This window comes from Haliaeetus leucocephalus, unplaced genomic scaffold, assembly GCF_000737465.1.
Source record: "Haliaeetus leucocephalus isolate CR32 unplaced genomic scaffold, Haliaeetus_leucocephalus-4.0 Scaffold195, whole genome shotgun sequence".
Taxonomy (NCBI): domain Eukaryota; kingdom Metazoa; phylum Chordata; class Aves; order Accipitriformes; family Accipitridae; genus Haliaeetus; species Haliaeetus leucocephalus.
The window spans coordinates 9,265,821-9,409,999 of NW_010972631.1; the positions used below are offsets into that span (position 1 = coordinate 9,265,821).

Sequence of the window (144,179 nt, forward strand, 5' to 3'; positions counted from 1 at the left end):
TTTGTGTTACTGCCCTACTATTCAATTCCTGGTGCAATTGCTGAGAATAATGATTTCCTTTGCATTCTCCAAAATATTATCTTCTATCTACATACAGTTGCTGTGTGAGTGGCATTAATGACCGACTCGTTCAGGTAGGAAGTGACTCTTGGGAACTTTCTTGTCCAACCTCCTGCTCAATGCAGGGTCATAATGAATCCAGACCAGATTGCTCAAGGTTTTATCAGTCAAGTCTTGTAAACCTCCAAGAATGGAGGTTACAAAACCTATCATCTGGGCTATCTGCTCCACTGCTTAATTATCCTTACACTTTTTTTTCTTCCATATATCCAGTCAGATCCTCCTATTTCAATTTATGTCTGCTGTCTCTCCTCCTGCCATGCACCACTGACTCCATTGCCTCAACGACCTCCCTGCCAGCCCTGCCAGTCTGCTGTTAGGGCCCCCAAAGCCATCTCTTCCCCAGGCTGAACAAGACCAGCTCCCTCACCTCTCCTCACAAAGCAAGTGCTCCAGACCCAGCCATCCTGGGGACCCTCCCCTGAACTCGCTCAGTTTATCAATGTATTTCTTGAACCGAGGAAATTAGATTCATCAACTCTTTCTTTCCACATGGAAGCATAAAGTCTACCTTTTTTCTCATTTTGAAACAAGAGGCAACCTCCGTGCTCCTGGGTATGGGTTAAGGCCTATTTTGTTGGTTAGAGATGAGGCTCAACTGTTTACTGTAATATAAAATCACCTCTCCTGTGCTGCTAGGCAGCCCTTACTGTTCAGGATTCTCTATGCAGTCCATATGCTAGGTTTAAATAATGTAAACGGCTTTGAATCAGTCTTCTGAGCCAGAAGAAATCCACCTTTATCATGAAGATTACCCTCTAACTGTATCAAATGATCAGAAACCTAGCCTTTGTTGATGTACTAAGAACAGGTATACTGAGCTGGACTAACTGCAAAATAATAACTGGAATGATTGAAAGACTGTGCAGCTTCCTATATTGACCTTCCGATGCCAACAGCAAACCGTTTGGAAAACAGGGAAAACTGAAGAAGCTTTCCTTGCAAATCCTGCCTGTCTCTGGCACTCCCCTGCTTAGGGACCTTCTGAGCTGGAGGTTGCTTCTCTATCAGAGTGCTTAATACTGCTTGACAGACCTCTCATCCATGAATTTCTCTATTAATTTTTAATATATGCATACTCTTGGTATTCCAATCACTCTAAGGTAAGGATATCTATTTTTTAAATTGTATGAAGCAGTCCCTTTCTAAGTCTGCTGCTTGTTAATCTATTTCGTGCCAAATTTTCTTGGTACAAGCATGACTAATTGTTCTCTATTCACTGTTCCTCACGCCAGTCAGAACTTTCTAAATTTTATCATTTCTCCTTGAGTAGCATCTTTTCCAAGATGGAGATTCCGAATTATTTACTTTTTTCTTTGCGCTGAAGATATTCCTTATTTTGTTCATGCTCATACTCCTCTGAACTGCCTCAAATTCTGTATCTCTTTTTGACATGGACTTCAAAACAGCTCACTGTTCATAAAGTGTAATGATGATTTGGTTGTCTATCCCGTTCCTATTACTATCATTATTTGCCTTTTTGACTACCCCTGAAGATTAATTTTGTCAAAAGCTAAACTTACTGGCAGCTTTGCCATTAAATTCAGGGGGTCAAAATTTAATCTGTTGTTTTGCTTACTCTCCATCTAGTTTCCTCAGTCCATCCTGGGAAAACCTCCAGACGTGTTCTTTCCAAGTTTATGCCTTAGCTGCAGTTTTCCCATGTACAGAAGACTAGAAGTATCTCTAATAATTTAGGACAAACATGCAGAAAACAGTACTTTGGATGTTCTAATCTGATCAAGCAGTCAGTTCATTATTTGACTAATACCATGAGAAAAATACCAGGGAAATCTCTTTTTTTTTCTGACTGAGAACATCAGGCAGAAAGTTTCAGGGGAATACAGCAGTTCACACTCAATTTTCTTGTGGGAATGTTCACGCTTTTCTGTTGTGGAAGTTCACACTGCCTTCATTCTTATCAGCTCATACAGAACTGTAATTTACATACAGAACAGCTTTTAATTATTGTTTTTTGAAAACAAACAAACAGAACCAACCAAAAACATTTTAGAAATAAATTGACCTTGAAGGCTCCTAATCAGTTTTACAGCCCTCATTACAGAAAATGTTACTGACCTACACTCTCTGTCTCCTGGAGAAATGAATCACCTCTTCTGCCCTCAGACTCCTTCTTAAAATTCTGGTTTCGCTGAAGTAAACAAACTGAGGAACAGAACAGAAAAGAACCTCCATAAATATTATTATGCAGTTGTTAGTAAGGTATTAAAAGAACAACCACTCTAAATTCTTCCACAGATTATTTCTAAATTTCTAACTCAAATATTTATTTTTATTTAGCATGTTGCAACCTTTTAAAAGATGATGTCTGCTCCAAAGTTAAACAACGAAAAATTTTTTTCCCCTACTTCAATACTACCACAGCAATAAAAGACACACACGTCTTAATGCAGAGATTAGCTATCCCTCTCCACCTTGTGACAGTTCTATGCTTTCATAAAGAGTTTTCTAGTCCCAAATTATGTCAGGTTTTTCTTTGCATGTTAGAAACTCCCATGTTCTAGGAACTGGGCTTTGCCTAGGACAACGATCCGTTTTAAGTATATCAATTATTATGTATATCAATTACACAATTTGATTTATATGAAGTATTTTGTGGAATTTGTTATAAAAAATAGTTAAGAATGACATGATAAATAGACACAAAAAAGGACTTGAGAAACTGATGGCATAGAAAGCCTATCTTTAGCCTCCAAAAATGATGATTCAACCTTTGATTTGTGTTCCCTCAGTAACAGCGTGCCAGTGCTGATGGGTTTGCTGGGAGGAACACCACTGTATGCTTCACTGCATTATATATGCTTTCCCTAAATTCCACTAAATATTGAGAAAAACTTTTTCCCAACCCAATGGGACCATTTGTTTTTCCTCAGTGTGACTACATTACTTCTTTTGAAAACCTCTTCTCTTCCCTACACTTACCCAAAATAAGAACTGAGCCGACTTAAACCAAGTTACGGTCAAACTAGAATTTTCATGAGCTTCATAAAACTACGCTTTGTCCCTATTTTTCATGTAAATGTCGAGCCACTGATACAACAGTACCAACTACTGATATTGAGTAAGGTTTAAAGGCAAAATGAGGTTTCTGTCAGTGAAAAGGAATGATAGACTGCACTACAGCCAAGCACTCTGAAGAGATTAGCATGATTGAGGAGCTTGAAACAAGGTAACATTTTAGAATAAGGAAACAATAGAAGGAGCAAGGATGTAAAGGACACCTCATGGTGTTCTCTATTAACCTAGCAATAAATAGAGTCCAAGTTAATTTTGTGAATGCCTTTAAAAATATTTGTTAGTTATATGCAGACTGACAGATTCCAATTTTGTCCTCTTTCTTTTCTTTTGGTTTTGCATGATACAGTGGAAAGTCTTATTCATAGAATGAAAATTAACTCTTTAAATAGCATTTAAGAAGAAAACCAAAGCTGTGCCACTGGTTAAATAAGACTAAGTAAGCACTGAAGTAAAGCGATGGAAGGAAAGATGCCTGCATTGACATAATGCAGTATGACAAACCAAACTCAGAAACCTAAGTTTGTTCTGAAGTAATGGTAAATGAACTAAAGCATTAAATAAAACAGAAGAAATTTCAAGTAGTTACAGTCAATATTCTTCACACAAGTTTAAGGACTTAAAAAAAAAAATTAGTGATTATAGCCAACGATTAATTGCGTGTACTTGCACAGTACGAGGTCTAGCGCGTTCTGTGCTATAAGGCTTAAAGGTTTTTCCTGGATTCTAAGCCACATAACACAAAGAATAATTACACCTTCAAGTACAAGACCATGACATGTTCTGCCAAATACTGCTAAACCCAGTTTCACTACCTTCTCTTCTTACATGAGAAAAAAATTTATATAAAAAATAGAGTGAATCAGAGAATGTTAAAATACAGCACTGCCATTAGCCCACACGCTTTCAACCCCCTTGACACTTGTGGGATTATCAAGTGGTGCCAAGAGCAGCTCAGTCAAGCGAGAAGGTGCACCTGCTCCCTGTTGGTATGTACACTATCTAGTTCAAGTATGATACTAATCCCTTGTCCTGGTCAAAATGAAGACTGTATCTTGTTTCATACACTTTAATTTCTACAATATCACTCCTCTTCTTTCTCTTTTTACCACATGAATACTTTATTAATAACAAATTTGTGGAATTTACTTTTAAGTGGCATCTAAGACATTTTTCATAGTTTGGACTTATTTCTCACTATACATAAGAATTACTATAATGATTCTTCAGATAAAGATCTGCTGATTTTATTAGATTAAAGGATAAAATGCTTTGAATTTACAAACTCTGAAATTCAGGGAATAAAGAAAAAACATTCAGATAGCTAGTGGTAACATGGCATTGAACTTCCATTTTGCCTACACTGTACAAAACCCCATTACTTCCATTCTGACAAAAACTGAAGTTCTTCCTTTAAACTATGAATTACTGTAATCATTTTACACACAGGGACATGAAAAAATTTTCACTGAAACCTTGAAAACCTTGCCTCTTACCCAATTAAGACTAGGTTAGCAACCATATTTACCAAATAGGAACGGATCTGACAGAGCGATGATAATTTCTTCAAAATTGCCATTTACTGCAAAAATATAGGATGATTTTAATAAAAGACTCAAAAATTTTATTTTTCTGTCAGTGGGAAATATATAATTATGGTTTTTGGTTTGGTTGGTTTTTTTACTGGTTCTTAAACTACATAAACTCTTAACTGTATAGAATGGAAAAGATTTTTTTGATCATGCTGAAGTTACTCTTATGGCTTATTTACTAAAGCAAGTTAAATATTTATGTAACCATTTCAGTCAAAACAAAAAGATTTGTGGTAGGATATAGCTATAGCATTTCTTTCTTTGTTTTTTTTTTACAGCAGCCTTAATTCTTAACATGTTATGGGTCTCTGATGTTTGGTATTTCAATATTTTATTGATAAAGCTATGCAGTGCTGTACAAAACATAAAATCTTTATATACTCCAAGGGCAAATTACTCCCCTTCCCACTTGGGAATAGTTTATTTTTAATGCTGTTCATTAAGTTTTTAATTCTTCATGGGTTCTAGGGCAATTTTGAATTACAACATACATATTTAATAGTAATGACATCCAGGGAAATATTTTCTGTGGTGGAGATAAATACATACACATTAATAGTAATATATTAAAAAAATAATCTAAGAGGACATACACAATATAGTTATTTGCTTACTGACCTATAACTAATTATGGTTATATAGTGTCTGCTGCACTTCTCATCAGACTACGAGCCTACCTGGATTGCCACGAACTGTCCTTCACTTGGCTTATGAGCACCACAGCCGCTGCACAGCCACCTGCCTGCTGCCTGTGCCCTCACACCAAACGGAAACCCAGCTACTGCCTCATATATAGCCCTCATAATAAATTAAGGCTCAGCAAAGGCAAAAAAACAGCCTGGGGTGAGGCTCTCGCAACGCCTTCACCCACAAATGCCTTCTCTCAAGGCTACGAGCCCACGAGAAGTCCCACCACCTCTCACCTGCCCTCACACGTAGTTCGTGAGCACTGCTGCCGCCACAAGCTCCTGTCAGCCCCACTGGCCTCACGGCAACTGGAAGCTTGCCACTCCAGGGCCAAGCTCCCGCTGCCCCGAAGCAGGCTACAAAATGGCCTGAACCTCAACCACTTCTCACTCGGCTCATGACTACCGTCGCTCTCACAGCAAATGGAAACACGGCAAACGTATCTACTGCTTCAGGATGAGAATGGGGCCACCCCTGCACCCTGGCAGGTCCCCTCCTGCAGCTCTGGGCCCCCCCTGTATGGAAGCTGATAAACTAAGCGAGCTCCCGCACTTTTTCACCCCTGAGCCGCCTTCACCCCTCACAGAAACCCAGCGCAGCCGTCCGTGCTCCGGAACAAGGCTCCAAACCTATCCCCCCGCCGCCTCGGGCCCTCCTGCAGACTCCTTCGCACCTGACCTGCCTGCAGCCCTCACAGCAAATTAAAGACTGAGGCGGGCGTCAGCACCCTGAAGGCGAGCCTCTCCCGCTCCCCGTGCCGCCAAATCCAGGCTACGAGCTCCCCTCAGCTCCAGCGAAGCCCAACTCCGAGACTCCCTCCCCCGGGGCCGCCCTCACACCGGCCGTCAGCGCCTTCCCGCTCTGAGGCGAGGCTTCTCCCCCGACCACGGTCCCGCGTCTGCCGCCACCCGCGAAAACCTCTCCGGGTGCGTGCGAAACGCTGACAAAAAGGCTGCGCAGCTGCCGGGCGCCTTTAGGACGTGACGTAGGGAAACATTTTAGGTACTTTTACGGAGAAAAGCGACGACCAAAAAAGAAACTGAAAGTGCTTGATACCTCTTGGCGCATCTTTTCTCTTTCCCCAAACCCCCTTTTTTCCTCTCCCGCTGCCCGGTAAGGAGGAGTCCCCGCGGACCGAGCGCTGCCCTGCCGGGGAAGGGGAAGGACAAGGACGAACGGACGGACGGACGGACAGACAAACCCCGCGCGGGAGCCGCCAACTAAAGCGAAACCTGTCCCCGGCGCATGACGTCTCGCCCCGGCAGTTGTTGGGGTCGGTCTCCATGGCGGCGCGGCGCCCGCCCCCGTTAAAAATCCCCGCCTCGGCGGGGCGGGGACGCTGCTGCTGACGGGAGCCAAGATGGCGGCGGCCGCCTCGGAGCTGCTGACGGGATGGTGCCTCTTCGGCCTGGCGCTGCTGGTGAGAGGCGGCTCTGCCCCGGGCGCGCACCCCTGCCCTCCCGTTCCTTTCCTTTCTCTGTGGGGCCGGCGGGATCCCCGCCTTCCCCTCCGCTAGCCGGGGCCGGCTGCTCCTTCCCCCTCGGTTCCCCTTCGCTGTTCCAGCTCTCGGTTCCCGCCTGGCGAGGCCTGTGCCTCACCGCCCCTCCGCTCCGGCAGCCAGCGCTTCCCGCAGCTCCCGGCCGGTGCCTCGGCGGCGGTGCCGGGCACGGCAGAGCCCAGGGCCGAGGGCGCGGGGCTGTCTTGCCTCCCTTGCCTTGTGTTTTAGCCCGTTTCGCGTGTGAGCGCTGCTCTTGTTGCTCTTGCCGAGGGGACAAAGGGCGCGTTGGGCGCGGTGGGTGTAACGCTGATGTGTAGGGCTCAGGTGGGAAGAGGGTCGGCGCTGCGCCGGTCATCGTTACCAAGGTGCAGGGTCTGACTTCAGCTTTCTGGCAGCCTTACTGTGCAACTGTCTTTCCCTGTGTATTTCAGGCTATTCTGATCTTCTGCTGGGTTTACGTGCGCAAGTATCAGAGTCGGCGGGAAAGCGAAGTGATTTCTACCATAACAGCTATCTTTGCGTTGGCAGTTGCTCTTATCTCATCAGCGCTCCTGCCAGTGGACATCTTTTTGGTTTCGTATATGAAAAATCCAAATGGCACGTTTAAGGTATGTACTCTTAAAAATGTTAATTGCCTCTTCAAAAGAAGCACTTGTGTTGAAAGAGGATGCTCTTAGCTTGTCTAAGTGTTTAAAACCAGTGCTAATACCTGTTCTAGTGCCGGAGTTTTTTGGAAAGCTGAGAACTAGTACTGTGAATACAACACTGAGCTCTGTGTGTTACTTTAACTGGATTTCAGTTCTCATTTCTATTATTTTTGATGTTCTACTGATTTCCAAAGTCTCATTCCTTTTATTGTGCTAAAAGGAGTGTGTATACCATCCTGAAGGTATAAATGAATCTCTTAAATGTTGCTTTTTAGTACATCATAATGGGGCATAGCAGAATGGAATTTGTTGCCATGTTGTTCAGAAACAGACTGTATTGCCCATTTGTAGTGTAAGATTATTTTGCTTGTCTTTTTTTGCCAGCATTCTCTTATTCTGGTATTGAAACATTAAGACTTACAAAGATTTATAGTGTTAATCTACCTATAATGTAGAGCCTGAGTTAATATCCATTTTTTTAAAGAGGGGAAGCTGGTAAAACCCTTGGGGTAGGGAAATACAGTAGTATCTCTTCCTCACTGATACTGCCTTAACTGAACTACTGTTTTTATAAACTTAAACTGGAGGGGGGTTGCTGTGCAAAATGAGCTCTTAATGAGATGAGTACTCACTGTAGCCTGCCCTAAGCATTACTTGAGTAAGAGTTCTTATCAATGCTTAAAGCATTGGCCTTTTTAATTTTCAAGGAGGGCTCTTGAGGGTAGTGACCCATTGTTGTTGTGAGGACACTACCATTGACAACAGGTTAAACTGGAGCATATTAATAATTTGAGTAACAGCTTAGTTTGGTGTGGAGCATACCTGGATCTATAACAAAAGATATGATCCTGAAACAAATGAGGGAGTGGGCAGAGGGTAAATGCCTGTGCACTAGATAGACTCAAAGCCTATATTCCCTTCCTGCCCTACTTCCAGAGGAAAACCTAGGTCCTGCCAGACTCTTGATAACACTTCAGAACTAGCTTGCAGCCAATGCAGGGGCTTTTGGCTGGTGCTCGTGTAAATGCAAGTCATAAGAAGCCTTTAGAATTGAGCTGTGATGTGATTTTTTTTTGTCATGTTTATCCCTCAGTGATAATACAGGATAAATTAACGTATTGTTCAATGTTACTGTTAAAAGTTTGTATCTTCAGACCTTGTTTGTTCAGAATTAGAATACATCTAGAAGATGGAAGAGACCTTTCATGTGTCACAATACTAGCAGTTCCATGAGAATAATACTGAGTATTAAGAAATATATTGAGCCTGACTAGCTAGAGAAATAAGAATGATGTAACTAGCTCCAGCTGAAAAACGCACATCTCCAGGGGACTAAGCAGAATTTCCTGTTGCAAAGGAGACCTGTTTTGTTAATGTATGCTTTCTCTGATTTGAGAAACCTGTGAGGAGAACAGAAGGCGAAATGTTTTCATGCAGTTGCTACAGTCTTGTTTAAGGAAATGTGATGAATAGAAGCAAAGTTACTGTACTTAAAATACTGTTTTTCTTGAGCTAGATTTCTTTGTTAATGGCCACATACTGTGATATGATGGGGTGGGTAGATTTGTTTAGAAACTGTACCTGAAAGCAAGCTTTCATGCTTGTGGTAAAGCTTCTGTTTCTTTAAAGTACCCTTTTGCCTATGTTTCTGAGGCTTCTTGGTCCTGCTTAGTTCCTAATGTTTGTAGGTGCTGCTGATGGCCTGTTGAAACCAAATTGCTCTGTGCTGCCTTACAGAAGAATTCTTCCTTTTAAGGCTCGGCTGAACGAGTTTCTAGCTTTGCAGCAATAACATGAGATCTTCTGATATTACTACACTTGATCCAACACAAGTGTTGAAATTGTGATACAGAAATATCAATGTGGCCATCCTGATAAAGTTGAGTGGATCTGGGTCCCTTGGAACATACAAACCTATATGTAGACACACAGCTTTATTGATTTGATAATTTCAGTTTAGGAGTAATGGCAAGTTAGGAGGTTGACAGCATCTTACTGTGAGATCTTGAGTTGTTAAACCTTTTAACAGTCTCCTGAGTAACATGTGCTTCTTTTCTGCTACTGCTTCAGAAGTAGGACAGACTGGATTGGGTTCACAATATTTCCAAGAGACCACTGCCCTTCCTCTGGAGCATTTTTTCAAACCCAGCGCCTCCAAGGCCCTCTCTCTGATGCTGTGGTCTGAAGGACTATGACTGGCAAGGATCCTTTGTTTTGGATGGCCAGAGTGAGTTAAGTCTTCACTAGATTGCTCTTAGTGAATTTTTGAGGCAGATCCAGGTAGCAGATATGGATAATACTGTCTGTAGATAAATCATTAGTTCATCAAAAAACATTCCACTGGATGATTTCAGAGCTTATGCCAAAAGAGTAGTGGCAGTTATCCAGATGCTAGGTAAACTAATTTTTTTTCTGTACATACTTTTCTCCTCTACCTCCCAACTGTAATTCCCAGTATCAGTGTTAGAGAGATGAGAAAGTCAAGGATGCTCAACTTATAAGGAAGAGGTACTATATGTGGACTTTCAGTTAATTTTTAATGCATCTGACCCTACTGTCAACCTGTAGATATTCTTGAGGTTTTTCTGTGAACAAACTAGAAAACTCGGGGAGAAGCTTGTGATACTAATAGCAGAGGTTAAATTGAAGGCATAGTCTGATGTTCCAAGGTGTCTTCCTTGACAAGGGACATGCGCTATTCCTTGGTCAGTCTGTGTTAACCTTGAGGTTTTGTCCATTTCAACAAGACTGTTCAACTTAACATACTGTTTATACATCTTCCAATTAAGATGAGTTCCTCTTTACTGTAAACAAGTAGCTTGTGGCATTTGGGACCTGTTGGTGTCTTTCACCATCTTTAGTGAGACTTATCAAATATTACCTTAAAGCATTTATTGTGAGTGAACTAAGCAATTTTGGTATTAGAAGGTTTTGCACAGTAACTGTGTAGTCCTTTAGGAAAGGAGCAGTGGTCCATGGATTTGGGTGGTCATTATTCCAATGTACAATAGAATTCATTGCAACACTGCTTTTTCTGGAGGCTGAGAACTTTGATTCATAGTGTTGTTAAGTAGGAAAGCAGGCTTTTGGTTCTAGTATTAATCAAAAGAACTTGAGTATTACCTTGTAAGTGAAGTCCTGATAATATTCACCAGCACCACTTTTATCTTGAAAGTTTTGGCTGTTCGCATTGACAGTGCTTTAGTTTGTGCAATGGACCTCAAGTATATCTAGTTGGATCTGATCTGTTTGATCTGAAAACTTGTTTGATTTATAACAAGCACTTAGGAACAGAAAACTTCGCCCTAGCTTGAAGACTTAAGATTACTGCTGGAACCCTGACCTACAAGTCTCATAAATATTTAAAACATAGTTGATGCTGTCTTGCAGCAGGAAGACTGCTTGAAACAAGGATGTTATCATCACTGTGCTGTCTTTTTTTTATTATTCTGTTGTTGATGCAGCAGAAGGGAGGGGATGAGAACTTCTCTTTTTGAAACATACGGATTCTTGCTACAATATGAAGTCAAAAGCCGGTTGCATTTCTTTCAGTCTCCTTAGACTGAACACCTCACAAACCTTGGGTCTGTCTGAGCTGTTAAAAGCCAATTGTCTCCTTAATGATTCAGGGAGTAGCATCTGTTTAATGGGAGATCTTTTCTGCAGACCATTCTATTAAGATTTTTTGCATCCTGGGGGAAACTCATTATGTAGCTGCTCAGAATACAGAACCACTAGACATGTCAGGTTTTTTATTCTACAAAGGTGTTGGCTGAGAAATCATTATCAACTGAGACCATGCTTCCTGTCCTCAGTAGGAATTACTACTTGTGAAGTAACAATACTTGGCCGAAATATTAATGGTAGCCAGATGTGGCCGAGATGTATGTTTCTGGATGTTACTCTCCATCTGGCAGTCAAAATCCTGGTTGTGTCCCATTTTGGAAGTGGCAAGCTGGAAGATCTGAGACCTGGTTATGAAATTTCTTTATATCTAACCATGCTATGACCCTTTTTCCAGTCTTTGGTATTGTATCTTCATTTTATTAGGTAAGCTTTGGGAGAGGTTAATCTGCAGAATGATGGCTTCATTTACATTTGATGAAACATCACAGGTACTGAAATCTGGAATGTTACACCACTTTAAGCTTTATTAAGGTACATTTGCGGAGAATGGGAGCTCTCTTCAGTGGATACTCAAGACATTCTTGCAGGGTCCAGCAGTGACAGAAATGTCCCCTTTAACAGGTACAAAAGAATGAAATTCATGGCCATTCCCTCACCAAAAAGTGGGGAAGGTCAAAAATGTCAGATTAGCTTGTATTGCTTTTGTTTGGGAAAGTTATCTGCACAGTTTGAATAGTACTGTTCTGTTGAAAATATGTTAACAGAAGTCACTAACCGGACACAGTTGCTGGGAGGAGGAAGACTCTGCTCAATGATTACTGGGGGAAGCAAGTGTTCTTCATAATTAATTTTCTATGAATGTAATTATTAATCTTTTGAGGGAGTTTTGCTTTGGCTTTAGCATTTAGGTGAACTGAAAGTGTCTTAAACTGCCTTTTTTATATCCTTATTTACATAGCAACATTTTACTAATAAATTTATTTTTTACGCTTCTAGGTGTGTTTAAATTTCCTGAATCCTTCAACATGGCTTGTGTTCAGGAATACCTAAGAATAATAGCTTAATGCAGGCCATCATAGTTGTTGCATGTATCCTAGCAATTTGTTGATTCCCTTACCTGTCAATACAAGCATTGTTACAGGTTTTTTAAAGGTGATATGATGTATGATTGCTAAACTGCATGGAACAGAATGAAGTACAGCAGAACGGTGTAGATGTTAACAGAATTTGTGGTCACGCTTTCACGTTTTAAACTGCTGTTGAAGGCAGCAATGAATTCGCACCTTCCTAATCTATTGTGCTTCTAATGTGTTTGCTGTATATATTGTAAGCTTGGGCCATAGTGGGTGGAGAAGAAGACAGACTAAATCTAGAGGCTGTCCAGATGAGTTCTCAACTGACTCCTGGATGTCCAGTAAATTCATATACCTATCAACTTGATATATCAGCACTGCTGTTGAGGTAGCAGTGCTTCTCACTTTTGACAAGACAGTGCTGCTGTCACTAGCTTTTGAAACGGGTCAGATGAACTGGTTATTGCTTTTGAGTTGCTGATGACACATGCATATGGATAATTTGCCAGTAAGAATAGGGATTTTTACCTCCTTCGGTTGTGTGAATGTGGGGCTTCCGCAGCTGACAGAAAGCTGGCATAATAGATATGGCATACTATTAAATTGGCTTGCATTACAGATTCTTCGTGTGCAGAGTACTGTGAAGTTTGTAAGTTCAGGCACATGTACGCAATGTTGAAATGCACACATCTTTGTCTTTACATCTTTTCATGTAAGATGATATCTCAATATTTTAATATGCTGTAATGTAAGTTTCCTAGTATATTACTCTGGTCCTGTGCACAACTTAATTTGAGCAAAAAAATGAAAAGCAATTACAGTGTTTTTAAGTTCTACATCTGTATCCTGTTATAAATCATATGTTATTAATGCTTTTCTGGAGTTGTAGGAGAAGCAGGTTTTTGGCAGTTCAGCCCTGTTGTATTTCAATTACTAGCTCTTCCTGTGAAGTGCTGTGTCACTTAAACTTCAAGTCATACTGTTGCTTTTCTTGCTCATTTTTGGTTGGTGTGGGCTTTGAATGTCTCTGTTGCTCATAGGAGAGACCTTTTTCAAATACTTACTTGGAAGTAAATAGTGCCACCTGTTCAGTTCAGTCTTGCTTTTCCCTTAGGCATAATTAAAGCAATGCATATCCTTAATTTTTAACACTAGGCAATTTAAACCCTTTAATATTCTGTGTATGTATTCTTATTATGATCTAATTCTTTTGTGGTGTATTTTCATTCAAATGCCTAGAAATTTTTCAGTTGAAATGCTGTTGGGCTTGAGCCTGACAGTCTTCAAAGATTAGGCTTACTGTGTACCTGACAGATACTTAACTTAAGGTGTTTCTTCTGTCCCTTTTGCTAAAATATTTTTCGTCCTTTCTTTTTGCTGATTAGATGACAAAATGCTTGTATACTTTTCTACTCAAATTCCAGTTGGATGATAATCTAATTTATTTCGGACAGTGAACTTTAAAAAGTGGACTACTGGAAGTCTTAATATATTAACAGGAAGGAAGGTGGTGCTCATTTTTCTGAGATAATAGAAAAATGAAGAGTTTATTTTATGTCATCAAGCCCATATTCCATGACAGTTTAGGCAGTTCTGAGAGAACTGGTAAAGCAAGTGTTGAAGTTCTTTAAGTCTTATCATGTGCAGTCTTTAAGGAGTATGCTCACTTGCAGTTTTCCCATGCTTTGTATTAGTGCATGCATCTTCACAACAACTGAAAGGGCTTGAGCTTACTAGTTTGAAAAGAGCCTACACATAGAAATTAAAAGGAGCTTTGACAGTACTGGATCTTTTCTTTTCTCACCAATTCAGTTATGTTGCTGTGTCTCCAAAATCGCTAGCTTTTGAAGAATTTTGCTTCCAGAAAACTTTCTTGATCTTGACTACATGTAAATTAGATCCCACAAGACTTGAATGATTCTGGAATATGTTTAAGCTGTACAGGCAGGCTTGTACCTCTGGATTCAGTCCCTGAGTTTGGCTGGCAAAGATGATGTTACAAAATGTTTAGCTTTCTTAAACCAATAGTTCTTCCTGAGGAGAAGAAAAAAGGGATGGGGGCAAGAACTGGACTTAAGCCTTCCGGCTGGGTGCAGTTACCAATGTAGCTAGAGCTGTATTTTCACTTCCAGCCTCTGAATGGTTCCCCAGACTATGTAATGCAGTTCTGAAAAAGATCAACTTCTGCTCTTGTTCAAATAAGGGATATCAATGCTGTTACATTTGGGGAGTTGTATGATCTAAATCCTAACATGTATGGATGGGTGTCCCACAGTTCTGTGGTAAGATTTGAGATATATTACTCTACAAATTTCGATTAAGAATTATGGCATCTTGATCAGCATGTGGCTTTTTGGATAGGAACCTCAGGAAACCAGTCTGCCCTTTGGTGTTATGTAAAGAGCTTCAGTGCTTAGGCCAGAAACTCAAGACTGGCATACAGTTAGTGTCTAAGCTCTGCTACTCTGCATAGTATCAAGTAATCCTATAACTTTTTTCTAATACCTGATTTAGGGTACTGTTTTCTGAAGCTAATTTGAATATTCTTGTAATTCAAGTTGTGGTCAAACTAAAAAGTAAAGGATCATACTTCTGAAAAAGGAGGTGATGGCTTAAACTGGGTGGATAACTAATAAAAGTGTGTAAGCTGCAACTGAGCATAATAAAAAGCTATTTGCCACTCTTACGTACTGTTGCATCTGTGTATATAAATTTTAGTCATAGCTATTCTGTGATAGAAAAGCTGTGTGCATTGTGTGCACTGTGTACTGTGTCCAGCTCTGTGGCCCACAGTGCAAGGAAGACATAGAGCTGTTAGAACAGGGCTACAAGAATGGTCAGAGGGCTGGAGCACCTCTCCTGTGCAGAAAGGCAGAGAGAGTTGGGGTTCTTCAGCCTGGAGCAGAGAAGGCTCCAGGGAGACCTTATAGCAGCCTGTCAATGTACAAAGAGGGCTTATAATAGAGATGGAGAAACACTTTTGGTCAGGGCCTGTGACGACAGGACAAGGGGCAACAGTTTTAAACTGGAAGAGGGTAGATTTAGGTTGGACATAAAGAAGAAATTTCCTTATGGTGAGGGTGGTGAGGCACTAGAACAGGTTGCGCAGAGGTGTTGTGGATGCCCCATCCCTGGAGGTGTTCAAGGCCAGGTTGGATGGGGCTTTGAGCAACCTGGTCTAATGAAAGATGTCCCTGTCCATGGCAGGAGGGTTGGAACTAGATGATCTTTGAAGGTCCCTTCCAACCCAAACCATTCTATGATGATATTAAGAGATCTGTTACCAAGATACTGTGGGAATTGGCACAACACACTTGAGAGTTGGCAAAACTACTCTTTTATGTTCTTTCTGGTCTATAAAATCTTTCCTTTGTGAAACTGTCCTGTGCTTATTCCTGTATGCCCAGTCATTTGCACCTTTGCTAGCACTCTGCAGCTAGTAATTTTTTTGTAAGTAGTACTTTTTATATCTCTCTATGTATTTGTGTTTTTTAATTAGTGATTCTCTTGTAGTGTTGCCAAATATAGTAGTAACTGTAGGAAGTGAAGTGCTGTAGAGATTCTCGAAGAATATGGGTGTTTATGTACTAGTCATAGCTAGATCTAGATGCTTGAAAAATAGATGTTTGATACTTTAGAAAGGGCCATCTGTACAGAATTAATTTTTCTTCCTAATTCAAAGTCCTGACAAAGCAAACTCTGCTTATGAAATTTGACTCTGCCCTTTCTATTGAGTTACATCTAGAAACATTTTTATCTTGATTATCTGACTTTTCTTTCTAGAAGGTGTTCCCAAACTCTAGTTTGTGGTGCCATTTCTGTGACTGAAATTCAGTAATGTGGATATCGGCCTCAACTGGGATTTTGGGGCTGCTCTTTAGTAATTCCCAGTGTCAACCTTGCTGATAAAAAAAACTAGAGCTTTTTTGATTGAGAGATATTGACTTCAGTTGACTTGATTGGGTCCCTCCATTAATGCTTTGCACATGCATATTTTCTGAGGAGTTGCGAAGCAGATTTAAATGTGTTGATTATAAAATTAAATCCAATGCATCCAACTACAGGGCTGGGCAACTTGTACAGCTTAGTTGTCTGTGTAGTCAAACAAACAACATTTTCATAAAAATAGGTATTTGGAGTGCCACTTAAATACTAAGTACAGAACAAAATTAAGTTGTTAGCTGCTAAAAATGATAGTCACTAATAATTTTGGTTCAGTTGTGCACTGACAATATAATGTATGATAACTAAAGATTCTTAATCTGAAAAAAGAACTTTGAGGCTAACAGCCAAAGTGAGTATAAGCAGCAGGGATACTACTGTAGTGTCTGTCCCCTGAAATGCAGCACATTTCTTAATTGTCTTTGTTAGGTGAATTAGCTCTAACTTAAATTCCAACGCTTCAGGGGCAAACTGGGTGCTTAATGCTTTTCTTTAGGCACTTGATGAGAGCAGTTTTTTCAGTTCTATAAGAATGCTATTGAATGAAGTGTTCTTTTGTTTCATTTGATGTTAAATGCTTATATTTTTTATTACTAGGACTGGGCTGATGCTAATGTTTCAAGACAAATTGAAGATACTGTACTTTATGGATACTACAGTAAGTATTTTTAACTTCTAAATTTTTTTCAATTAATAGGACCTTTAAGTGAAGGCATGAAGTTTTTAAGAGTCATACTGGATTGTCCATTTTTGTTTGAACGTTAGTCTTACATTTAGTGCCCTTCAGTGAGTTTTTTTATGTTCAAGAACCCCCTAAAAATGCAAATACACTGAAGGCCAATCCATGAAAAGGCTAATGGCTTCTGCCATATAATCTACTGTTAACCTGTTCCCTGTGTGTTTATTTAGAGATCCATTAATGGAAACACCTGGTTTTGCTGTAATTTTTATGGCACTTAACACATGCAACAGTGTGAAACTTGCCTACTGTGTATAAAGTGTATGCAACTGGGAGTGTAACACTTGTTTTAAGTGTTCAGATTCAGCAACTATCATATTCAAAGTAAGAGCTACTGTAAAGGAGCATAAAGGAGTTGATTCAAGAGTGGCATGCCTAAACAAAACTGAAGCAAAAAATTAATTGAAATCAAATCTAATAAATAACTGTTCATCAAACCTAAACCTATGTGTAGTTTTAGATCCGTTTTAGTTGTCCTTATGGAAAGTTCTATGGCTAATGCATGTGTGCGAGAGGTAGCTATAGAAGAGTGATGCTTATCACAGTTTGAGTGAAATGCCTGCCACAGTCAGTGATACGAACTCAGAGGTAGTTGCCTGCTTTTGGTCATATGTCCTAAGACTTGAAGGTTTTTTCTCTTGGAAGACTATGGATTGGTTCTTTTGAACATGTTTTTTTAGATCAGGAAATAATTGGTTCTAAATAATAGACTCTTTTTTTTTTTTAAGTTACAGAACGCTTATTGCCTGCCAGTGATAGTGACAGAAACTAGAATGTGCAGTTTCATGCTAAGTGAAGCCTAAAGCCAAAAGTAGTAAGAAACTTCTGTTTTAAAAAAAACCTATTGTCTGGAAAGTTCCATCTTCCACAGAGATTCTTCACTATAGAATAGTGGAATTGCTTTGTATTTGCTTTCTATTCTTGTTCGGTTGCTAACTAAGGTCTTGTTTAACAGCCCAAGCATTTCACAACTCTTAATGTGGAATGGTCTTCAGACTCTTCTGAGGACCACTTCATAGATTTGTGAGACTGGATGTATTTCCATAAAAAGTTTTGGGCTAACTGAGTCTAATTTTTAAAGCAAGATGTCCCCTGGTAAATCCTGAACTAATTTTTGGAATAGATTTGAGCCTAAACCTGAAAAACTGCTTTTGTTTTTAGCCTATCTGGACAGGTCTACATGAAATACTGTAGGACTAATGTTTTATTTCATAGCATATCCTCCAGATGGTGGTAGATTTAAAGATGGTTTTAGAAGTATTTTTCTTACGTGATCTTAATTTGAGGAATAAATGCAAATTTTTATAACTAGAGCTACATTGAACTGAACAATAATAGGTAACTTATTTTTTAGAAGTCTCTATCATTCCTATATAAAACCCACAACTTAATGCCTCTCTCTGCATGAGCAGAACTGAAATCTCCTTTTGTACTTAAGGACATGAATACCAGTACTTTCTTATCTCTTCTGAAAAATGCAGTGATAACTATATAATCTTACTTGTCTGCTGTAGCTCTATTGGCAACTTATAGTATGAATAATTGGTGCACTTAAGTCGCTGTCCTTCAATCCAAGTCACTTCTAATTGTAGCAAGAATTTCAAAGATGTGGTTTAACTGGTGTTTCAGAATATTAAGGATTATTTTACTACCTGTATTGCAATTTACTGAGAAAGCTGTCACTAAATGTAGAAAAGCTTTTTTTTTTCCTTACAAAGTCATTAGTCCCCATGAGCAATGTTCTGTGTCTCATACCCAGCTGGTTTCTTGGCTAGACTGATAAAAAAGTAGGATGGCTTTGTACTGGTAGAATGATAAATGAGGTAACTTTCAGAATGAAGCTTGAAATAATTGTATTTTGAAGTGGGACTTCAATAGCCTAAAAGCTTTACTTGGGAAACCAGTCTACTGATTGCTTTGAAGCCATAGTGGCTTAGTGTGTTAATTCTCATAAAACCAACTGTAGTAGAATGTGTCTGCCAGTACTTGAGTGATTGAAGAATGATCAGCAGTTGGCAGATGCTCTAAAACAGCATGTCAGCTTGTGTTTGGAAGGAAAGCCCTTTTCAGAAAGGGTTATAGTTGGAAACTGTCCAAAGGCAGTTTCCTCTGTACCACAGAGAATCAGGCTGAAACAATTGACAGTAGCCTGGAACTGTGTTCTGTAGCTCTTTCCCTAGTAAGTAAATCCTACCTGTTGGAGTCAGCTTGATGTTCAGTGTCCTGTGGTAAAGTTTTGCGAATGGTGCAAGGATGCCATCAGTAGATCCCAGTCTTTCTCTGAGGTATACTGAGGTCTCTTGACCTGCATATGTTAAGTGTCTCCCAAGTATAGTGTGGCAAGGACTGTCTGCTAAATTCTATGGGGATCTCTTAGGGTGTGCTTTAAAGTCTGTGCTAAACTCCTGATTTCCCATTTCTTTTTTCTTAAATAGAAGTATTTTCTTAAGTCAGCAATAGTTATTGTATGGTGGTTCCTAGGTTATAAAAGTTCTTGAGTAAGAATTTATCCAATTGGTGTAACTTGGATGATTTTTGCGTGGAGTTTTGTCTGCTTATTAAGTGTTTGATACTGAGTCATTGACAGAAAGACTTGGGTTTCTAGAAATCAGGTGCAAGTCAAATGTGGCTACATGTTTTCAGTGTCTGCCCTTATAAGACATGCTAAATACTGTGGAAGACGTGCATAGCTGTACTTGACAAATACTGTGGAGTTACCTCTATAGAAACACTCTCCTACTAAGTGTGACTGTTTTGGTGTTTTTTGAGCTGTGGTGTACCAGAACATAAATTGAAAGTCTGTTATAGTATTGACAGTTACTGTGGTGAATTGCTTTAACTGTCCTGCTTCAAACAAGTGTCTTCTGATGACTTGAAATTCACTACTGTTCTATATACCTTACCTTTCACTGGGGAAAACAAGATGTCTGGTTTTGCAGTCTTGATAAAAAATTGTTTTAAGAAATTTTTAGATGTGAGAATAATGTATTTGGGAAGAAACACTCATCTAAAGTTTTCTGAAGTAGCTTGTGTCTCCTCAGCAGGAGAATTGAGGGAGTATATAACAAAGCATTGTTTTAAACAGCTTAGTAGCCTTGATGTTATGCAAGGCACCAGTGTATGATAGCATCTGGAAGAGCAGAAGTTTTGTGTGATGGAAGAGACTAATGATCATATAAGATTCTTGAGCCTCCTGTAGTCTCTCAAGGGGATTTGAGGGACTGTATTGATCTTGGATGCTCTGCTTGAAATCTTCCCAGTTCTTGAAGATATTTTGGTTCCTTCTACCTACTGCATTTTGCTGTTCTTTATTGTTCCTAGTGTTGTTCCTAGTTGCCCTTGCGTACTACTAGGAGAAAAAAAAAAACAAGTCAAAACATACTGGAGGGACCATTGCTATAATTTACTTGAGGACTGCTACCAGGTAGAACTTTCTCATAGTTAAGGTGCCTTTGTATTGGTACGGTGCAAACCAGCAGAAAATGAGTCATTTTGACTTGAGATAAGAATTGTTCTGAGAAACATCTTTAAAACAAACCTTACCAAGGAATTCTTGCTGAAGATTGCTTAGACTCTGTGGCAGGAACCATTGTTGTACTGGCTATACAGTGAAGCACTTTCCAGTGGTAGTGCTTCAAGCTTCTGAATCAACTGAGAAAAATGTTTTGAAACAAAAGTTGTACTTTTGAACCAGAGAAAAGAGCAGTCCCTGATTTAAAACTAAAGTCTATAGAATTGCAATAATGAAAGCTGAGACAGTCTGTCATGTCACAAGGGAGTTAGGGGGAAGGGAATATCTTTGTCACCTGGTTGACTGGCTGTTTACTGCTTCAAGACCTTTGAGTTTGAAGGTTAGCTTTCCAGGGAATAAACAGCCTTTTTAATGGGCAGAACAGGCAATTAGATGCTTGTCTTTGGGTAACTAACTTGCGTGAGCTGATGAAAGGTGCTGCTCTTCCTTTTTCCTAAGTTCTGAAAAATAAAATTCAAAAACCAGATGATCAGTTTCCTGTCTTGTTGATAGGAACTTTGTCAAATCTTTTAAAGTTTCCTTTGTAGTATAATAGGAAGAACAGTGTTTTACTACGTTAACTATGTGAGCTATAAATTTAATTTTCAATTCTAACTAAAAAAATTCTACCAGGCAGTTTTAAGACTTCACCTGATGGACGAACAAAAAGGTCTGTCTTGGAATCATTTTACTTGGAAAAAGCAAATGCAAAGCTGCTTTTAAGTTTGTTTGGGTCGTGTCCGTATGGCCCCCCCTGCCCCACCTCGTATTACAGACCTATAAAATTACTATGGTAACAAGGTTTTTCAATAGAGCAAATAGCAGACCTGTTGCAGCAGTAAGTGTAAGTTGGAGTTTATGCTACTACATGTAAATAAAGTTACCCTCAAGTAGTAATATTGAATTTTCTCTTGAAATTCATTGGAAGCCTGTAACTTCTAGAGAGCACATTTAGGGTGAACTTAAGGACTTAACTGCCAGCAGAGCATTTGTGATGGGTGGAATATTCTAGAATGAGTCTCATGCTGAATCTTGTTGTGTGCGCAGATCCTGTCTCAGAGTTGATACAGAGCTATTAGAGCTTAAGGTTTTTCATACAAAACATCTGTTACAAGTCAGCATTGGCTGAGAAGGTCAGTTCTTTTAGTAAAGCATAAATTTGAAGGAATTGTGACTATTTAATGGCTTCAAATAATGGTTGTGGGACAGAAAACTGCAGCTGAAGTTGATTGTTCCTCATTTTAGTTGTAGGTGACTACCTGGCAGGCTTGCAAACTGCCTGAAGGTATTGGTCTGTACTTGGGGATTTCCCAAGGTCTTCAGTGAAGAACCCCCAAGGAGAACTGTTATAGCTCTACAGGTCTGCTGACTTCTACAACTGAGTTGGTAGAAACAAAGCTTTAGGTGCACCTGTAGTTAACTTGGCTCAATTTTTATAGTCAATAGCCTAAATAGTGAGAGGTATCACTTATGTATTAAAGCTAGATGCTGTCTTGAAATGGAAGTGCACTATTTGTGCTAGAAGGGGTCCTGTTTCCAGCAGCATGCTAGTGTGCTTTTTGCCCCCTGTGCCTGAGCCATTCTTGGCATTTGGTGGATACTTGTGGTGTGCTAACCCAAATTTCAACATTGGTAGAAATTCACTTTGACTTGAAGTGCTGAGGTTGGAAAGGGACCTCTGGAGATAATCTAGTTCAATAAACTCCCTATTCACTGCAGCTCACTTATGCCACTCTCCAGCTGGATTCTGAATATCTCCACGAATGTAGATTCTATGTGTCTGAGTAGCCTGTTCTAGTTTCTGACTGCAGGTAGAATAAAAGTTTTTGTTTGAATGGAAATATTTCACTTCTGCTTATTCCCTTTTTATCCTTTCCCTGGACACCAAGAAGTCTGCTGGAGTCTTCAGTTCCACAAAAGTATTTATACACAAGGGTAAGATCCCTCCCAAAGCCGCCTTTTCTCCAGGTTGTGAACAGTCCTAGCTCTCTCAGATGCTCAAGCCCTTAATCATTGTTTCTTTTCTGGGCTCTCCAGTATGTGTGTCTCTTGTACTGGGGAGCCCAGAACTGGACATGGCACTCCAGTTCTGATGTGCTGGTGAGACCACATTGAGTCAAGGGGAATAATTACTTTCCTTCATCTGGTGGTGACACTCTTCCTAATGCAGCCTGAGGTGCTGTTGGCCGCCCATGCTGCAAGATTGCTAGATCTGTGGCTCTTCGCCAGTGTGGTGAGTTAAGGTGACCCAGCACAAGGTCTAGCAAACTTGGGAGCTGGTGCAAAGAAGAGTTTTTAATATGACAGGTGGATGGTGGAGAAGGGGAAGTGGGACCCCTCCTTGGATCAGATATGACTTGCCTCTTAATGCTCACTGAGGAAGGCATTTTGACATCTAACTGCTGTGGTCAAGTAAATAAGATTCTGGTTTTTCTTTTGTTATTGGTGTGGAATGCTGATGTGCTTTTATGGTCTGCTGCTCAGGTGCTTATGGTTAGAAGTAAATAGTCACATGTGACTATTCTACGTACACTTACGCAGTCTTGAACTTGCAGGTAAAAACCATGTATTTAATCTTTAACTTGGAAACACTATCTAGTTCTGTAGTGTGGCTTTTGCCCATGCCTTAAGAGTCAAGAAAGGATCATGGGGTACAGGAGACTTGAAGCTAGAAGCAACTCCTGTGCTATACTTCACATGCTGAGTTTCAACTTGATGGATTTTCTTTAGCTAAAGACCAAGCCAAATGTAGTCAAGAAGAGTCTGACCTAATCACATTTCTTAGATGAGGGTGAAAATTGAAAGCTTTTCCACAGAAATAACTGACAGAGCAAGATCTGATGAGCATCTTCAATATCCAGTTAAACTTAGTACTGCTCTAAGTATACTGTAGTTGCCTATCAGTGCAACAGCATCAGCCTTGCTGCTAGCTTTTTGATGTCATTTGCCTGCTTGAAATGGACTCATTTTGAGTAGGAGAAGGGAATAGGCCAGCATGCTCCAGTGATGGCTGTCTGGGGAAGTCCTAAAGGCTGAAACTGCAGAAAGTGACCAGGCTTGCATGCTTTCTCTGAGTATCTCTTCCTTTTCCCACCATAGAGAGAACAGTACTGGGCTTGATGAACCATTGGTCTGACTCCTCTTTTGCGTTCTGCACTGATTTCTACAAGATTGTTATGTTTTTTTTCCAAACTTGTATTGAATGGGAGCATGTTTTATTAGGAAAGGCTTGCAGAACTATACCTTATTGGATTCTTCCACTAGTTTAATAGCCAGTACAGTCTTTTTTTAAGAAGGTGTAGGGCTTGAGCTCATGGAGTTCTATGAAAAGCATTAATTTTATATGATCTGAAATGAGACTAAAATATGGGAATCAATCTCTTTGACACACTTCTATAGCTAGTGTGGGACTGGCTAGGTAGGTATTTCCTGTAGCTTGTTAATCAGCTCTTAGGTAAATTTTAATTAGTTTAGCAGTATTATCTGAAACTAACTCTTTTACCTTATATTGCTAATGTGAGAATAAATATGCTTTTGGTCAGATGTGTCTTGGCTTTTCAAAATAAAGACCAGAAGCTACCTCTTGCTCTCTTCAAGAAGCTGAGTGGCATTTTCTAACACCTGACTGACTTTACTTTCCTTCAGAGTTGATTTTGGCTACTTGGATAACTTCTGAAAAAACTCAGTTGCTACCAAGTAAGCTTTTAGTGAGTTGAAACATTTTGGTTTGATAGTTAAGGGTAGAGTATACAAAAGGAAGTGGGTAATATTTAGTTTCAAGTTACTAAGGAGTTGGCTTGACATAAGAGGGCTTAGTGGGATCTTTAAAAGGTTCAATCCTCCTTTGTGCCCTGCTTTACTCCATTTTCCAGAGGATTCAACACTCTACTATATTGGGTTGTAAAAAATCTAGGCTAAACAATTCCCTGTTGTTTTCCTGCTGACATGACATTGTTAAACCAGTATAGACTTTTTTCTTAATTTGATAAATGCCTGGCAAGAACTTGAGGATTGGAGACCACTGGCAAGAACTTGGGTTTTGGCTTACCTATGACTTCATGGAAAGTACAGTTATTTAACCTTTTGGTAAGGCCAATGTGGATAGTCATTTGCTTTGTTTACCCTGACAATGAAGAGAACCTTAGAGTTGATAAATTCAAAGTTATGAAACCTAGGGAGGATGTCAAGGACTTCATGCAATATTCTACTTAGAGCTGCTTAGACTTGCATCTAAACTTGATTTAAGTACTCCAGAATGCAAACAATATCCTAAACATAGTTATCCTGCAGGCCCTGGGATGTGGAAAAGGGAATGAGTTTAAAGAAATTGGAATAGAATTGTTGGTAACAATGCTTAGTTCAATAGAATTTAATTCTTCCTGAATGAAAATACCTTTTTCTGATGTGTCTTTGATCTGGTTTTACACAAATTCTTTGCGTATTGCAATGTATTATTGAAATGATGGGTTTGGGCAACTAGTATAGTCATCTTTCTGATTGCCTTTACATATCAGATCTGACTTCCACAGTAAAAATACTTAAATTCAGCCACTTACTTGGCACACAAACTCCTCTAGGTATTTACATGGTCATGGTATTGAACTGTTAGAACTTCTGAAAGGGTTTTGTTTTATAGAATTGCCTCTGACTTCAGCTTTACTGAAGTGGTGTAAGCTTGCTAATTCACCACTTGAGTTGAGAGGCATTACTTAGCCTGGAAGCTTTGAACAGATGACTTAATAAGATAGGTTTCCAAAACTTTTTGACAAATTAGTTGCCAAACACTTGTGACAGTCCTTTAAAAACTGAATGCAGTGATGTTAATAGCAGTATGTGAAAATAATAGTTTTGGTAGTCTTTCTTGGACAGAGTTGAAACTCTGCTTACTTATTATATGCTGTTCAGATGCTTGTGCTCTGATTGGCTTTTTCAAAACCTGGTGAAGGCTGGACAAACTATACATCTATTCAACAGCCTCAATCCAGTTAAATAACACAATTTAGCAAAAAGGTTCAGTTAGTAAGTGTAGATGATTGTCAATAGCCATTGAGAGTAGTCCTCTGCTAATATACTGTCACAGATCAGTAAAACTTAGAAAACTGGATGTTAGTATGAAGAATTACAGGAAAGTGTCAGGAGACAGTATGTTTTACTGTCATATTAGAAAACCATAAATCCTTTCCTTTTTAGAAACTATGTAAAACAAATTTAAGATACAGATTAGCTATGTATTCAGTAATTGAACACCAATGGCTTAAATACAAAAAACCCCAGGTTTAGTTTCAGAAGCCTGAGCTGTTTTCACTGCAGCGACAGCATTTAGGTAGTACCAATATTTGACTGGTGTAGTGGTAAGTGGTAGCCTTATTTCACACAGTTCATAGCTGTTCTCTTGAATTTGAGTATCCCTTCCTTTATCCCCTTAGTAGAAACATGGATCAGTCCCTTATCTAAATGAGTGTACCTCATAAGTAAGGTATGCTGAAGTTAATACAGCAAAACTTGGAAGTGAGGATGTTTTCTGTGCTTGCAGTGACCTCTATGGGCTGATTATTCTGATCTTTGTTTAATGATGCATATAACTTGCCTAATTTACTGGCACAGTGCAGTGCAGATTTTGGACTAATCTAAAAACCTAGATTTTTACATTAGAGGCTTGACTTTTGAAAGCATTCACAATATTGAAGCAGTTTGAGTACCACTGTGGTAGAAGGTTGAAGAATGCTACATTTCAGAGTTTGAAGTTTTAAGGTGTCTTAGAGCCCTGAATTTTATGCTCTTGGCAAATGTGAGAAAGCTTATGAACTAACCAAGAACAACTTCTGTTTGTTGCACTACCATATTAACTCAGCACTCTAAACAGTAGATACCTCTAACATCTTGAAATATTTTTCTGAAGAATGAATTCTGTTTAGAAATCACTTCTCATTCATGCTTAGGTTATAGGTGTTGATACTTTATTTGGCTTCTGCACCACCTTCAGTAACAGTACTGAGGTAGATTTCTTTGAAGCACATGGATATTCTAAGGAGTGCACTAGCCAAGATAGGAGCCCACAAGCTTAAGTTAGGGATGATTATATTGATTAGTGGTGGGAAAGCACTAATTAGTTATGCAAAATGAGGCAAAGATTAAAAATAGCCAAAGATCACATGATTTGTGTGGTCCTGGATATCTTTACTTAACCACTCAAAGGTGTGATTTTGTGCTTGCACAAGCAGTCTTGGTTGTGTGGTATTTGTAACATTGAGGGCTTTGTTAACTATTCTAGGCTACCTTTCCTGTGGAGTGCAAATACTGTAACATACTGCATGATAGTTTTTAGTTTCCTAATAGACTTCTGAAATGTTCATAGTATAAGATATTTTGAAATATTGAAAGATTTTGCTAAATAGTGATGTCTGAAAAAGTATGTAACTTCTTATAATAGAGAGCTGAAGATTTAAACTTTAAATTCTTGGTCTGAAATTGGTCTTCTCCCTTCATATCACTGGCTAATTAGTCCAATTGATTTTGACTAGCTTTCTTAGTGTCTTCAAACTTGCCAGTTAGTATTTGTGAAGACTTATGTGTTCATTTAACCCTTCACTTAGGTTCAACTAGCTGATTTAAAGTCTCTTAAGATCACCTGTGCATCAAAGTAATATGACAGTGTGACTGTTTTGATTTAGTGGCTACTCAGATAATGTCTGTTGCAATCTCCAATTAGTCTTTCCTTTAAAAAAGGCATGTTAAGCAAGGATACTATATTGCTCCGGCTTGTTCTATTTTTTGATTTGATGTCATCAGTAACAGAACCATGCCTTCCCTCTATAATGTACTTTAATAGTAGAACATCCCCTGAGAATGGAGTCCAGTAATCAAAATAGCTTTAATTTTCTTATTTTTTGTATATGTTTTCTATGAACAGCTTCTGTTATTAGGTGGCATAGCTTGCTTTTATTCACTATCCTCCATGCTACCTCTTCCCTCATGTGCTACTCCTGTATATCGCCTGCATGCAGATGATTACTTTTAGTCTTTGTATCCTGGCTGAATTGAAGGTGGATCTGAAATCCTTAGTCTGAAAGCGTTAATTCTGTAAATCTTTTGGAGTTCATAAAATAGTAATAGTTCATATGCTGGCTAGTAAATTTTATCAGCTTTTCAATGCTTGAAATTAGTAAGAGGTAAAATGAGAGTAAACTAATGTTTGATTCTTTCCTTTGGATTACTATGCAGTGAATGAAGTGCCAATGTAACTTTGCCTCTTCACTTAAATTCTTTCTCCTAGCTTTGTACTCCATCATACTGTTCTGCGTCTTTCTGTGGATTCCCTTTGTCTATTTCTATTATGAGGAGAAGGAAGAAGATGATGGAAACACATGCTCAGTAAGTTCACTCTAGCAAATGCACCGAGCAGTGAAAAGACAAGTGAATACAGGCAAAAATGAAAGCAAGAATGATTGTCTAACTTGAATATTACAATGTTAATAGCATTTCTAAGTCTGTTACTACAGTTCCTTTAAAATACTGAGGCAGCTCTTAATAACACTGTCTGACGTAGTCTACTCTAAGCACTGTGTTCTCACATGAAATGAAACTTTAGTGAGATAAGTAATTAACATCTGTATTGCCATGAATTCTTTAAGCTTCCTACAAATTCCTTTGAGCCTGATTTCATATACAGGAAGTTAAAACTTCTTACATGAGATTTTCTTAGAATAGAAAACATGTATGAACTGGTTGAAAGTAGAGAAGAAGATTATACTGATTCTGAGATAGACACTACATTGGAGTACCATTCTTCTTGTAGCATTTGCATTTTTCTTGAAGTAGACACTAGTAACTTACCTGAAGCTAGCATTGGGTTATTTCTGTAATGCACTGAAGATTGTTTGACATGCATGACATTCCAGGAAATATAATAAATGCATGCCAGGAAGCTACTAACTTTTCAAATGAAAATGCTGTTCTTAAAGAATCTTTTAGTCATTGATGATGATCGTTTTCCCCTCTGTTCAATTGTAACCATAACATGAGAAAAAAGACTTCTAATCATAGCCATAATATAAAGCATTGGTAATAAGAATTTTCTTTGAGTGTATTTGCACTGAATGAATGTACCCTGGCTTCTGGCCACAGCTACTCAAGTGCATAGTTTATGATGGAAACATAATTCCATGTCATTGTTCATAGTTCTCAAGCTATGAAACTCTTCAACAGTGTATACTTCTGACTTGTAACTAAAGCTACTCATGTTTTTCTGTGGAGGTCCCTTTGTTATCCGAAGTATGCTTTGCCATAACTTGTTGCACAAATCCCTTTGGATTTATTTTATGTTAATTTGTTAACTTTCTCTTTAATATACAGCAGGTTAAAACTGCACTCAAATATACTTTGGGATTCATCACAATTTGTGCAGTTCTTCTCTTAATTGGGTAAGTATTTGTATTGAACATTAATGGGATATACTAAATAGAACCCCGAAGAGAATTTTGTTTGGTGCAAGATTAAAATGGTAGATTACAGTGCACTCAATCTGTATAATGAATATTTAGCTTAATCTCGAATAGCACTTAAATATCCTGAGAATTAGGTACCTGAAAAGTAAGAGTTTAACTGGAAGCTGAAACTGTTCTTAATTGTGGAGGTACTTGAGCTTCCAAGTTCTGCTTGTTTGTGCAGTGTGAATGTCCATTGAGGACATGATGGCTATGATATTTACAGCTGTATTGCTATCTCTGTGTACAACAGAGTAAAGTGTTTGTGCTCCTTCTGTTTCCTGCCTCTGTCAAATGCTTTCATGGACATTCCAAAACAGCTTTTAGGAATATAAGTAGGTGTTACATGCTTATTACTTTCCTAAATGGATGTGTTCTGTGAAGGACATAAGTATAATGTGGGGTAATACTTGACATAGTTTTGCCTTGTATGGTAAAGGTTTTGCTGGCATTTGTTTGAAAGGCAGATGTTACTGATGTGGGTAGCTTGTTTGCAGCAAATGCAGTTATTCTGAAACTCCAAGCAGTATTACAGATTCCATTCAAGATCACCGTTAAGCATGACATGCACACCAATAGTGAATGTTTTTAATATATGCTGTGTCATAAGCTTTTTAGCATTTTGACTGCAGCAATGAAGTTGGTAAAATTTACAAAATGTATGCTAAAATGATTCATATCGAAGTACTGAAGTGTGAAGTAGAAAGTAGAGTGAAGATAATGCTTCTAATTGTATACCACCTTATTGGAATATTGTTTTAGTTTTGATAAACACTTAAGGTATGTTTCTAAGAAGTCTGTCCTTTCAATTAAAAGTAACATACTTGCTATTATGAGAGACTAAAGGAGTCATCTTAATCATGATCTAGAAATATTACTAAAGCTTCTGACAAAAGCTGTTTCTCTGACTGTCGGCTCACATCATAAGCATACATATAGGTATGGTATAATATATCCAGTTTATAAAATTTTGTAGTGTCTTTAGTAGGTGTCAGCTGAATCCTCAGCAGCTGTAAGCATGTTTGTTCTTCTTTTCTAGTAAGATGGAACTTGGTTCTTGACTTCCTAATTGTCCTCTGTGCTCTTAGTTTGTTCTTTAAAGTCTTCACAACTTGTAAATTACAGCGGCTTCCGTGATCCCCTCTGATACTGTGCCGTATGACAGTGAGATTGACTTGCAAACCTGGGACTAAGTTACTGAACAGTGCTTCTTCATAGGTACAGACTTGAAACCCACTGACCTAACCAGCAGGAGTATCTGCTGCAGGGAGGCAGGACTCCTTTAGATAACGACAGGGATTTTAGTATTTCTGGGTTCTAATTTGAATGATTTTTCTGCTATTATGTGTATGAGGTTGCTTGCTTTCTTTTAAGATGGTAATGATTAAATAGTAGCATCATCCTAATGCTGTCAGAATGGAAAAGCACCTTTGCTACTTAAGACATTGCTGCAGAAGAATACAGTTCTTGCCTGTCCCCTTTAAGGGAAACTGAGAGCGAACAGCTCAGTTTAGGAAGCCAATGAGGTGACTGCTGAAGAAAAATGTGATCTTTGTTTCTAGTATAGTTTATATAAATAAAATAGTAGGTGTTTCGGTGTTTATATGCGTGCTTGTTACGGAGAAGTTACCTGTCTTAGTCAACTGTTTGCACAGCAAGGGCAAAGAGCAGCCTCATAAGTCCCAGTGTGATAGGAAAGAGATAAGTTTTGGAGCTGGAGCTTCTACCTGAAGGGCTCAACTGAATGTCAAGACCAATCTTGCAGTACGGCCTATACTTGGCAGTAACAGGAGACTTTCTCACTGGTGGTCAGGATCAGACCAACATTAAAACAGACTGGAATTCTATGTACTGGATTTAATTTTAGGAGGCTAGGCTTAATGGACTTGTGCACACAGGTTAAGGGCAAGAAGGGTTGGAATATTACCTTTTAAGTGCGTAGCAAATAGTCTATCTTCTTGTGCTTACATGATTAGTGTCTCGTATCAAGACAACCTCTGTTCTGATTGATTTAGCAAGTAATCTCTATAATTAAAAAAGGTCAATAAATAGCTTGGTTCCTTTAAATATAGGTCTACACAAGAAGTCCCTACCTCTCACCTGGTCAGCAGTCCTGAAAGAAACCGTAAAAGCTGTATTAAGCTTGAGTTTTAAGAATATTTTATTCTTCCCTGGATGTTTACCTTGCTCCATTAGAGATCTGTGTGCCTATTTGGGGAAACATAATATCTGGTTTGTGCCAGATGATCTTGGAGGTTTTTTTCTAAGTTGGTAACACAGCTCAATGAGCAGGATTCCATTGCCTAAATTGTTAGGAGTAGTATTTGTACCTCTTACTCTAGTTGTCTTATAGAGCCTCTTGCTGTGGCAAAAATGTGTGTGTCTGTAATAGCACTTAAATGCTCTGCACACAAGTAACTTGATGCAGAGTATCATTAAAAGTGAAGTATAGGACAAATTTACACTGGGATACTTGGAACTAATAGTTACTTGTAATGCCTTTCCCTTCTTAGAAATTATCTACTTTCCTTGAATAGAGTTTATTTACTCTAAATGTCATGTGCTGGAGCCAAGGGGCTTGAGATACTACAACCTATGTTAAGGCACCCTTATACAGCAGTCTTGTTTGGACTAAAACATTTGCTTTTGAGATTAATGAATGTTTGGTTCTAAAAGGAATGTCAGTGTTTGGAATTGAACTGGTTACCTTAAATTTTCTAGAACTGTTAGCTTTTAAAAAGCTATGAATATATGTCTAATTAGCCTGTAAATAATTATGCAAATTATATTATAGCAGAACTCACTTTAAGGAAACGAGTTTAAATTTAGTGTGTTAAAAATTATTTTCGCAAGGATGACAGTTAATGGCACTCCTTGATTTAAGGATCAAACCTGACCCATCTACACCTGTATGTTATTAGCCCTGCCAAAAGTTAATAGTTTTAAACTGCTTGTCTTGCATTTACTTTCCTTGTTCTGCAGCCTAGATAATGATCTAGAGCTTAATCATAATATTCCTAGGATGTGTTTTAAACAGCATAGCAGTTTGCTTCTATTCTTAAAATTACTGCAGTTACTAATTTCATTTGTGTCCAGAACGCCAAGTGTAAGACATCACAGTTCAGCTGCTCAGTTTGCTTACATTAACTGAATTGTCAGCTGTACCTGTAAAAGCTTACACTGGCACTTGTGCTCCATTCACTTGCTGTCAATGGACTGACTTGTCTTAGATCACAGTGATGACAGGTGAATGGAGTTATTTAGCATGGAAACTTCTCATTCTGTTGATGGCCACTATGGCCCTCAGGCTGTGTTGACCATTTAGTCAACATAGCAAAATAGCCAATTTTTTTCAAATTTATTCTAGCTTAGCGTGCATGAAGAATAGGCCTAAACTGCTGTGTGCTGTGCTGCTTCAATGGATGGGCTGTGTTTTAGAGATCCTTTGGGAGTGTGGAGTGGACGCAGGTTTCTAGATGGCTAGGCACGCTAACTCTGTCTTGTTCTTCTTGTGGCCTGTTAAGCTAGAGGCCAAAAGTCTGCTTAGCTGGGCTAGTTAGCCTTCTGGCTAGTTTACTACTAGTTGAGGGACCCTGTTCAGGAAGGGGGACAAGATTCCTGCTTCCTTGGAACTAAAGTGTGTGACTTTATAGCACTTGTATTCCTCTGAGGCCCTTGGTGCATGGAACCTGAACAGGAGCAGAATGAGATGTCCATCTCCTTCAGTCAAGATTTAGCTGAGTACTAATTGACAAGTGTGTATAATGGGTACCGTGGCTTTGGCTCTGATTAGTGTCCTTTGACATGCTGATTGTAGGTAGTCTCAGAAAAAAAATTAAATATTTTAACCTTATTGCTCTTGGAGGGGGGGAAAAAAGGCAAGCAAGTTATAAATATTCTAAGTTGTTCTTACATCTCATTTGTTCCCTGCATGTGGTCCACAGATAGCAAATTCATACTGATGCTAAAATAAAAGGGCTTGAGCTCACTTAGTTTCCCAGAGTCTCCTATTTTAACCATTTTTAGCAAATAACACTGCATTTTTTTTGTGTTGCTATCTCTTGTAAGTAGAAATTTTGCCTAACCTTGTTTTAGTACCTGTGTCTTAATTTTGCCTGGATGCTATTTTACAGAAAGAATTACTACTAGAGGCAGATAGAAGAACAAAATCTAAGGTCAGCAAGCATGCATCAACTGACGTAAATGCTAGCCTTAATCTACCTCCTGCACAGTCAAGAAGCTAAAAATCAAACACTTTTTAAAATTTAAGATTTTAAAAAATAAAACTTTAACTTTGTTTGCAGAGTACTAGTTTGGTTTTGGTTTTGATGTGATGATTATAAGTGCACACAGTTAGTTTAGCACTAACCTTTGAAACACATGCTTATGTTCCGTACTTGAAGTATGAGGCATACTTCTGGAAGATGCATATTTATTTTTCATGTGTTTATTGGGACTTGAAGCAGGGATCTAATTATGTACTTTTTTCTTATAAAAGTCCAAAAGATATTTGTGAGCGTTCCTTATGGACTTTGGTTGGGTTCTCGCATTCTTTACCTAAAACATTTCCCTCCAAATCAGACTTCCCCATGACTTGTACGTGTTCTGTTCTATGTCTGGAATCTATGGTTTCAGGTTTGTATGGAGGTTCTGTTTTCCAGCTTTTACCCAACTAGATGTTTTGCCTATGGAGATGCTGAAGAGTTACTCTTACTATTGGACTTTAAATGGGCAGACTGACAGCAGGAAGCTGTCAGCTAGGGGACTGTTCTACCTGATGTTCTTCTGAGCACTCTTTGCTAGTCTCCGCTTATTGGAAGGTCAAAAACATTTAATGAACTTCTCTACAGTTCAGTTCTCTGGGCCAACTACAGAACAAAGAATGGAATGCAGCAGATGTGTTATTTTAGGTGTAATAATGGAAGATAAATGTCCCTTTAAACTTTAATTAATGCTCGGTGGGGGAATCATTAATTGTTTTAATCTAACTTCCAGATGTGTGGATTTATAAGAGAATTTGTCTCAATTGATGCTTAAAGTCTTTTTGCTCCTCAGCACATGAGTCAAACCCGGATAGTAAATCAGATTGATACATCTTTTAATGATGCTTGAGTGTAGGGTCCTTACCTCTGTTAGGACTGGTAAATAGAAAATCACTTGTTCATTGACTTCAAACCTGCCTCTGCACACACTCACACATGTACTCTGCTGATCTAAATATAGCATTTGAGGGGAATGTGAATAAAATGAAGCATTGCCTTCAGAATTCTTTAAACCTAATGTCATACAATTTTTCTTCAGGAGTAAATGGGTTTCTATTTTCTTAACTTAGAAGTAGAATTCTTTTGATATTTGACTGTTGGGCTAAGTGAGATGGCTTTTTTGCTCTGTTACAGTGCTTTTGTTCCTTTGAATATTCCCAACAAGAAGAATTCCACAGAGTGGGAGAAAGTGAAGCTCCTGTTTGAAGAATTTGGAAGTAGTCGTAAGTTTGAGATTTGTTCTGAGCTTTGCATAACTTGCTACTAACTCACCTTGGCATACTTGTCATTGACTGAATAAGAAAACTAACTTGCTTGGTGACAGTTTTCTAACTGGACTCTAACTGCTCATCTACACTAAATCTTTGCAATAAGATTATTCTCTTTCTCTTCAGACAAAAAAAAAACCAACAAAAAAACCACGAACTGGAACTCTCATTAGAGAGGAGACACTGGCAGTGTCTGCTTTCAGTACAGTTCCCATTTGACACCAAGGATTCCAATGTTGTGTCCTATGATATTAATGGTGGGGAGGGGAAAGTATGTTCTTCCATGGAGTCTTCACTTAACATAGCTTTTAAATGTTACTTAGCCAGGGTGTGTTTTCAGAGCGAAGGTGTGAACAAAGTGTTTTATAGGTGAGCTAAGACAGACTTGATGCCACTTTCCAAATGTAGGAATAAAAGTTATTGTGCTCTAAATTCTTGATTTAACTAGAGGGAAGGGGAGGACATGGGAGAGAACACTAAATAGTTCAGTTATTATGACTGGGTGCAAACATGAAATTGATTGCTTAAAGCTACTATAAGTTTCCATGCTACTGTTTAACCAAAAAAAGCTTGCCATATTGTGTCCTGCATGGTGAGGTTAGGGACAGGGCTGTCTGTTTTGAGAAATTATGCAGGAGGATTTGGGGAGTTTGATGCCTTTGGGGATGAGTTTGGTAATGCTTTGCCTCTATCTCTTTTCATTTCTATAGTGATAGTAAGGCTACAGTAATTTCTTAGTCCCCTGACCTTTTTCCAGTTTGTGCATCTCCATGTATGTGGTCTGGGTGAAGCTGAAGCCCGGAGTCTGGCTTGTTTGGTTGTTTGAAGGATTCATGCTTGCCTGATTCTCTGGATAGTGCTTTATTATGAGAAATCAGGGGATAACAAACAAAACAAAGATGAGCCATCCAGAATGCATGTGCAAATTGTGAAAATTTACCACAGCACCCTGTGGAGGCCAGAAGTAAGTCTTGAAGAGGCATTAGACAGCTGTGGGAGCAAGTTCATTAGTGGCTAGTCAACCATTTGATGGAATGCAACATCTGTGACCTTGTAGCAAAGGTGAGATGACTGTCCTGCTTCTTGCAGTATTGGAGGAGGATCTACTGCTGACAAAAAACTATGCCAGGTGAACTTTTCATCTGAGTTGTGATGTCTGGTAACTATGTCTCAATTTTCTTCCTTCAACCTAATGATGTTAAGTATCTTCAGGAAACCAGTTAAGTAAGAAATGTTCTTATACCTCTACTATTGGAATTTTCAACAGGCTTTTTTGTTTTGTTTTGTTTTTTGCAGATGGCTTGACTGCTCTTTCATTTTCCATTAGTTCCTTGACTGTGATTGGAATGTTGGCAGCTATCACTTACACAGTAAGTTGTTACACAAATGTTTCAGCTCTTTGCATTCATGATATTTGCAGTTATCACCGGCTGTACTTGTATGGAAAGCTGTCATCATGCTAAACAGCTTCAACAGTGTCTTCTAGCTCTGGATTTTCATGGTTCGAAACACTACTTCTGAGTTCTTGGAATGAGAGGAATAACTTTTTTACTGCAAGTTTAAGAACCACTGTTTTGGTACTTAAGCACAGATCAGACTTAATTTCAATGTCTTTCTGCAGGTGGAGGTCACATTATTGCCTATGGCTTGTAACATTCACTGGCTCCTCCTGTTCTTAAGCCTCTGTCTCCTTCTCCATCCAGCAGTGGAGAACTAAATACTGCTTCTTTTTTTAATTCATTTAACTATGGCATAACCTGGATTTGGTCTGGTCAGTCTATAATACTGAATGTAAGCTTCACTACAACTTTTCTACGCTGATGTTTTTATCTCTACAGAGCTTTACAAAGAAAAGTCTGGCAGAATAACTTGATTTGTGAAGTAGTATGCAAAATGTTCTCGATCATAACTGTCTCTTTTGTAAAAGGCTGTTCATCATTCAATAAATTAAAAGCAATGTCTTTAACAGAGCATTGCTTCACAGTTCTGTATTTCTAGAATTTGAGTAAGGGTAAATATTTATGCATGTCAGGATTCAGGTATAAAGAATCTGCAACATCTGAGATGTGCTTAAATCAAGAATAGCTAAGAAGTTAAAAGCAAATAGAATTTGAAACTGTTTAGAGGCTTGTTTTCTAAAGGGAATATTCTTGGTAGTCCTAGGCATGCAACTAAACTACTGTAGTTCTTTCTGTAGTTTGAAAGGATTTGGAAGTGTTCATTCTGTAACTGATTGTAAATCATATGATTAAGGCTATGTAACTTAAACTGTTTCACTCTTGCTTTTATGTGCAAAGGAAAGAAACCATTTTAACTTACTAGCTTTGACCAATATTTGATGTTCATGTGGTCACTTGCTTTTCCAATCTGTTCTATTTCTTCAGTCACTGAATAATCAGCCTGTTTGTAATGCTACATGTATTAACTTGTCATCATGGTAAAATTTTGCAACAAAGATCAAGTTTTAAAGCTCAAGGTAACTGCAGACAAAGCTTTAAAACTTCTCAGAAGTCAGTGTTTTCCTGATAGGTTTTCATCTTTAAGTTTGTGTCCTTGCTAAAGTAACTTTCTCTTCCATTGCAGCCTGGTTCTAACATAGTAAAGTTGTTCCTATGTAGCCTTGCTAGTGAATTCTAAGTGGCTCTGTAAAAATGGCTCATGAAGTAAGTTATTTTGATGCATTGCTAGCCAAGGAGATGTTTTGTGTTAGCTTGTTGTCAGGCAAAGGATAAATGGATAAAATTAGTGTAGAACAATGATACAAGAAAGAGGGAAGAGTGTTTTAGTTCTAACTAGTTAAGTGGTTAAAGTACCTGCTAAATAATACCTTTAGACTCTTAATCTTAAACAAATCTAAATTGAGTAACAAGAATAGCTAATGATTTTCTGTCTCTATACTACTGACTTCAGGTGGTGTAAGTTAGAGCAGGATTATGTGAGGCAATTTAGTACAGGGTCTTAGATGTAAGTGTCAGAACACTGACAGCTCGGTGGTCATCATGCTCTGTGCAGTAGGTAGGAGAGCAATTTGGTGGATCAGCTAGTAGGTATCTCTGGTGAGCTGAATTGCTCTCGGCCCTGCTGACTAAGTGCTTTAACTTGACCTAAATTGTTAATTTTATTACTTTAAGCCTTTTCTGACTGACAGGGGTCACTAAATCATTCAGGCTATATTGCTGACATCTAGATTGTGTGCTGGTCAAAAAAGATCCAGACCTTTGCCTAGCCTGTAATAACATGTCAGCTTTTAGCAAATTTGTTTCCCTTAATTATGGAAGGAAGGATTAATCTCTTGTTCAATTACATCACTGCAGAGCACATGTAATGTGTTTTAACCTCCATGAGACTAACGTTAAGAACAAACTCATTAGCTGGGAGAATATCCTCACTGTTTTTCTAAACAGCTACCCAAGTATGGCTTTTATAACTGTTAGTAAATGTCTATAAGCATCTAAAATGCAAGGTTGTTTTATTTTGCACAAATTTATTGCTGACTGAAATATAAACTATGTTTAAGAAAGTAGCAGTTGGAAGTTTTTTGATTTGTTGCTAATATTACCTACTTCTGACATTATTTCCCTATTTATTTTTGGAGCACAGTTTGGTTGTAGGCACCATTCAGCTGAGTATCACGATATGCTTCTGTCCTCAAAACTAGCTGAACCTGGAAATAGGTGACTTCTGTTTAATGTTCAATAACTTCAGTGTGCTGTGTCTGTGTGGTTTCTCAGATGAAGACAATACCTCTGTCCTTAATTTTGTTGCCTTAGTCTTACTGTATTTAAGACTTGTACAAATACTGGGTGGTACATAAGGTGAAACATCTAGCATGAGCTAAAAGTCTTCTCTGAATGCCTTAATTACTAAAATTTTAGGCTAGTTTGCTGCTTGGAAAACTTCAACCAAGCTGTCCATGCAAATGCCTGGAACATGGAATTGTTTGCTTTGTTTTTAACTGCTGTATTTGATCCTTCTGAAATTATCCCTTCTGTTTACAGTAGGTGTTATGGCAGGGTAGGAGAAATGGAGGAGCTATTTCACAGAAGGTTTAGGGATGGGCTCACACAGGAGGTGGTCCTTGTCCACCTCAGTGTTTTTGGTCATTGTTTTTTGTCATTGTTTGCAGGCTCTCGTAGAATCTTATGCTGAAAACAGTGAGCTGTCTTTGATATGTGGGTGGACTGAGGTACAAATATGTCATGGACAGTGAAAACCACTTATTAGAAGGTCTGTGCTCTCAAAGTTGGAGCAGGAATAGATTCTTTTATGCTCTAGTGCTTTCGTAACACTTTGTCCACTGCCAGTGATGGCCAGGCTTCCTAATGTAAGCAGTTTCCACCTGTAACAGCATGACAGCATGAGCAGTGCTGTTCTCATGGTCTGAAGAGTGAATTGTGAGTGTGACCTCGAGAGCATGTGGATGCCGAGTGCCTGCATTCCAGTTTATATTGTGGGCTGGGCTTTTCCCAGTGGTACACTTAATGCACAAGTTACTTCAGTAGTGAAAAGTTCCTGGGCTGTCACACTCCCTAAGCCTTGGGGAGAGGTTGGCCCAGAGTATAGCTTCACAGTCTCTACCAGTTTGGATTACTCAACTCCTTCCAGTTGGGAGGAGAAGTGTGATTCTGGAAAGAGTAACTGTTTTTCTCTTGGTAACTCCCCACTTCGTGTTGTGGATTTTTTTGCTGTGTTAGTCTTGTATAAACCCCCCTCGCCCAGAACCTCTAGATAGGACAAGGGAATTAGTGTGCAGGCAAGTCTATGAGACTTTGTCTATAATGCTTGCTTCTGACTTCAGACATCTGATGAGTAAGTAGTTAAGCTCCTGTATTTTTTAGCCAGCTCTCTGCATGCCTATCAAACTGTTTGTCCCAGTTTCTAAAGGTGGGAGGCCTTTGTGCTTAGTCATCAAACCACTGTTTGATAATTGGTGGTAGATTTCTTTTTTTAAACACGAAAATACCTTTATATAAGGGTGAACACAAGAACAAAGACACCTACTTCAAAAATTTCTGCAAGTGCTTAGCAAATGATGGGGAAGAAAGGGTAGAGAGAATAAGATGGGGACACAATCTGTGATGTCCGAGTTCCCTTGTTTCTGAACAGAGGTGATCTTAGATCTTTGGTATATACTAGTTAGGTGTTGAGGATTTGTAGTATAGACAACTGAATTTTTATAATGTTCCCCTGAGTTTTGAATATTCTCCATCTGTTCCATTGCAAGTGTTGCAATTCTGTTGTTAAAGGGAAGCTAAGAACAGGTGTATCTGGTCTTCTGTATAATCATATTCACCTTTTTACTCTAAAGAAAAAATCTATTCTGAAATTCTAATGAAGGTTGTATTGTAATAAGTGATATGTTAGAGAATACTTTCATACCTAATTAAGAATGTTTTTACATCGAATGCCTACTAATTTAACACAAAATACTAAAAGTAAATGGGAATGCTGTGCCTGCACTGACTGCAGTTGACTGATTTAATCTTAAAATGTTATTTGTGGAAGAATACCATGAAACAGATGAATCAAGTGATTCTTTTTAAGTCACTTGAAGTACAATTTATCCATTCTACAATTAGTCAAATGTATGTTAACAGTGCTGCTTTTGTGTGGCCTTCAGTGTGAAGAATTACGTTATGGCTGTTCTAAAATTGTGCTTTTGCACTGTGGTATTATACAATACTGTGAGAACCCAGGAAAAGAGGCTTTCACACTGGCAGCAGGCAGCCTTGAACTTGTGTAGATACTGAGAGCAAAAGCCCACTTCTGTATGTGTATGCTCCTAGGCTTTCTCTATGAAAACATGTTCTCCTGCTTCCACAGGAGGCCCCCCCGTGCGGGGGGGGTGGTGTTCTTGATTGTAAATGGCTACTATTTAAATTATGGAACTAACAATTTAGCCCAATGGCTAATCTAGTTAAAATCTATTTTTTAAGGAGTATCATCAGCATTGATCCAGTGTTCTGGGCCTCTCAAGGCCTGGGGTGATTTAATGTGTTACTCTGAAGTACATGTTGAGCTATTCATGCAAGAGAACACATTTCTTACCAGACCATGTGATACTGTAACATTCGGTGCCTTTGTTTTTGGGGTGGAGGGGATTGGTGGGGAACAACACATGCTGGACCAGAGTTGCTGACAACTGAGGACTTGTGTTACTGAGTGTGATAAAAAGGTAGATAACACTATAGTTTGTGGTTGTCATTATGTTAGCTCGCTGGCTTTCATTTTCTATTGCTTCGAATATCAAAATCAGTTCACTAGATTTGACCTAGTGATACATACAGAGAAGAGCTTTTCTTGTAGTTTGAGGGGAAAAATGCAGGATTTAGCTGTTGAGTTGTGAGCTTGTCCCCAGCTTCTGAATGGGGTGGCATGAAATACACTGTTAAAGCTGAAGAAAAAACTTATTTGGTGGGAAAAAATCTGAAGTTCCTCAATTTCTGTGAAATACTAGTTATGAGTTTGGGAAGGGATTAGTAATACATATTGAACCTGAAAGCATCTCATCCCTGAAGGGAAATCACTGGGAGGGTACTAACATTGAAATTACCAGCTTAAGGAGTTAATGGAAGAGTTGCTTCTCTCAGGGAAGGTCATGGCTTCCTCAAAACTGCTTTCAGTGACAACTTCATACAGAAGATGGTATATGTTTTTGCAGATGCTCTTGATTAAAAGCAAGAGTTATTGTAAGAATTAGATTTAAATTCAAGGTTTGTTTGCTATGAAATATCTTCAGCAGTCAACAGCTAATATTTGATTAAAGTAGCAAATTAAATGTTTTATGGCATTTCTTAACACCATGTCATTCAAATGAGAATAGAAATGAGATGCAAAGAAGATGACTGAGGAGGACTAAAAGGAGTGTTTAGAGAGGATCTTTATTTTCCACTCAAAGTTTGGAATTAATTGGCCTGTTCTGTTTAGTTTTCCAAGTGATGACATTTGGGACAGTCCTGCAGAATGTGGCAACTGTGGCTTCTCTGGACCTATAACAGTGTCTGGCAGTGGGCTGTGTTGTTCTTGAGCCTGAACCTTTTTCACTAGTGTTACCCTTTTATAGGAAAAACGGCTTCTCTAATGCTTGATTGTAAAGGGAGGTGAAAGGTGTCTAGTATGAGGCTAAACATTTTGAAGGTGGTATATAAAGATAAGCTGGAGCAGACATCTTAGTTGTATTTGACAGTCTCACCTTATTTAAAAAGTCTGTAACAGTAAATTCTCAAATTGCCTCTTATGTTTGCCCTATAAACCTCTGTTTTATTAGCTTTGTTTCTGGTTTTTTACTATGGCCATTCCAATAAGCAGTTTTTCTTCCTAAGGTCCTTGTTTTATTAGGAGGTGGGCACAGAATTGAATTTTCTAAATTTTCCAAAAACTTAAAACTTTTTATGGAGTGTAGCGAACTTACAGGTTAGGACCAAAAAAAAAAAAAATCAATTAGTTGTGTGATAAAGCAGAATACTGTTGTTTTAACAGCATGATTTGTTTGAAATGGAGTATAACAATAGTTTAGGTCTATACCTTACTCATATTGCTACAGTACCATTTTTTAAAAAGTAAATCAAAATTCTGAAAGCAAGTTTATGGACAGATATGCATAGCACTTAATTCTTAAAGCTTCAGAAGTTGTATTCTGAAGAACACTTCTGAACTAAACTGTTCTCAGTAATGCTTCCCACTTCAGCCTTCAACTCTTGACACAATTACTGTACTGTTATACCATGCTAAAATATCTTGTCAGTGATCTGCATTTTCCAAATCCCCATTGCGAAGCCAGACCTAGCCCACGTGGGGGGTCTCCCATAAGATCCTCAGAGAAGCTTATGAAACGTAGGCTGAATGAGCAGAAAGTGAGGTGGACTGTGAACTGGCTGAATGGCTGGGCCCAGTGAACGGTGATCAGTGGCATGAAATCTATCTAGTTAGAGACCAGTCACTAGAGGTGTATGCCAGGGGTCAGTACTGGGTCCAGTCCTGTTCAACATCTTCATTAATGATTGGGATGATAGGGTAAAGTGTACCCTGGGCAAGCCTGCAGGTGACACAAAACTGAGAGGAGTGGCTGATGCTCCAGAGGGTTGTGCTGTCATCCAGAAGGACCTTGACAGGCTGGAGAAATGAGCCAACAGGAACCTCGTGAAGTTCAGCAAGGGTAAGTGCAAGGTCCAGCAGCTGGCCAGGACCAAACCCAGGCACCAGTGCGTGCAAGGGACCATCCAGCAGGAAAGCAGCTTTGAAGGGAAGGACCTGGGGGTTCTGGTGGACACCTAGTTAACCATGAGGCAGCAGTGTACCCTTGCTGCTAAGAAGGCTAATGGTATCCTGGGCTGCATTAGGAGGAGTATTGCCAGCAGGTCATTGGAGGTGATCCTTTCCCTCTACTCAGCCCTGGTGAGGCCACACCTGGAGTGCTGGGTCCAGTTCTGGGCTCCGAAGTACAAGAGATATGGAGCTACAGGAAGGGGTCCACTGAAGGGCCTCAAAGGTGATTAAGGGACTTGCCTACCATTAGGAAAGGCTGAGAGCTAGCACTGTTTAGCCTAGAGAAGAGGAAGGCTCGGGGGAATCTTATCGATGTGTACAAATATCTGAAAGGGGAGTGCAGAGAGTATGGAGCTAGGTTTTTTTGTGGTGCTCAGTGGCAGGACCAGAGGTAAAGGGCACAAAATGAAACGCAGGAGGTTCCCTCTGGACGTCAGGAAACTCTTTTTCACTGTGAGGGTGACTGATCACTGGCACAGGTTGCTCAGAGATTGTGGAGTCTCCCTCCTTGGAGATACGCAAGAGCCATGTGGACATGGGCCTTGGCAAGCAGCTCTAGGTGACCCTGCTTGAGCTGAGGTGTTGGACCAGATGATCTCCAGAGGTTCTGCAGTCTGTGTACTAAGTGGACTTGCAGGATTTAGCAGTGGTACTGATGGTACCGCACTTACTGTGGGTACCTCATGGTGTGAGATGTCTTCTGTGTTTAAGCTTGGCTGTAGCCTATGAAAAGTTCGAGGGGACAGTGATTGACAGTAAGGTTGGTTCTTTATTGGATTAATTTAATTTGACAATACTGGTTTTACTGTTATAACCTCACTTAACTCATGTTGTAAAAGGTTTTGTTCCGTCACAGCTGTTATTTTGTGAGAAAATGATTTATTAGAGATTCTTACTATGCTTTATTCATCTCAGTACCACTTACGTTCAAAGCAGCGCAGTGGGTGCTTTGAAAAACAGTATGCAGTATCTTCAGAAAAGTAGCTAAGTCTATGTTTTAGTAACTACTAACTTTTGCAAGACTATTCTATGTCAGAGGGTAGTAATAACTTTTAAATAGTTTGATAGGTGGCAATTTGCAGAAGCTCCTTGTGTAAGTGAAAGGGAGAATATGCCTGTTCTGGGGGTGAAGAAAACCGCATTTAATACTCTTAATCTAAGCAATACAAATGACTTTTTTCCATTTTGTAACTTTAAAAAGCTTGGTTGTACAAGAAGCAAACTTGCATGCTTCTGTGAAAGGAAGTCAAAATATAAAAGTATTTTTTAGCTGCGAAAGCTGCAGTTAAGTTTCTTGTGACTAACTTTGAGCTGATCCTTATTAGCATGGTCTTCTAGAATATAATACTAAAACTCACGCTTAATGTTGCATTTCCTTGCTGAATACACTGAAGAATAGTCTTCATGACATTAATTGACACTTTAGAAGACTGGGAAAGGGGGAAAAACAGGCAACTAGGGAAGATGTGTGTTCTAAATTTTTAACTTCTTAAGGGGAAATAATAAAATAGTGGTTTTATCAAAAGTATATATGAAGTCTACAATTGCTCACAATAGATACATTAATATTGCTGACAGGAGCATAAACAGATGTCACTTTTCTCAAGTACATGCAGTGTTAAAATGTGTAATGTTGTTTAAACTTATTTCTTGGTATGGTTCAACTTTCAACATTATCTTGAATTGGTAGTTGCTTTTCTGCTTTAAAGCTTTACTAACACAAAGTCTACTTTTTTGGTGTTATGTAATGCATAATACGAAGTACAGCACTTGATATTTAAAATTGTTTTGTAAGAAATGTGAACAAGTGATCCTCAGGGGGGCTCTGCAAATCCATGACCTTGATGATTTATACTAACAGCTTTCCATGTCTATAAATGTGGAATATAACAAGAAAATGATAAATTAGTGCTGCAGTGCTTTGTTTGAAACTGTTTCACAGATGATGTAGCTTACATTTATTCTTTCATTAATGTGTTTTGCATTGAAATGGTTTTACATTGCCTTAGGTATTAAGACAATAGTTGTTGTCAGCTCCAGATTGCTATTTGAATTCAAGGCAGAATAATGTATTACTCACACAATGATAGGCAGATTAATTTTTGAGTGATCTTGTGCATCTCATTTAGCATGTCCTTGAAGGATGATTATAATTGGCTCTGTAATTTTTCCAAAACACTTCATAAGCATTATCTGATTTCATATGAAATTGTGAAGTGATCCTTTTTCCTCTATCCTGAAAGATATGTTACAAAGCTCTGTTTGTCTACTGACAAATTTAATGACCTTTTCACACCTAATTTATGAGTATGATTTACTTTTCTTACAGTTGACTTATTTTTATTAACAGCCAGAAAGCTTAAAACCTTTTATAGTTTGTCTAACCTTAAAAGCACTCGTTGTATACTTAAAAGAAAATCAGTAGTAATCGATTACTGAGAAATCCAGAAGTTAGTAGCATTCATTGTCATTACCACTTCATCACTTCAATGTCAATTCTTAAATATAAAAGAAAAGTAGTTATTTGATTATGTTCACTTCTCCATGAAGCAGTAAATAACTGAAATAGCAAACCAATTTGGGTGTTATTTGTTTTAACAGCCTGATTCCTACTACACTCTTGAAGAACTGTAAATGTTTTAAACTGCTGGATCAATGGTAGTTTTGTACTTTTGAGATTTTAGAGTTGCAGCTTGAAAGGAAGTTAATCTTTCGTTGTTAATGCTCTTCTAAGCCTGATGGAGCAATGCAGAAGATGGCAGCTGGTCAAAATAGTTAGGTTCAGTCTTATCTGTAAAAAAGTCAACTCTGACTCAGTTGTATGTCCAGCAAGTACAAGTTCACTGTGCATAGTGCAACAACTGTAGGATAGGGGCTGTCATACTTGGTTTCTGCTTCTTACAAACCTTGACTGCATTTTTTTTGTCCACTTAAACACTGACACGAACATTGTCTCACTTATTTATTTGTATGGTGGAGAGAAAACAATAATATGAAACACAAGTGAATGTGCAGCAAAATACTGTAGTGATGAATGTTAGAAATGGATAAACAAGTACTTAATGCACTGTTCATGTTGTGTACAACAGATCATGCAAGAAATACCATACTGAACATACCAGTCCAGTTTGTTCAATCCATTCCATGCTTTAAGGCTTTTTTTTATAGCAATGTTACACAGAAACTTACGTGCTCTTATAGCAACTGAAGATTGGATACTAAAACTTTCCATGAAAGAACTGAGATTTTACTAGTTAATATACTGAATGATTTTCCAAGCTGTATGGCATGAGCTTTTCCAAAAAATAAAAATAAAAAATATACAATTGTCCATGAGATGGTCTGCCATCTCCAGGTGCATTTAGGAGGTTTTCTCCTTCACTCTTTACAGTTTAGGGAGGATGTGTGAAGCACTGTCACTGTTTGCCATGGTTAATGGTGTTCTAGAAATAAAATACTTGAATTCCAATTTTTATCTTTAGAATGATAATGTGTAGGTAGCCAGAGATGGAGACAGTTTTCTTTAATGTGAGAAAGTAGCTGTTACTTGTAGAGTTGGATTACTTTTCAAGAAAACTGTGCAGTCTAGGTGCGCAGAGAAGAAAGGAACAGTTTCAAGTAAGGTAGAGTCCTAGTTCAGGCGCAGAAGCGTTGCCTGTATTGGTATGACATATGAAAGTGCCCCACACTTGAGACTACTTAACTGGACTAGCTTACCTGTTCCATCGGAAGCAATGCTGACGAGGGTGCACTGTATCCATATGAAATAGTGTTCAGTATAGGCAACTGAGCTGTATCAAGTGCTGTGAGGGATAAAAGACATCACAGTGTGACTTCCTTCATGCTTAACATAATTCTATACCAAAATATTTTTGAAATGGGGGGGGGGGGATATACGTATTGAAACAAACTAACTTGTACTTGACTTGTATTTCTTTAAAACACTGCATATCCTGAACTAGAGTTTAGCTGTTTAACTTGAATAGATGCATTTTTGATCACAGTGTAGTTGGTAGAATTGAACACTTTGTCCTCCATGGTCACACTTTCAGGTGAAGCCTTGAAACAAGCTGTTGTAACAAAATCGGAATTTTAATATTTGTATATTGAAAGTTGTGGGCATTTCTTGTGCCTCTAATAGAGTTTTCTTTTTTATTTGGCTGTTTCATGTGACTTCGCTAGAGGGCAGTGCTATGCAAGAAATGTTTGTCAGTATTAATTTCTACACTTGTGCAAGAATATATATATATACCTTTTAAAGCACCTCAGTGATAGCGCTTAAAAGCCACATCTGCTTGATATATGAACCTCTAAAAATAAATGGAATGGGGAGTCTGTCTGCTGTGCTACACAAGTACTTTCTGATAATTTCTTGAAATCACACGTTTAATTCTTAAATATCTTGAACCGAAAAAGTTGCTGAACTACCTTCAACTACAGTGCTGGTTGTGTACCAAGCTGATCAGAAACAACTTACCTGTTCTGTTTGATCTCTAAAAAGGAGAGATTATCCTGTTTGGGCCACAAGTTAATCATTAGACCATATCTTAGCTGAACATAGCAGATGTAGAAAGTGGAACATAATCAACTTTTAGTTAAACTGTGATGCCTCATGGCTTCAGGCTTTTTGCACTAGGTGTTCAAAGTTACCTTTAACTCATTTAACTCTTTTCTAAAGGCATTTGCTATATTAATTTCAGTGTGTTTTTTCTGTGTTCCTTATGGCTGATCTGGCTGATTATTATGTGTTCCCACCTTAATACACCCTTTTCAGTGCAACTGTGTCATACCTTGTGCAATTTAAAAATGTTAAACTAGCAGTTATGGTTCCCAGTGGAGAAACTTTCTGAATTTTTTTAATATTCAAGGGTTTATCCTTGACATAGTTGCATGCTGCAGCTTCTGTAAAACATGATTTTACAACTTGTCTCAACTTCACTTGTTTTCTGTCTTCTGCTTATGAGTGACTATTAACATACCTGGTAACTAATAAGAAGGGAGGCTATTCCCTTATCTAGCCATGGGCTATGTGAGTTTGGCAAGTCTAAAGTGTTTTAAGATACTGAGTCTGCAAGAGACCAAAGGATAAAAACAGCAACTCTTCTTTCTGAATCTTAACTGTGGAATGAGAGGAGAATAGCTAGGTTTACTGCAGACAGAATGGGAAAGAAGGGGATACAGGAGAAGTGAAGATTAAGCAAATGGGAAGGAATGCTCATGTAATATCTATTGAGGTATTTTAGTGCTCTGTCTGGAGCACAGAGTATATTTGGGTTCAATGGCATGCTGAGAGAATATCTAGAGTATGCTTCTTGCTGTTCTTCAATGCCTACTGATACTGCATAAACAGTATTGAATTGTTGCTTTCATGTGAGTTACAGGCTCTTGCTTCGCTGATGACAGGTTTCTTTGCAAATTCCTGTCTCAGGCCTAGCTACTGCTTCTGTGAATAACAAATAAGGAAGAAGTCTGAAGAGCTTTATTTAGACTGTTCTTTTCATAGGATAGGTAAGCTGTTTTTTCTGTTGCTTTAAGTTGTTTTGGTTTTTAGTTTTCTCTTTAGAGTAGAAGGCCACCTACTTCAAGAAATCTAGGAAGTATAAATATGAACTTCATCCATCCAGAGATATTATCTGTATTGCCTGTGGGCAGATGCTCAAATCAGAATGAGACACTTGCTCACAGATGATGACCTTAACTGGTACTTCCTAGGTAGTGAGCTCTTAGGGTTTGGCTTTCCAGCCCTTAAGCTAACTGATAGGGGGTGATCTATATGGATCACTTGTGGGGATTCAAGAGAGGGGAACCTTCTCCAAAATAAATTGTTTTAACTATAAATTTAGAATTTTTTTTTACTGTAAAATGGGGTTTCAATGAAGCTGATCAGGCAGTCAGTAACAGCAGAGATAGCAGCCTGAGACTTTAAAGACCTAACCTTGCAGCATGTGTTATCAGATACCAGCCTGAACAGTTAGTGTTTAGTACTAGATTCAGTGCATTTTGAAGAACCTATGTGGAGAAAACAACCATGTATGCTGTAATTGCCTGTTACGTTCGGATAACTGTTTTTATTTTTCAGTGCAGTGTATCTTATCTGACTTAATGCTTCTAGCCAAAGGTTGTCTAAAAATAAGTCCTGGAAACTATTGTTTCAGTGGTGTAAATATGTCAAGACTTAATTAGTTGTTTTATCAAAATTCATGTGTGTAAATTAACTTGTCCTAACTACTTTAAAGGCTCTTCTGATCTGTTTCTATGCATATTCTAATAATTGAACCCACAATGTGTCTCAGGACCAAGCCCCTCTCTTGGCTTTAGTGTCCAGCTTTGGTTTTCCTGTGCTATCTCCAATACATTGCTTGCTTGCTGAGTTGCAGATGCCCAAAATAGTAGTCCTTGAATAACTTAACACTTGCACTAGCCCAGGGGATTAAAACTTTGTTCAGGGCAGCCTTGAAGTTCTACATCAGCCTGAAGGGAGATGCAGCCCTGAAACTGAGCGAATACAGCTTCTGTTCAGACCTGTGACACATCACATGAGATGACTCATCTTTCTCTCCTTCATTCTATATCTTGTTGTCTTGAAGGACCAAAGTGGCTTTTCCCCCGCTGATGATGGGAGGCTTACTTGCATAATCATCTCACTGTTGGCATCTTTTGTATTCAAGGAAGGAACTTAGACTGCCTTTATCAGTAGAGCAAGCTTGACATTCAAGTATATAATTCACATCTGCAAAACAATGTATCCCTTTAAGGGTTGCAGTTTGCTTTGTAGAAACTTAGATTTAGAAGATTTGAAACTCTAAATTTTATTCCTTAACTATTTCTGTTGAGTAAATAATTGATATCTGTTAGTTCATGATAGCTGTTTGAAGAACAGGTGAAGCCTCTGCTGAAGGGTGAAATCTCATTGCTTCTAAACTTAGGTTTATAAAATTATGTGGGTCTGCTGTCATAGCAATCTCTCTACTATATTTGGTTCTACATACTGAATGTCTATGGCTGTGGCTGGAAATGTTTTGGGTTCCACAGAGGGACCTTGGTTAGATTGCAGCCTGCATTCTAGTTACAAAATTGAATGGTGTTTATACTTTCACCTAAATTCTGGAGTTACACTACTAGCAGCCAGACTTGAGTGAACTCTTCAGTGTCAATAGGGGCCCAATACTATTCAGTCTTCATAAATTATCTGGATGGTTGGGTTAAGTATATAGTCATATAGTTGGAGAATGATATCAAACTGTGAGAAGTAGATAAGATAGAATGAAGAGCCACCATAGAGACATTGACAGGTAGGAAGATTGTGCCGACAAGAATGGTATCAGGTTTAGCAGATGTTAGGGTCTTCTCTTAGAATGGATTAATTCCAACCGACAGTTCATGCTGGGGTCTGACTGCCTGGGGGATGGCTCTGCTGAAAAGGACCTGGAAGTCCTAGTGGCCAGCAGGCTGAGCATGAGCCAGCAGTGTGCCCTGCAGCAGGAAGGCAAACAGTCTCCTGGGTTTGCATCAGCAAGAACATAGCCAGTAGGTCAAGGGACATGATTATTCCACTGTACTTGGCACTTCCAAAGCCACATCTGGGAATACTGTGTCTGGTTTTGGTCCCCTAGCTTAAGAAACGGAAAACTAGAGGCTCCAGTGGAGACTTGTGAAAGTGATTAGGGAGTTGGAGAATGCAACACATAAAGAAAGGTTGAAGAAATTCTATCTTCAGCGTAGAGAAGAGGAGGATTGGGGGAGACTGCTTTTTAGCTCCTGTAGATAACAAAGCAGCTTAATGCTCTCAAAGGAGATTCTCTAAAGGGAGAACTGAGCCATATTTATGGACAGAGTTGTAAAGTGCAGCCTAAGTTAAATTCTTTTCCTTACCTGAAGTAGTTAATCTTGTAGGTAGGCCTTTCTGTGGTTGTATAGCTGTGTTCAAACCACAACTTCTGGAGTGTCTTGGAAAGCATGAAATTTCATTGCCATCACTAGCCTGTGATAAGAGATGTCCTTCCCTTGTATAGCTTTTACAGCAAAAAGCTCTAAGGCAGGGACTGAAATTACCAGTTACCTTTTGTAGCTGAAAAAATAGAGTTTAACTTTATTTGGAACAGTCTGTAAACAGTGCTGCAAATACTCTTCTTTTTTTTTTTGGCTGTATATTTGGGTGACATATGAGGCTATGTCAGCTGTGAAGTCCTGAAATGCTGAGCAGATATCTAATAGCCTACCTTATTCTCTAGGAGTCTATGATAAAACCAGTTCTAATACTTTAGCTACACAAAGAAAGTCATGTAGTACAGGTTGTCAAAGATCTAGCTGAATGTGTTCTTTGCTAATATATACTTCAAGAAGTATTTGAAGGAAAATACTTTTCTCCTACCTTTACTTAAATGCTTTGAAGTGATTTAACAGGTACCACTGTTTCCTTGGGACTGAAGCCTGTTGAGAGACATACATGCTGTCTGCTTGTTGAACTTAACTGGCACTGTTCCAAGAATTTACTGGTAATTGTCACTCTGAATATAAGAAACCTAATTCCACAATAAGTGAACAAGGTTGTCAGACTGCTAAACTTCTGTTTTGTGCTTTTGTAGCCTAATACTTGGAGAAATAATAATTGGAGGAATGTTTCTTGAAATCATGCAGTATTGTCACTTGCAGAGTGAAACTGAAGTCTGTGGGCTCAGTGTCAGCTATTTATATTGAAATGGCTATTAATTTAAATAGTTAATGTGGTTTTGAGCTACAATAATAGTAAATAAGACCCCTTTGTTACAGGGGCTTAGAAATGGGTGTTGGTGGCAGGATATATGGCATGTTGAAAAATACACCAAAAAAAATGGACAGTGGCTTGCTTTGAGTATAATGTATGAGACATTAGTATGTCTAAGTAGGTTCTTAAGCAGGTGAAATCAAGTCTTCTGTACAGAAAGCTCATGTGATCTGACAGCATGTATGGTGACATTTATTACACGCTAGCATTTGTGTTAAATCTATTCTCAGTATTAAATGTAAAGCTGTGCTCGAAGGAGGGAGTGGTATTCCTGTGAAAATCTAGAAAACTGCTCATTTCTGAAGTTAGCAAATGTACAGATATCAAGCACTCTAGTAAAACTGCATGTGTTAATTGTGATTAAGAGAAGAGTAATGTTCCTGCTGAGCTCTGCACTGAGAACAACCTATCACCAACAGCCTCCCACCCACAGAAAAAAAAAAGCCAATGGCTAATGTCTCTAAACTGCTTGGAGACACTTCTGACCTTGGCCTAGATCTATAAGACTCATAAGGTAGCAGGGAAGAAATAGTGGCATTTTCTTCTTGTTTACCTCACCTCAAATATCTGTCTTTTATGGTAGTGGAAAGATTACAGACTTAGCATTGGAAAAATCTGGGCATAATGTTGACATAAAACCTGACAAACCCTTTAAATGGTATAGGACTTAACTGGGAGTAAATGCCAACAAAATGTATGAATGTGAACAGGTATCTAAGCAGTCTTGGAATGCAACTGAGTTTAGGTGCTCACCTAGCTTCTTCTGTGTCTTTTTACTGCAACTTTCTACATAATTTCATTTTAAAAGTAAGTTGAAGACTACTGGCTACAAAGAAATTGGGTATGCTTTGCATCTAAAACTACTTAAATTCAATATCTAGAAATTCCTGTATTACATAATGTTTTGATTTTGATCTAAGGTGGGAAAGGTAAGGTTTTCGCAAGCTAAATTATTTGATAAAAACCCCACGGCTAGTTTGATAAATCTTCAGTGGGCTATGCTTATATGAAATCTTAACGCATGCTGTTGTCTCAGTGATTGTGGGATGCTAAGTACCATTGGAACAATGTGGGATGCTGGAATCTGCATAGCATGTTTGTTATGTTTTGCTTCAAAAAGGAAAAGAATTGATTGCCTTGGTACAAGTCTATAGAAGGGGGGGGGGCCCATCAGTGATACCTTATAGCGTCAACATAAAGCAGCCTTATCAGATCAAAATGTATGGCAGAGAATTTGAGTATGTATGTTTCTTTCTTATTTTAGGCTTATGGTATGTCAGCTTTGCCTCTAAACTTGATAAAAGGAACTACCAGTGCGGCTTATGAACGTTTAGAGAACACTGAAGATATTGAAGAAGTAGAGCAACACTTATTAAGGATTAAATCAAAGGTATAGTCTTCACTGTTCTCACTTTCTTAATGACTTTTTTCCTGCTTGCTTACTAGTTTATGGTCATGCCATAGAGAGTTTTTGTTCCAGAAAGAATAGTAAGTCAGAATTGACTAGCTTGCAGTTATTTGAGTTATTTGGAAACAAATGTGGTCACTTCTGTAGTAGCAATTAGGTTTTCTTTCAGTCCTGCAGCAGTAGTTACTTCTGTCTAGCTAATAATGGTGCTGGTGAGCTAAACTTAAACTACCCCAGTCCTGCTGAGATATATGGAAGAGATACTTTGTAGAAGGTAAGAATATTAACCTCACTAATAACCTAGTCTGCTACCAGATATGGCATCCAATTTGTTGATACTTACTCAATGTTATCAGCACTGGATACTTGCCACATGGAGCTGTCATGGGTTAGATTCATCAAACTATTAATCATCTTTATGAATAAATAACAGTCCCAGATATTCTTGCTTCCCAGTTAATGTACCTTGCTGTTATAAATCACTTCTTTATGAAAAGCGTACATATGGAACTCTGTTCTGAATCCTAAACACCCCGAGGATGTTAATGCCATTTGTAAACCCATGATGGCTTTGCAGCTCACTGAAGCACTGTGCCTAATGGAAGCAGGACACATAAAAACCTAAGAGCACAAGCTGAAGGAGGATAAGATTTCTCCTTTACATACAAGATGCTAGGGGAAATCTCCCACCCTTTTCCCAACCTGTTGCAGGCAATGGTTTGACCAGTGTTTTCACAACCCTGAGTGGGCGGAGGGGGCATTAAAATGCATTACTTTCATCCTGGCAGTCTATTTGGGCTGTCCTGTGCTTTGTGATAGTAGACCTCAGCAGTGTTGAAACAGTTCCCTAACAGTCTTCTCTTGGTACTTGACTATCTCTACACAGTATGGGCACCTGCAGTGTTCTAGAAACCTTGTTGCATAGTGAAACCTAAGAAGTAGTCTCCCCAGTTTAAATTGTGAAGTTTTGGTTTTCTACAGACTACTACTACAACAAAGGCATCTCTATTACTGAAATCAATATAAGAAAGAATGAGAAACCTCTGAAAAATGGAGCATTACTACAGAAGACTATGTTGGATTATGACAGTTTGCAAGCAACTGGACTTGTTGTTCGATCTAGCAAACAAATAGGATCAAAAAGTAGCAAGTCTTTGTTACATCTATATTTTAATGTCACCATTAGTATAAACTAACTTTCTTTGGCTTATGGATTATGATTAGGATTCTGCCTCAGTCTAATTGAAATCTTCAGTTACATTTGCATGAAGTCATGAAAAAAGTGAGTGTTACTGAGTAATGTACAGTGAAAACTAGAAGCATGAAAGTATGCTACTTAATCTAATGAAAAGATTCAGGATGTAGGATGGCCTTCTGCTATTAGTACACCTGGTAGCTTTATTTCATTAGTCTTAAGTAATTGAAGCTTGGACTTGCAACTTGGGAGCTTGGACCGTTTTCAAAAAGTCTTTTCAAGTCACTGAGGTGCTATACAGGGTATGGAGAATATGTTCCTGTTAAAAGTACATGGTGATCTCCAATTTAAGTGTTACATGTGCCTAGAATGTGGTCGTAGTCTTGTAACCTTTGAGAAATATATCTAAAATAGATTCACTTTAACTTCACTGGGTGTGAAGTGTTTCACTATTTACAGGAAGGCTCTTTTAAAATAAGAGGGGAAGGAAACTGAATAGGGACCTTCAATATTTAAAAATATACAGTAGGAGATGTACTAAAACTATAAGAATCTTTTTTATTTAAGGATCAGTTTGTTGTACAATGACATCAATGTTGGAAACAATTTTGGTTCAGCTACCTAATGCCCATTTTGTTGCTTTTGCTTATTAGTGTATAACTGAGACTTAAGGATCTGCTACTCGATTTACAACAGAGTGCGATGGTGCCTGCTCAGTGTTTAGAGGCACAGAATTAAAGTACATTCTTAAACATAATCATCAAACAAACAATTATCTGGTATGCTCAAGTAATTTTGGGGGTAATGGTGCTTCTTGTTTGGGTTTCTGTAAGAATAATTTTTGGAACGGCAAGTACAAGAAACGTAGCTGAGTATCTGTAGTGGAATGCTGGAAAGAAAATACAGATGCCAAGCTTCATATATTGGCTTCATCATGGAATTTGATTGGGAGGGACCTCTGAAAGGTGTCAAGTTCAACCCTCTACACAAAGCAAGGACCCCTCTCAAGTTAGATCAGGCTATTCAGATCTCATCTGGGCATTTTAAGTGTTTCTAGCCATGAAGACTGCCCACCCTGGTAAAATTTTTTAACATCCTCATTGTGAAGAGCGTTTTCTACCACCTAATAGGAATTCCTCTTGTTGCAGCTTGTGACTTTTGTACTTCATACTCTTGCTATGCATAGAAACAGTGTGAATTATTTACTACAAAGTCTTTAGAGTTGTTGTAGCTCATTAAACTAGATGTTAAGTCTATTGATTCAATGTTCCTTGATCTCTTGCACTATTTTTTTGGTAACCAGTGCAGAGATGGTCGGCCTTTGGCATCAAGGGATAGACGGACTGTACAACAACTGGAAGAGAGACTAAGGACACTTCGAAGAAGAGAGAGGCATCTGGAGTCTATTGAGAAAAGCTGGTGGACGAAGTTCTGTGAAGCTATCCGACCTCTGAAGGTAAAACTTTGTCTCACTTTTTGAGACTTAAATTGGAATAACTTCCAGCTTCTTCCCATATAAATCATAGGTCAAGTTTATCAATTACCATCCTGAATACCAACTGCTTATGTTTTTGTTTACTATTATACTACAGAATGACAGCCCTATAGCAAGTTCTGAGCTCTTGGAAAACCTTTTACTTTGCCTAAAATATGATTAAGATTGAAAAGGAGCAAATCCTAGCTGATCTACTATATTGCCACTGCCGTAGAAAATCTGAGTATCTTGTCTTTTCTCAGGCATGTGAAAATGAGAAGAAGAGAAGGAAGAACTCTATAGCTGTCAGGTAGCTCAGGTTAATCTAAATTACATGTAGCCAGCAGAAGTGAGAGATATTTTGAGAATATATGCATATGGAATGAGTATCTTGCCAAGTAATTACTTGGTCAGTAGTAAGCTAGCTGTATAGAACTTACATCTTGATACTTAACCGGTGCAAAGGAGACTATTACTGGGGCAAAGCTTTGATCCTGGTCTCTTTTTGATCTTAGGACTTTGATTTTTAGAAGATAACTGGTTTTCAAATCCAGTGCTTTTATGGAACAGTATTGCTGTATAAAGTATTTTTTTGCCAACTAGATGTAGGAAGAAATTTTAGTGTTGCTTGAAACTGTAGGCTGCACTTTGAAAAGCTGAGGGGGGGGAGCTATAAGCAATTTCCTCTAATGTCATTGCTACTGTTAATGCTGAGTACGAATGGAAATGGGCTAAAATTGCAGTTCAACAGAAGCTTTCAGTGCGAAATTCTTAGTGGAGTTATCTTTCTATGGTACTTTAGAAATCTAGACCTAGCCCTTTCATTGAAAGGACAAATATCCCTAACTGTTCACTTTAACAGTTTGGACTCTTCCTTTGATTCAAAATAGCTTGTGTAGTTTCTTTTAACTTTTCACATTAACCTTAAATTTGGGAAATGCACTGGCCATAACTATTGTCTGTAGGGTTTTAACAGTTCATTGTCTTCTCATAGGGTAGTGTACAATATCATTAGTTACTTACAGATTATCACTTACGGTCAGCATGGTATTCCAGTGTCTCTTTGTTCTTGTGGTTTGAATGCTATTTATTTTCTCCATAACTGTGACAGTCACTGTGACTTGTTGACTGAAGAATCAGACTAAAGGGGAGTTGCAGGTGGATAATTTTTCCTGACAGATTTTTCACTTGGAGTAGGGTTGTACTATAAAGTGTGTTACAAAATTTGTTTACTTTGACTTTTCCTTGAACTGTCCTGTGAAAGTAATAATGTTCATCACTTAATAATATCTTAACTCTTGCAGGACTGTTTTACTGTTATTTTAATAACATTTGAATTGTCTTTGCACGTATATAACCTGTCAATCATTCAGTTAGTGGCTTTCATGAAGAAGAAGAAATCTTTTAATATTCACATATACTTCTGATCAATGTAGAAGTACAGCAGACAGCTTAGCTTTGCTTATTGCTTTACAATACTTCTGTCTTTAGTGCAACTTGTATATTATTGTTCAAGAATGGCCATTTCTCACACTTCAAGAGAAATGCCATTTGTTGTGAGGCGAGTATTAGATATGGTGAATGCTATTTCTGCTTTGTGTTTGGGATGGTCAGGTTTATTGGAGTTGCAGACTCTTACTGGGACTGATAGAACAGAATACGTGTTCAGGAATAGCACTTAGTCTTGGAGGTCTTTTACAGTGTCAACTTAGCGTCTACATTCACACTTCCATGATAATATTGTCTTTGCATAATGTCCACCTATATTCTTGCTTTAACTTTTTGTTATTGCTAAATATCTATTAGCATGTGATCTGTTGTTAAACAAAGCCAAACCTTTTTTTTTCTCTGAAGAGTAAGCTTTCTTTGACATGGATTAAAGTAAATTTTGAGAATAACTGTTTTACTCAAAGATGAAGCTATTGCTTTTGACTAAATTGAAAAATTAAGACGTGGAAGATCTCAAGGAAATGAGTAATGGTCAGCATGGGTTGTCAAGTAATGTCACACTAGTCTAATTTCTTTCTACGAAATGTAACATTTCCTGTAGATAGAAAATCTACTGCTTCTCCTTCCTTTATTATGGTTTCTCACACTTTCATCTGATACTCTCAGCAGCAAGAGAAATATGGTATGCTTTAGGGATAGGTATAAAAACTGTTTAGGGAAAAAAAAACCTCCAGAGCACATAATTATATATGCTCAATATATGAACAAGACTACAGGTTGTGAAACATGGAAGTGTATTCAGCAATGGTAAGGTGGGAGTATTCCACTGTTTTTTCATGGGGTACTTCAGTTGTTTACCAACTGAAGAGATGCCTAAGGTGAGTAATGTAAGAAAATGAAGTGCTCTGTTTTGAACATTGAGATCTGTGTGGACAGAGCATGCTCATGTGGCTTAGCTTAAGCGGGGACTTAAAGGCATTGACATCACTCCAAGTATATGGAGGCTACTACAAAGAGAACACTGTTCTCTTGATAAATAGAGAGTGGTATACTTGAACGCTAGCAAGAGAGAGATAAACTGTTCTCCTATCTAATCTTAAGGATAATGAGGACTTTGTATAGATGTGTCAGTCTCTCCACCTGCTGCTGAAGGCCTTCAGAGAAGCATAGGTACAGTTAATGCTGTCTTGAGGATGGGAGGGCTAGGGTATTCCTTTTTTTTTAATGTGCTTTTGATTACCCCACCACTTCTGTGGAGAGAGCTGAAAGAGGGGAAACTGTAGGCAGTTGCTTGGATAACAGCCATGCTGGCAGAGTGTTAGTGCAGACTGTAGGTGCTGTCAGGAGTCAGTCTACTTGCCTCAAAAGTGGTGTGGCTAAACTGACAGGCTTTCTTCCTGCATTCACAGCTGCATCTTCTACATCAGGGAGGCTGGCAATGTGACAAGCAAGGTGTGTGAATATTTCATGTCCAAAGTTTACATAGTGATAACTTAGTAGTAAGTGTTTTGCTTCATCTAAATAATTTTTAACCCATGTTTGCCAGGTTACCTAAAACCTCCTGGGAAGTAGATTGTGTCACACAATAGTGCTGGCAGGTTGACTTTACTGGCTGCCAAATGCCCACCCAGCTGCTCTCTCCCTCCCCATCAACAGGATGGGGGAGGAAATAAGTTGGAAAAATGTGTGGGTCAAGATAGACGGGGTAAGCACTTACCAGTTACTGTCATGGGCAAAACAGAGTTGAGGAAAATTGCCAATTAAAATTGATTTGAATGGTGAAAAACAAAGATCATTTAAAACACCTGCCTGCCCCTCCCCACTCTTTCCCAGGCTTGACTTCACTCCTTCAGTCTTGACTCTGGAGCAGCCCAGTGGGGATGGGGAATAGAGAGTTGCCATCAGTCTGTAACATCTCTTCTCTGCTGTTGCTTTCTCCTCGCAATTTGTCGGTGTTCTAGCATGGGTTTCCTCCATGGGCTGTAGTTCCTGTCAGAAGAACCTGCTTCTGCATGTGAGATCTCTACAGGCTGCAGCTTACTTAAGAAAATATCTTCTTGTTCTGGTGTGGGATCCTCCATGGGCTGAGCGTGGTTATCTGCCTCAGCATGGCTCTCTTAAAGGGCTGGGGGGGAGATGTCTGCTCCTCTGTCTAGAGCAGCACCTCCTTCTCTGAGCTTGGTGTCTACAGGGCTATTTCTCATTCTTTCCTCTCACTCTTGTGTTTTTCCCTTTCTTAGATATGTTTTCCTAGAGGGGCCATAAGCTTTGCTGCTGGGTCAGCTTTGGCCAGTAGCGGGGCAGTTGGTGCCAACTGGAAACAGCGTTGTCTAGTGCAAAACAGCCTCTGGCCTCTCCTCAGAGAGGACACCCCTACAGCCCCCCTGATACCAAAACATTGCCATGTAAATCCAATACAAATAGTAAGTGTTCACTGTGAGGATTCCAGCTTTGCTTCTCAGTTGGTGTACTTGTTCAGTAATGTGCCACCAGTTTTCTTTACTCTGTTAATGAATACCACCCCTGAGAGGATGACTGCTGCTTTAAATTTTTGTGTTGCCTCAGTGTTGGTTCAAATTCATGGAATAGCTGTCCTAAGCAGATTCACAGTTTCTTTTTCTATTGGTACGTGAGTACTGCTGTAGGAAACAATTGGACGGGTGAGTATACGAGGGGTAGGAGGTGAAGAGCTCCAAATAACTCAAACAAGGATGTTGCAGGGGTCAGGGGAATGTTTAAGAAGTTGAAGGAAGGTACCAGGGAAAATGGTGTAAGCAGAACATGAATAATGTCAGAAAAGACTTACCAGCTTGTGACTTGATTATGTACAGTAGCAGTGGAAAAATAGACTAATCAGTTGAATATTTCTAAATTATTTGGCCTGACTTACTAAACTGAAATGAAATTCAACTTTTCACTATGACCTAGAAATAGCATACTTCCATTTTTACTGTTGAGAAATGCCTATATATTGACATTTTTGTCTTGGTTTTTGCTTAGCCATGTCTTTTAATCCTGTATGTTCAAATGTATACCAAAGCTTTAAGTATACTGGTTCTTACTGTCTTCTGCTTTAGCTGCTTCCTTACTCACCTGTGCAGAGGCTTTCTATTAAGATGCTGAAGGAACTCATTGCGAGCAGCAGTGTAAGTTGTATTAGTACGTATTATTTCAACTCATTGTTTTGTAGTATCTGCAGTCTTGCATAAAAGCATGGTTCACTGTTTTGGTTTTTTTTGCAGTTACTTGTATGTATATTAGCTTGCACAACAGATCGTAGATTAGAACACCCAAGTAGATGTGTAGAGGTGATCAAAGTGATGTAAGTGCAAGGCAGCAGCTCTGAAACCTGTTCTGTAGCAAATGATTGAGTACAGGTGGGTATGGGGTCTATGTTTTGTAGCTGAGGGATGTGAGGAAGTGGCCTGGCAATGGAGCAGTTCAACCTGGTTGTAGTGGAGGAGGTAATATAGCTTGAGGTACCATTGCTTTGAGGTCCTGCTTTCAAAAGGATTAGGGAGTAGGAAATAAGATTGTCTTGCATTGGAAGTTAGACTTCTCTTAATAAAGATCAAGGGCTGCTTTCTCTTTTCTTCTTATTTTTTGTGGTGACCTTACTAAATTTCTCTGTGTTGTTTGGCTGAAACCCAGGCTTTTTGGTTTTGCCTGTTCTAATAGTAAAAGCTTTTCAGCATCTGTTGATGAATAGTCCTGCTGTGAGAACAAGAGGTTTGATTAAGTGCTGTTCTTTGCTCTGAAGTTGAGCATGTACTCATGTTCTCAGGGGCTTGGATTCTTTCTCATTTACGCTGTGACACAAAGCAAAGTTATCTTGTAAATTTTCATGGCTAAGTGTATTTAGAATATTTGAAGGTATTCTAGTTGGTTCAAAGCTAGCAAACAACAGTACAGTAGTGTCCCAATAAGATTCTAGATGACAGATTTGTCCTTTGCTATAGGTGACGAGTAGAAGGCAACAGTGAGTATATAGCTCCTGCTGCTATGTTGTTGGTTTTTTTGTTTGTTTTTTTTTTCTAGCCTATCTTGGGCTTTGACGGGGTGCGGGGGGGAGTACTTACTCTTTCCCTTACCCAGATACCAAGTGATACCCAACTGGAGGTATGGTTTTAGTTTAATTCAGGTTGATACCACTTGATAAGGCTCAGCTGGACTGTGTAAGTTGCAAGCTCAACTACTAGTCTGAGCGTTGGTATTCTCCTAATCGTTGGCCAACTGCTGGTTAATAGGCTAGAAATGAGGTGTCGATTGGTCTGTAATCAGTTGAGGTAGGAGGAAAATCTAGGTAAGAACATGAGGAGGATCCCTTCTGTGAAAGACCTAAGTCAACTGATGCTCTGAAAATGTGTAAACGTAGGTTCATGTTAATTGCAAATCATTTGTGGTTCAGTAGTCTTAATAGCACTGTGGAAATACAGGAAGAACTAAGGTAGAATGAAGGTCTTTAATACAAGCCTTTTCAATCTCGTATTTAATGGGACTGGAGTTGAGGTTAACATGGGAAAAGGAGTGCTTTTTCAACCATTTATCTATGTCTAAGAGTGTTATGCATCACTTCAGAAGACAGACATATTCCAGAGGAAATACGAATACCTGTCTACCAGCAGTAGTTGGCAGAAGGTAATGAAGTAATGCAAGCTTCAGACTCTTGGTCTTAACTGGTTTTAAACATCTGTTTCCTGTATGGCTAATACCTAGTGGGAGTTTGCTGTGGAGAGGTAAAATCTTAATACACTTAAATATGTGGAAATATGTGAGTTAGTAGTTGGTATCAGTCTCTAAATCTATACCTAATAAGGCCTACATAATTTGAGCTGTTTTATAAGCGATGTTCTAATACTCTGTTTGAGTTTGCAGATGGAAGCTTGTCTTGAGAATTTAATGAACAATAATAGCATTGTAACTCTGAATATCTTTAATGAGCAGCTGTAATAAAGTTCTTAACCTTTTCAAGATGGCTGTGTGCCAAGTTTTAAGGTTAGTAAAAAAAATTAAACTATGAAACTCCCTCATTCATATGGAAGACCATGCATTGCGTTCCTGCATATAGAATTTGGAAATAAGTCTGTCTAGGTTGTCTCAAGCCTAGCAATTTGAAAACAATAATGTTTTGGGAAGTTCAGCACGCTTACCCCAACATATTCCGTGACTATGGTTTCTGGGAAAATACAGTGAACCTGTTGGAGCTGTAACTGAATGGGTTTGCTATCTGGGCTCACTTTTGTATGTCATCCCCTAACCCCCCCAAAGAGAAGACTGTGAGAGAGAAAACCTGCCAAAGAATTGTAGAATAACTTCCTGAACTAGCTTGTAGCCCAGGAAAAATAACAGGAGGTGTTCTTGTCGAGGACAGCTTGGAGAATTAAGTCCCTGGCTCAAGTGCTGTGTTTGGTAGGCATAATAAAAACACTTTCCTGTGTTCTTAATTAAGATCATAAGGAACAACCTTATTTCTCTGAATCTACTGGATTCAGACCATTCATAGAAGAACTGAAAGAAATGAAGCCACCTTTCAAAGAAGGTGGCTGCTTCCTCCAAAGATAAAAATGAGAAGGAAATAGGGACTACGGAATGTACAGGTATCAGAATATTACTTTTGGTTCTCTACACTTGCTGTTAAGTTGCCTGAATTCCTCCAGTTTAAAATAAACTCAAACTTTTCATACTCTGACTATATTCAGGGACTAAATTGTTTAGCTCTTTAAGATGTTAGCTTATTTTTATCTAGTCCTTAAAACATGAAAAACCTGAATGTGCAAAACCAGCTTAACTGCTGATATGGTTGGTCTACAAAATCTTCGCTTACTCCTGGTAAACTTAGTTTAGTGTTTCATATCCTGCCTTGGATTAGCCAAGAAATTCTGTTCTTATTTCGTATCTCAGGAATTCTGTATTAGTGTGCAAAAGCTTACAAAAAAGCCTGCTATTGCTGATTTTAAAAACAATAGCAGTATTTCATTTAATTATAGTGGTCCTTAAAAAATTTTTACCTGTACTTACCTATGCTTATGACTTGCTGGCTAAATAACCACAGCTGTTACACTTTTTTTGGGTTTCAAATTCTTGAATGCACTCCCAAGGAAGATTGTGGGGCAAATGACTTGCCTAGTGCAGCTAAAGGGGTATGGAAGGTCTTTTAGAATCTTTTCCAGAAGAGAGGCCTTTATCTGGTGGTAGTGATGTGGTCATAGTAATCTCATCTTACTTTAATCACTTGTGGATAGGTGGTGTTTTAGAATAATAGTATTTAAGTAGAACTCACCTAGATTTTCTTGAAACTCAAGTATTTTTCCTACTACCTTAGTATTATTTATAAGCATTTTATATTTTTTCTAGTCCATTCTCAAGTCTTCACATCACTTCAGAGTTAAATCTCTAGGTGACTTAAACCTTTGTGTCAAAATACTTTGTGAAGTTGATGATTTCTATAACTTGAACCTTGAAAATTGCTTTGAAATACTCAATGCGGATGAGTAACTGAGATGACTTGCAGGCAGAAGCAAGAAAAAGGTAGACCTGGTATTTGGGCTTGGCGACTTGAGTTTTAAATCGCTCCCTCCAAGTGATTTGCTTATTGAGTGTTTGAGTAGCACTACAGAAGGGAGCGCTCTCATTCAGGAAAGGTGAGATGTTTCATGTAAGTTGTTCACAGGTTGCCTCCTGTTGGAAGGTGAGCATGCAGGCATGGTGGCTAAGGGAAACAAACTCTAATTTCCCTTAATTAAACCCACATGCATGTATACAGTTAAGGTTTTCCATATAATATAGCAAGTACAGGTTGTACCTTCTGCTACATGCTGTGTTCATTTGAGATAACATCTCATCTGTGTTCCTAATGTCACTTTTGACTTACAGGTAGACTTCTGTATTGTACTGTAGCACGTGATGTACTTCTAATGCTTCATCCTGAGCTTAGTGTATTCAACAGGCAAAGAGGTGGTTTTCATCTCGGACAATCAACTTTTCAAACGGTTGACATAAACCCTGTTTGACAGAGTAAACTTTTTGTTGGCACTTCTCTATAGTATTTACCGAAAAGTTACTGTTTCGAGTGTGTTTGAGCTCTGAGGTGGTCCAAGATCATTAGTCCTTTATTGAAACTTTAGACAAGTCTTCATTTGTATCAACTGCAATCACTTTCAGTTAAGTTGTAATAAATTTTTACTTCTAGATTGTGTGGGGAGTATTCTTCATCATAGTGGCACTGCTCTTCACTGTCTCTCTGTTCTTGTCAAAGTAAGTAAATTTCAGCATTTTCCTGAACAACTTAAACTACATAGTTTCTGCTCTTATGTCAAAATCGGGGGTGGTTTGCTTCAAGAGTCATCCCACTTCTTTTTCTATGCTATGTTTCTGTAATTAAAGCTGCATTTCTCATTATAATAGTATATATTGAAAGTAAGCAAAATGTGATAAAACAGATTGAAAAAAGGACACGGTTCAGCTTGATTGACTGCGTGCTGCTGAAAAGTTCTGATTCAGCAGAGAAATTAAGCGTATATGTTAAGGAAGTTTAATTCAGACTACAGAAGTATTCTGATTGCTTGAATGAATCTTAATGCATGTAGGTACTTCTTGGGCTAGGTACCAGGTGCTTAAACTCTTGCAGTAAATGACTTGTATAATCCATTATGATGTGTATTACATTGTAATTGTTTCATGGTGTTGAAAGCAATATAGCCAGCTGCAAATCTGGTGGATTTCAGTGAAGATTGACACTAACCAGAGGTCTCAAATGTTGGCATTTTTAGTTTTTCAGACAGGGCAAATAAGCTCTATGACCCAACCTAGGGAAAAGCTAAAATGCCAAGGAGATGCAGAAATCAATATACCTTTTCATAGGACAAGTGCAATGAGTGTGGTAAAAGAAAGCTTGTGTCTATATAGATATGAAAAAGCTGTTAGTCTCTGGGCTTAGTTCAGCTTTTTTTGAGCTGCTCTTTTAAATTAAACTGAAGACAAAGCTCTGGGAGAGCTGTAGTACTTACCCAGTTTTTCTTAATTACTGCAGTTTGGACAAAGCTCTGCATTCGGCTGGTTTCGACTCAGGATTTATAATTTTAGGAACTAATCTGACCAATCCATTGAATATGCTGTTACCTATTCTTCAAACAGTAAGTAAAAAATTGGTGATCTACATATGTAAGGATGTTCCCCTCTGTTTTCTGGTGAGCTATCAAAAGGCAAACTATGCTCCCCAATTAATTCATTAAAATGAAACTGTCTAGATGTTTATTCTGTAAAAGCCAGGCAACTTCCTTGTTAACAATCTTTTAGTTATTAGATACTGATAGGAAAATCTTGGGTGGATGGAAGCCAGTTGTTGGAGGAGGGTAGTGCTTGAAACTAACTTTCACCTGGTGAGAATGTAGTGGCAATGAAGAATGACATCACTTGTAGTTATCATGGACTTTCTCCCATGCCCTAGCTACACTCTAGTTGTTTGTGTACTTGATAGTTTATGGCCTTTAAGTGAGATAAATGCACTTTTTCACTTTTTAATATATTTATTGCACCTTGAAAAATATACTATACTCTGTGCAGTTATGTATGTTATAGTAAAGCATTAGTCTTTGAAACAGACCCTACATAAGAACAAACATCTGTTTAACTTCAGTAGGGTTGGAAGGCAACAAGGCCACGTACAAATTTGGCAATCAGTCATAGGTAAGCTAAGAAAAAGAAAAGCCTTAATGTAAGCTAGTGCTTTATTCTCCCCTAGTTGAGTTCTTTCCATATTCTTGGTGTAATGGGTTGGCACAATGCATTGCTTCCCCATGGTTTCTAGAACTATTGAATGCCTAAGTTTGCAGTTTACTGAGAAAAGTAGTGTTCAGCAACAGTATTATCTCAAGCTGTTATTAATGCATATAAAACTTGATTTTTATATTTATGAATTTGTATGCAAATCGGAAATATTCACAAATAGAATGCCTATACAGTCCTAAAATGATTGTTACCACTGCAGACTTTCTTTTAAGTGTACTCTCAGAACAGAATTAAGTATTTCTTGGCCTAAAACTGTATAACACTTCAAAATTAAGGCAAGTTTTAAATTAAGAAAAATCATCCATTGCTTTCCCAGAATTATTGTATAAGTTCTATTAGCAGCAGGCCATATTAGCTGTATTTGGAGCCAGCTACGTAAAACTTTTAGAGGGAAGGACTCTTACTACCTCAGATGCTATAAGTAGAAACTAGGTATTTAGATTGAAGTGGGGGAAGAGCTTGTTTTCTAGTTTGAACATTTTCTTTTTTTTAACTGCTTGTGTTCTTGTTTTAGGTTTTTCCACTGGATTATATTCTTATTACAACTATTGTTATGTACTTTATCTTCACTTCAATGGCAGGGATTCGAAATATGGGTATATGGTTCTTCTGGATAAGGGTAAATATGAATTAAGAGTTTAGCTTATAATAGTAAGATGTTTAACAAATGTGTGACAATGAATATATTTAATAAATAGCTATTATTTACGTACTGCTTCGTAAGTACTGCATGTTGCAAACAGCATTGTATGTCTAATGAGTGTTAGAAGCCTATTGTACAGTTCTCACTGCTTTTGAAAGGCGTTCTGGTTTTGCTAAGTTATCAGACCAAAACTGATGTTTTAGTTTAAGCAATACGGTCAGCTGACTCAAGTGTTTAATCAGTGGCACTCTGGCTTCTGACTTTTCTAAGTTAAAGCCATATAATTCTGATATACTGGAAGTATTAATGAATTTTATGGTCAAAATCTGAAATGTGCATGCTTGAGTTGCTTTTTAGGTGGTAAGCAAGTTTATGTAGCTTGGTAAGAGATAGAACAGTACAGTGATGATATGGTATATCTAAATATGATGCAAATTAATATGTTACAGTATTTGAAAAAGCAGCTTTGTATCCAACAGTATGTCATTTGTGCCTGTGATGCTTGGTTAAATATTTCCCTGCTTCTGTGCCTACTTTCCCTTTAATACTGTCACCCTTTTGTGTGGTGTCACCCCAAAATTGTGCATGGTGACCTTGAGTCCTTGTAATGAGTTGTGAGATTGGCTGTTGGTTTTGGTCTTCCATCTTTTACCCTTCAGCTGCCAGCTTTTTTACCCTAATATGGTACTCAGGTTGAGCCTTTGGGAGTTACAGAATGGAGTGGTATCTACAGGGTAACAACAAGGGATTATATCATTCTCTGCAGTGTGAAGTGGAAAAGATGCCACCATATGGTGTCCAAATTTTCTCAGAGCCTTGGGAATACTCTCTCATAGCTTCCTCCATGATAGATGACACCGCACCTTGACTGAAGGGCGTAAAACTCCTTGAAAAACCAAGGCACAGCTTGTTACCAGTGACAAGCAACACCATTTAAATCATGCTAGTAACTGCATGCTTATAAATGTTCTGGGTTATTAATACAAACAACAATTAATTTGGTTAAATAGCTGTGCTTTGAAATTCAGGTAAATACACCTGAAAACCTGCTTTGGCTTATTGGAATTAAGTTGCCAGAGGATAGTTTTAGCAGCCTCCCATTTCTGTCAGCAGAATTAAAACTGTTACTTGAATTAAAGAGGATTTTAAATGTCTTCAGGGAAAAAAAGAGGTTTTCATTATGTTAATATTAGTACATTTTCTGTTTTTTAGCTTTATAAAATCAGGAGAGGAAAAACTCGACCTCAAGCACTCTTGTTTCTCTGCATGATACTTCTGTTGATAGTTCTTCATACAAGTTATATGATCTACAGTCTTGCCCCTCAGTATGTAATGTATGGAAGCCAAAAATACCTGGTACAGGTGAGATGTAAGACTTGGGGGGGGGGGGGAGTCTTACTTTCTGTATCAAAAGTGTACTGTTTACAGCAACTTTTAAAGCCAGGCCCATTCTCAATTTTGAAGACTCTTTGTAGCCAGGTTTTTTAACTACTAGTAGGTCTCTTGATAATACACTAGCCAGAAAATGGTTGTACTATATATAACACAAATTAATTCCTAGATAATCTTCAGACAGTGTAAAACTTTGAGTATTGCTTTACTACGTTTGATAAAACAGCTGCTAGCTTCCACTAGATTTTGTACTGGCACTCTTAGGTTGCTGAGTGACTGCAGCGAGGATTAGTTTTAGTGTGTAAGGCTGTCTATAGACTGAAAGCAATGTGGTTGTTCTGCAGTTGATAGTTTTTATGTGTATATTTGTGGGAAATGACAAAGATAACTTGGTACAGTAGAGGATAATAATCAGAATGAAGCGGAGTATGTGCTGATTGATTACATTTCAGACACTTTGGACTGTCCAACTTCATGAGACTCATTGCAGTTCTTGTTCTATAAAATCTTCTCCAGGATTAAGTAGTTAACATTAGTCTCTGCTTTTGTTATTGCACTTTTGTGTACTTCAACATTTTGGGGTTTTTTGAAGTCTTTCATCTTCTGTACCTGAAGGCTTTAGTTCTTGTATTTCATCTTAGTTTGAGTGGAGCCCTGAATATTTATGGGGAAGTTCAAAGGTACACATAATAAGCATTTGGAGAGGTTTTATGGACAGCTGTTTACCAAGATCTGGTATCCTACAGACAAAGCAATTGAGCCAGAGTGGTTGGGAGAAGGGATGTAAATGAGACCAAAGTAACTGAGTGTTGCTTTGAGCATTTGGAATACTTGTTTTCCAGAAAGCTGTGCTTCTGGGAGGAAAACACACTGCTTTAAAAAAACCAGTCACTCACCAAGCTTCTTCAGCCAAAAATATTTAGTAAAATGTGTAACTTATCACTATCAATTCTTTCAGTTTAAACAGAGTAGACACAGAATATTTTGAACAAAAAAATTACAAGGAGAAATTGAAGTTGAAGTAGCATAAACATGCTAGAGAAGAAGAACCTGATCAACTTAAACGTGCTGGGTGGATGTGTTAGAATTGTCACTGCAGGAAGTGGAGGATTCAATAAATGCTACTTTTCTGCTGTCTTTATATCTAAATTGTGTCTGGTAATGGGAGGCTGGTCATCCTGATATCAATCCAAGCACAATAATAGAATCACTGTAGAGGACTTGAATATTTGGTGTTTGGAAAGCTTAATGCATTTGTATTAGATTTTATGCTAGGTATAACTAATACAAAATAAACATGCTTAGGCATCTATAAATTGGCTCACATTGTCAGAATTAGGGCAATAGCAGCAAGAAACTAAGCTAAAAATCATTTTAGGGAAGTGGTTTGCTTCTATGCTGTGTTTCATAGAACTCCTGGCATGATTACTTTGTAGCCCAGAACACCTTATAGCTATATGTGAATTAGTTATGAGCTCAAGTCCCTGCAAAAGGCAGTTTGTTGGTTGGTTGTTTTGGTTTGGTTTTTTTTTTATATTGTGGACTGATTGTATGTCTCTAATTACAGTGCAGAACCATTGTGGGTGGAAGGGTGGGAAGGACAATTTCATTAAGGATCCTACCAAGCTAGTCTTTAAGCCTTTCAGTGACCTGAAAATGAGTCCTTCATGATAAAGCTTGCAGATAACATGGAAGATTGAAGAGAAAAGCAGAGACTGTAGCTAGCAGTTTGTTTTGCTTTATGGATAAAATGTGTGTATATTGAGGGGGGCAGAAAGATTGGGACTTAAACACTTGCATGCTAGCTGTTTATGACAAATAGTATCTGAAAATAGATAAATAGTTCATAATGAAAAGGGTCAAGAGAATGGAGCACAGCAGAAGGGTGGCTCTTATGTCATTCAAACAGCTATTGAAATACAATTCTGGTCAGCACTGCAAGAAGGGTTAGCTGGAATGGTTGAGTAGAGCTACAACTCTTCATTTTTAAGGAATAAAAAACCATTATGGCTGAGATGGACATCCTGGGTCTTTAGCTTTTTAAGTCCCATTTTAGAGAGCTGTGTTTAAAGTGCATAAAGTAACCTGGGTAGAGACTTTTTATTGTTAAGATAACATGAAGCATAAAGAGTATGTGGGTCAAATACATCTGGACTTTTCTGGCATACCAAGTAAATACATTCTGAAAGATTCTTTGAGAGGATGTTGTCTGAAAACCTTGTATCAGACACATTTTCTGTGTCTGACTAGCCTGATAACTGGATGTTAAACTTTTGTGTTTTGAAATGAGGAGAGATGACTGGGAATTAAGAGGTGCAACAGATTTTTCTGCGGATGTTGGCAATGAAGAGGTTCTTAAGAGTTATGAATTGGTTGTTATGGAGCTGAGGAGTAGCCAGGAACATATGCAGGAACTGGGCAAGTGAAATACATTTTGGGCATATGGCAAGCTTCCTGAAGATGGAAGCTGTATGCACCAGTTTGCTTGGACAGTCTACATGGTCATTGTTCGTACACACCACAGTCAATTTCATCATTTAAAGTAACACCACTGGTAACACTGCATAGAACCAAGCAATAAATAAGCAATATTCCAAGTCAGCTTAGTGGTGGATGAGTAGGCTGATAAGCATGTATGTCAGAATCTGGTGGCTCATGAAGACAGTGTGTAAAAGGAGCACTTCCCCCTTTTCTTTGCTCTACAGTAATTCCCAATCTAGTAACGTGTCAAACTGATTTGTAATCCAAATCTGTAGTGATGCATTAGACAGGTTAGAAACCTGTTTGAATCTTGAACTGGTTCCTTTGGAGACTGTTACTCTTGAACGAGACCTTTTAACTTTGAAGTGCTGTCGACTTTTCCTGATAATTGAATATGTGTAGAAAAACGGAGCTCTTGTGAGGCTATTAATGTTAGCTAGAGCTGGGCTGCTTTCTTTATTTAACTCTTTGACCAATGGAGTGTTCAAACCATGTGTCCCCAATTAATCAAAAGTGTCTTCAGCTATGATGTCTGTAGGAAACTTCTGAAAGTTTCTTTTGGATACTGTGCCCTTACCAACTGAGGCTTTAGTCAACTTGCATAGCTCTTCAAACACTGAGGAATGCTTGGTTTCATCTCTTAAGACAACCTTTGTAACATCTGCTAAACAGCCGTGAGTCTCTTTATAGCCTTTCACAAAGGTGAAGAGTTCTGTCCACATCCAGGCCACCTTCTCAGCTTTGTAGCAAAAACATAACTTTGCCCATACTTGAAGTGTAATTGCTATTTCTGTTCAATCAGGCCAGGTCTTTTTCCATTTGTCTGAAAGATAGACCAGTGCTTGCTGATGTTTCTACCTAGTGGACCTGTAAGACTTGACTGGCCCAGACAGAAACTAGAAGGCCAGCATTTGCTTGCTGTAAGTGACACTGATACTTTTCCCTGGTTGAGGGCCAGAGCAGCAGCAGTCACTTTCCTTCCTCAGCCTTCACATAGACAATTTGGAGGAGTGGAGCTAAGCTGCAGGACACTGAGTGTCTCCATTGTTATCAGCAGGAATTCAGAAGTATCCTTTAAATGGCCAGAAAGTATCCCTTAGATGGCCAAGTGTGCAAACAGATCCTTTTACGTTCTTGATTCTGAACATAAGCAGGAACAAATTATGTAAGTAATAGGCCGTAACCTAACCCTTTATATGATAGCTTGCTATTTTAAGTGTCCAAAACGTGTCAGCTCCTTGAAGCACAGACACTGAGTTACTGTACTTGGGTTTGTCTCTTGCTTGTCCTTGAGGCATCCTGCTTTCAGCTCTGGACTGGATGTGATAACTGGAACACTAGAGTTTTACTCTGACAACACTCATACTAAAAATGTCTGAGACTTGAGTGCTCTATTGCATAACGCCAAGTAAATTATTTTGAGGAATTGTTCTGTAGACACATCTCTGCTGTCACTTCTGCATCTTTTCCGTGTCCAGTCATTTTCTGTGCCCTGCAGGGCAAAAGGGGCTCTACTTCAAGTGTATGTATGCTAATACAGAAGTGCTGAGATGACAGCATTAAGGGCAAAGCTGTCCTACATTTTCTGGGAAATCAGCGCAACTTGGGTGCCTCTGAAGTGCCTGCATACGAATGCATGCAGCAGGGGAAACAAAGAAGGAGTTAGAAGTTTGCATGCAGTTTCAGGTTTCCACTCTCACTGGGATCAGAGACATGGTGAAATAGCTCACACGGCTGGGGTGCTACCATGGCTAGGTGCGGGCTCTAAGATTGACAGGCTGGCGTGGCCCATAGGGAGAGTTGACCTTTATGTGAGAGAGCAGAGGAATGCCTGGAGTTTTGCCTTGGGATGAGCGAGCCAGCTAAGTGCTTCTGGGTTAGGGTTAGAGGGCAGATTAGCATGGGTGATACGCTCTGCTGCAGGCGCCTGATCAGGAAGATGATCCCTGAAAATACCTCTAAGTAGCTTCATGTTCACAGTCCCTGGTCCTCATAGGAGGCTTGAGCCACCCAGGTATCTGCTGGAAGAGCAACACAGTTGAGCCCAAGCAATCCAGGAGGCTTCTGGAGTATACTGGTGACAACTTCCTGACACAGGCAGTTGAGGAGCTGAAATAGGGAGATGCTGTCTTGGACCTGGTGCTGAAAACACGGAAGAAGTGATCAAGGGCAGTCTTGGCTACAGTGAGTATGAGATGGTAGAAATTCAGAATCCTAAGAGGAGAGAATAGGGCAAATAGTAGGATCGCAACCCTGGACTCGGGAGCAGATTTTGGCCTGTTCAGGGACTACTTGGAAGAGATGTAGAAACCATGCATGTAGAAACCAATTCTGTGCTGGCAAAGGTGTGATTTTTTTTTTTTCTTTAATGTCTTTCACTAGATGAAGTGATACTGAACTCTTGCTGAGTCTTGCCATAAGTATTGTTAGGTTTTAGTTAACCCTTTAGTATAAGTAATAACTTCCAACTTACTACTTCTCTGTGTGAGTTAGCTTTGTGCCAGACTACTTTAGCTTTGTTTAATACTTGTGTAGTTTGCTTTGTGTAATACTACTTATATACTAAAGAATCTTAAATTTGAATGTTAGAAATTCTAGCTACATAAAAACGAAAATGGTGTTTAGCTAATGGAGTTAATGAGATTAATATTCCTCTTAGCATGGCAAATGTGGTTCTTAGTTTTTATTAGGAAGGGTTAATACTATGACATGCTTTACATCTCTCTTTTGGAATACTTTTTTTCATATCTGTTTTGTGAAAAGGTAGAAAACTTTCAGTGGACCTTTACAAAGTTTTGCCTTGTGTAGGAGAAAAGGGATTGCTAGCAAAGAAGAGGCTGATCTTATGACTTTAGGGTACACCCCAGTGCCTTGAGCTTGTGGAAAGCATTTGGAGTTGAATCTGGATATGTCAGAGGCCTTAAATTATAGGAGTGTCTATGGAGTACAAGAATGATATCAAACCTGGGAAAAAGCGAAGATGTTATCAAAGGAAACCTGCAAGTCTAGCTATTGTTGTGTGTTGTATTTTAAATTTCTACTGTTTAAAAATTAAAATGAACAAAGATAAGGAAGACAATTTTGAAGTGGCAAGATTGAGATTGTTCTGTGCTTTTTGTATGCCCTTCTATAATTGTACAATATATAATGCTGTTTTTTTGAAAGAAGCACTTTCTATAGGCAGTGTAAGCTGTAATGGTGACAGCCAGTTGGAATACCTCCTGGAGGTGGACTACTGCTACATGTACAGTGAATAATTGAAATTTCATGTCTTCTGTTCTTATCCTATTGTTTCTATCTACACATTGTCCTCTTACCTCTGGTTCCACTTCAGTTCCTAATTCTTGTGCCTACTCGTACTCTTTTCGCATCTGTTTCTTCTAAGGCAGTAATGGTCTCCACGCTTCTATGTGTTTTGTATGAGCAGCTAACTGAATTTCATACAAACTGCTGCTTTTTAGGATAGGCACTTGGTTGTTTCTCCTGAATGTTCGGAGTGAAAGCTGAAGTTACTTAATATTGTTAAACTTTGTCAATTAAGTTGTCAGAGAAACATTTAGTCTTATGTGCCAGCTTGTACTGATTTCTGGTAGATTTTAAGGGACATGGTTTCTTCAACCTGAAGGAGAAAAGGTGTTGACCCTTACTGATTTTTTTCAGAGGGCTTCCTGTTTAGGAAATCATGAGGGTGAAAGTAAGTACAGTAGATAGAGACCCTTTGAAGTGAATTAGTGTATGAAGAAATCAATGTAGTACAAAGGATTTGCATTAGACTCTGCTAAAATTATTCACTGATTATTCAAAAGTAAGTATGGTACATAAAGAATTCATGTAGTCTCTGAAAGGGTCAGTTGACCAAATATTTGAGAAATTTAAACAGAAATATTTGGGTTTTCAATATTCACTTCAGCACAATTTGTCTTCCTCTGCTCTGGCTTTTAAGTATATCAGATACTATCATCTAGCTTTTAGACCAGTAGTAAACTGTATTAGGTATCGTTATGCAAGCCTAATACTTCTGTGGTGTCTTCATCACCAAAGTTGAATTCCAAATTAATTTTATGCACAATTAAAAGGTTTAATTTCAGAGATGAAGTTTTTATTTTTCATGAGTCTTTGAAAAGAGCACAAGCTATTAATTTTTCCTAAATGAAAGCTTATTTAGAAATGTTCACCTTGTACCACTTACAGCCTACTCTGCCTATAGTGTTCAAAACCAATCTTAATCCTTTTGAATATTGTAAGAGGTTTGTCAAAGCCTTTTTTATAAAATTAATAATTTATTGAGAGATGTGTTTGTTTCAGGGGCTATTATTGTGTATGAAAGAATATTGCTGGTAGACTAGTGTACTAATTTTCTGTATTTATAATGCAGAGTAATAAAACTACTGATGGCCAGCCAAGGAATGTGACATTTGTATCTAAAGAATGTGATGCAGATGCACCTGAAGGTAAGAAGTTCCTTTCTTGTATTACCTATATGATATGCACATGCTCAGCTGTAATAAGCAGCTCAATCTCTTCATGGCTTTGATTTGCTTTAGTCTAATACAAAGCTTTGATGCGTAGGTATGTCCAAAAAACAGCTTGCTTAAAGCTTATTTAATTCATATGAAGAAATAGCTATTTTTAGTAGAAACCATGTGTAACAATGTATTCTATTAACTTTAAACATCTCCCATTTGCTTTAAGGTGTTTCTAGAAGACCTTAAAAATAAACCCTAGCTGGTGAATAGTTGTCACTTCAGTGCATATGTTTGTCATCCAAACATACAGAGAAGTATTCTATTAAATTTCATAGTGTACTCAGGAAACCTAAGATCTGAACTTCTCAGTGCAACTTCACAGATAAGAGAATTCTGCAGTTTGTAGTAAGGTGTAAATATGGGCTGTTCCATGAACAATACCGGTGGAAATAGATGTCCCAGGCTATTTTCCTGTAATCCTGTTACTCTTAATTTATCATTTCCTAAAACATCCAGTATGACTCTTGCTCATCTGTGTTATTAACTATCCCTTTTTGATCAGTTACTTGGGCAGGAGCTGTATTGTGGATATTCTGGAGCTGTGAGTAGTGATTAGCAAGAAGATGGATAATTGTGGAGCTTTCCTTGACTTTCCATCTATGTAGGCCTTAATGTTGAATTTTTTTGGAATGGTAATGTTTTAATTAGTCTTTATTCCTATATGAATCTTGGCTAAAGCTGGGAATGAGTTTTAGCATGGTTTCATTAAAAAACAAGCTAATTGAATTTGTGCTGGATTTGTTTTTTTTCTTTTACAAAGTTGCCTTTCCCTTCCTTTTCCTCTGCATATAAACAATTTTTGTACAGTTTGAATTGCACTAGTCATTGCTGTACTGATACTGCTCTTTGAGGTCACCGTCAATTTTATTGATTGCTTTGGTCTCTTGTTGAAAAAAATTGATCTTGGCAAAAGATTTATGGCCTTCAGGATGGTCCAGATTTTTTCAGGCTGAAGCTCTCAATTGTTCTCACTCTGGCAAACTTTCAGCTTCTCTGTATAAAGAGGAGTTGAATTATGTATGCATTTATATACTCATAAAAAGGCTTGACAGTGTTTTGTTAATTGATAGAAAATATAAATAAGTTGTCCCATAGTCTCATCTTATTATCAGTATTTTTTAACTCCTGAATTCTGACTATGCTTCTAGAAGATCTTAGCAGCTCCTCAGGTTTTCTTCCTCCTTGTGTTATTGGGAAAGATAATACTTAATCTTAAACTATTTTTGTACAAGTGGAGATAACTGGGCTGTTAGTTCTTTGTTCCCAGTCTATCAGGCTATGGACTCTTTTGCAAGGTGGTTCCCTTGTGTTTAAACTCATCTTCAAATTTAGTATGTAGGTGTTAGTGTTGTTCCTGGTGTATCATACAATTTCCCAAGGTGGATGGATTTTTTTCTCCTGTCTCCCCCATACTTCAAATAAATCATTCATCCACCTTTATTTTTGATGGCTATTTTTAGACTTAATGCGGCTTTAAGTGTTTTGATATTTTGACACATGTAACTTCAATTCATATTTAAGCTGCCATATTTTTGTGATTAAAAATAGAAACTCTTTTGTGGCAGGGTCTAGAAGAGCAAAATCTCTCATCTTTCAAAATGAGATCACTTTGAGCAGGTTGTACAGATCTTTGTTTCTTGTGAAAAGCTTCTTGGCTTGGCTAGTATTTGCTGGAGAAGAATACACTCACTGGCGTCGATGAGCTCATTAGTCTTGACTTTTCTGGGAAAAATTCAAATAGTCTGATTTCTTCAGACTTTGTTGCTTAATCATAGGAACTGGGTTGGACTTGAAATAAGCTTCTTAAACTCCAGTGATGCTTGATGATATGTTTTTGTATTTCTGAATACTTTGCACGATTTTTTTCCTAATTAGCTTTGATCAATGGAAACAATATAGCTAATGCATAAAACTAATGTTGTGACGTGCTGAACACAAGACTTGGCCTGTGTAAGTGATGGCTTTGGTTTGCTGTCATTAACTAGTTGTTGCACTAGGTATCTTTTGAGTCATGCTCTGCTTTCTTAATAGGGAAGAGGTGGAGGAGGTATTGGTATGCTGTCCTATCCTAGCCTAGTGTAAGTAGAAGATGGATGGATATTTTTAAATGTGAATGTTAATGTGATCAGAAGGGTGTAGTGGAGTTGTTAACTACAGATACAATCAGGCCATTGAAGTGTTTTTATAAATGAAAGGTTTGTTATAATGCTCAACTTAAAAAAAAAATTTGCATTAGTGAAAACACTTTATTCACTGTTTTCATTGAGTCAGTTTTAGAAAGTGGAAATGTAATACTTGCCTTGGAATACCTGTTATTTTTAACACTGGATAAGGAAAACTAATGAAAATAACTGTTGTAGATGCTACTCTTATGCTCTGTGATCAGATAGAATATATTGAGAAGTGAAGCTTATTTTGAAGGTAGGAACTAGATTTTTAAATCCAATTTCCCTTGTTTTCAAGGATACTAGACACAGAGCAAAACCAGGTGCAGCTAACTTCAAGTTAAGATAAAGGTTGGCCAAGCACTTGCAGCTTTTATTGACTTCTCTGGTACCAGGGTTTTATCTTATGTAAACCACTGAACTGGAACTAAATGCAAATATTGATTTGTCTTCTCAGCACTTACTTTATTTTGTTTTTTTAAACTGAATTAATTCTAACAGGCATTTTTCCTTAAACATAAAACAAACTATGACCTTTTAATGGCTGTGCTGATAGATAAGCTTATAGCAATCTGCTCTCTCTTATTGAATACTCAGATGTTGTAGATATGATCTCTACTTACTGTAACTAAGTACATTTTTTTCTTTCCTGAGATGGTAGAAGAGACCTGATCTGATCATTGTTGTGGCAACTAATACTCTCAAACGTCAATATTGTTAAAACTTCAGGCTTTAATGGGCAGTGTTTTCTATATATGTGTTTCAAACCAGTGTTTGGCTTCATGAAAAGGACAATTACACTTTCTGGAGAAACATAAGGCACTTAAAATATAATCTTATAAAAACCATAGTCTTAAGTATTTACTGTTAAATACATAATTTGTGGGGTTTTAGCATTATATTGTCTGCTTTCATGCAGTAAAGCTTGTTTCTCTTTATGCCTGGTATGCAGGAGATGAATCTGTCTTATGCTGAATGCCAGAGGGCATAATAGCATAACTACATGAAAGAGAAGTCAAAAAGTAATAGAGCAGGCTACATCTTATAATTCAATGAAGTACCTTTTTCTTAGTTACTTTGCACAAAAAGTTCATGTTTTGCTTAACACAAACTTTTTAAAAGCTTTTAAAATAGTCTTTTGGAGCAGCAAATTTAATATATTTGTTATAGGCAAAACCAGCATTAGTTTTCAGTGTTCAATATAGTTGGGCAAAGACCTCATTGATCACTGTTTTCAAGGATTAATGCCAGCTGAACTGTTGGGTCCACAGTTAAGTTGAGCATAAGGTCAAGCAGAGAAGTTCAGTTCCATGATTAAGACTCTTGCAGCTGGACTAATGCATTGACAGCTTGGTATAGGTTTAGCTAAACAGGTTAATGAGATCTAATGTAAATGAGCAGTGGCTCAGCTGCAAGCCTGTATACAAGACTTTTCCCAACCATAATTATGAGATCTGATAAACACTATCTGCCTCTTTCTAGACCAGAAAACCATGCAAGTTGTTTTTTAAGCATCATTCACTTTAAATGCATAACATGCTATGAATTCCCCTTTGATTCTTTCATTTCCTTAATTGGGGAAATGAGCTTTACCCTAGGCCTACTAAATGCTGGGTACAGTCTCTCTGCTGGGTCTCTTGCGCAGGCGTGCACTTACTGCAACTGCATGTGAAGTGGGAAAGAAAAAAAATTTATCTCCATTTCTAAGGCTTTGAACTGAGCAGGACTTACTGTGTTAATTAGGTCTTTGCCTTCATATAGGACTCTTATCAGCTGGAAGTCAACAAGTGCAAGACCTCAGGTTTTGTTTTAGCCTGAATAAAGACTAGATGTAGACATTACTCAAGCTGGAAAGGACCCCCAAATATGAATGCCAAAACAGGACCGTATTCTTTGTTTCTTCTTCAGAGAAATCCAGGAGTCGTGCAAAGTGAAAGCACAAGCGAGTTGCTCTGAACCTTCAGTATTAGTAATTTTGTATTAAGTATCTTATGACCATAGATTACCACTTCCAAATGTTTTTTTAAATGAATTAATTTGCAAAGTTATAAAATGCTCCGCAAAAAGCCTGAATGAGGATTTCAGTGAGGACTTTATCAGTTTTCCTGTTGTTTTACTGAATGACCTTACTAGTACTTTACCCTGAATCTCTACTTATACATAACAGTATTGAAGTCCTTTATAATCATGAGAACTCAATATAAATAAGGACAATGGTTCATGTTTGACTGCAGAAAGCCCTGTTTGGCAGCTGTAAATAGTATGAGTAGCTAGGAGTGCTGTAAATATTTTTCTGCAGTACTTTGTTCATGGATGTGCAGTTGTAGAAACTTCAATTCCTATGCTTTTTTTCTGCACCCCACCACTGTGGACAGATATGAGCTGCTCTGAACTATCTCTCTTCTCCCTCCAAGAGATCATAACTGGAAAGAGAAGAGGCTGAATTTACTAAATACTCTGAAATGCTAAATGGAGTTTAGCAGTAAAGCAATTGCATATTCTCTTCTTGCATCAACATCCTAGTTCTACTGCCTGTTGAATTTAAGCCCAACAATAAAGTGAGATGCTCTGATACTATCAGTACTTTGGAATAAGAGTTGAAGCTTCTTACAAAGGATTGAGGGGTATGCACCCATTCTTGAAAGGAAGTAATGAACCCAGTGTAAGAACCTGTTTGAGTAAGAGACCTATCAATACTTAGTCTACAAAATGATCCTTTTAATAAAGGCAGTTCTCATATCAAAAGGTGTCGTATTTGGCCTCTCTGTAATTAGCAATGCCACAAAATCTTTTCATCGCTGAGAAACATTAATTTACAACATGTGTTGGAAATAATTTCTATTAAATGATGGGAGCTGCTTCTGCTGGTGTAATCAAATCATCTTTTTATCTTGGTGCAGACAGTTGATGAATTCACTATATAACATGCTCAAGAACAGCCATGCAGAAAATTTAGCAATCTGTAACTACAGCTGGTGAAGCTACATACAGATGTTTCCTGTCCATCTTCAAATATGGCTTGCCCAATAGAACTAGAAAGAATCAATTCATGAAGATGGCCTTTTTCACTGCCTAAGCCACGTCCTGCAGCTAGGTTGGATGAAAGGATTTGCCCAGTCCAATGTCAGTCTGAACTGTGAGAGAGAAACCTGACTGGATTACAGTCAAATGTGTCATAAATTATGTGTCTGAAGGAGGCAGAAAATGGGAAAGGATGGGAAGGAAGCCATTGTTTTCAGAGTATCATTAATGAGAAAGTCACTAATGCACATCCAACTTCTTATTTAAAAGAATTTGGCACTGGGTCTTTTGAGTTTGACTCTTTAATGATAGTCGTTCGCCAGAGAATAAGCAAGGCATTCCAGCACTGAAAGTTGTCCTACTTTGTCAAATGCTTCTTTGAGTGTTAGCTGGCTATAAATACTTCTGTCTACAGACAGAATATGAGGTACTCTGTGTAAAGGTATTAAGAGGTCAAGATCAATCTGTTAAAATAACTTCTTTCTCCCCATCTTCCAAATTCTTTTCCATGCAGCATGATCTCAGGATGGTGAAAACAATGAATCCTTCTCACACAGGTCAGACATCCTTAAGTGGTCAGCTAAAGACAGGATGAGGCAAGTAGAAAGGACATGACAAAAATGACACTGAAGGGCAAGTGGTATAATGTAGTTTCAAAAAGTCTGAACTAGCTTAAGTTCAAGCTTGTACTGAGCTGATACTGGAAAATGTGGTATGTTGCTAATGGAAAGTGTTTTGATTAGAATGAAAATGGTAGGTTATGCTGTCCATTGCTTGCTTTCTGGAATCTTGCATCCATGTTCATACCTAGGGTATTGCCTTTGAAGTTTATCAATAGCTATGTCTTTAAAATAAGAATTGTTTGCCTTCAGTTATTAAAAATAAGACGTTCAAGGGAGACTCAGAAAACACCTTGCAGAAGCTCAAATTTGAAGGCAGCTATTTGAAGGCAAGAAACAGCAATTATACAGCCTGTGTCCAAACACATCTAGCCAGTGTTCATACTTAAACTAAATGGTACATAATGTTTCAAAAGGTATCTAGTTTCAACAGAAACAGAGAACATTTTTTCCCTCTGCAGATTGATCCAATGGTTTATTGCTTCCCTGTAGAAAAAGGACTTTATCTCTGGAGTTAACATGGCTTCAGATTTTAGTTGCTGGTTAATGCTGTACCTCTTCACTATACACATGGCCTTGTAGCATTAGTATTTTCTTCACTGGAAGGTATTTAATTAAGGTTAAAATCAAGTCATCCTTTAAACTTAGGAAAAATGAGATTAACAGGTTTAGCTCTTTGAATCTCATTAAACGGTTTTCCTCTGGTTTGTTAATACATGCAAATCTTGGCACCCTCACAGGTTCTCAGTAACCAAACTAAAATAGAAACCTTTATAGCTGGGTGCAATTATCCATTGTAATGCTATAGCTGTGCTAGGATGAACTCCAAATCTAGAAAGGCTAAAAGAGGACTGACAGGCTCTTTGAATGTATAGAGGGAAGTGGTGAGAACTCTTGCCTGTATTTAGCTAAAGCTTGTTTGTGCTTGCTTGTCTGCAAGATCTAGTACGCTCTTTCTGCAACTAAATCTTGCATCTCCTGTTCATATATGCCACTTTGATTAAATTTGATTGTTGGAAAAAATGGTTGTGACCCAGATAGCTCAATAGGACTTTGTTCTCATTATTTAGCATTCAGAAACTTTGCTGATCAGTGACTTTTTTCTTGTTTCAGCACAATATTATGGAGGATTTACTGGAAGCCTCCTTATGCTATGAAGTCCTGCTAGCACTGATAGGACTTGCAGATTCTTGAGCCATTTAATGTAAACATTTCTAGTGTGTAATTATCATCAAGAAGCTGTATGACTGCTGCAGTAGTTAATGTACTGCAAAGTAACTGTAAATAGCTATTGGTTATCCAGACTTGTAACTTTTGTTACAAAATAAGATCTGACTATTTGTTGTAAAACCAGACTGATTCACATTGATTACATCATTTTCTGGCTGTCTAGGCTTATATCAGGTTGGGTTTGATTTGCAGATATGCAATATGAGGTATTGGATGCAACTTACCTGTAGCTTGAGTCACTGAAAAAAGCAGAGTCTGCTTTCTAAATTATAGCTTGTCCCAAATAGTTTTTCCAGGTTCCTCATTAGTCCCTGGTTTCCAAGTTCCTGGCTCTTCTTTAGCCTGCTAAATCTTTCCCTTTGGTAGGATTTGATTCCAAACCTACTGAGCAGCTCTTGTTGAATAAGGTAGGTTTCTTCGGACTAGACTGTATCCAGCTAGACTTTTAGTTTCTACAGGTCTTTTAAGTGCCATCTCACTACCACTTCGAGCTAAGCAAAAAAACCCAAAACAAAACAAAAAACCCAGCCCAAAACAATTGGGATGAAACAGCAGGCAGCTTTTTGTGCTTGCATGTTAGACCTATATTTAAAAAGATTGTAGATAGCTGCAAACTATTGTCTAACATCTGAATGATTTGATACTCCTGCTTCTGTAGTGCACTTCAAAGTGCTGTCAGCTTGAAATGTTGGAAGCTTAGCAATTCAAATCTCTTCAAATGGGGAGCTATTGTAGCTACATAGAACCATTTGGGAAGTGTTTTCAGATCCTTGCTGTTTGTGAATGAACCAATTCCAGTAGTATGTTTTCCAACGTGTTTTTCAGTCTGATAATGGATCAAAGGTGTAAATTTGTTGCAAAGTTACCCTTGAGGCAAGTGGTGGTAAAGCCCTGTAATACTTGCATTGTTATGAAAGCTGAAATAGCGACAACTTGGAGGTTTGAGCAATTTCTGGGAGAAGTTAGCTGAGGGAAGGAGATAACTGGTATGAGACGCCACAAACTAAAAATTGTAAAAGCTTTGTATAGCAGATTGATTTTTAGCTACCTAAACCAGAGAAGCAGCAGCAGAGGGGCTGGTTTGTGAAAGTACAAAGACAGGCTCAACAGTTGATTGAGACTAGTATTAATTTTGTGTGAGTGTGTTTATGTATATGTGTGTATATATATAACAGCAGAGAAGAATATGGAATAAGTGGGGATATGCTCAAATAGCATATGTGAAAAACCACTTTTGTAGAAACTGCTGAGTAACAGGCAGCTAAGAACATAGTCATATTTTGCCCTGTTCAGCCAACAAGAAAAGGAAGAAATATTACATTTGTGACTGGGGGCAGCTGTTACTGCCACTCCATAAATCTGTTTCCAGAGAAACTTGTGAAAGTGATGCATGAAATACTATCTTAAACATGAACTTCTGTGGAAATTGGAAGTCCTGGAGTGACCTTAACACTTAGAAATATGGATGAAGATGTTAAGTGATGAATGATAGGTACAAGAGCAAAGGGGAAACTTGCAATTACAGAACTTTTTGATATACCTTCTAATATCTGAGGACTCCTGAAGCTTATTTTCTCGCCCATCTGAACAGTTTGGTCTGACCAAAGCCAGAACCAGAAACAAGTCCATGTTCTGTCTCTTGAGGTTTAAATCTTTAGCAGAGTATTTTTTTTTCTAAATTTTATTTGCTTTTCCACTATTTTGTGTGTTTGAATTTTTTTTATTAAACCAGAAAACAAGTACATGTCAGTACATGTGGTTCAGGATTGCTTACGGTACTGTAGCACTCCTTCCCCCCTTATGGTCAAAGGGGTTTCTCATCACTCAATGGGTATTTATGGTAGAAGAAGTGTAGCTGTTTCTTGAGAGAAAAATTAATTGGACATGACACAGTGATGAATATGGAATATGGCTGTATGGGTCTTACGCCATTAGATGTCACTTGGTTTCTTACCTAGTTGAAGTGTCATGTGGTTTTTTGGGCCATTAACTTCCTTGTGCACGTTCTTTGTACAGGCAAAGTTACTTAACTTTTGTGATCAGTTTGATTACTATAAATTGACTATAACTCTTTACATGATTTCCTTAGTGAAATGTTGAATTCCCAGATAAAACTACGTAATAGGACTCTTATTCTGTGTACTCTGTAGCCACATATAGCCGATCCGTGGGTCTTACACACTTCTGTAGTCTTCCATAAGCGGTCTGAGTTACAACACACTTTTCTTACCTGAGATGAGATATCCAATTAAGAAATTCCTTTTATTAAAATGCAGATGCAGGCCCAGAAGTAATGCCCATAAGGAAGAAATGTAGGTTTCCCCTTAATTACACCTTTTGCAGGTGACATAGCAAACCTTTTGGAACTTGATGTATAATTTAAGTTTAGAAATGCATCAAACCCTTTCTTGAAGCTGAAGTTGCAAGTTGGAGTGCAAGCAGCAGCTGCTTTTTGCAGCATAGCTTTTGGATGGTTGGCAGCAGGGCCATATGAAATGCTAAGTGTTCTTGGATACCTGAAGCTGTGCCTTCAATGCTTTTAGGATTTTGAATATGCAGTGCTTACACATAAAGCACAATAAAGCTGTAGGTTTTCCTTTGGGAAGTAGTTTTGAGTGTATTTTAAGCAAAACTAGGTTCTGCTTGAAACTGGGCATGTGAACCTCATCTGTCCGTGGATGACATTCTTATTCTCTGTTTGGGTTTTCCATCTAAAATACCATGTTTAGTGTTAGATCTAATCTGTGTTGTCTCTATCTACCTTCATGTAATGTGAATTGTAATGATTTTGAGCACACACAGGACTTCAAGAGGTAGTCTGGTCCATCTTCCCAGCAGGGTTAAGGACAGCAGGTTGCTTGGGTCCGTCCAGTCGTGAATGTCTCCACGGATGAACATTCTGAAACATATTTGGGTAGCCTGCTTCTGTGTTTATGCTGATGGTGAAGCTTCTCCTAGTTTCTAATAAGAGTATTTCTTGCTAAAACTCTGTCATCTGTTGTCCTTTTGTTGTGCAGGTCTAGGAAGAATTTCGCCCTGTGTTTTGTAGGCCCCTGCTAGATAGCAGAGGTAGCAGTAAGACACACCTGCAAACACCTTTACTTCAAGCTGAACAAACACATCTTCATTGTATGCTATGTGCTTTAGCTGTTGCAGTGGTCCTCCACTGGACTTGCTCCAGTATGTCAATGCCTCTTTCTTACTGGGGAGCCCAAAATGGCATTGCTGCAGGTGTGGTTCCAGGCAGAACAGAAGGAAATGATCACTTCACTGGACCTGTTGGCTGTATTCCTGTTAATGAAGCCTGATATTCAGTTACGTTTTTGAGTTGCAGATGAATACTGTTCATGTTCTGTTTGTCTACCGGGACATAAGGTCACTTTTGGGAAAGTTGCATTGTATCTTGTCAACCCTCAGCCTGCACTGTTGCATGGTGTCACTTTGTTCCAGGTGCAGGACTTCTTTCTCTGTTAAACTTTGAGGACTATTTCAAGGGGCTGGAAAAATAGGGTCCCTCTGAATCTTACCATGTAGTGTGTTGAGCCTCTGATCCCCACTTCTCCCCAGTTTGATCTACAGTTTTACAGAGGGTATAATCTGTTTCATTGTCCAGTTGATTAACAAAGAGGTAAAACAAGTGTTCACCTCAGTATTGACTCCCAGAGAACTCCAGTCTCTTTAAATTGTGTTGTTCACAACAATTTGTAACTCTTCCCTAAACTATTTCCTTCTAAATGCTTTTGTGAAAGCTCACTGTATTTTGAGATGCAGAAAAGACAGACTTCATTATCTGTAAATAAGTTCTCATAATTTGAGTTTTCAGTGCATGAAATGACTATTTAAGCTTTAAGATTGGTTTATCAACAGATTTGTTTATCCTTGTAATTCATCTTAAACTAGCTAATTCACTTCTCAAAGAGGCCTTTGTTTGAGAATATTAATACATTGAGCCTAAGGGTTTTCCAGTTCACCAGTATGAAAGACTTTATCAGTGGACTTGAAATAAAATATTGACTCTACAGGTAGCTGTGGATATTAGCACTTGTCATTCTTTGTTTAAAACATTGTTTTGTCTTGAATCCTGGCTGTTTGGCTCTGTTGCTTGGTCAGCTCTATGTAATATGCTGTATTCTTAAAGAGGTGGCAATTATCTATTGGAGGCTTGGTAGCTTGCCACATATACTTTTGTTCCAAATGATCAAGATCTGTCAGTAATATTCACAATGATCTTTCTGGATAACAAGTAGTTACCTTAATTCAGGTTATTCATTATAACTTATTCTAAATTATGTCATGGAGGAATGAGTTGGTTAAAAATGTCATGTTATGTCAGCCTATTTAATAATATCTTCGTTCAGAAGGAGTAACTAAAATTTTGTGAGCTGAACTTGTGACATTCCACAGAAATGTTTTCTCAAGGTCAAACTGTTCTAAAATATTTACCATCATCTATTTAATCCAATTACTGTAGAGAGCCATCTGAAAGTCTTTTAGCTGTTTTTTAATTCATGTAACCAGCTGGAGAGCTGCAGATGGTGTTGACAATACTATCTGCAATTATGAAGCATCTTCACTGCCGGCATTTCTTGCTTTGTCGGAAACTTCACCTTTTCTATGGACGTGTCGTGCTAGCAAAAGATGGAACGTTGAATGGTGTGCTACTTTACAATTTTTTTCCTTCTTTTTGTAGGATAAGTGCTATTGACTGGTTTTAACGGGGGGGTCAGTTTTCTCTGCATAACTGAGATCTAGTCTGGAAAACCAGAAAGGATTAGTTCAGCCAAATTCCTTCCTTGTGCTTTCACTCTGTGTTAGTAGAAAAGCATGCTTTCTCTAATTAAGCTGTTTTGCACTTTAATTATCTGCAGAATGTGCCTATTTGTGGTTTGGATCCCTTGTGTCTAGTAATTGTGAAATCCCAGTTCAACTTCTTTTTTTGTCTGCTGATACTGTGTAATAGATTCCAGAAATCAGTCTGCTGCTTAAAGTAGCATTTCACTTAATATTTTAAATTATTTGGTTAGTTTTATGAAGTCATTGGAGAACTGTTGAAGGAAAGGAGTTGTTTCTCTGTTTAGATACAATCATTCTAGACACTGGAGTGATTTAGTTTGGGGGGGGGATCATCTTGGCAAGGTCAAGCGGCAGACCTTTCTGATAAAGACCTGTCCTCAACTCCTAACTCTTCTCTCCCCAGGAAATACTGGGCTATAGTATGTGGTATTGTTAAAGCAGCTTGGTATCTGATGTGGAAGTTACTTTAAATAAAATATTTACCTTCAGAAACTGAAGATTGTCAGGTTGCTAGCTTGTTAGGTCGGTGCTAAGAGTTCAACTATATAAGCAGCAGCACATCACTCCCAATTTCAGGAGGTGGGAAGTCTGTACTTTAACTGCACCTAGGGGGTATTCCCAAACTGGGGGTCAGAACTGAGGGAAGAACAGGCAAATTCGGGGTTGCTTACTTTCTCTAGTGTTCAAATTGTTTAGATGCCAGTTTTTGCTCTGAAATGGGCTTTAGGTGGGGTTTGAAGCATAGTAAATGAGAAAACCCAGGAGATCATGTTATACCTTAGCACGAACTCCGTGCACCTCTCCTTGCACCGGGGAGGTTTGTCGGCTGGCTCGCGTGTCCTGCCGGCCGCCCTCTGACGTGACCTCCTGAGTGGTCCGGGTGCAGCGTCCCATACAAGCCTTTATGCTATCTGTCTGCAGTCTGAAAAAAGCCTTGACAATTTGATTCTTAACTCTGTTAAAACCTGCCACTTTGTAATGAAGAAGAATACTTAGGTAGTATTTCTGGATGTGGCTGTATTTATGGTGTTAGAGAAGGAGTAAGATTGAACCAGTACTGTCGGGTCTTGGGTACAAATAAGCCCTCTGCTATCTGGGTCATAAAAGCCCCAGTATGTGGTGGGTTGTTTTGGGTTTTTTTGCCTATGTAACTCAACTTTGTAATTGACTTTGATTTGTACAAAACTTACCCGATCCTGGTAGAGAGACTCTTTTCCAAAGTACTGAAATGTTTTTTTTAATACAGAATCTGCCTTGTATCTCCTCATTATGGCTACAGTTTATCTTAGATGGGGAGTAACTAGGATCTGTTGGAACAGGCAATAGTTGACATGTCTGTAGGAGAAATTGTACCCAATGGTAATGGGGTTACTTGTATAACTCTTAGCTTAGTGTTACCTGTTTTCATAGTCGCTCTCCCATAATAACAAATATCCCCCTCTTGTATGCTTTCTTGGTAGTGGAGAGTAAATTTGATTTAATGGAGTGTAATTGTTGCTCAGAGCTGAATACTCTCAAACTGAATTATCCTATAAATTGGAATTAGCTGACTTTTATTTGTTCTGTGTTAATCAGTACTATTTGCTTTCCTTTTAGATCAGTGTATCGTTACTCGGACGTACCTCTTTCTTCATAAATTTTGGTTCTTCAGTGCTGCCTATTACTTTGGGAACTGGGCATTCATTGTAGTAAGTACTTTGATTATAGAGATCACTGAATCAAGTTGAATAATTTACAGTAGTTGTCATTGAATCATTTGCATCACCACACTGCCATGTTGTTTTACGTATATTGCCCTTGTATGCCTCTTAATTGAATAACAGCAACTTTTACTACTTATTTTAAATTTGCAGGTCTTTTTAATTGGATTAATTGTTTCATGCTGTAAAGGCAAGAAATCAGTAATTGAAGGTGAAGTGGATGAAGATGATTCAGACATGAGTGATGATGAACTGTCTGTTTATTACCGTTGATAGCCTTTTGCCTTCAAGATGGAAAAACGTAATTTAAAGTTATGTTGGAAGTCATACCCATGTGGATTTGGTATCCAAAAAAGCATCCTTGCACCTGTAAACATAGAGAAAATAAGTGTACTCACTTAAAGGGGTAAAAAACTGAATATCACTTTTTGAGTATCACTGTTGTATCAGAACAAATATTGAAGCTGGGTTTGAATAATATCTAGAAAATACTGTTTTATGATTAAATGTATATGTAACTTTCTGATGTAAAATTTGATGAGCTGTTGTAACTATTTCATAATTCATGATGCTTTTCTGTTAACTAAAGTTTTCTTAAATACTTTCATGCCTAACTTGGAGGACTTTTTTTATTCAAGCTCATAAATAAAACTAGCTAGAATCCTGCAACTGGTGCAAACATTGCTAGAAAGATTTGGATGAGGTTTACACTTTCAGAAGGATGTGACTTAACTTTTGCATTAGCTTTCCTGGCATTTCTGGGGTTCCCATGTAAAGCTTTAGCTAACAAGAGACTGTCCTTAAAGTATGCCAAAAACATCCACTTAAGTGGTGAGTTCCTAGTCTGTGAAGAGTAATTAATTTTCATACTGTTGTCCCTACTGAGTTGTGATCCCATGGGAATCCCTCAGGTAACTGAGGTGGCTTTTGCTCTGTCAAAGGAAATCATTAGTGTAAACGACAACATTCAGCACTGTTGCAGTGTTTTGGTACAGTTCAGTTCTGAAACTGCCAGGTGCCTGACTTAGTACTCACCAATGGAATAATTAAGATGTGATTGATTTTTAACTTATTTTTCTCTTTAATGCAAATTGTCTAGTTTGAAGTTTTCTTTCAATATTTAATGTAAATGCTGTCAAATTGTTTACAAGCCAATATGTTTATATAAACACAGTTCATAAATATTTTTGTCATTCATGTTGTCTTTGTAAAGTAATGTTATTTTAGCTATATAGTTACTGAGCTATATTTCTAAGGCTGAAAAATATCTTCATATATGTTTTGACAGACTCAAAGAAAATGTTTACAAGTACAGGCTTTTAAACTTCTAATGCTACTTGAGGGGAAATTATAGTCCATGCAAGCACATGGAAATGTAACTTAGATAAGGTAATCTTTTTATAAAACTAATTTTTAAATATTGAAATGCAGGGGAATTATTAGTATGTCCTGCTTACATGTTTGCAAACTCTTACAACTGGCAGGTTTCTGTTCAGTTGTTTCAAAAACAGTCTGCCTCTTCCTGCAGTATTTCAGAACAGCATGCTCTCAGGAACTTCTGAATTTTAATTCAGTTTCAGTATTTCAAGAAATCTTAGGTGAGTTGCTTAGTTAATGCATGAACACAGGGAACTGATGTTTGGCCTCTTACAGGAACAAACAAAACTGAAGTCTTTTAACAAGCCTTCTGTGCTAACTGTTCCAATAATGTATAGGTTTATGTGGCAACCTGGAAGAACGTCTGATGTAGCTTGATCATAATCTGCAAATATGTAGTCAAGTCTGCTCAACTAATAGCAATCAATCTGTTTGCTACCAATGAGACATTTGAAAGGACAGAAATGTATTCAAATGCTGGTAGTAGGTACTGCAACTTGCCTAGGCAGTCTGAGCTCCCTTTGACTAGAATTAGCTGAACACTATTTAAACGTGACCATTGGGGAAACTTGCAAGGAATTATTTATAAGAATTTCAAGTAACTCAAATGTAACGTGCAACCTGATGTTGACTGTCTGGAAGCTGCATCCAGAGGATATCAAGAAGCTAGAGTATACTTCTTTGTAGATGCCCTGGTGGAAAACTTACGTGAGCTAATTAAAATAAAGTTAACTGCTCAGATGTTCCCCTTTTTGTGGGTTTTGTTCGTATTTCATCTTCAGCTTTAACCAATGATAATTACCACTTCCTGCTTTGGCTGTATCGTGTACAGATTTGTTTGTTAATCTTTCTGAGTGTAAGATTGAGCTGCGATACCCAATTTTGCAGAGTTGTATCCATTCTACCTTAACTTTGCAGTGGAGAGATCTCTGCTTGTCTGGGGAAGATTGGCAGGAAGGTGTTGGTTTCATGCCACATAGCTGCTTGCATGTTGCGTGCAGGTTTAGGAGTCACTGACCAAGATGCCTGGCCAGTCCCTGAGTATATGTTGCTATAAGTCTCCTCCCTTTCCAGGCTTTTCTTCATTTCCAGGTTCTTCCCAATCCAGTCCTGTTTCTTGTCTAAATAGTCTATATGCAGAAATGCAATGGTCTGCCTTTGAACTGGTCACTTTGTCTCTTGACTCTTTTAATTGGAGGATTCAGTAAGTACCACTTTTTTTAATGCAGGCATTAACCAGATTTACAACAAGCCTATTGCTAGTTGCAGCTAGCAAGGAGCAGGCTTCTGCATGAGAGTTCAAAAGTTGTTTCAGACATTTGCTGTCACCCTCTGTCATACAAGCAGTAAATAACTGTCAGCGTTTATAATAGGAATTATTCTTCACCTGCCACATCCTCACTAAAGTTTCTCAGGAGTTCAATGAACCATTTGACTGACAAGATTTTAAAAGATTTTTTTTATGCACTAAGGTAACTGTAATGAATATACACTCAAGAATTCAGCTCTGATCAATACTTCATGTGATGGAAACTTGACATTAACTGTACTGTGCCTTTAAAATGAACTAGAGGTGGGTTTGAGGTTTACTGTGTGTTGAACTCACCAACTGGGTTTGTACATCCAGTATCCTTCAGTGAAGAAAACTAGCAGTGAATTTCAGATCACCCTGGCTTAAAATACTTGGCTTTGATCAATACTTGCAGGAACTCTAAGAAACAGAACTTCTACTACATTATTTTCTAGTTGTTTCTTGTGCTGTCTTCAATAAAATACTTGCAAGTAAAACAATGAATTACTTTTCTTCCACAAAGTTATCCCTGCTGTGTCAGCAGTTGTATGATTGAAATAGTTCACTCATTTAGCTGTTAGCTATGAAATGATAGTCCAGAGTTTCTGCAGGTTTTAGAGCAAGTCTGAACTTTCCAGTCATGTTATAATACAGTATTTGACCTTATAAGCAAACTTCTAACATCTTCAACTGAGTCTTCAGAGATCTCAATTTTCTGGATTAAGGTCACTTAAAGCATTAGAATTGTTTCACTGCTTTGATTATATGAATGATATTCCAAGTCCATCTCGGTAGTGTGAGCTTTCAAAAGTTCTGAATGGGTGTAGTGCTATTGTCAGGCCTGGCTTAAGTTAGATTTTTTTGTTGTTGTACTTGTCTAATCAGTTTCTACCATGTTGGAGGCTCATGAACATTTAGAAACTAGTAAGCCTTAAATCTTGCTGACGCATCAAGCGTAAACCATGGTCACCAGGAATATGTTTAATAGAATTCAGCAGCAACATGTGCCAAATGGGTCCTCATCTTGCTGCTTGTTCTGTTGTGATTGGTAGTTTATGTGGAGTTAAACATCATAAATACAATAAAGCCTGTAATAGTCTGTTTTGTTTCTTAGCTGAGAGCTGACAGTATGCTGCAGATTTCCTGCTGATTGTCAGAAACGAGTGAAAAGCCTTTCCTGGTAGAGAGTGCAAAGAACCATCTGCTACCTTCCTGTATTTTCTGCTTTGACTTCAGGAAAAGATTTCAGGGTAGACTTGAGATTTTGTACTGAACCTGCTTTTAGGTGGAATGTACCTGTACCAGAGTCATGCCGCATAGAATGGTAATTTTGTGCTCAGATAATGTGACAATTTAAGCTAAAAGGTAATGAATCTTTTTAATGCTCATGTTTTGCTTCTGAATAATCAGTACAGACATAACTCTTCAGATTCTGAGATGTCTTCTACTTAGAAATTGTATTTCTTGGGCTCGCAGCTGTTTTGTTGTTTGACTTTCTCAACACAAGTTCCTGAATTGGACAGTAGCCTACAACAGCATTTTGAAAAACATTACCCCATTGTAGAAACTGTTATGTGGTTTATCCTAAAACACTGGTAACTACTGGTGTACATAGCAGAGTTAGAGCTGAGGTGTTTAAGAAAACTGATCTGGTTATGGATAGGGAAATAAAGCACTCCTTGTGAGATAAAGCAAAGGAAAAAGATTAATTCGTTTCTAAAATAGTCTAAAATAATTTGAATTACTCAAGCTGTAACATTTTTCTGGCTCTTAGGTTGAAGATTATAGTTCATATTGATCATACATCTTCTTACATTAGTGTAGATCTGTTCTCTTGCAACCTTCTGCAAAGTCAGCTTTCTTGCAGATAAAGCAAACAAATGAAATTGAGAATCACTTTTTTTCCTGTAAATGCATATTTTGACTATACTTCTCAAAAGAAATAAAAGCCTTGTTTTGATTGTGGTAAGATATCATTTTCTGCTAATAGTCTAAATTCTAAACCAAATTCTGCTTCTAAATTAAGATATTTGCCAATTCTGGATAATTAAATGAATCAGAAATTCTAGTGTTCTTGACCAGCTTTGGTGAGATGTGGTTGTTACAGAAATTATCTGGAAGCTGGACTAATTTTAACATCCTCCTATTCAGAGAGATTGCATGAGTGATAGCACTTCAGTCAAATACATAGCTATAAAGAGAATTATTTCGTTGAAATAAACAGACAATGTAAGCACATTTAACAAAACCATATTTACAGCTTTCTTCCAGATTCACCTCTAGGAAAAAAGTGCTATATTTAGGGGGTCAGACAGAAGAATTCTGGTTGCTGGAGGGCTGATCTTGGAGGTAAGCCACACAGATCTGCTAAGTTTCCTGATCCTTCTGTGTTCACCACCTGGAAGGACATGTGGGGGCCTCCCTTATAACAGCTGTTTAATGTTGAGTCTAAATTTTGCTTGATATATACATACCTACTTTTTTCCCCCAGAGAAAATATGCAGGTTGCCTGTAAAACATATAACTTAAATTTTTTGAGCAATTTTGAAGAATGATGTAAAAATCCTTATTGTGAGAATCCAAATATCTTGCATAAAGGTAGAGACTGAGAGAATTCAAAGCAAATGTGAAGCTGAACATGTGTGCAGTTGCTGCTGAAATTCCAGTCTGGATATGGAGCTTTTCAGCAGAATGTATCGAACTTCCTGTGGTTAAGTAAAATATAGATTGATTTAATAACACTTCTGCTTCTGCTAAGCTGCTTAAACATAAATAATAGTGTTACTGTGAGCTATACGGAGGTTGAAAATTCTCCCACGTATACTAAGTGTATCGCTTCAGCTGAGAGTACTTCAGAGTCAGGACAGCAAAAAAGACTTCTAATAATGTCAATGTCTATGATATTTCCTCTCCTCCCCCCTCAAAACCGAAAAAACAACCCTCATAACTTGCAGTCTATGGACTTATTACTGTATTATGCACTTGAAGGAGTGCCCTGGGACTGAAATGTTGGTTTCTGACACTTAATGTGTAATTTAAAGGTACCACTTACACTTTAAAGCTAGAATCATAGAATCGTTTAGGTTGGAAAAGACCTTTAAGATCATCAAGTCCAACTGTTAACCTAGCACTGCCAAGTCCACCACTAAACCATGTCCCTGACCACCACATCTCCATGTCTTGTACTTCTGTCTTGTACTTGTTCTTCTCTAAGCTTTAAGTTAAAATGGTGCAAATCTGCATCCTTACTGCCTGCTGACTTTATATCTTTTCCAAATAGAAATGATCCAGATGATGATGGCAGGTGTATCTGATTTGCATGGAATGTTCTTTTTAGAATGCACCAGTGAAGAAAACTTCAATTTGTTTGGAAGAAAAGTGTTTTCTTCTGTTTTGAGGTGCATAGTCCTGAACTTAGAACAGTTTCTTATTTGAACATGAAAGTTAAGTTTTTAACAATGGACATGATCTTTCTAGTGCATGGAGAAAAAAATACCACAATTACAGAACACAAGCTCCAGAGGAATTCTCATTTTCCCAATTATGACGCAGATTTTTTTCCCAGAAATTGATCTCAAAGAAATAATCATGGTTTTATTAGTATCCTTGATTAGAAAAAGACACCTTTTAAGTTGTGCAGACACTGATAACAGGATTATTTTAGGGCAGGATTTTAAAAAATGAGTGCAGCTCCTATTTGAAAACCTCTGGGAGTTCAGATCCTAGGTGACTTGGAACATGCTGCTTTTTTCTTGAAGTACTTAGGGAAAATATAAAACAAACTGTTTTCTTTTCCAGTTCATGAAGTAATTTAAAAAAAAAAAAGGAATAAGTATATCCTTTTAATGAATGGAGTTGAACATGCCAGCAGTTTTTATGTATTTGAAAATACATTCCTGAAAAATTAATACTGGACTACTGCAATCATTGTAGAACAGTTTTCAGGCTTAACTAGTCATGTCCCCAGTTCTGTTAGGGAGCAGAAGGGTACTGCCAGAAGCTGGATTGCATCTTTCCTGAACTGGCTTTGAGCATAGTGTTAGGAGTCTTAATGATAGAACATGTTCTTGTAGATACTATTTTTAATACATGACTCCTAGCCGTGTGCTATTTCAAGCTTGTCCAACCGCTATCTGACAATATGCTGACATCTCTAGGGAAAGGGTGTGTTTGAAGAAGCAATTTTTCATAGACAAGACAAAGAGAGAAGGCTTTTCCATGTGCTAGATCCACAGAAGAACTTACAGCTTGCACTGTAGAGCTTGACACTACCTAAGTTTTAGACAATCTGGTATCTGAAAGGTGCTGCTTCACCCTAGGCTAATTCTCATTGTGGGGAGAATTAATGCTGGAGGATGGTATACACAAAACTAGAGTGCTAAAAAGGAGCTTGCCAGTTACGGGTGTGTGGGACATTAACCTGGTGTGTAGGTTCTGAAGTTTTGATCTATATAGGCTTTCATTGCTGACAGGGAATCCAATTTCTTAATTACGTCAGTGGACAGCTGATCTTGTTGAAGATGTCCCTGCTCACTGCAGGCAAAGTTGGACTAGATGACCTTTAAAGGTCCCTTCCAACCCAAACCATTCTATGATTCTTTTCATAGAATCATTCTCTTGATGAGTTAGGTCACAAGAGCTGTATCGCCTATTTGGGAATGTGGCAAAGAGATAACATTTGGTGGAAGCTGGGTTGGGGCTGAACCTAGATTTTTAGACCTGGGATTTGAATTCTTTTGCATTTGTAGCAAAGGTTGATTAAAATATTTCGGTAGAACTTAGTCTCCACAAGTCCTATCTAAATCCCGAGTTATCTGATTTTAAACAGACTAATTCCAGGTATTTTTTAAAACTACTAATGCATGAGTTGGGCTACCAGGCTTCTTCGATGTCTGTAATTAAGGTCCTTGTATGTTCAGATATGTCCTTCTCTGTACATATGCCGAACATCTGACTTGTACTGTTCAATATGCAGCTGGGACTACCCACTCCATGCAGACAACCAGCTGGCTGCAATACCTGCCCAGTACTGGTAGATCATGACACTGTCCTCAATTTGAAAGGAACAAACTTTTGTTTTCGCACCTGGAAAAGAATCCTCATCACTGCACTCTGAGGGAGAACTCTATATCCCTGCTGTTGAACTTGATGTATTGCAGACTTCTAAACATCTGTTGACATCAAAGAGAGAAAAGCAGAACCACCAGCTTCTATTGCCAATTGCTCTGCGGTGTGTCCACAAGCCAAGAGCGGTGGTGGTGGTCTGACTAGAGGGTGTTGCGCCTGGCTGGCAGCAAATTATAATTTTTGTGGTCTTGGAAGTATTCCAAGAATAGCTAGATTGGTCCCACAGGCTTGAAAAAAAGCTGCATCATAACGCAATCAAGCAAAAGAGCACTCATTCATCCCTCATCCTGCCATGTTGCCTTGCTGAACAAAGGGTTTCTGGTGCTGTGGAACCAGTGCTACCCATGTGATGTGTGTGGAACCAGCCTTGATGTGCAAGACTTGCTGAGCAGGCAAATGGTGCCAGCTCTAAGTGGTAACAGTAGAAGTCCGCATCCCACCAACAGGAATGCTGCCTTCTTTCAGAGATGGAGCGTGTCTACTTTTTGCTTTGGAAAAAGCGTAAGAGCAGCATCCTGACAAGCTGGCATCCTCCTACAGCGAGCAAGGAGCTGTTTTAATGCCTTTCAACTGTTTCCACAGATTTCCGGTGCAACTGCAGAAGTCAGGTGAGGATGGTTCTGTCTCATCCTTTTAGCTATGTGTGAACAGTCCCTGTTTTGACAGGCTTGCTGGATGTGTCTTCACAGTTCCCAGTAAGGCTCCCAGGTCCCCTGCCAAAGCCACAGCGATAAGTACGTCATTCAGACTTGGCAAATCTACGATTGGGCTGGATGAGTAATGTGGAGAAGGGCTGCTCTTCGCGTACGTGAATCTCTGTCTTAAGGAATGTACTCTAAATAGAGATGTTTCCATATTAGTGTCCTGTTTTAGGCTAGTGCCTGAACAAATCTTTGTACCAGTAACTGAGTTGTCTGATACGATGGGGATGTTTTGAACTGAAAAGCTTATCTCAGTAAAAAAAAACAAAACAAAACAAAAAAACCCCAGCATATCACTCCTAATAGTGTTAATTTCAATCTTACTCCATCTGTTTCTGAAGGATCTTATGCAGATTTACCTATTCATTTTAAATTAAACATAGGACTTAATTCACTGTTCTCCAATGACAATTTTTTAGGCTTCATGATTTTTGCCTTTGTCTTTCAACTTATTTTTTAAATGCTTTTCCAAGATTGTCATCCAGTCCTCTGGGCAGATGATCTTCAAGTGCTTTGAGGAATCCACTGATTTTGTACAATAGCATTGCAAAATTTATCTTCAAGTAGTGTTGGAGTTGCATTTAAGTAATCTGGTTGCTTAGTTGAGTTCTCCTAAGTCATGATCCTCTCATGGATAAAAGAAACTACATGCTCTTGCTGTACCTAGTGCTCAGTTGTTGCTCTCTAACACAGGTGTATTGTTTGGACTGTTCCCAAAAAACTGTTCTCAGTGATTCTTTTGCAAACCCTCAGCTCTTTAACTGCCAAGATTATGCTGCTAGTTGGCAGATGTACTTTTTTTTATTTCCCTTACATTTTAGCACAGCTCATACAGCATCATTATTTTTTGAAATATGCCAGTACTCCCAAATCTGTAATGCTCCTGTGTGAGCATTTGCAGTTATAAAACTTTATGTATTGGACTTGACTATTAAATTGCATGCTGGATGAGAGCTGTTCTCCATACTGTAATGGATTCAGCTAGCTGCTCTTGTTCCTGCTGTTCTGAAGAGGATCCTGCTCTGTAGTCACCTACAGTGGCTGTCATCAATATGAAGAAGGAAAAAAAACCAACCAAACAAAAAAAACCCCAAACCCGCAACTATCTAATGTGTTCCAGTGGGGAGTTTAGCAGAGCATCTCTGAAATTGCCCAGCCCCAGCAAGCCATATCCAGTTTTTAACTATCCTTAAAGCACTTCTAGTTGTTTGTTTGCTGTTGCATTAGTCTCTCTCAAGAGCTGGAAATGAGTCATATTGTTTATATCTTCTATAGTCTTATGATTAATTCTTAGTCATGAATAACGCTCTTCTACAGTGATGATGTAAGTTTGATTTTTAAAAAGTTCCTAGAGTAGAAACTGTTGCCCCGAAGTATTAAAATTAATTTTGTTATGGCTCATCTTGCCCCAGAGACAGGAGTGTTAAGCCTAATTGTCATAATGCGGACACTTCTATAACATTCTACTAATGTATAGTTTGACGTAGCATATAAAGCTTAGTGTAAATTATTTTGCATTCAAGCATACTTTGAGTTATTGGAAGTGAAAGTTATCAAAAACGGGGAGGAAGTTCTAATTCTTGAATCAGATGTGGTTTTTTATCAGTGAAATACAAAAACATATATCTACAGAAGTGAAACAGTGCCCAATTGAATTAAGAACAATCACGCGTTGTCCCTTAGGTAAGGAAGGCATAGGATGAGGATGAAACTGAGTCATGCTGAACTGCTTTAATAGCTTGCTGCCAAAAGGGGCCCTCTGCGTATTCCTGCTGTATCTAGTGCTTGCCTAATTTGTGTGAGCTGACTCAGTTTGCTACTGTAATGGCAAAAATAAACAGAGACTAGGAGGCGCGAAGGAGGGAGGAGGACTGCGTGGCTGGAGTGGGGGGAGTGAGCTGGGGAAGGATGGCGACTGACCTCAGGACAGCCAGCAGGTTGCTCAGAGGATCACATCGGAAGTCTCTGGAAGAAAGATTGTCCATCCTTGGAAGATGCCAGAAGGACAGCTGTAAGAACTGATGTGCTCTACCAGAAATGAGGAAGGTCCATGTCAGGACCGCAGACTTGGATAGTAAGGTGGGTGTGATGCATTTAGCCACCCTGGAAGTCTCTTAGCTAGCTAAGGGAGACCTATGTCCTAGGGAAGTCTGGTTGCCAAGGGCTCCTTCTCTTGTCCCTTCTCTTTTTCTACCTCTGGCTCTTATCACACCCTAATCTTACTTAATCTTTACTTGTGAACTGTATGTAGTATGTAGTGTCTTCCTTTTTTTTTTTTTTAAACAATTGATAAATCTTTTTGGAGTGCTTTGCTGTATCGTGATTTGAATTAAACATGGACTAAATGGCAAGTTGATAACATGACATTTTTCACACAAAGATGCAGCAGATCTCTGGTATGCCTTGGCAGTGCCCAGCTCCCTTCCACGTGGCTCAGGTATCCAAGGAGCAACAGACTTCCATGGACTAGGGAACAGCTGTCACCCGCAGGGAGAGAAGCCAAGCTTTTTTGACAGGTCGCCACAAAAGAGTTCTTGGACTGTGCCAAGGTGTTGCACTGCACGCTTGCTCCTTGAGAGTCCACGAGGAACTGATCAGAGGGAGATGAGCCGGCTCGTCATCATCTCCCTGTTCCTTAGTAAGTGGATTTGCACGGCTGGTGCAGGTGGGCTTACAGCTAGCTACGGGGTAATCCAGGCTGCAGTTCATGCCCCAAGGAGGAGCCCAGAATCATCTTCGAGACAAAGGTGAAAGGGAAGGGCTTGAATTACAGTAAAATATAGTCCTGTAAACATCAGTAAGGAAACAGGGAAGAATTCCGCTGTGACTCAGAGTGGGTCTCAACATGCATTACGAAGACCATCAGAGGGTTTACGATGTTGTTGTTGTGCCAGGCTTCGCTGAAAGGGTCACGCGGCTGACTGCTGCGGGCTGCTGGCTGAAAGATGTAATCCAGTGATGAAACAGTAAAATGTAGCCTTGAATAAGACGGAACAGATGAAGAGGGTACTTCAGTAAGATACTTTAAGATGGGTTAAGCCTGTTGAACTTCATCCAAAGATAAAACACTCCCCCCTGCTTCTGCTCCCCTATACCCTGCCCCCAAAAGGCTGATGAGATGGCAGACCTTTTCAGTTACTTTGGGGAAATCAGTGATGATGTCAGAAAACTGAAAAAAAAAAAAAAGAAAAGCAAGTCTAGTGTTTCTTTCACTTGGAGAGCTAAAAGCAGTAATCAGAAAAATCTAGCCTAGTCAGCTTCCAAGAAAAGTAGTTGAATAATTGGTAAGTACCTGGAAGCCTGCCAGCAGATAAGTAATAATTGATAGAGATTTACTGAAATAAATTTTCTACCCTGAGAAAGGTATCAGCATTCTAAGCAGAGAAGAAAGTTCTGGCTTTAGAAAGCATTTTGGCAGTCCTGATGGGTTTCTGATAAGTGATCTCAGGAAACCTACTAGTGGGTAAATGCAAAAGTGATTGGAGGACTGCGCTCAGAAGATATTAATGGATCACTAATGAACTGGGAAAAATGTGTCAAGCTGGGTATTGCTATCTGTCCTGCATCCAGTGTTATACAATAGTAACATTATGGATGGACCCTGGATGATGGAATGGAGGGTAGATTTGATAAACTTGCAAATAGTTTAAGTCTGGGGAGGAGTGCAAGCACTGTAGAATAAAAGAATAAAATTTAACATGTTCTGACAACTAACAGGAATGGGTGATGTGATCGGGCAGAAAGCCAAGATGAAGAACAAGTGGCTACCAGTTCTAGTTTGGAAAAGACTCTGGAAATTACTGTGTGTTACAAGCTAAACAAGTGGAGCCTATGGCTACTATCTTTTTCAGCCCTTAGCAAATTGATGGGAACCCATAGCTGACTTGCAAGAGCTGTGAAATCACTGTTTTGCTTAACAAGCTTAAGGCTTGACCTGAAATACTTCCTGCTGCTGTCGGGTGCTGCATTTCAGAAGCATGTAAGCAAATGGGAGAAAATTCTTAGGAGGGTAACAGGAATGATTATTGGTCAAAACATGACTTAGAGTGACAGGCTAAACTTCTGGGAAAATGGTTCTAATAGCAAGGACAGTACTGGAACTCGTTGTTTAGGAAAGTTACGAGTCCATCATGGCAGATCTTTGTCTAGCCTGTTCTTAAGCATCTGTTTGAAGGAAAGTGCCTGTCTTTACTGTGTCGAAGAGCTGCAACATCCTGTATTATGTTTCCAAATGCTTAAGCCGTTAAAGGCTTGTGGTCATGCTAACCAGCACATGTTAGAACTCATCTCTCATTAACATCTGTCTTGTGAAAGCCTCTTGGTGGACAATGCTTCTAACCTGCTGTTCAAGACTTTCTGGTAGCCTGTTACTTGCTACAGGTGAGAGTCAGAGTGGAGGCAGGGGTGTTGGGCTGTATTTTATAGCACAGTGGTATTTCCATGTTGATTTAAAGTAGTTGTAGGTGTTCCAGGTTATGGGTGTTCCGGAGGCTGAATTCACACTATAGAAAGAAGTGGCCTATCAGCAGTTCATTTCCCATTATAGTGGTTTGTATAACAAGTAATTCATGTTTTTTCAAAGATTGTCAAGGAGCAGATGAAGAAAAAATTGCAACTCTGACTTCAGCTGATATCTCTCTGAGGAAAGACTGAGGCTGAATAGCCACTGCTGGTGACTGCCGAACAATGAAGATAAATTGGGACAAAAAATAGATATCTGAAAAGCTGTAAATCAATTTTAGTGACAAAATCACTAATGGAAACGGGCTGATAGGGGACAGAATTTCTGAAAGTTAAGCAAATAGTTTAGAAAAAAATCAAAATGTGATAATAAGCTGCACTTCAGTGATATACTTTCCCCCTCCCCATCCCCCTGTTAAAGAGCACTTGTATTCCTGTTTTCACACTGGGACAGTGATAACAAGAGCTATTCAGTTAACGATAGCAAGAAAACATTATCCATAGAAGAAAGTATAAAAAAAATAGAGAAATGTTGTAGAAGAAAACGCAACTGATTTGATGACTTACTCTTGACAGGTTAAACATTCATCTTAGCTGTCTGTGCATTGCTTACAAATAAGCTTGATTATATGTTTCAGTCTTTTCTTGGGAATCGAATTTAAGCTATCTTCTTATTTTTTGACTCCTCGTTGTAGCCTTATGAAAGGCAGATAACGACCTTTTCCATCTCTTCTGGAATTTCTTCTCTTCATGGCACAGATCTTCATCAGTTCTAATACATAAGAATAGATAATATAAGGATAGCTGTAGTGTGTGTCAGACCAAGCATCTCTCTACTCCAGGATCCTGAAAGCTCAGGGAAGGAGATAAAAAATATGGTGAATGTTTAGTGATGCTTTCTAAACCATCTTTTCAATATCCAGTGGTTCATTCAGGCCTTGCCTGTTCTCTCCATTTTCAGACAGAATTCTTGCCTTGTTTGTCTTCTCACTTTCTTTGCTCTTCCTCTTGTGACTGTCATATGTATGGAAAATTTATTGTGATTATTAGCAAGGAACAACATCTATCTCATTTTGCCCTGGACTTTCTCATTTGACTCTCCTACACTTAGTAATTTGAACCCATTTTCATTTCATGTGCTGCTTTTTCAAATTTTAAGCTGCTGAACAGCACATGAGTTCTTATCCTTTATCTGCTCAAGGGTTCTTTTTCTCTGTGCTTTTACTGTCATTCTTTAAGGACTGCAAAAATATCTCCCCTCCCTGCCATAATCTTATCCTTGTCTCCCAGCGATCCTAGCTAGCAAGTCTGTTTTGAAAACTACTTTCTTAAAATCTGTGCTCCTCTTTCATTGCCTAACTAAAGATGCATTAGGAGTATCATTCCATAATCACTTGTGTACAAGTTTGCCTCTTACTGTCACTTCTTCAACTAACTTTTTTCCAATCTATGTGAATCAACTATAGCAAAATCTTCCTCTTTGTTTTCTCCAACTTGGAAGAGGTGGTCTACTATTTTTTTGCTCTAAGACATTGATGAAGAATCTTTATTCTATTGTACTTGTTTCCACAATGGAGGTCTAGGTACTAAATTATCACTACATTGAGCACTTGAGAATATTTCAGTAGGTATTAAAAATACCCCAATAATCCTTATTCCTCTCATCTGCCTGGTTTGGTGCTCTAAGGTAGTCCCTACAGCCTGAAGGAGGGCTTGTTTTTTTTCTTTTCTTTCCCTTCATGTCCCCTGGTTTTTATTGGCTTGGACACAATGCCAGTCCAACGTAGCTGTATGGTATTTGCTTGGTTTACAGCCTAGACAGAGGAGTGTTGTTACAACCTCATCTACTGTTTAGACGTGAGGAGTAGTAGTAATTGGAGAAAGAGACGCATGGGTATGTGGACTGGGTATGACTGTAGGTGAAGTCCTCACCTGGAAGATTTGTTTTTAGATTTCCTTTTGGTCGTATTTAAACCATAGCCTTGTCCTCAGATATCCCAGTTGTGTGTTTTGTCTTTCAGGCTGGTGGCAGTCTTAGCCACTACTGTCTGAAGTTGTTCTACTCCTATTTAAAATAAAGTTACTAAAGCAGGTATTTACACTTGCCTCTTTTCATGGTGCCCTTAGCCACTTACTTATAGTGAATACCATTCTTTCTAGCCCAGCTGTAGTGGCTTGACCACAGCCAGCAAGTACGTACCCACCCAGTTGCTCACTTGCTCTCTTCACCCCTGTGTGGTGGAATGAGGGAGAAAATCAGAAGAGCAAAACCAAGAAAACTTGTGGCTTGAGGTAAAGACAGTTTAATAAGCCAAACAAGTCTGTGCACCCAAGCAAAACAAAATAAGGAATTTATTCATTACTTCCCATCAGCAGGTAGATGTTCAGCTGCTTCCTGGACAGCAGAGCTCCATGTGTAACAGTTTCTTGGGAAGACAAGTGCCGTAACCATGAACGTCCTCCCTGCCTCTTCCTCTCCTGAAGTTTTTATTGTTGAGCACAACACCATATGGTATGGGGTATCCCTTTGGTCAGTTGGGGTCAGCTGTCCTGGCTGTCCCGTCCAAAATCCTTCCCCACCCCCAGCCTACTCCCTGGGGAGCAGCATGAGAAACTGAGACGCATGACTGCTGCACACCCCAAAACACTGGGGTGTTATTAATGCTCTTTTAGTCACAAATCCAAAACGTGGCATCATCCTGTCTACTATGAAGAAAATTAACTCCATCCCAGGCAGACTCAGTGCGCTCATGAGTACTTAAATGGATCTTTTCTTTCTCCTCAGTTGCCATCTATGTTAGCTCTGCGTAGCTCGTTGTTGCCTCTGAGTATCACACAGTTGTGCCTGTTTCTGCGCATGTTTTTTGTGGAGACTGTGGGCATTTTGTTAGGGGTTCAAGATTCCTCTAAGTGCTTAGTTACCTAAATAATTATGTATTACCATCCTTAAACAAAAGTGAAGCTATAAAGGAAGTCTGAGAGAAGAACTGAGTACCACTTTCTATGGCTTCAATTCAGGCTTTGACTAGATCTTCCTCCTGATTTCTGGCAGCATCAAATTCCCTCCAAGATTCATGAGCACATCCTGAAGTTTCTGTTCTGATCTAATTTTTACTGAACTTGGTTGAAAGACAGTTCAGATGCTTCTATAGCAAAACTAACTCTGTTTCCATCTTTATTTATGAACCAAAAAACTAAGTCCTCCTTTTTTTTTGACTGTCTGTGTTAGTGAGTACTGTGATTCAGTTAAGAGTAGATATATGGAACAAATCATATGGTGTGAAGACCCTTGTGTCGATGCTATGTGCATTTTAGAAGGGTTTATTTGAAGTAGTTCTGATCCTGCAGACTCTTTGTGGTTGGAGTTCATGAGGTTCACCCTGGATGTGCTTCTTCTGGTTTTGTTTCTTTTAGAAAAAAAATCCCAGTTTGTACACACTGAGACCGCTCTGCAGTGCGAACCAAAGCACAGTAAGTGGGATGATCAAGAAGTGTACTTCAGATGCAAACTGGAGAAGTAATCTATTTACATCCTTTGTCTTTGGAATTGCTGATAAAAATGAGTTGTTCATTTCTGAGGGGTCTGATACCTGTGAATGACCTAAAGGGGCTGCTGTTGGTGCAAACATGTTGACCTGGCTGGCAATAGAACATTGCGGTGAAACAGTTGGTGTTTGGCCTGTTCTGAACCTCTCTGGGATCATGCTCCAAGGATCTATAGGGCTTAAAAGCACCCTTGAGCTGTTTTTTTGATTGTGTGGGGTTTTTTGTTTGTTTGGTGGGGTTTTTTTTAAGCCTCCTATATCCAACTTGCTGCATGGTGTCTTACTGCCAACAAGAGGGACAAGAAGTGCTTCTCCCTTCAGCCCCGATCGGTTCTGCTGTAGTGCTGAGTTCAGAGAACTGCCCAGCAAGAGCTGTGTTGGCGAAGGGCCTTGGGCCGAGGAAAGAACTGACCCCTCGTCTGCTGTATCCTGCCTGATTTCCTTTATTACCTTATGATGGTGATGCAAATATTTTCTCTTTTGCCCTAGGTTGTGTGTGGCTAGAATCTTTTTATGTGTCTTATTTAAAGTGTGTCAAGTTCTGAAACCATTTCCCACGGGCACCGTACGTTTTCAGGAAGAAATGATCTGTTGTGTATGACTGACTGTGGTGCTTCTTTGGATGCCTTCCTTGACCCTAGTCAGAAAGCAGGCAGCTGGCTGTCCCACTCTTAAGTTACTATCCCTACTCGGTTTGCAAGGAGCTGAAAGATGTAATTCAACCCCGTGTAAGTCCGCACCCTTATACTTGATGTTGGAATGCTTGAATATCATGACTTAAATTTCTGGACTGCACCAGTAAGGATTTTACTAGTTTGTGAAGAAATGGATGAGTGGCCACATTCTTTTGTTGCAGCTCCCAGCACTCTAATTTCAGAGCATCGTTTACTGGAGGCTCAGAATCACCAATGCAGAAATTAAATACCAGAAAGTGCTGCCTGTTTTGCCATGGCAGCCTGACCGTTCCCATGTCTCAAGTGCTGCTGGGTGCTGCAGAAGAATTTAACTCTTTATTCTGCATTGCTGAAGCTATGAGGGAGGAAAAACAGTAGCTGCCATGCTTTCTTCTCTTTGTATTGAATTTCGTTACTGCAAATGTAGATCCAACTGTTCATTTCAAAGCCATGGCTTATACCCAGCACTTTCTTTATCAGTTCTGTTCCTTCAGCCTTCTGAAGCATTTGTGTGGGATGACTAATAACATTCTCATTAAATCTTCTTTCTCACTCTGAAGATTCATTCTGAAGGCTAGTGTTATTTGCTTTGTTTGAATGGGTGTTACAGCTATAATTTTTGCACTCTTAGGTGAAATACATTATACTGAAAAACTGTCAAATGTGCTCAATTAGTGTTACCATAGGAATTCATAAGCAGCAGCAGACTATTTTATAATTTTAACAAACTTGAATTTCTTCTTGGCATCCCATTTTACTGAAATAGGTAGCAGGATAATGTTTTGATTTCAGAAAATACTGACTGAAGGATCAGGACAACAGGCCAGCCTCATTTCTCTTAAAAAGTGGTAATGACAATACAAAATTATCACTACGGGAAGAGAAAATAAGCCTGGCTTTTGTGTCTCCTGAGCCTCAGTTCTTTTCCTGAAGGGTCTGGTCTGATTCAAAGATTCACAGTGATCTTAAAATGTCATGCAGCATTATTCTACACAGAGCTCACATGGGAATCGGCTGCAAATGAAATGCAACTCCCATCAGCTGTTTCTGCTCTAGTTTCTAGATGCAAAAGTAAACCCCAGCTCCTCCTCATAGAACTTGGAAATAAAATGTGCTTGAGCCCATATATGTGTGGGGGGTTTGGACAGGGCTTTGAAGTGAGAAGACTGTAGAATAATTGTATTTCATAGTCAATTTCAAATGAGTTTGGGAAGGGATGTTGTGTATCACAAGACAACAAATCATTGGAACATCTGTAATTTAAGATAGTTTTCCTTGATCATGTAACTGGAAAATAGCATAGCAATTTCACTGGCCAAAAAGCTTCAGTCTTCAAAAAGAGAGAGAGAAAAATCGCAGTATTTGAAAAAGAGTACAGGAAAACTTTAAACACTAATGATTGAAGTGGCCACATGGCTGAATGGCCATGAAGATGATTAAGGGACCAGAGGACATTTCATATGAGGAAGGGCTGAGATATCTGGCCCTGTTCAGCCTAGAGAAGGCTCGGGGGGATCTCATCAATGTATAGAAATGCCTGAAGGGAGGGTGTAAGGAGGACAGAGCCAGGCTTCTTTCAATGGTGCCCAGTGACGGGCAATGGGCACACATTGAAACACAGGAGGTGCCATCTGAACATCAGGAAACACTTGTTCACTGTGAGGGTGACCGAGAACTGGCTCAGGTTGCCCAGGGAGGTTGTGGAGTCTCCATCCTTGGAGATATTCAGAACCCACCTGGACGTGGTCCTGGGCAACTGGCTGTAGGTGACCCTGTTTGAGCTGGGGGGTTGGACCTGGTGACCTCCAGCGGTCCTTTCGAACTTGAACTGTTCTGTGAAATCAGTCCACAATTGCTAAAATCCGCAAACCTATTTCATAGAAGTTTACTATTATTTTAATATGTCCCACCCTTTTCTGCTTAGCCGTAAGGCTCTTAAACTCCTCCTTTCTTTTGTCTGCTCACATTCCCTGTCAGTTCTCACTTTGGGCTTGATTCATCATCTGGTCAGTCTCATGTTTTATCCTCTACTTGAGATAAACAGTGTCCTTAGGTGCTAATGTCTTCATGCTCAATGTCAATCCTTCCTTAGTGACCTTGGTGAAATAAGTGAAGAACCCATGGCTAGCTGTCAAGTCTTCATGGCAAATGCATTTATGCTTGTATGTGGGTGTATATATGCATTTATACGTACGTGCACACGTATATATGTATTCCTATGTATGTTAGCTGTTACAAATGCTTACGTGCTGGCCCAAATGCCCCCACAGCCTTCCTGTCCTCGTCTCATTCTAAATTTGTACTCTTCACCTGTAGCTAGTTTTACTTGATAGTTGACTGTAAGTGCTAGGAATGAGAGCTCTCTCTTTTAATGGCGTTGTGAAATGTCAGCAATAACGGAATCCAATCATGATCTACATCTCTTGGGGTTCCTGTAGTATAGACAAATGGTTTCTGCTCCTATATTGCTCAGTCCCACAGTGCAGGGACTTTTATTATTTTCAAGTAGAAATGAAGCTGAAGCCCACTTATATTTGCTCATTATTAAGTAAATGGCATGCTTGTTATTTAAACATTTTTTTTCCTACCTTGTTCACATCCTTCATTGTTATAGCTTATCATAGGCTTTAGATTAAGGTTTTAATGGTACAGTTGGGTTTTTAAGGTATTCAGCAGAAGTGATTAAAAAATGTGGTACTTGGCAAAAATCTATTTGTAACAGCTCCTTAGAAGCCACATGTGAGAGGACTACTGTCACGCTGAAGAACTCTACCTGAATACTGATTTAAAGAATTCTCTCCAGCGCTTCCTTTTCTATTGAGAGTATAGTTTCAGTCTAAACTACCACTCAAAAAAAAAAAAATAGTCTTGCTTTTTCTATCACAGGTTTGCTTCATTGTGCCTTCAGCCATACTTCATATCTCCATTATTGCACCAGAACTTCTGAATGTTAGGAAGAGCATTGACTCTGAGGAACTAATCCTTCTTTTTACTGAATACCACTTGAGACTTTAGAAGTTCTGGAATTTTTTTATAATTGAAATAAGTTATCCATATACAATATATTCATTGTTTTTCTTCTCAAAAGACTATTTGAGCACTTCTAATGATCAAGCCACATTAAATAATCCAAGATTTCCTATTATGGCCTTAGTGGTTTGTGTAGGCACATCTAAATTATCTATCTCTTTCCCTGCTCCAACAGCAATCAAACAGGCCGAAAAAAAGCAAAGATTAACCAGGAAGAAATGTTTGTTATGGTTTTTTCTGAAAAATTGTAGAAATTCCTTGGCTGTTTTCTTCCTTGGCATTTCTTTTTGGAAGTTCGTGAATCAGAACACAATATTCTCTCTAAAGTGACTGGCATCACTTCACTTCATCCAAGTAAACCACTTTACTGAAAAGTAGTTCTTTTCTTTTATTAATGTTGGGCTTGGAGAATCTGTGGCTATAGAATCAGTCAGCAGGTTGTTTGAGACTATGGCTCTGTCTGTAGCTTTCCATAATACTTCTGTAAAGTCCTGATTGAGAAATAACACTAGAATTGTGAGGCCAGCAAGAGTTGAAGTTGAAATAATAGTGGTAAGACAATTGTGTATTCAATTAGTTATGTATTGAGGAAGACAATTGCTTATTCTTCAGCTGTTCCAATTCTGGACATACATGCTTGTAAATTCTAAACTGGTACTCAGCTGCCTGGCTCAGATTTTATGTTAAAAAGTACTGTTCACTGTGAAAGGTGAAATGTTTACTTTTTCAGAGAAGAAAGTCTTCCTTTTTGAAGTTCCCTTCTCAAAATCTAATCTGACTCCTACACTTTTTTCTTAGGAGCCCTGAAAAAGCTATTTTTTTCTGGGGAACAGAAGAGTGTCTAATACTCTCTTCTACAACATGTATCTTCTCTGGTTGTATTTTTAATACTGGTGAAACTTCTCTGTTGTTCAAAGCTCCTGGTTTAAGGAGCTGCAACATTTGCAAATTTTATATGTCCTGAATGGAAGTATTGCAGGTATTCACCTCAACAACACGTGAGGCTGACACAGCCTAGAAAGTTCATGTTACAGGGCATGAGGTCACAGCTGAAAATGTCATGGTGGCACCTAAAACACAAATGAGTACAGTTCAGTGTGTTTATTTTACCATTATCCTGATGATGATGTTTGTTTTTTTTAATTGGCTGGCTGACATGGAGGGATCCCTATCAGTATATGTATATGCAGAACCAGTCAGTTCCCCTAACCCCATTGGGAACAATAAGGTATTACGTACTTTGAGAAATCAGAGTTTTAATTTGGGTATACACAGAAAGTTAAACTCATTAAAAGAAATAAAATTTAAGAAAACTTGCATAACATAATCTCTCTAAAGAGCTAAACTATGATTTATTGGCTGGTCTTTATGTCTAGAGTTGCAGATGGTCTTGTTTGCAAGTAAAAATGGTAACTTCTGTCATGAGAAGAGAGATGCCTTATATGTAGCAAACATTTCTTATAAGGGCTTTTGCAATTAGTTATTTTAAAAGTGTGATTTTGTTTGTTTGTTTTGCTTTCAAAAAGGGTACCAAAGGCTATTGTAAATGAAGTGGAAACTTTAAATTCTGATCCTGATAATTTTAGAAAATTGAGAAAACTGAATAACTTTTAACAGCTAGCTTTAGCAGGACTTTTCTGAATTGGCAGTAATTCAACTCATTGACTCATGGTCTTAGAAAGTGCTACGGATGATTTGTCTAATGGCCTAGCATAGTGCTCCAAAGCAGAGTAAATCACAACGCATAAGATTTGGATGTGTGACCAATGTGTTTTGTTCACTGGGTCAGCAAGTAATTAGAGGGAAGATTCAAGCCCTGGCACACAACACTAGCTATCCTGAGGAACAACGGTACCGCCACCGCTATAAGCTCTATTGACCTTCAGATATTTTCTGTTTGTCCTCTAATCTCATCAGCATAAAGTCTTGTACTTGTGGGAGTCATTCCTATTCATAAGTACAAAACCAGAAAGATTTGAAGAGTTTGCACGTCCTTTCATCTTGCATCATAATTCCTTCACAGTCTCCCTTTTTTGTGTTCTGTTTCATTTACTGACATTGAAAAGGAAAAAAATTCTTCGGTTGTCTGCATGTGTGTACAGTTTTAGGAATACTTGGATAGTCCAGATGAGGAAAGTGCCAGTAAGAAAATGTCTTTCAATTAAGTATATTTTTGAAAAGCAGAATATAAATTTTTCCTATCTGTATAGAAGTCTAAAGAAAGCTGTCATCTGTACATTTTTCTATGAGGATTGTTTGATTTTTTTTTTTAAAATGATCTATTAGAGAGGGATACCTGAGTGGGAAAGGGAATGAGAAAGGTCTTTCAGTCCTATAAAACCTGAAATCTATGCAGGAAGATTTAAATGGCTTTTAGGCTGTGAGTTAGACAAAGCAATAATTTAGTTATGAATCCCAACTATGGAACTTAACCAACAGCAGTAAATAAAGACCTTAGCTGGCTGAATATTTTAGAAGATGGTTATGCCTTTTTAAAAAAAAAAATTTGTAGATCAGTTGTGGTGTTAACTTTATGATTCAACTAACATGTCTTCTATCTAATATGGCAGGAATAATCCACAAGTGGAGTTTTTAAGATTAAAATATGTAGTGTTCTAAAAGAAGGACTGTATTCTCGCAGCTAGGCAAAAGGTGCAATAGAAGCCTGATATAGATGCAAGGGAACCTCTCCTGTCCTTGATTGTCAGGAATAGAGGAATTCATGACACAATAAACCTTCTTCTCCTTTTACCTGAGCATGGAGAGATTGCACTTCCTATTTTGACATGTTCCTCACAGGGAAAGTTTGCCTCTGTGTCTGAGAAAAGAAAGAAGACACTGTACAGGGTCTAGGTCTTTTCTGCAAGACTCCTTCCCCATTATTTCTCTTTCTAGATGCTGTTTGTTCCAGCCAGGCTGATCAGGCATTCCAGGCATGGGTGCTCTGAGTTGATGAGATGCCATTTAATCTTTTCCTTTTGCAGCAGCTGAGAACAGAATCTGCCCAATGGCCATCTCTTTTTCTCTTCCCTGACATTTGCGTAGACCTGCAGCTTCCTTTTCAGACCCAGGTCTTTTGATTTCTAGGGAGAAAAGCTACTTTAGGTTGTCTTTTCTTCCTTGTCCTCCTAAAAAGCAATGGCATTATAGTGCCAAATATCTGCATTTGGAATGCATAGTCTTGTTTTCTCTATTGTTCAAACAGGAGAAGGTCAACTTTTAATGGAAGTTGTTTACTCAGTGACTGAGCTCTATCTGAAGCTGTCTTTTGTCCATTTTATTAGTAGTGCCACCTTTCTGTTAAGGAGTAGACACTTCCCACATGAATGGTTTTGTGCAGAGGTAGAGAATAAGGTGTTCGTTATCTTCCACAGGCAAGAGGCCTGCCTCTTGGCTATTGATAGTGATATTTCATGGAGTAATTTCTCTTTGTAAAATTGGTACTGAACAGGACTGACTTCTTGCTGAACTGTCTTTCCAAATATATGAAAGCTTTTTCATGACCTTCTGTCCATCAACTTTCACCTGTCCATTTTATGCTCCTTATGGCAGTTGGGCAACCAAGTAGGCTTTTGGTGTAACTAGCAGTTACTCAGTCCTCTGTCAGCCTTCAGTAGATTTGCATGGTAATTCCATGGGTCCTTCCTCTTTCCCAAGAGTCTGAGCTTGTAAAACCAAACTCCTTCACCCACTTCACTGTCTCCTTATCATACAGCTCCTTATCCTATATAGAGTAGTTTTGGCTCCGGACAGTCTCTCTCCCAGCCCTACGTTTTAAGTCGCTCACTAAAGAAAGCAGAGTGTTCCCTACCCTGATTCTCTTGCTTTACCCTTATCCAGCGCGGTGAGGCTGCAGTGGTAGAAGAAATCCAGGTCTTCATTTTCCTGATGTCACAGACACCTCAGTGAGCCTGTCTCCTCAAAGCTTTAGTTCCTTTTGCACTTTTGAAAAACAAACCTTAATGGAATTTGCTTCAAGATGTTTACTGCTTGTTGGAGATCATGATAGAACCTCTGAAACGCTGTGCTAAAATAACTTGCTGTTGTAGTCTGAGATTGTGCTGACGTTGTTCCGTGGATAGTGTGGATTTTGAATTATGATAGCACATTCTGATTAAATGATTTTGAATTGTTAACATGCTTCACTTGACATTACTTCTGTCATCAAAATTCGAAATCATTAAAACTAGAGAAAATTCTTTTCCACTGAAGAGCTTAGGATATTTCCTTCAAAATATTTCCTTTGTCCTCACTCACTTGCACTTCATCTGGAGTTGGAAATCACCCATAGAAGAATGAGTGAATTGTGAAAATTAATTCCACAGAGCTTCTGAGGATGACTTTTTATACTGAGGATCGTTAAGAAACAGCAATCTATTTGCTGTCTCTGTAGCAATCAGATAAATCCTTTTGAGTCTAGATACCCTGTTGTGGATACATCAAAAAGATGTACTCATATGCTCCTCTAAGTGCTTCAGTAAAACATTTAGCTCCTAATGTTCACAGAATATCCATTAGACTTGCAGTCACTGAAGCTGACTCTGCAACTAAATTTTACTCATCACTGCCTAAATTCTGGTGGCTTCAAGTCACTTAGTTCCTATCTTGTATAAAAGTACTGGCGGAATTGACGAAATAAACGTTTGCTTTTGGAAGAGGGAGGTTCTGATACGTATTTAGATGTCATCTAACATAATTAAGCATATGTTTTCCCTCCCCTTCCTCTTCTAGAGACCACTGATTTAAGAATCAGGGTGTATGGTGTTTTTCCACTAGTCCTTAAGTTTTATTGTGTTGTAATAAATCCACTTTGTACACACTACTTAAACATTCACTGAGTGAAAGACAGAAAGCAGAACAGACTGGGGCTGTACAGGCCACCAGTTAGGGCACGCATTAGGGAAGCAAAACACCATTGCTTTGTTTCCTGATCCAATGAATACTTAATATGAAATACTGAAATATTCATTGGTAAGCGGAAATGGTATCTGACCACATAAGAAGTAACATCTTAGGTTGCATGAAGTTAAAATGGAAGCAATCCTACAATGAGCCTGAGGTAAAAAAGGTCCAACATCTGACATGATGTTGAATTAGCTGGTGGTTAGGAAGTGCTGAAAGAAAACGTGCCACTAGTGCTATTGAGAAATACCTTCCTGGGTTTTTATTAGGAATTTAAAATAATACATATTTGTTATAATGTAAGATGTATAACTTATTTCCATTCTATTAGGCCTGAGGGGACCGTACCAAAAAATAAATAAAAAATAAATTTTAAAAAAGAGAGTAGTTTTAATTTGTAACAGCTTGGTCAGTACCAGAACTAAAAAAGAGATTTTGCATATTAAATAGCACCTAGTTGTTGTCTTTTCTAAAAGAAATAATGATGTATTCAGTGTACCATAAAGTGATGAGCACCAAACTAATTTATTTTTGTGGGGAAGTTGTTATACTGCACATTAATATTTTGATGCATAAAGTACAGGACAGCAGACAATATATTACAGTGAAGTAGAGAAGTCCAGGCTTTCTGTGAGTGCTGAATAGGTGGCAACTCATGAAAATGTGTTGCTCAGTTCAATCCAGGTCCTGATAATAAAGTGAGCATTCAGTTGCTGGGAAGATGCAAGCGGTAGAAGGCCATAGATGGATGGGCACGTCATAGAAACTGCCACCGAAACTGCCGTTAGATGGAAGCCTTTGTTGGCAGCTTTAGCTGAAAGGTCAAATCCTAAATGGATGAAGAAATTAATCTAGCATCTCTTTCTTGCCTGCTGGTAGTAATTAGTCTGAGGGACCTTTTCCCCCCCTTTACTGACCTGAGGCATTTGCACTCTGTGGCATTTAAAAAAAAAAAAAAAAAATCACATCCACTGTAATTTCTCGTGTGTTTGGAGCACTGGTGGGTGGTGCGTGGGTGAGGTGAGCAACTAATCACTCATTATGCAGTTCTGCCAATCAAACACATCTGCTACTTTTTTCTTAGTGCAAAGCACTGAAAACAATTTTCATCCTTGATAAACAATTTTGGGGGAATGTTTTATATAGCACAGGCAGTTAGCCTTTAGACATTACGCTGTTATTTGGAAGTAATGTAATCATTAGCTTCACTTTTTTTCTTTGCAAATAGCCAAGGTTTAGAACAAAGGTGCTTGTCTGAAAATGTTTGATGATATCATATAAACATGTTTAAAATTATGCCTTTTCGTGACTTTTTTTAGAATTCTGTATTCAGATGGTTATTAGTTATTGAGAAATTACTTTTTTTTTGAGACTTTTTTGAATGTTTGATTAGGTGATCTAGAGGTAATGATCTATTCTGCCCTCCCAGTAAAATTTGGTTACAAAATTAGTCTGTGTTTAGTTACCATGGTGATAAGGGGGTTTTTATTATAGCTTTGTTCTTTTACCCTTTTATTCTTTTAATGAACAAATGTATGCTTCATGACTTTTTTAAGCCTTCATATGAACAAAAATTTGACGTGTAAAATCTTCACAAATTCCAAATGAAATACTGTATCAGTGTGGCTGGGGAGATATTTGCAGATGTACCTTTCTTTGTATTTGTAAACGACTTCCTTTTAAGCTATCGATCTAGGCAATATATCTTTAAAAAAGTGCTGAAATGTGTGATACAGTAAAAGATGTTAATGGAGTGGTTTTGTCTCCTTCTTTCAAATACCTTCTAATGAACAAAAGAAATTCTGGTCTCTCCTTCAACCGTTTAGGACAGAAGTTGGTCCCTATTGAGTAATAATTAAACTTCCTTTGGACATGTATTGGTGAGATAACAATAATGGCAACTTTTCCAAAACTGAGTAGTCAGTGCAAATCTGTAATGATCACAGAATGTGTGCTGGAAGGAAACTTGAGGGGTCACCTTATCTCTTCTCTGCTTCAAGGGTCAGTTAGATTATTTCTTAGGGTTGTTTGCTTTTTTCATTCCTGATGACCTTCAGTGGTCAAAACTCCACAGTTTCTTATGGATCAAAAAGAAATGGAGGAAGTACATGCAAATGATTGAAGGGAGAATGTGGCAACCTCAACATTATATTCTTTATATAGCCATGCATGTTGTGTAAGCTAAAATAATTATACGCTTCTGCACCAAATCCTATTCCTATATAACCCAGCTTCTGTGGCAACTGCGCATGAAAAGAGGTTCTTGGAAAGAGACACTGTCATTTGGGGGGCAGCGGTGGGGAGAAGAGAAAGCAAGAAGCGGCCTCGCTGGCAGACGTATGTGTAGGAGTCTTCTCTGTTATGTCAAGCTAGAGAAGATCTGGTAATGTCTTTACTCTGAGGATTAGTTATAAGATGCAAGATGACAAGATTAAGACAAATTAAAATTAAATTTTGAGTCTTAAGTGCATTTTGAACCTGAAGACTTATACAGTACTATTAACGATGAATAAATTAATTGGAGATTTATAGGAGGGTTCAAAAGCAAGATGTGCAGCATGTAGGAGGGGAGTTGTGTGGGCAGAAATAGGAAATGACTGGCAATGTAAAATTGCAGAAGAAAAATATTTAGTTGAATTATTGTGACTAAGTGATCTGGCTGTGAATGCGAAGACTTGGACTTTGGGACAGAAACAAAATGTTTCAGGTAAAAATGAAAGCTGATCTGTTTTTTAGAGCAAGGACCAGCACATAGGTCCAATAAGGAGATGCCTTATGCTGAAATCCCTGTTTTGGTGCAGCCTTTTTTTTTCCTGTTATCTTAGAAAGGTAAATAAAAGCAGCTAGCAAGTTCTTCCTAAGGCAGTATTTAAGAATACTTACTTTTTTCTTTTCAGGACAGACCTTAGAAACACTACAGATGACATACCATTTTTTCCAACTTTTGAACCTTTCACTTAATTTCTAGAATATTTTATCTGTCTCTGTTTTCATACATTTAAATATTGAAATTATGTTTACAGCCTAATAGTTTCTTTAAACTTTGCAATGACTAAACTACTTAGTTATTTCTGCAACCCCCCAACTTCATAACTTATATTTTCCCCAAAGTAGTATAAATGCAAATATTTAAATATTCAGTTTGGTTTTTTCATTGTCTAAAACAATATTCTAGATTTCCAGAACACTGGATACAACTATTCCAGAAAGTGAGCTGTGCAAAATAAACACAGATAAGATGTTCTGTGAATATTTGTAGCTGAACAGGGAAATGATGAGCTTTGCAAACATTACAATGGCTATTGAATTTTTGCTCAGAGTGGGGATGAACCAGTCCAAATATTGGGAATACTTTTGCCAGCAGGCCCATTTCTTTGCTTTTTCAAGGGTTTCATCTTCGGTTCCTCGGCTGTCCTGTCCTCCATGTCAGAACAATGCAACTCAACCATACTTAAGCAACTTTACAACTTGTTTTAAAACAAGCTTACCTATTGCAGATCTGTCTATGGTGTATTGTGTATTCATGGCACTATATTTTAAAAGGTAAACAGAGCCCAGATGTAGCCATAGACTCCATTCAGGAGTTCAATTGAAATGTGGCAAAGTTGTGGGTAGTTGCACATAGGTCTAGAGTGAAGGGGGAGGAAAAAAAAAATCATACTTTCTTTCTGAGTGTAGATGGATAACAACAGAAAGACAGCTGTTACAGTGCATTCCAGAACTGATATTCTGGTGTTGACTTTAGACACAGTAGTTGAAACGGTTTAAATTCCACCAAATCTTCAGCTCATCAGCACTTACATAGGATGCAAGCTTGCTTTCATGTAAATCTGTTCGGTGTTTTTTCAGACCTGTACATTACAGTCCTATAGCTCTGGGTTTAACTTCTCTCTTTCAGGAAAATGATGTGTTGGATAGATGCGGAAACCTACCTTTGGTCTTTGCAAGCACAATCTTTCAGTATTTCTTATCACAACAGAGTAGGAGGCCTAGCTTCCAAATAGAAAGTAGCGTTGGCTATGCCACTGAAGATGGCCAAGAAATTCTCTTGCATGCCAGAACCTCTTAGCTGACAAATCTGTGGTAGCAACTATATTAATGTTTAAGTTCAAATCAGGAACGTGCTTTTGATGTGAATCTTCTGACTGTTCCTACTTCCCATGCTTTGAGTTGCATTGTGGAGAAGTTCCAGTCTGTGTGAACTGAAATGAAATCGAAGGTTTGTTCCAGGAGCAGATCTATGTGCTCCAGCCACTAGGGAATGTTCAGTCTGCTGGACCAAACCAGAGGTAGTCTGAATTAAAACCTTCAAAATGCAAATACTGTGGATGTGTATCTTGTTCTCAGCACCAAATATTTCGCTCTACAAATCTCTCCTGTTGTGCAGCACTGCTTTTCGATGTAGATATAGCCTGCTAGATCTTTTTTTCTGTTTGATCTGTTTGTTCACTGTTGAAGGAGGAATGAACACAGTAGGCTCTTGAATACTTTGAGCCTATCTGTGAGGATTTACGTATGCTTCCTTGAGCTTTCTGCCTGAGATGCTTGTCCTTTCAGACTTCAAGTGAGAATGAGTGAAAGTGGCTAAAACCTGATGGCTGTACCCTCGAAGCTACAGGGGTCGGCGTGATATACTGCTGCCCATGGTGGGGGCTGTGCTATGAGTCAAGGCCGTGTTCCTCACTCACGTCGTAGTTCAGGGCTTGTGTAACTGTCATGGGAGAACAACCTAGAAAGTTTTGTCCCAAACTCTCTCCCAGCTCACACCCAGAATTGTTAATTTCACTTCCCCCGTTTGAGGTTGTGCCTTCCCAAAGGGACATACAGATGACCCTACGTGGTTGAACTGAAGTCCCAGCGCAGCCAGCTGGGACTTTGCGCTGAAGGTGTCTGCAAACCTGCAGAAAGCAGGATGGCACTCACCTCTTTAATACCTTTATCCGTCACCCTGGAGGAAGCGCCTGAGTGCTTGCTCATACGGTTTGTAGGTGACACCAAACTTGGACGGCACCAGTTGGTACGCTCAAGGGCACGACTGCCATCCAGAGGGATGTAGAGAGGCTGGAGGAATGGGACAGCAGTGGCTTAATGAAATTCAGCAAGGAGAAATGCCAAGTCCTTCCCTTGCTGTGAGCCAGCTGTGAGGGCCAACAGCGTCCTGGGCTGTATCAGCAGGACCACAGCCAGTAGGTAGAGCGATGGATTGTCTTCCTCTAGTCAGCACTTGTTACATTCCATCTGAAATGCTGTGGGCAGTTTTGAGCACCCCAGTACGAGATGGACATCAATGAACGGGAGTGAGTTCAGCGGAGCTTGCTTTGTTCTGCATTGCTATCGAACTGAGCCTTGAGATGCGCGGAGGTGGCAGCAGATCCCCCTACCCTTGCGATGGCCTTCACTTGTCCGTTGTACGCTTCCCACCCCACTGTCTTGCTTTTGAATTTTGAAAGCCGCTTCCCACCTCCAGAGCCAACTGGGATCTCTTGAGAGGATGTTTTCAACAGGGCAGGATTTTAAAGGAAATGCTGTCGTTTCTCGATTTGCCTACGTATCTCAGTTTGACTATGGTTGTAATTTGGAAGCTAATACGAAAGGATGGGCCTGAAAGAATGTTTTAGGGCTGAATACTGCCAAGCCTTGTGGGGACTGAAATTCCCAAACTGCTCCTTCAAGGCTTTAAAAGCTGTGAGTCAGGACTCAGAAAATCATGATGAGTTTGGTAATAGGAGTTACTCATGATGATATGTTTAGATGTGTCATAACGCATTTAGATATATGCCTTCTGACCCTTCTGGCTTTGTGGCCCATTTTCAAGCTTTTCCCTGTAACCAGAAAGGTTAGGAATTGGGTTTGGGTTTGGGGTTTTTTTGTTGTTTTTTTTTTCCCCTGACATTTTTCTGGCTTTGCTTTTTAAACTTAATTTAAATCGGTAGTAATGTTCTGGTGTGTTTAGACAATGGCAGATCTAAAGTTTTTAAGATAAAGGCCCATGATTAAAATCTATGAGCTGGAAACACCAAAAATTGGATACAAATATTGTAATTTAGTCTTATTTTAGATATAATTTATATGGATAAACAATATAATTCTTATGTCTATAATCATAGTTCCTCCTAATTGACTGCTTAGCAAGTGATTATCACAGTAATTCCTGAGGTTTAATATCTTTAATAAAATAATGTTTGCTTTCTCTTTTCTAAGAATTTCATTGGCTTCAGGGAGCGTAGCAAAATTTTTCTCCATAGCAGAGAAAAGCAGCTATCAGTGGAGAATTTGAACCTAAGTAGCAGCCTGTAGTGAGAATTTAAAATTATCAAGGTAAATGATTATTTGTAGATTTACACTTAGAGCCATACATTCAGTGTTTATATCTGGTGTCAAGCTGCAGGGAAATATTCCTGACAGTGTTTTCCTTGTGCCCTGCACTGACTGATTGAAATTTACAGCTGACCTCCCTGACAATAATCCTGTCAGAGGATCGGTCCTTCAGGCAAATTGCCAGCTTGGACATGAAAATCTGCAAATGAAAGAATGCAGAAAGCCTTTTGCATTAAAACTGCAGAGATGTAAATTTTCCCTGACAAAGCTGGCATTGTGGCTTCTTTTGCAGCTTTCTCCTGCGTCGTTTTTCTTCCCGCTGAGGAGGGGGAAATGATATTTTTCTTCTCCCAGGGCATGTCCAATCATGCTAAAATGCTGTTATACTAAATGCCAAGGACTCATTACTGTTCTTGAAAATTTTTCTCTCTAATGGAAATTTGTGGCCTCTGAGAAAGTTTCAGTTAGTTCCCAATCCCAGGTATAAAAATGACTTCAAAATATCAAAATAGAAGAGTTTCATTATGAATTAATCTAAGGGAAAGATTATTTTCATTGCAAGGGTTTTACTGGTAGGTCATGCCCCTGAAGAGCTTTATGGCTGTCAAGTACAATGTGCTGTAAAAAGTGTCAGTGATTCAATAGGACACACTTTTTTATTAACAAATTGATACATGGGACAATTTCACAGGCATTAGATTGCTGAAGGTGCTGGGTTTGAGCTGGGAAATGCATTAATCTGTGTAACTATGTTCTGCCTTATGATTCACTTTTCATGTAATTAAGAATTTACTTCTCTACCCACACTCTCTGTTGGCTGTTGCTGTGTCCTGTGGAGTAACTACTGTGATTCAAGAGATCAGGAAGATGAACCCAAAATTTAATGAATAATTAACACGCAAACTGCATAGGTAAAGTGCCTTGGCAGCCTCAGGGATGAAAAGTACCATGCAGAGGTGTACTACTCTGACAGTTAGGGTGAATTTATGTTGAGTGCAGACATGATCTCAGTTCAATTCCTGCTTCTTTTGGAGCCTTCCCAAGTAGTTACAGATAATTCATTGAGGCTCCGGTTTTTGTGTTTGGTCCCTGTAGCAGACCACTGCCCTCGTGAAGGTGTGCTTCACCAAAACAGTCAGGAAGCTGAAATAAGATCCCTAATTGCCAAAGATGGCTGACAGAAAGCTCTCCCAGGCAAGAAGCAGCAGATGATGCACTCAGAATCCTTTTATGGCCCAAAGGGAACATGTTATATATACATACATATATATAGAATGGAGCTAAGAATTTATTGTTAAGCCAGTAAATACTTTAACAGTCTAATCAAAATACAACAAACACTTATTGTTAGTCCATTTGCAGGAGTAATCAAAATACAACAGACACTGTTAGTCCATTTGCATGAATAATCAAAATACAACAAACGCTTATTGTTAGTCCATTTGCAGGAATACCAACGCTCACTGTTCACATGGATTAAAAAAGAAATGCCTCTTTATTACTCTTACACAAAACCCCCTACAACTACGGATCCCTTTTCTTAGGTGTGATGCTCATTTTTCCAGCGTAGCTTGGCGAATGCAGGCTGAGAGCTCCCCGGGAGCAGAAGGTGTCACAACAAACCATCAGCATCCTGCGGTCCTCAGCGGGAGGAGGGTGATGCTCATGGTGGGCCTTGCTTCTCCTCAGTGGTTTCCTTCTTCTGGGCTTCCAGCTGCAGGCTGGCAGTGGCCCCTGGACACACAAGGGGCTATGGTTTGTCAGGCAGTGACCGGGGGCTGTGTGTGTCGCCCCCTCCCCAGCGGGGCCAGCTTCAACCTGGGGTTAAACCAGCGACACCCAGCTCAGGTTCTTCTCTTTCTTCCTTTCTCTCTATTTCATGTTATTCTCTAGTTAGCTTTTCACTAGTAGATTTGGTCATCAGCCACAGATTTCTGATTAATTTTGCTGATCAAGGCTTATACTTCTGGTCAGTCTCTAGTTTGGCTGCAGCAATGTTTTATTTCATTGTCTGATTTAAATGCTGTCAGCACTTGGTCAAGAAACACAAGCACTACTTAGATAGTTCACAGCACATGACAAGTGCTTTCTGTAACGTAAAACCTAGAGGTCATGTTGCTAACATGAACTGTTTGGTTCCTGTCACCTCTAAAATAAAAGATGCTGACAGGTAGTGATTATGTCCTTCCTCTAGGGAAAAATTGGGTGGAATCCAAAATGATTCAGGAAGTTTTTGTTTGGTGGTTGGGTGCAGTATGGGGAGTCAGGCTGGGTAGCAGGCTGCTAAAACAGACAGCTGTGGAGCCTAAAAGTCTTACCTGCTCTTGCAGCAGGTCACGCACAAGGGAAAGGCCCTGGTTATCTTTGAGCTCTGCTGTCACAGTGCAGGAAGATGAGAGACTAAGAGGCTGCTGAGAGCACTGGGCCCGAGGAGAAGCATTGGCCAGTCCTGCTCCTGAGGGTCCAGCACCAGGCACCAGCACCAGGGACGCTACAGCCAGCCTGAAGAGCGCGCCAGCCAACACGTACTGTCACCTCAGCTCACCCTTCTGCCTGTTTTACACAATAGGGTAGACACGGACCTTTATAGCATGATAACATTCAAAATTATCTTCTTGTTTGCTCCTTCTGGACTAAGAAAAATCTCTCAGCTCCGTATATATGGTGTGTTCTCTTCTACCCTCAAGAAGGTTTTGAGTGTAGCAATATGCATCTTGAATTAGAGTCTCCTGGAAACTTCACTGACTTGGAAATTGTCTTGAAGCTTGGTGCTTAATTAGTTTCTTCCAAATAACGAAGGTAGGATCATTTTTTTTCATTGTTTCATGGCACAGAAGGACCCATCTAGGTTTCCTCCCCTTTGTAGTTGAACTTTGTATCTAAGGCACTTATCCAGGATGTAGGAGACTCAGTTTCATTTCCCTTTCTCAACTAAAAGGGTTTCAGTTCCATCTCCTCTCAGTGCCATCTCCTTGGAGAATGTCTCATCGCCAGACCGTTTGGGGATGAACGGTAGGGAGGAAAAGGGCTGAATTCTCTGCCCTTGAAGCTCTGTCACTGCCATGAAGTAATGCAAGGCTCCTTGTGCCTCTAAGTGTGGCATGACGGTATATCCTACCTAGCTCTCAGAGCTCCTTTTGTGGGAAAGGGCCTAACTTTGACTCAATGTCTGGATGGGTAATACTTTTATGAAATATTCATTGTTTGAAATTAATAAAGAGACCTTTGGAGACCTAAAGAGATCTTTATTTTTAGTATGCTTATTTGAAATATGTAATAACTATCAGAAATCATAAATCTGAATCAATGGAAATAAGTCATATATATACATGGTATATAAAACAACTCCAGAAATTTTTTTTTTAATCTACATGATACTGTGCTTATAAAGTACATGTGTTCTGGTGCATTCTTCAATTATAACAGTTTCATATGACCAAATACAAAGGGATTAATAGAAAAAGAGATTATTTCATTTACCGATTTGTCTTCACTGTTAATCTTGCTAAACCGGATCAATGATTTTGGTAACTGGTAGAAGGTTCAGACACCTGGAATTCTGTGGTTTGGGGGGGAAAAAAAAAAAAAAATCAAAACCTCTACTGACAGATTAAAAAAAATGAGTGGCACCTGAACAAGCGAATGAGATTTAATAACAGAATTTGCTCATTTTCTTGTGCAAATAGTTCTGTTGACTTTTGCAAGACTACTGTAAGGTGAAACTAAGGCATTCAATAATAATAGTTGTCAGTTTCCAAAAAATTAATCTCTTCCTGCAACAGAGAACTGTCCTTTCTCCTCCTGTATTATACAGTTAATTGGTATCTATTTCTAATGTGTTGTTTTATCTGCATGGGATTATTTAAGATTTACTTATACACCTGGAGGAGTATGTCTAATGACAAGCAGTGCTGATCCTCTGTACTTACGCACTGACGGTCTCTCCTAGCTTCTTAAGACAGTACCATGACTGGTATTCTAAGCTTGTAAGACTGTCCCCTTGTAACTGCTATTTCTGTCCTTTATTACTTATGGCTATTCCGTAACTATTTCTCTCGTGCTTTTCAACTTTTATTGTTGAAGAAAGAGAAAACAGGTGAACCGGGCAGCTACAACCCCTAATGTCTGGATTCAATGGTGTTCCGCACTTTAGGAGTAATTCTGATGCAAACACTAATTGAAGAGTTGGAGGTGAAATGAGGTAAAATGCAACATAGTTTTGCAAGATGAGGTAGAGTATGCCAGCCTGTGTTGGGTGCGGGTGCCCGGGCGCGGGCAGGGGGCTGCAGGGCAGCCTCCTGCCGGACTCCAGGTGACCCACCGCAGGGCACGGCTGAGCCCCTCAGTCAAGGTAGTGGCTTAAGCAAGGGCAGAAGATGCCACAGGGAGATGAGGAGGGAACACAAGGTCAGAGGAAGAGGAGGTGCTCCATGCTGGAGCAGATATCCGCGCTGCAGCCTGTGGAGGACCCCATGACGGAGCAGGTGGGTATGGCCTGAAGGAACTGTGGCCCGTGGAAAGTCTATGCTGGAGCAGAGAAAAGAGCGAGGGCAAAGGAGTGGCTGAGAAGAGCTGTTATGGACTGACCACAAACCCCCGTTCCTCATCCCCCTGTGCTGCTCAGGATGAGGGGAAGGTAGAAGAGTTGGGAGTGAAGTTGAGCCTGGGAAGAGAGGGGGTAGGGGAAAAGTGGTGTTTTAATGTTTATCTTTGTTTCTCATTAACTGAGTCAACACTTAAATAGCTATTTTAGTTGGCAACAAATTAATTTTCCCTGCATTGATTCCCTTTTGTCTGTCATGGTAATTGGTAAGTAATCTCCCTGCCTTTATGTCAACCCATGAGATTTCTCATTCCTGTTTGCCCTGTTTTCTCCCCCTGGTCGTGCTGACTGGGGAGAAGGGGAAAGGTGAGCAGCTGGGTGGGAGTTTGGCTGTTAGCCAAGGCTAACCCACCACACAGACTAATCTCAGTTTCCTTTAATAACATTTTCTTGCCTTTAGTAGCTGGAGACAGAGCTTTCTGTCCTGGAAAAGGGCTGTTAATCTTATCTCTCTATCAGTTTGTCATGACTGTATGTGGAAATCCAGTTTGAAGTCTGAGCAGCTAGGGAAGCTGTTATTGCAACTTCTTTCATTAAATCATGGGGTGGTTGAGGTTGGAAGGGACCCCTGGAGGTCCAGTGTCTCTGCTCAAGCAGGACCACCTACAGACAGTTGCCCAGGACCGTGTCCGGATGGCTTTTGAATAATTCCAATGTGGGAGACTCCACAGCCTCTCTGGGCAACCTGTGCCAGTGCTTGGTCACCCTCATAGCAGAGGTGTTTCCTGATGTTCAGAGGGAACCTCCTGTGTTTGTGCCCATTGCTGCTGGTCCTGACACTGGCCCCCATTGAAAAGAGCCTGGCTCTGTTTTCTGTACACCCTCCCTTCAGGTATTTATATATGTTGAGGAGATCATGAGATTCCTGTCAGCCCATTTCTCCAGCCTGTCGAAGTCCCTCTGGATGGAGCACAAACCTTGGGTGGTTTTTTTTTTTATGGAAAGGAAAAGGGTGAAAGCTGTTGGAGCTTTCAAAGTGGGCAGGTTCCACTGGAGAGAGAACTCCCCACCAGCCACAGATGGAATAGACCCCAGTTGCAGTTCAGTTATGCAAGGCTTGGAACGTTGTAGGTAAGAAATTTTTTTGCTTTTGGAGCAATAAAATGGTTTTGTTTGTGCTGGCTGTCAAAAGCATCAAACTTTCACTGGGCAAAAGGTCTTTCTAATCTATATCACAATCTGTCCCACTGAATCAGGGAGCTTAAATGAGAAACTCAACTCAACTTTACAGAATTGCAGTCAGGAAAAATGTAGATCTAAGAAACACACCTGATGTAAATGAGTTGCATACTAGGTACAGTGACACAGAAGTCACCTTGTCTTCTAGAATAAGGTGGCAGCCTTAGTTAAAGACAAATAAAAGCAATATATTTGTCTTTGATTTTGTTAGAATTGTTTGCGTATGGAAAATTACAAGGTGAATATTGATGTGGCAACAAGTTAATGCATTGACATCAGCTTGGTGATGACAATTTCTATAATTAATCATATAGTTCTTCAATTATTTTAATCAGAATCAATGCATTAACTAATACAATGAAAAGATGTTTAGAAAATTAACACATTTGGTAGACAAATTAAGATGAAAACCTATGCAAAATAAGGTGGTTTTATGGAGTTTTTCCATCACTAGTGCTCCCGGACCTCATGAATTCTTTCTGCTAGGACACATCAAGGTAATCTAGGAAGCCAGATCTAGCCTCTGAGCAGTAAATGCACTACTTGATTCCTGCAGTGTTTGCAATAACTTTATTCTGCCTGGTCAGTGACAAATCCATCTGGTGTAACAGATGTTGCGTGAGCCCTGTCTAATCTCATTCTAGTTGGAGGACGGGCGAGAAAGAAGATCCTCTCTCTTGAGGGAGTCTTCTCCTATTCTGGAGGAGTTTTGTAAGTCTCATCAGTAAATCTGCATAGCTAAAGCAGCTTTACGGGGTGGTGACAGGTTGGATGTGGAGGCAGCTCTGACCTGCTGAATGGTGTACGGGTGACTTGATCTCAGACCCTTGTTTAGGAAATTGAATTCTGCCTTAGGCGGGGTGGAATGCTCGCAGGATGGACAAGGACTGTGTAGTAAATAACTTTACTCACAAAGGTAAATTAGAGTCCTAAATAGTCATGCTGATTTTGTTTTCAGAGGAGATCTCCAGACAGTTCAACTGAGCCCTTTGTTGATGCCAACAACATCCTTGCAAAGAATAATTATTTCAGCTTTAGTGTACGTAGACTGGAGTTTCAAGCAATAAGTTAGAAATATGGGCAAGAAGCATCATGATAATCTACAGTAGTGAAAGTAGTATGATAGACCTATACATTATGAGAGTGATATTTCGGGACTCGTAAGCCAAATTCAGAGATGATCTGTTTAGGTAGGGGAATTTACATCTTCATAACATTCTCTAGTATATAATCTGTATCCCTTAGGCTATGTATGTTACAACCTTGGTTTATAGCATTTTTAAAATTGGATGACTGTGCTTATACTAGGGGTTTAGAATTTACTTGTTCAGAGTCTAGCAGGATGGTATGAGATAGTCAAAGCAGAATGGCATTAGTTTAAAAGAATGGCCCCTGAGTTTCTTGTATTCTCCTTTAGCGTGGGATCATATAAAACATATAATAGCAGAGATAACTTTGTTCTTACATGTAGTGGGCCAAATTACAAAGGTCATGTGTAAAGGTTGCAATGTGTATGAACCAGATTCTGTGGGAGTGGAAAGAAAGAAAAGTAATAGCAGCTCAGTCTCCCTTGCACCCATTTGCATTCATCTCTGATTTAAGCCCAGTGAAGCTGGGTTTTAATGAACCATGCACTCTGGTCTTAAAACACTAATGTAAACTCTTCCAGCTTTGAGTAGCAGAGGCAGCAAAGTATTAATTTTTAAATGGGATGTTCTATGCAGGGAAGCTTTCTGCCAAAGTGTATCTTAAAGTCCTGCTTAAGATGGAAATCTAAACAAGGTGCCAAAGGAAGAAATGAAATAGGAAATGAAATAGGACTGTCAGCTAAATTTGATGAGGAGAGATTATATAATAAAGATTGCCCCTAATATTACCTTGCATTGAAGTCCTACTCTAAGAATTACTAATAAAACACTAAAGCATTTATTAGACACAATTATGCATATCTGAAACCATTTTGTGGAGCTCTTCATTTAGCCATAGCTTTTAAATGAGTAAGGACAGATGCATTAACTCCCTTGTCCTTTTCCCAAGCCTTTACTCCACCATTAGGTTTGCTAAACCAAACCTTTGAAAAGCTTCCTCGCAGAGGATGGATTCAGGGTTTGATATGGTCACCTCTCAGTCGGCACAACAGCAGTGCCAATACCCGCACATCGGCTGCCCCTGTTTTGTCTTGTGCAGTGTTGGTTTGTCACAGGCTGTTTGCTCTGGATCACTGTAGAGTTTAGGAAAAGGATGGCTGTTTAAGGCTAATTTGAAATTTAATGGCCACCATGACGGGGATTAACTGAAACCAACTGGTATATTCTTGAGTATACAGCGGATCATATTTAGGAAGGGATTCAGTGCCTTGGGAGAAGAGGAATAATAAATTTTTCCCCACGACTAGACAGTTACTTCTTGCAGTTGGAGGCACAGGTCTGCCTTTGCTTTAATTAGGATAAAGAATTTTCTTGGTGGTTCTTTTATGAAGATTACTATGCCCAATTCAGTTTGAAAATTCCTTAATGGTTTATAATTTGTAGCCATCTGTCAGTGGCCTGGTAAGGCATAATAACTGTCTCCTGTTCTCAGGCATTAATACGTTGCTCCAAAGCATCTTTTTTCCTAAGCCATACCAGCCATTATAATTTACCCTACATTCCATTATGCTTTAATTACCTGATCATCTGTGCAGATTATGGTTCAGTATTGAAAAAAAAAAAAAGAGAGATTCACAATGTTTGTTAAAAGCAAGTGCCCTTTTCTCATCTTCACCTGCTGTGTATGTTTGCTCCAAATTAAGCTGAGGTTGGTAATTGGAGAAATGAAAAAGGTTGTGTGAACTGAAAATCAGTTTGATATACAGGAACACATGGCACAAAAAATGCTTACTTATGAGACTTTTGGGGGTTTTGCCTTTTTAAGTACCTGTAATTATTTATGCTAATTATAACTGAAGTATGTCTTCCTTACATGCACATGAGGCTGGCAATTATGTGACCTCCAAAACCAGAAACTTGTAAGAAACAAGTTGGAATTGCAATGCTAGAAAATACAAGCCCTGCTTCTGCAGAAGGGAGCTTCTGCATTCAGCTGTGTACTTGCCCTGGAGCCAAGGCAGTATTCTCATTCCCCTGCACAGAAACACAGATTGAGTTTAGAGTGAAGGACTTGTCTCTTCTAGTTATGTGCTATCTGGTTATATCATCAGAAAACTTGTTTAAAAGCCCCTGTTTTCCTTGGGTTGAATTTAAACCAGATCCTCAGCTGGATAAATGGCCTTGTCTCCGAATCCAACAGAGCTGTGTTCACGCACCACTTGAAGGTCTCGATGGACTATGAGCAATTGGAAGCATCTGATTACCTAGCTGGGAGAGTAACGACCCCTCTGTGGTACGGAGTGGAGAGCCCTGTTTTTTGGGAGCCTTCTTCCCTCGCTGCTGGATGGCAAAATTCCCTGTTCCCCAGTTCCCACTCTTTGCTCGGGAAGGCATCTCGCCCTGAAGATTTTGGCTGTATTGCTATTTGACAAAAGAGTCAAGACAACAGCATTTTAGTGCAAGGTCCTAACAAAACTCCTGCCATGTCATTTTGAATCATGCACAGAAGTATGCTTCACCTAGAAATAAAAAAGAATCTGCAGAGGGATATTCTTTACTCCTTTATTTAGGAAGCTAAGGTAATAAAAGTGACTAAGGTGATATAGATCAAAAATTATTTTTTTTTTCCCTTTGGACAATAGCAGACTGTACCAAAACTGTGGTGTATTATTCAGGCTGATGCTTTATTTGTGCGGCTCCATCCGTTGATTTCACGCAACTTTAGCTGATGGGGCAGTGATCTGAAAGAAAAATGGTAATGGCAACAAGTTAATCAAATTATTCTTTTGCCAGCAACTTGTGGAAGCAGCCTTTGAGCTCCAAGTCTGACACTGAGGGGAAGGATAGGCGTTAATTTTATCCAAATCTTGCATATTCCATATGCTGTTCCCTTCATGCTATGACAGTAACTGATTTAGAATACGTGCCCGTTGTTTCCACACTCACCACATTGTCTGGGCTTTACTGTTATAGTCCTGAATTTTTGGACTTTTTTTTTTTCTCTCCCATGAATTCTCATGGATCATATGGGCTAGATGTATCTTGACATAAATGGGAGACAGGGAGGCCATGATCATGTCGTTTTCGACAGATACCGTGTCAGACAAGGACATGTGGCACGGTGTCTGTGGCAAGGGGCTGAGGCAGGGCTGTAACATGAAGCTATTGGCACTAATTATGATTGCCAATGGAATACTTTGGAGAAGAGTAAGATTTATCGCTTGTAGAATTTGTGACAAATCCTTCAGATGTGCATAATGGCATATTTCTGATAACTTTATTGGTTTCAATGCTGTTACTCTCATATAAAATATTAAGCAATTTTGTAAGTACTTGATGGTCTGAGGACCATGTTACATGGATGAAATGGTTCCTTTGGCTGTAATGATTGGAAAAGTTTCATAGGCAAAAGAAAAAATACTTGATAACCTTCGCCAAACTACCTGGAATGCTTCATATTATCATGTAAATTTGTATTTTTCTTGTAGAGGTATATGGGGAGGAGAAGTAACATGTGGTAGGCCAGTAGCTGATGTTATGCACTAACTTCAAACCTGCACAAATGTATTTGCTTAATTAACGGTTGAAGTCTGCACATACTATGGTAATGAGACATAAATATTTTTAAGAAAAGGTATTCCCACCCCACTATCCAAGGTTATGTGTATACAGTAACCTTCTCAAGTGTAGTAGAAGCAACTCCAAATTGGCCCCGCATGAGCCAGCTGGGATCTAGAAGCCCCGTATCTCTTTTTTGCACAACGCACATCCAAGCTGAGACAGCCTGTTGGTTTGGACAAAGTGTCAGATGGTATATTCTGCCTTCAGATCTTGGTTGGATGTCCATATTATCTTTGAATGGTACCGTGCAGGCTGACAGCCTTGGTCTTGCTTGGGACAGGGATCTTTGCACCACCCTTTGCAGATGAAAGCAAGTGAAATGTTATATATCTATGTGTTGCGTAGTGTTAGCCTGAGCTGGGTTAGAAGGGAATAGATTCCTATCACTTCTGAAACAAAGAAAGATTCCTGAAAGATGCTGTCTGTTTTATCCTATCATATACATGTAATATTGATTCAAATGATTTTTGAGGTATTGATAGCTGGCTATATGAGTGAATTTGAATATTAAAAACATATGTTTGCATGTGTCCTTGGATTATATCCTTGCATAAGGGTATTGGATCTTGCAGGTACATTTGTGAGGTACAGTACACACTTTAGGTTAGTGTCCTGTTACTAAGTGCCAGGTTCAAAGAAACTAGACTTAAAGGAGAACTGTAATAAACAAACTAAGAAAATGCTGTGAGAGACTGAGTAATGTACTCTAGAACAAACAGCAAATGAATGGTCTATTAGTTTGCAGCCCTTTGGTGCTGCATTTTATATTTTTTTGCACAGTGTCTCATACTTTGCTTCTGTTGGCAATATCGTAACCATATAATTAATATAAATTACAATTCATGATATTCAGTGATAATCCTAAAAGACTGTTCACTGAGGACAAGTAACTAAAACGAGAAGACAAGTTCCAGATGAGTTGCTTGGCAAGATAAAAGAAATTCATTATAAAGGATGAAAACATAATTTTTGTGAACTTGACTTGCACATAGCTCTATCGCCTCCTACAAAGATAAATAACAGCAACAAAAATTTCCAAACTTCCCTTTTAAAGTCTTCACCAGCATCAAGGATTTGCCTCAGCAATGACTTTGTGAGACTGAGTTCCCTAAACGCTTTTGAAAACAGTATGCTGGAGATAATAAATGAGTGACTCAATGTTTTGGCACACTCCTGAAAATGTGAACAGTTGGGACCACAGCTAACAGCAACAGATGGGGAGTTCTCCAGCTTTGAACGTTCAGTAGGAGACCACAGTAATTCTGTAAACCTGCCAAAGAAAACACCAAGTGGGAAGAAATAATTATTAGGCTTGCGGTCTCCTGGACTCTCCGGTCCCCAAACTTGCTGTTCGATACCTTCCTTCATGTCCACCTGATTACTGGGCCTTCACAATCTTTCTCGTTAAAAGCAGGGGCAAAACTCACCCCAGAATGAGTAGAACCTCTCAGTTTCCTACACCGCCTTTAAAAACGTCAACTGTACATCGTCTTGTTTGGAGATTGACTGAAGGCATTTCATGTAGAAGCCTCGAACTGTATGGACCATTACTGACAGTGTTAACATAATTTTACATGGTTGGTGCTACTTTAGTCACAGCACAGTTTATGAGTGTCACCAGCAGTTTCACTTATATTTTGCCCACTTCATATCAAGCTGTGTGCTGAACATCCCGTCTCTCTCCTGGGCCACAAGAGAGGGTAACAATGTGGAAAGGATTGCAGTGATTTTACCGTTCTACTGACACAGCTTTCTATCCCCATGTCAACCTATGAGACTAAATTCTTAGGCCAGTGTCTGGGGATGACCAAGGCACATTTGACAGCCAGCCAGTTAGGGACCGTACTGTGCTGATGCTGATGATTTGGAGAAAGCATCAGTCAGGGAGGAGAGGCTGAGATGAGACTTCTGACACTTTTTGATCAAGATTTGTCATTTGATGTTGCATCTGGCTGTGATACTGAATTCTTATTTTCTCTTAGATAATAATTTTGCAGCATCCTGGGCAAGATTTTATGGGCAGTGTAGTAAGTGTTTTCTGTGTGTAGACCTTGCCCCATGAGCTGTGAATGTACCATTTCAAGGCTTCATTAGCCCTCAAGGTGTAACTACAAATATAAATCATTCAAAACACAAAAAAAACTATGACAGGGCAGCACATACATGAAGTAGAACCTTGCAGTGCTGCTTATTGCTAGGGTACACAAACTGTTCGGTGGCTTCCAGATGATTGCACTACATCAGTTTTCACTAACAGAACACAAACCACATGGGAGTAGTCAACTGGGGATAAAAAAGGCAGGATTCAGCCCAGATTACTGGAAACCTAATCAATACAGCCAACAAAATTTAAGATGCAGTTTAGCTAACAAAATTGAGGTGTCTTAAGTGATTTGAACTAATCCTGAGTCAACACTGACTGTACTGGGTAGATCTTCATTGATTATAGTAGGAACTTGGACACCTAGTATACCTGTAGACACTCTCATGTAGTCGTCTATAGGTGGGTGGCTGGAGCTGAATGCCAGTTTGCCTTTCTGGATTGTATTCTGACATTGTTTGAATCAGCAGTGATTGACCCCTAGCAAAAAAAAAGACAGACTTTTCAGCTAGAACTATTTCTCCTAAGCTTATTTTTCAGTTCCAAGTTTAGAATATCTGGTGTCATGTGAAATTCCATATGTTCTGTAAAGATACCTCCTTTAGTGGGCACCATATGAAGACAAACCAAAAGTAGTTATTTCTGACTAATTGTTAAAGTGTGTGTGTGTGTATTCCTTAGCTTAAATATAATTTAAATTGGAGAATTCTGAGTTTAAGCTTAACTATTAGAGAAGTTAAGCTTAACTATTAGAGCAAGTAGGCATTCATTTCAACTTGTGAAATTAACAGCAACAATAAGCCTGCATTTGAGAAGCATATCTGTATCTATAGGTAATTAGACATAGTAAAATACATGGCTTCCTGATAATTAATCATTATTATTTTTCCCTGGGGTATTTTGGAAAAATGTGATATTAGGCTTAATTGTGACAATATATAGAAAAAGAACTTCTTTATGAGAGTCATCAGTTTTGTTGCTTAAGTATTCCAAATGGCAGAAATCTGTATGACCTCTGCTCCAAAATCTACCATAACACTCTGTAGTGAGTACTCTGTTGGCATCTAACACGTCTGGTCCAAAAGCCTGGGAGACTGGCTAGTGCTCACTGAGTGCGACTTAATTGAGCGGTGCATTTTGGTTATCGTGTTCCCCTTGTGATGAGCAGAGGGAGAACTATCGGCTATGTCTGCCTGCCTGGCAGCTCAGTCCCTCCCTTTACAGACATGTGCGAAGAGATGAATTTTATTTTTTTTCTTCTTGAAGAGCATATGATAAATAGTCATGACAGCAGTCAAAGGAAGGAAGATATTTTTAACTTTTGCTCAGGCACACAGCTTAAGCAGTCTTGTAAAAGATAACACAGGAAATCTGTGGCAGAACAGGAAAATGACTTTTGATACCCTGAGTCACAGCTCAGTGCTTTGCCAACTACATGATTTTCCTCCAGGGAAAGTTTCCTCTTTTTCGATAAGAATACTTGCTTGTCCTGTAAAAGTGGGGTGATATTAGTTCCCTGTTGCTTTTTAGTATTCCTGCTGTTATGCTACTGCTGGTCAGGCAAAGAATACCAAATAAACAAAACCACCTCCACATGTCAGTAATGTACTCATTTATTAATCATACTGAAGGTAATTACTTTAAATGGGTAAATCTGAGGTGGTGCATTATTCTAGCTTTTCAAGTGTGTAAAAAGAATGATTAATTCCAGCATGGGAAGAAAGTTAAGTACAGGATAAAAATGATCTGAAATCTATATATTCCACAAGGAATGAGAAAAAATAAGCAAGAACCTTGCCAGTCTGATAATGAGGCTGTGGGAGGTGGAAAATATCAATAAAGAGTCCAAAAAAGCTGATCTAAGCAATGATCTAATGAGCTCCTATTTCATAGCATTAGACTTTTAAAGGTACATAGTCAAATAAATAATCTTACACATGATCTTGCTTTAAGGTCATTCTAATCTCATGGAAATATTCCTAGTTGTACGAGCATTTATTTTGTTCTTAAAGTATTTTACTTTAGGAGAAATTTGATAAGATAGTAACTGCTTATAGGCTGTTATGCCCTTATTTTCCCCCTAATGTCTGTGCAGGAGCCAAGAAATCTTTCCCTAGTCTTTTTTTTTTTTTTTTTTTTATGTAATATTAGTAATTTCATTGCCATGAAACCAAATCAATTGCTTGTAGTCAACTGGGAATTAAATGTAATTCAGATATTAGTAATTTAAATGGGCCACAGATCTCTTTCTGAGGTTTGACTAATCAAGAAAGAGATGAGTGTTTCATGCAGATACAGTTCGGTCTCCAAAATCTCTTGTTTCAGAAATATCATTAAAATATTGGTGATTATACTTTGATATTGCCTTGTTTAAGGCTTGTTACTGTGACATGTACCAAATGCCTTGAGCTGAAGCACCATTTCTTTTCCTAAATCCCCTCCCTCCCTCTCTTTTCCATGTATCTTTACTTCCCCCCCCTCATTTGTTTAATCAGTGCTTCCCAGAGTCCTGGTCTGTAGCAAAGGGAGGGAACAAAAAGAGGGCAAATAGTTTTTTCCATTTCAGTTCTGGCTCCTGCTGCATAAACGGGTATAATTATTCCTTATATCGGTTGCTAGTAGTTCCACATGCAGCTCTGCCTGCTCCCACCACTGCCTTACTAAAATTTGCCAGGTGCTGCTTGGGCGCTGCCCAGTCCTCAAAGTGAGTATAAATGAACAGAATGTCTCAGGCAAGGCCAGCCTCATGTCAAAAAGGAAGAAAGCAAGCAAGAACTTCTTTGGCGCTACCAGAAGCGAGAGGTTTCTGGAAAGCAAGTAAAGAAGCCGTAGCGTGGTAAGAGCATCGACCGACCGACATACGACCGACAGGTCGTACCCGCAGAAGCAAATAGGAGATGCAGATGGTTGCCTTGAGTTACCCTAACAGAGCAGCAGAAACCTGCAGAGCTTTCCTGGCAGGAACATGCCGAACATACCGACTTGCAAGAGGTGGCAAATCAATAGGAATCTTATCGCTGTCATTTGTGTGCGAAACCTTAAATTTCATGGTGCATTAAGTCACGGGTTTGTGTCATGTTAACCTACCTTCAAGGAAGCAGTAAGTTTCAAGGAGTAAGGGCTGTCTTTAAACGGAAAAATCTGTCTTGTATTTGGTTGGCTATTAATCTGAACTGAGTTTCAGTCTTTCAGACTTGTTGATTCATATATCAAGAGTAAGGCTGTGATGTAAAGGTTTATGACTAAAGGCAAGGTAGGTTAATTACTAACCAATGGGCTGAATCCTAAGTACCCTGCAACATGATTTAAGATTTATATAATGGTGATTTATTAATACACAGGCTGGATTAAGACCAGGTAAAGGGGAAAAAGTGTTGGTGGAACGATAAAGATGGTAATTTACTGTGGTTGTATAGAAACATTTTCTTCTGTTTTTCTGGTGTGCCCGGTAAGTCCCTGAGAATCACTGCGTTTTCTGTAAGTAAATATACGATTATTTCTATTACCTTTTGATGCATATGTCGTATTTTCCAAGGTGTTTCAAGTTGGCTCGTGGAACTGGTTATTGAACCAAGGTGTGAAAATACTAAGCTTAATAAGTCTCATCCTATAAATTTGAATTGTCTTCCTCAATCAGCTCTAATTATTACAGATTTCTAACTGAAGCCTGTTGACTTATATATGTACCTTTAGGTTTCAAGGTCTTTCTTACAGAATCACGTTGCATTTGCCACAGATTCTGCACAATGATCTCTTGATAAAATTGAGGGTATTCTTATTGGAAATAAATCCTCATTTTTCAGGCTAAGAAAGGATTTTACTGCTGATGAATGACTTTCAAACAACTTTCTTCTTCTCCATGAGCTTTCAACCAAAATGGCTTTCCTCTGCTCAAATGAGGCTATGGGAAATATAAAATGGCTATAAAATCTGAAGTTCAGTATCTAATTTTACCAGACTAATTGATTAATGACATAGGTTCATTTTTTTTTCCCTTTTTTTTCCTTTTCTTCTGTGTTTGGTGAGATACTTCTCCTTGCAAAGCTATAGGTCTGCACAGAAGCAAGGCAGCGTCAAGGAGAGGGAACGCACTGCCAACCTGCAGAGATGGTAGACAGTGTTCTGTCCTGCTGTGCTCCAGCCTGCTTAGGTTAGCACTGGAGGACGTGACCCTTGAAGACTATCTCGCCTATTAAAATAATTTAAAAATTATCCTCTCTTCTTCAACAGCACTTTGTAAGCGGTACGTTGTGTCCTATTATTTGCCTTTAAAATACCCTAGTTTATTTTCACTGAAACAAACGCTGACTATAACCTGCATTCCTTATCTTGACATCATCTGCATTGGACCAACGCATGATGTGAGGTCAGGCTAGTGCAACTGTAGGCACAGCACAATCAGGGGTCATGAACCCAGCAGGAAAATCACTTGCCTCATTGGCTATGGGTGAGAATAAATTGGTGAGATCCTGAGCACGGGTTGTTTCTTGTGAGTGGCTGAAGCCACCCATTTCTAAAAAATTGCCAGTGGGTTGGAGGCAGTCATTGAAGAAACTGATTGACTGACACAGCTTTAATTTATAGTAACAACAAATGACTATTTCAGTGTATGCCAAAAGGAAGGTATATTCTAGCGCAGCTTTGGCTTTGGACCCATTCGATGCTTACACTGTATTTTTTTATTCTTCTGGAGGCAATATCCATAAATATTGATGGAACAGACTTGGTGATTTGAAAGCAATGGCTGCATCCTCAGGTGGAAATTTGCATCTTTTAGTGCAGCTGAAATCTGGAGTAACCATCAATAAATCAATGCAAAAAGGCCCTAAATTGCCATAGATATCTATAACTATTTCTTTCTGACTGTAGTCTAATCTATATTGAGAATATAAATAATGGCTTGTATGGTTTATGTGAAAACCTCTCTTTTTTGAATTCAAGAAATACGATATAAAAACAGAAGTTAGATGAAGTAAGGCTGTGACTCACACTGTCAGTGCAGGGTTGCTTTATATTGAACACTTCTTGAGGTTCTGGGCATTTAAATGCGGACTGAACAAAAAATGGAGTGCACACCATTTTCCTTGAGATGGCATTCCCCAGCCAAATACATGTCAGTGTCAGGGATATTTGCTGATTCCTTGATTTTTTTCCTCCTAATTGGATTCCATTACTCCTAATTATATAGACTTTTACTATTCTAAAGGATTAATCTTCTTTTAAGGAATGTACATGGGCATTAGTAGCAGATATATTTTTTTCAATAATAAGCTATGCTGTTGCCAGTTTCAAATGGATGTACTGCTCAGTCTATAAAGACTGACTAATTAAAGAAGTCATGCCAAATATTTGCAATATTTGAAGAAGGAATTCACAGAGTTTTCACTGTAACCGTGGGGTGTCTCCCAAAGCTTTAAAGAAGAGTAAAATATGTAAATCCCAGGTTGCTGAAGAACTTTGCTCTGTCACTCCTATCCAGCCTTAACCTCACTTTCAGCCCTCGGTCCTTCATCTCCGGAGCTGAAATCCTATGCAATTTTGTCTGGCAACCGTTTGATTTCTCTGTTCAGGGCAGGCTCAGGGGGCTCACACAGAGGACCCTTCCTCTATCTCAAAGACAATTCCTAGCCCACGACGTCTCCTGAAGCCTATTTCTTTTTCTTAGGACGTGTCGTCTTGTCTTGAATATTAATTTTCCTATTAAAGGTTGCATTGGGCATACCTGGTGGGGGGTGTGTGGCCGGGGCCGCAGGCTGTGGCCGGTTCCAGATGGCTCGGCAGCAGCTGGAAACACCACGCTTTGCCCCAAAATTGCAGCCAGCCAGAGGAGTGCGCGGTCCTCAGACGTGTTGAAGAAAGGGTGGAAGCTGCCAGAGGCAGGAGATACGTGTGGACTCACCTGAGGAGACGCAGGAGGGGACGCAGGTGGGGACGCAGTCTTGGAAGGAGGCACTCCGTCCCTCTGAGGGGTCTGTGGCCCGTGGGTGACCCACGCCAGGGCAGGGACACTCCTGAGGGACTGCAGCCGTGGGAAACTGTCGTGGTTTAACCCCAGACACCAACTAAGCATCACGCAGCCACTCTCTCCCTTTCCCCCACCCAGTGGGATGGGGGAGAGAATCGGGGAGAAAAGTAAAACTCATGGGTTGAGATAAGAACAGTTTAACAGGACAGAAAAAAACCCCCCACCTGATAATGATAACACTAATGGAATGACAACAGTAATAATGAAAGGATTGGAATATACAAGTGATGCACAATGCAGTTGCTCACCACTCGCCGACCGATGCCCAGTTAGTTCAGCGATCCCTCCAGGCCAGCTCCCCCCAGTTTCTATACTGGGCATGACATCCCATGGTATGGAATACCCCTTTGGCCAGTTTGGGTCAGCTGCCCTGGCTGTGTCCCCTCCCAACTCCTTGTGCCCCTCCAGCCTTCTCGCTGGCTGGGCATGAGAAGCTGAAAAATCCTTGACTTAGTCGAAACGCTACTTAGCAACAACTGAAAACATCGGTGTGTTATCAACATTCTTCTCATACTGAACCCAAACCACAGCACTATACCAGCTATTAGGAAGACAATTAACTCTATCCCAGCCAAAACCAGGCCAGTAACCCACCCTGGGACAGGGGCATCCCCAAAGAGACGGAGATGATTGATTTAAACTGGATGAGCAGAGGGTCAGTAAGAAGCAAGGAGGGGCAGCAGGGATGTTTGTAGCCAGACCCCAACTCCTGCAGCACCCATCGTCTCACCCGAGGGATTCGGAGGGCCTGAGTGTAATGCACGCTGGAAACAAGGGAGCTGGGACGAGGAAGGGTGCAGGAGAGGTGCTGGAGGGAGCAGAGGTGTTGGACTGACGCTGGGCTTGGGGAAAGGAGAAGAAAATGGTTTCTGCTGTGACATTGTCGTCTTTTCTTTATTCCTAAGTGTCTGTATCGCTAGTTAAAACTTTATATAAGTTGGCACTAAATTAAATTAAGTAAAATTCCATGAATTTAGACTGTTTTGTCTGCTTGCCTAAGGCAGCGCAGGGGCTCAGCCTCCCCATGGCCTGAGCTGGGTGTCACTGGTTTAACCCCTGCCTGCCCTGCTCCAGCTTCAGCTCGGGGGGTAACAGAGGGGTGAACCCCCTCCCTGTCCCTGCCTGGCAAACCACAGGCAGCCCTGTGTGTCCCTGGGGCTGGGGGCCACTGTCAGCCTGCAGCTGGCAGCTTGGGAGAAGGAAAATGAATGGTCCCGGGTACCCGAGAAGAAGCAAACCCCACCGTGAGCATCACCCTCCTCCCGCTGAGGACCGCAGGATGCTGACGGTTTGTCGTAACACCTTCTGCTCCTACCGCTCGAGGAAGCTGTCAGCCTGCATTCGCCAAGCTACGTTGGAAGGATGAGCGTGACACCCGAGAAAAGGGGTCCTTATTTGTGGGCTTTCCCATATAACAGTTTGAAGGGTATTAAGCAGGCTTTTTTTAAAAATCAGTTTGGACAATGAGCGTTGGTATTCTTGCAACTGGACTAAGAGTAACTGTTATATTTTTATTTGACTGTTAAAGCACTTGCTGGCTTAGCAGTAAAATTTTAGCTCCTCATATATAGCTTGTTTCCTTTTGCTCTTAAGAAAATTGCTGAGAATAACAAAGGAGGGCAAATAATAGGCAGACGTCCCGCTAGCACACTTGTCGGGTGAGGCTCTGAGGAACAGAGGTCAGCTTTTTCAGCTTGTCCATCTCCTGCAAGTCTGGGCTTTGGTGGTAGGTCTGTCCTTTGTTTCACTGGACCTTGTCCAGAGAGTGTAGTGCCGCTTCAGACTTTAAACTGCCAAAAAAAGAATGTCCCCAGGGAAATGCAGGGCTGGAGAAGACCTCACAGAATTATCCAGCATAATCCTCTCTTCTGAAGCAGCATAAAGATTCATTCACAGGTGAATATCAGAGTCATCAGAAGCCTTGAAAGAAAGCAGCTCTGCAACTTTCCTAGGTGGCATTTCAGTTCTCTGTCCGTTAAAGAGTTTGTCATAATAGTCGAGCTATTTATTTGCCTTTGAAATTTAGGATTTTTATATATTTGTCCAGGTTTTCCAGACTGCGGGTAGGTCCGACAGAGCAACAGTGCCCTAGCTCCAACACAGATCAGTTGCCAAATTCTAAACCCAAGAATGTGGGCCCAGATCAATGGTACAACGGATGGAGAGTCCACTAAAGCGAGTCTACTGCCCAAACAAAAATACTTTCGTGTACTCTCTAATTTTCCAGTCCGGATTTCTAACCTCTAATCTACTGACCACCTCTGCCTCTCCATCCTGATGCTCCCTACCTGCCCTGCTCCTCCAGGTATGCTTTGAGTACTTCAAGCGGGATCCCACCCATAATTTTTACTTCCCTGTTTCCTTTTATCACTCTTCACTTCCCATTTCACGTTCTTTCATTCCCTCGAACCCACCCGACCCCTGCGGCCACATCTTCGGTCTCACCCTGCTTTTGCAGCTAAGCCTGAAGCGCGCGTCTCGCGCCCGCCGCTTTTGGCACAGAAGCAGATGCCGCGTATCGCTTTGAAGGGGTTCACGTAGCGCTGCTGATATTTGTATTTACGGCGTAAGAACAATTTATCTAGGTAATATTTCTTCAGCCTTTTTAGAAGAATGTGTTTCAAGACAGTTTGTGAGTCCTTGCTAAAGCAAGATACATTATATCTACTGCTTCCCTTTAATCCATTATGCCAATTATATTGGCAGACAAGGACATTAGATTGGTTTGACATCATCAGTTCTTAACACACTCAAGTGGGCTGTCTTTTATCATCTCACTGTCTTCTGCTGCTTTTGAATTGATTGTTTAAGGGTTTGTTCCAGAATCTTTCTGGGAATTGAAGTCAACTGCTCTGTAATTCTCTGGATCCCTCCCCCCTCCACCCCCCGTCCCCCTCTTTTTAAAGATTCCCTTTTCCAGTCCTTTGGGACTTCTGTGGTTGAAACTCAGTAGATTTCTGAGAATGTTCTTGAGCCCAAAGGGATAAAAATGGTTTGTCCTAATTCCTTTTCCCTGGTGCATATGGTGAAAGTCATAAGACCCAGCTGAATTGAATACATTCATTTACTAAATATTGAACCTGTTTTTTTGGCTTACTTTCCTGCTGATTGTTAAATTTAATTTTGTTAAGCCTCAGCAAACTAATTTGGGGAAGAGTGAAGCCCAGAATACAAACAAATTTTGTGCATCACTTTTTATTGCTCTTTTTCCTGGTCCTCTAACTTTTTAGAGCAAGGGACTTTCTTTAGTATTTGTAGAAATGTATTTTACTCATAGATGAAATAAATCCTGTTTGACAGACTGTAATCTTCTTCATCCTTCCTCCGTCTTACATGCCTAAATCTAAGCAGAGAAACAGTCCCTTAGAGATGCATAGAACTATTTACCTTCAAATGAGGCAAGTGTCTAAATGTCTGGATTAATAGAGATAACTATACAAGCATTGGGAGAAAAACTACTGTGTCAAGATTAGGAGCAGTATTGTCTGTTAGGCATAATAACTGACTTTGTGCCTTTTTAACACAAAGTTTGGATCTCCCCTGTGGTTAGATTGCTTCCATCTTTGTACCTTTTGAACTGGCATCTCTCATAAACCCTAAATTCATGTACATATTTTGAATATTTCAGTCATACCCTTGGGGGTAGGGCAGAAATGGTTACAAAAATAATCTCTCAAGTGGAGAGCAAAAGGGCCTTGGATAAGCCAGGGAAAAATATTTTTATGGGAAGTTCGAATCCCTTTAAAATACTACTTTATATTTATGGGGCATCTTCTACTAAAAGATCTCCAGATGTTGTAGAAAAGCTAATTGACTCTACTGTGGTGAATCATATGAGGTAGGAAGGAAACACCTAAAATTTGTATCAGGAAAATCAAGCACAGAGAATAAATGACTTATCTAAGGTTACACAGAAAGTCTTTGAAGGACCAGGGTTAAAAACCAGGCTCCTAACTCACAGTCCTTTGTCTCGCTAGCCTTCCCCAATATAAATAAAATTGCTTTCTTTAAAATGGAGTTACTGCTTTGCCCTAATAACATTAGAAAAATATGGAGGGGAAAAAAAAAAAAAAAAAAAAAGGCAAGCTCTTTAGTACCCATCTATTGCAACTTCCTTTTATTCTGTTTTCAAGGACTTGGTCTACAGAGAGGTTTCACTGGGCATACAAGATTCCTCTCTTTTAATTAGAACATTAATATTCCCACTGTTTCCTTAGCTTCTAACTAAGACTAATTTTAATTCTTCCCCCTCCAGTCACTTGGCAAAGAATGTGAAGACTTACTATCAGGTTGAGGTTCTGTATGCAAAGCTTTCTGAGTCACAAAACATAATGCTGTGTTGTTATACCTGTCAATTTTTTTTTTGTGTAGCAGTACCCATGCAGACAAATGTCACATTATCTCTGCACCACAGCAGGATCCATTTGCTTTGCTCCTTCACTCCCCTGAGCAACGTTTTCTTGTATCTTGAACTGAAGGGAATTATGTCATAAAAGTATGTTTAAAATGGTTGCAATGTAACAAGAAGTTTACCTGTCCAAATAATAATAATAATAATGAGAAAAAGCCCTTCCAATAAGCATGTTGCTTAGCAACATGATGCAGAGAGCTGGAGCGACTGCTGGAGTCCGTTTGACTTGATAAGGGGTCTGCAGATGAGTGACGGAGCCACCCCAGCTGGCAGCTCTGGCAAATAGCTGGAAAAAAGGGATGACAAAACCCCCAAATTAACGATAGAGAGGGTGGGGTGACCTTCATGATGGGAGGGATGGTGGCCTCCCACAAATGAAAAGAAATAGCGAAAGGTAAGAAACAGAAGTAAAGGGAAGAACAAGGTAGGAAAAAAAAAAAAAATTTAGGACTCTATTCAAACAGTTACTCTGGCCAGAATATAAGATTAGTGTCCATCCCTTAGCAATTGCAGGAAACAATTGCGCACGGTAGACGTGAGGGGACACGGATAGGGAAGATTTGGGCACGTGCGTTACCCCTGCACTTGTTCACTCGCACACTTGTGTGGACTTGAGAGGGAGCTGGGAGCTGCCTCTGCAGAGCGGCCGTCCAGCCGTTAGCTGGACCTGATTTAGGGACCTGTATCCCAGCTCCTCTACTCTAGGATGGGAAGGGCGTAGGAGGGGTAAAACAATTCAGACAGAGCTTTTGTATGCTCTGTAAATTAGTTGCTCATGAATATTCATGCCCATTTGAATAAACATGAAAACAGAGGCCATATCAGTCGCTGTCGGTGCGCACACCTTTGAGATCTCGAGTCAGCCGTCGCATGCTTTAAATCGATACAGGACTACCAGATTTTCAGCTCCAGTCTAGATGTACACAGCCACCGAGGGAGTCAGAGCTGGGCCAGGCACACAGTGTGTGTCAGAGCAGGTGTGGGAGGACAGAGCGTGTCTTCGTTCCCCAGCGCTTGACCCGAGTCCTGCTACATCCCTCAGAGGCTCCAGACTTGCCTTTCCATAGTCCTTTGCATTTTATACTCAGACTCGCTATGTACGAAAGCGCGTGCATCAATAACTGTTAATGTACTTTACATCTCTTTCAGTACTTCTTACCTGAAGGCTTTCAAAATGCTTTAGAGTTTTAATGAAAAGGAATGTGCTCTATGGCCAAATTCTGCTTACAGTAGTGTCAGTTCGTAACAACTGTGTGGATTTTAGTGGTGGTGCCAGATTTACACCACTGCATCTGAAGGCGGAGTGTAAGCTGCCGTGCCTGCACC

The 144,179-nt window shown here is 39.1% G+C and overlaps 1 protein-coding gene across 1 annotated transcript; it reads left to right on the forward strand.

Moving 5' to 3' along the window:
* Window positions 1-6,701: 6,701 nt before the first annotated feature.
* On the forward strand, window positions 6,702-89,010 carry LMBRD1 (LMBR1 domain containing 1). Its single transcript, XM_010565794.1, has 16 exons — window positions 6,702-6,855; window positions 7,365-7,541; window positions 16,820-16,880; window positions 27,746-27,843; window positions 28,825-28,892; window positions 34,352-34,440; window positions 35,782-35,855; window positions 52,779-52,904; window positions 55,421-55,573; window positions 64,230-64,294; window positions 65,070-65,172; window positions 66,342-66,446; window positions 67,683-67,832; window positions 74,719-74,794; window positions 88,296-88,387; window positions 88,553-89,010. Exons 1-16 carry the CDS (start codon window positions 6,796-6,798, stop codon window positions 88,670-88,672), a joined length of 1,617 nt encoding a protein of 538 aa, XP_010564096.1. The 5' UTR covers window positions 6,702-6,795; the 3' UTR covers window positions 88,673-89,010.
* Window positions 89,011-144,179: the final 55,169 nt, after the last annotated feature.

Excerpts from the sequence above, each read along its gene's own strand:
- LMBRD1 (XM_010565794.1), top strand. The coding sequence starts at position 6,796 with ATGGCGGCGGCCGCCTCGGAGCTGCTGACGGGATGGTGCCTCTTCGGC. Across the intron at positions 52,905-55,420 it reads TATTAAGGATTAAATCAAAG|TGCAGAGATGGTCGGCCTTT; the intron begins GTATAGTCTTCA and ends TTTGGTAACCAG. Across the intron at positions 65,173-66,341 it reads TGTTACCTATTCTTCAAACA|GTTTTTCCACTGGATTATAT; the intron begins GTAAGTAAAAAA and ends TTCTTGTTTTAG.